Source organism: Lithobates pipiens, unplaced genomic scaffold (genome assembly GCF_037356315.1).
Source record: "Lithobates pipiens isolate NorthernLeopardFrog02 unplaced genomic scaffold, aLitPip1_a1.2 Scaffold_16, whole genome shotgun sequence".
Classification (NCBI taxonomy): Eukaryota; Metazoa; Chordata; class Amphibia; order Anura; family Ranidae; genus Lithobates; species Lithobates pipiens.
The window spans coordinates 209,028,105-209,172,283 of record NW_027507748.1 but is presented as its reverse complement, the minus strand read 5'-3'; the positions used below and the strand labels follow the sequence as shown (position 1 = coordinate 209,172,283).

Here is a 144,179-nt window from a genome sequence, read left to right as displayed (position 1 = left end):
GGGGAACATAATTCCCCCCTGCCATCGTCTCCTCCACGAATCTCTTCTTTATAGTTTTCCTACCCACACTGTTGGTTTTAGAGTCGAGTTCTCTCCTTCTCTATTCCCGCTTTCCTTTATCATTAATCAATAGGTAACTTGACCTATACAACCTGGGATTTGGAGGTGTATAGTGGAGGGTTGGGTTTAGGTGGGTTGAGCAAATAGAAAAGGGAGTACAAAAATAATAATAGCTCTTTTTTAATTATTCTCTGCACTATCGGTTGTATTATAATTTGATAATGTATGTTTTTAAATTTGTCAATATGAAACTCAATAAAAAGTAAAGAATGAAAACAAAAAAAATCATTAACCACTACTCTCTGAATTCTGTCTTTTAGCCAGTTTTCTATCCATTTACAAACTGATATTTCAAAGCCTGTAGACTTTACCTTACACATGAGCCGTGTGTGGGGAACTGTATCGAACGCTTTTGCAAAATCCAAGTATGCCACGTCCACAGCCACCCCTCTGTCCAAGGTTTTACTTACCTCTTCATAAAAAGAAGTTAGGTCTGTCTGACAACTTCTGTCTTGCATGAATCCATGCTGTCTGTTGCTTAAAATATTTTTTTACAGCAAGAACTCGTCTATGTGGTCTTTTATTAAATGCTCCAGTATCTTCCCGACTATAGAAGTTAAACTATCAGGTCTATAGTTACTTGGTAAAGACTTTGATCCCTTTTTAAATATAGGCACCACGTCCCCCCTGGGCCAATCCGGTACTATTCCCATCATTAATGAGTCCCTAAAAATTAGATACAATGGCTTTGAAATTACAGAGCTCAATTCTTTTAGGATCCGTGGGTGGATGCCATCAGGTCCAGGTGCTTTATCCACCTTTATTTTGTCTAAATATTTCTGGACCATATCACTTTTGAGCCATTGTGGATCATTCGGGGCTGTGTCAATACCACCCTCATTACAGACATGAGCTTCCCCATGCTCTTTTTTGTACACAGAGCTGAAGAAAGTATTTAATAAATTAGCCTTCTCTTTGTCCCCAGTCACCCACTCTAGATTATTTTGTAAATACCATGTCCCTTATGGCAGATCCACACTATGCTGGCCCCCCTAGATCTGAAGCCATGCCCCTTCTCTCCTCCTTCAAAGCCATATTTGAGTCCTGGGCAGCTAAAATGGAGGCCTCACTACACGTGTAACTGCATGCTATAAACAAGTTTCAGCCACTAAAGGAACTGTTTTAGCACTGACCACTATGCAGGGTGACCATGCAGCATGTATATCAGCACTGGAATCTGCGTCTACAGCTCATTTGAATCGCATACGACAGCACCAGCTCCGTATAGAAGATGGCGAGAACAGAAGTTGCAAAAAACAACTTTCGACTTCAAGGAATACCAGAAGTAATGTCAGGCATAGATCAGAGACCTACTGTTGTCTCTATCCCCATTCAGGTCCTGGGAAGGGAGCCAACATCTCCCATTGAACTTGACTGGGTACACAGAGTCTGGGTCCCTGGGGGGGGACTCAGGTGGCCGCCCTCGAGATGTACCCTGTAAAGTTCACTATTATACCCTAAAAGAAGAAATCACGAGTAAAGCATGGCGGATGGGCTCTGTGGATTTTGACAGATCCTCTATTCACCTGTACCCTGATTTTTCCCGCAACACATTATACATGCAGAGAGTAGTCCGCTCCCTACTGAATCTAATATGCCAGGCCAAATCTTCTTATACCTGGGGTCATCCCTTTAGCATCCAGGTGACTCAAGGGGCCCACAAATTCATCTTGTCGGACCCGGATCAACTGCCTGATTTCTTTCATTTTCTCGAACAAGATCCAGACGATGTCCCAAACTAGTTAGACCCTCCTGACAACCGCCAGTGGCTCCCAGGGCCTGGCCCTCTCTCTCAACGTCTCAACTTCTACTGACTACAGAGACCGACGGCCTACCTCTCCTGAGAATTGATTTGATCTTCCCCTATTTGAACTCTGTGCGGATCCTGCTTTGCCCACTGAACATTCCATAGGAGGGCCGGGCATTCTTCCCCTGGCATCTGACAGGGTTGCACTACACACTGCTTCATCCACTGTCTCTGCCTCCTTTGGTCGCCACTAACCGCACTACTCAATGTACTATAGCTTGATCCACAGCCCTTTTGGCCATAATGTACCTTGTCCTGCCCTTTGATGGTAGGACTTGTTCAGCTGGGGTTTGGGAAGGTAAGAGGAATTTAATAATTCACTTTTCTTGTCAGGTTATTATGCCCGGATGACGATTGCCTTCCCTTACCGCTATCCAGTACTTCCTTTCATTGTTTACTATGTACATCATTACTGTTAATATGTCTGAGCGTGGGGGCATCTTCCACTCTCCATGGATACTCCTAGGTCTGCTTGGCTCCCCTAGAGGAGAGGAATTTGGCCCTAGGCGGTGATAAGGGGTGAGGTCCTTTTGTGATACTACTTGCCTCACCCTGATATGGGATGCTTATTTGACTGTTTAACTTTCTCTCCTACAGGGTATGCATCTGATATATGTATATGTCCCATGGATCTGTCCTAGAGTTCTAACTGCTCTTACTGAAAACTGGAGTTATGCTGCATTATATGAGGCAGCCACCTGGTGAGAAATAGTTAGACTCCAAGCTGTTTACTCTAATGCGCTGATATGATCATTGTAAATACTATTGTCATTAATGAACTGTGGTATTGAGCCGAGCAACAGTAACCTGGAATCTGTCTTGGACGGTGGCTTACCTGTTTGGCTCGCTCCGGACATTTTACTTTCATGTTTTTGCCTCCCCAGTTAAGATACTCCCTTTCTCATATAAGGCTGCTCTCTTTCTACTTCTTTTACTTCAACACTCCATCATGGCCCTTACGGTGAGCTCCTGCCCTTGGTTGAAATTCTGCTCATACAAAATGGACTTCATGTAAATGGGCTTAATGTTGCTTCTGCATACTGCTACAAGAGATGCATTTCCAATCTGGACTTAATGTAAATGGACTTAATGTTGCTTCTGGATACTGCTACAAGAGAAGCACTTTCAATCCGCCTTCACTCCTTCCTGCTCCAACAGATACCTCAGTAGGTGGATTCACAGTACTCATCCCTCCCAGAAGGCCAAGGAGTCTCTGTTGCCTTCCACAAATCGCTCCCTATAGAAATACTTGACCAGGTTTCTGATCCACGGGGAAGGCATGTCTTTGTGAAATTTTTATTGTGGGGGACTAAATTCACAATAGTTAACATTTACCTGTCGAACATTACTAAATGCCATCAACTTTGCAATACCTTCAGATCTTATCTAGTTTTATTAGCCCCTGTACACACGGTCGGAGATTTCGACAACCAAATCCGTCGGATTTTGTCCGTCGGATCTTGTCCGAAACTGTTGCATACACACGGTCGGACTAAGTTGTCGAAAAATCCGATCTTTCAGAACGTGATGACGTAATTTCGTTACGATGGGACTACATTCAGGCTAGTAGCCAATAGCTTTGATGTAGGAATTTGATCTGAGCATGCGTGGCACTTGGTCCGATCAAAATTCGCTACACATGATTGGAGTAAAATTTCCGACCGGCCCAGTTGGTCAGGAAATATTTCCAACATGTTGGAAAATTGGGTCCGACGGATATTCAGACGGAATCAGTCCGATGCATACCACACACAGTCGGATTATCCGACGACACAGTCCGATAGGACACATTCCGACGGATTCTCTGACCGTGTGTACAAGGGCTTAGACTCCTCAACATCACGATCTGCAATATCTTTCCCTAAACTAAGAGCCCTGAAGCGTGCTATCTATAATCTCATTGATGTGTGGAGGGTGTTGTACCCTACATCCCAAGACTTTACCCACTTCTCTCACACAGATCAGTCCTACAGTTGCATAGACTACTTTCTGATAGACCATAGTTGTCTAGACTGGTCTCCTGAATGTGACCCCATGGTTTGGTCCGATCATTCTCCCATCTACTTGACTCTTCAGATTCCCTCCACTCCGGTACGGGAATGGACGTGGCACTTTAACAGCTCGTTGCTTACAAACTCAGATTGCATTGCACAGGTCACGAACACCATATCTCATTTTTTCTCAGATCACGTGCAGATGCCACTCCCCTGTCCACCCAATGGGAGGCATTAAAGGTAGTCTTGTGAGGCAGTTTTATTCAAATTGGGGCTCATCTGAAGACAGAGTGCCCAGCTGCCATAGTGGCGGCAGTTCAAAAACGAAGGAACCTGGAAACCACTCACAAGCACTCTCCTACCATGGAAACTCTTGCAGAAGTTTCTTTGGCTTGGTCCCAACTCAGGAACATATATGAGGTGTCCACCCGCCCTGCATATATGCAGGTAAACTTGCTCTACACAAATATAAACTACAAAACAAGTGTGGTAGACCACTGGCCCATTCTTTACATCGTAAAACGCCATCTACATTTATATCTCATATGCGGGACAAGTCTGGTAACTCTGTTTCCCCACCCTCCCAGATAGCTCATACATTTACAGATTTTTACCAGTCTCTATATAATATCCCTACGGCTGCCTCCCCCGGACCCCTCCTGAATCAGCAGAGAGTAAGGTATCCTATGTTGCAAAGACAGCATTACCTACTCTAGATATGGACACTGTCAAAGAGCTTGAGGAGTATATCACGAGGACGAAGTCACTAGAGCCATAGTGGCCTCCCCACCTGGCAACAGTCCGTTCACCAAAGGCTCAACCCCTACATTTTATAAATTCTTTGGCTCTCTTCTTACTCCCTTCTTAACCAAAGTGTTTCATTCCTTGCCAGAAGGCTCTGTATTCCCCCCACAAACATTAGAAGCTCATATCTCTCTCATCCCAAAGCCAGACAAAGACCTAACATTGTGTGCGAGTTATAGGCCTATTTCTCTGAAAGGAGTTGACCTGAAAGTGTGTGCCAAGGTGTTGGCTAATAGATTGCTTACCCTATTACCCAGTTTAATACACTTAGACCAAGTTGGGTTTGTGAGTGGGCGAGAGGCCAGGGATAATACTCTAAAAACTCTTCTTCTAACTGTCTATGCTCAGTTACATAACATCCCCCTTTGTCTCTTGAGGGTCGATGCTGAGAAAGCATTCGACCGAGTGGACTGGCAATTTCTTAGACTGTCCTTGCAGCAAATAGGACTAGGTCCCCAAATGTTATCTAGGATAATGTCCCTATATTCCTATCCGTCTGCCAGAATTCGAATAAATAGTTCACTGTTGCCCTTTGTCTCCCCTCCTCTATGTCCTCACTATGGAACACTTAGCTGTTGCCTGCAAAATAACCCAAATATTATGGGTATTACAACAGGTCCTGTACATATTAAACTTGCTCTCTTTGCAGATAACCTGCTTATGTTTGTGACCCAGCCCCATTTGTCTCTGCCCTCCATCATGCAGGAGTTTACGGACTTTGGGGCCATGCGCAACTTTAAGGTAAACCACATTAATTCAAAAATCCTCAACATGTCTTTGTCAGGGGAGGCTTCACAACAACTTATATCCTCATTCCCTTTTAAGACTGGCTCCACCTTTATCCAATATTTAGGAATACAAATCCCAACAGACGCATCCCTACTCTTTCCGCTGAACTGTACCCCCCCCTCCTCAAAACTCAGGTGGATTTGCCATCCTACGCAACCAAACAAATGGATGCCCTCCCCCGGGTTTCTGTATTTATTTCAAATGGTCCCCATCTTCATACCGACCTTGTACTTTAGGAAGCTTCGCCGGTTGTTCTCCAATTTTATTTGGGGAGCGACTCGTCCAAGGATAAAATATATCACCCTGTCTCTCCCAAAAGCTGGGGGGGGGGGGGGGTGCTGGCATCCCAGACGCTTCTCTACTATATCACAAAGCAGTGGTACTCACCCGTATGGTGGTCTGGCTCTACCATACTGCATCTAAACTATGGGTCCAAATAGAGGTTTACTTAAATCCGATCAAGCTCTGCGCTCTACTGTGGACTCCTTTGTCATAAAGGTCCGTCTTCTTCGGCTGATCCCACTCATCAGACACTTCAAATATGGGACCGCTTGACCTTAAATGGCATTGTGTCTAAACAATTAGGACCCCTGCTTTCCTACCAGCTGTGAATACGTTGAAGTTTGGACCTTGGCGTATGGAGGACTGTAGGAGACTTGCCCAAGTTCTTCGCGTGGACCCGTCTTTAATGACAAATACCTATCTCTCACTACCCGACGCATTGGCTTCAGAGGAGACAAGCCCTTTCATATGTCCATAGCTTTTCCTCCCTATCAGATATCCTATCTGAAACAACGGGATTTGAAGATATGCTACTACAGACCGACCCGCCGTCCCATGTAGTCTAACAAATTTATGTTTATGTTTTCTATATATGATAGTGTACCACCATGGTACACATTGCCTTATTAAACAACAATATGTTTTGATTCCATATGCGATATCACTGCCTTTCAGTTGTTGTTCTCCCTTTGTTTATTCTATTGCATATAATATGCCTTGTAAATGAGATGATTCTCGAAAAATGGCCAACTTGTTATTGTTATCTGTGGCTTTATTGCTTTTGTAATTTTATACCAAAGAATTGTGTAATATTTTGTTACATATAACATGTCTGTTATTCTTGGTCATCTAATAAAATAAGATTAAACTAAAATAAAATAAAAAAATTAAAATTACAACAATAGATGCAAGAAAATAGCTCCTTATAAACGTTTCTTCCCATCCAGCTTATGAACAGTTTGCCCTCACCCCTTCATGTTGGGGGTTAGAGAGCACCAGAGTTAGAATCACCAGGCTGAGGAACAGCTTTTTTCTTGATGCTGTGAAACTGACAACTTCTTCATTATAATAAACTGCTTTTTTTTTGCTTTTTTTTTTATGCAGGAATGTGGCTAACAATCGGGGGTGACTGCAACATTTGGCCAGTGAGACAATCAGGCCATCAGGAACAAGCTTGAGAAGGAGAAAACTGTTGAAGCGATTATTTGCAAATGTAGGAAATACAAAATAACCATTAATTGTCCTCAGTCTGGAGCTGCAAGATTTGAGCTCATGAGAAAAATGAGGGAACAGGCCATTACTACACGGGAAGAGCTTGTAAATGATCTCAAGGCATTTGAGACCACAGTCACCAAACAAACCATTGGCAACACAATATGCCACCATGGATTGAATTCCTACAGCGCCCACAAGGTCCCCCTTCTCAAGAAGGCACATGTATCGGCCTGTCTGAAGTTTGCCATTGAACATCTAAATGATTGATTGAGAAGGATTGGGAGAAAGTGTTGTGGTCAGATGAGACCAAAATTTAGCTCTTTAGCATTAACTCGACCTACCGTGTTTGGAGGAAGAAAAATGCTGACTATGACCCTACGAACACCATTCCTGCAGGCAAGCTCGGAGGTGAAAACATTATGCTTTGGGGTGGTTTTTCTGCTAAAGGTATAGGCTGACTTTGCCACATTAAGGGGCCAATGGACAGGGCCATGTATTGTAAAATCTTAAATGTGAACCTTCTTTCCTCAGCCAGAACAATGAAGATGTGCCATGGATTGGTCTTCCAGCATAACAATGACCCAAAACATACCACCAAGGCAACAAAGGAGTGGCTCAAGAAGAAGCATATTAAGATAATGGAGTGGCACAGCCAGTCTCCAGACCTTAACCGATTGCCAACTGCCTGCCGTCAGTTGATGGCAGCAGAATGGCACTCCTGCGCAAATCACCGTAGCTGTACGGCGGGCACTTTAAGGTGTGTAGAGGGCGTGCACGCAACCGCGTCCCTAAGGAGTCGATGAACTTGCCCAGCTGCCGCGATGTCCACCAGGCACCCACAATCGCTCCTGACAGAGCAAGAAAGGGGATTTGTGTGTGTAAACACAAATCCATGTTCTGTCAGGGGAGAGGAGACAGATCGCGTGTTCCTAGTATATAGGAACTAGACATGTGCAGGGTAAAATATTTAGTTTCGTAATTTCATTTTAGTCCGAAAAATTTATTAATTTAGTTACTCCCAAAATTTGTTTTTATTTATTTAGTTTTTCGTTCAAAAATTGCATTCGTCCGAAAATCCACATGAATTACGGTCGAATCTGTCTTTGAAGGCTTATGGTGTCTGTCGAATGTATAAAGAAGATTCGACGGAGCTAGTATATAGCATAGTTCGTGTGAACTTTAGAACCCTATTAAAGTCTATGGGACTCCAACGTTCAAAATCGAAAGTGCTAATTTTAAAGGCTAATATGCAAGTTACTGTCTTAAAAAGAGTTTGGGGACCTGGGTCCTGCCCCAGGGGACATGTATCAATGCAAAAAAAGTTTTAAAAACTGATGTTTTTTCGGGAGCAGTGATTTTAACCACTTAAGGACCAGGCCTCTTTTTCAGACTTGGTATTTACATGTTTAAAACAGTTTTTTTTGCTAGTAAATTACTTAGAACCCCCCAAACATTTTATATTGTTTTTTTTCTAACACCCTAGAGAATAAAATGGCGGTCATTGAAATACTTTTTTTCACACCGTATTTGCGCAGCGGTCTTACAAGCGCACTTTTTTTGGAAAAAATTCACTTTTTTGAATAAAAAAATAAGACAACAGTAAAATTAGCCCAATTTTTTTTATATTGTGAAAGATAATGGTACGCCGAGTAAATTGATACCCAACATGTCACGCTTCAAAATTGCGCCCGCTCGTGGAATGGCGTCAAACTTTTAGCCTCAAAAATCTCCAAAAGCGACATTTAAAAAATTCTACAGGTTGCATTTTTTGTGTTACAGAGGAGGTCTAGGGCTAGAATTATTGCTCTCGCTCTACCGATCGCGGCGATACCTCACATGTGTGGTTTGACCACCGTTTTCATATGCGGGCGCTACTCACGTATGCGCTCGCTTCTGTGCGCAAGCTCGTCATGACGGGGTGTTTTTTTTTTTTTTCTTATTTATTTTAATTGATTTTATTTATTTTTACACTGTTTTAAAAAAAAAAAAAATGGATCACTTTTATTCCTATTACAAGGAATGTAAACATCCCTTGTAATAGAAAAAAGCATGACAGGTCCTCTTAAATATGAGATCTGGGGTCCAGAAGTCCTCAGATCTCATATTTGGGCTAAAATGCAAAAAAAAAAAAAAAATAAAGAAAATCTGACATTTAAAAAAAATATACCTTTAAGAGGTATGGGCGGAAGTGACGTTTTGACGTCACTTCCGCCCTCCTATGGTATAGAGACGAGTGGGGGCCATCTTAGCCTCACTTGTCTCTATGCCCAGCAGATGAAAGGAACCGATCGCCTCCGCTGCTACCGACGGCTCCGGTAAGCGGCGGAAGGTGCGGGAGGGTGGCGGGAGGGGGGGTGGCACCTCTCCCGCCGCCGATAGCGGTGATCTCACGGCGAATCAGCCGTGGAGACCACCATTATCGTACAGCCGACCGCCGCCTGAAGAGATGGATATCTCGGTTGTGGCAGCAGCTGCTGCCGTTACCGAGATATCCCTCTTCAAAAATAGGACGTACATCGTCGTGCGGCGGTCGGCAAGTGGTTAATAATGATTAAAGTGAAACAATAAAAGTGTAATATTCCTTTAAATTTTGTACCTGGGGGGTGTCTATAGTATGCCTGTGAATGGGGCGCATGTTTCCCGTGCTTAGAACTGTCCCTGCACAAAGTGTCATTTATGCAGGAAAAAAAGTCCTTTAAAATCACTTGCAGCTATTATGAATTGTCGGCTCCGTAATACAGAGAACACTCATTGAAAATCATTGATAAAAATAAATAAATAAAAAAGCGTGGGGGTCCCCCAAATTCAATTACCAGGACCTTCAGGTCTGGTATGGATATTAAGGGGAACCATGCATCAAATTAAAAAAAGAAAATTGACGTGGATTCTCCCTAAATATCCATACCAGACCCTTCAGGTCTGGTATGGATATTAAGGGGAACCCCGCGTCAAATTTAAAAAGAAATTGACTTGGGGGTCCCCCTAAAAATCCATACCAGACCCTTTATCCGAGCACGCAACCTGGCAGACCACAGGAAAAGAGGGAGGGACGAGAGAGCTCCCCCCCCCTCCTGAACCGTACCAGGCCACATGCCCTCAACATTGGGAGGATGCTTTGGGGGTCTGTGACCCCTCAAAGCACCTTGTCCCCATGTTGATGAGGACAAGGGCCTCATCCCCACAACCCTGGCTGGTGGTTTTTGGGGTCTGCGGGTGGGGGGCTTTTTTAGAATCTGGAAGCCCCCTTTAACAAGGGGACCCCCAGATCCCAGCCCCCCCCCCTGTTTGAAATGGTAAGGGGGTACAAAAGTACCCCTACCATTTCACAAAGAAAGTGTAAAAAATAGTTAAATAAGACAAACACACTTTTGAAAAATTCCTTTATTAAAAATAAAAAAAAGATTCCAGCGGTGGTAATCCACTCTTGCTATCCAGCGACGGATGATCATCTCTCTGGGCTTCCCCGTGACGTATGGGTGACCCTGCCCCTCTGATGTAACGGAAACCTGCCTGTGTTACATCAGAGGGGGGCGAGGTCACCCGTACGTCACGGGGAAGCCTGGGTTTCCCCTTGGGTCAGAGGGGGCGGGGTCAGGTGATGGGTGGCCCCGCCTTCCGCATATAACAAACGTCAGGCCGCCGGGATCCATGCAGTGTCTCCTCCATGGAGACAGAAGATGGATGGATTCGCTGCCGCTGGATCAGATCATCCATCGCTGGACATCCTTCGCTGGATAGCAAGAGTGGATTACCACCGCTGGAATCTTTTTTTGATTTTTTTTAATAATGGAATTTTTCAAAAGTGTGTTTGTCTTATTTAACTATTTTTTACACTTTTTGTGAAATGGTAGGGGTACCCCCTTACCATTTCAAATGGGGGGCGGGATCTGGGGGTCCCCTTGTTAAAGGGGGCTTCCAGATTCTGATAAGCCCCCCACACGCAGACCCCCACAACCACCGGCCAGGGTTGTGGGGATGAGGCCCTTGTCCTCATCAACATGGGGACAAGGTGCTTTGAGGGGTCACAGACCCCCAAAGCATCCTCCCAATGTTGAGGGCATGTGACCTGGTACGGTTCAGGAAGGAGGGGGGGCGCTCTCTCATCACCCCCTCTTTTCCTGCGGCCTGCCAGGTTGCGTGTTTGGATAAAGGGTCTGGTATGGATTTTTAGGGGGGCCCCCACGTCAATTTTTTTTTATTTGATGCGGGTTTCCCCTTAATAGCCATACCAGACCTGAAGGGTCTGGTATGGATATTTAGGGGGAACCCCATGTCAATTTAAAAAAAAAAATGTGATGCAGGGTTCCCCTTAATATCCATACCAGACCTGAAGGGCCTGGTAATTGAATTTGGGGGACCCCCACGCTTTTTTTCTATTTATTTATTTATTTATTTTTATCAATGACTTTCAATGAGTGTTCTCTGTATTACGGAGCCGACAATTCATAATAGCTGCGAGTGATTTTAAAGGACTTTTTTTCCTGCTTAACCACTTGGGATCCGCGCTATTGCCAAATGACGGCATTAGCGCGGACCTACTTTTCCGGGACTACGTCTATTGACGTCGTCCCGTGCACGAGCGCCTGCGCGGACCCTGAGGGGCGCGCGCGGTGCGCTCTGTGATCGGCGAGTCCATGAGACTCGCCTGATCACCGATCCGTGCAAGGGGTCGATCCCGACCCCTTATCACGTGATCAGCTGTCAACCAATGACAGCTGATCAGGTGATAGAACGGAGCCGGTAATCGGCTAGTATTCCTCCTCGCGCTGACAGCGCGAGGAGAAAAAAAAAAGCCGATCGCCGGCGGCCGTGATCGGGACATCAGTCCCGATCACGGCCAGCAATTCAAGCGACCATCTGCCCCCTGCCAGTGCCCACCTACCCCCCGCAGTGCCATCCTGAATAAAAGTAAGTGCCCCCCGTCAGTGCCACCCAGCAGTGCCCATAGTGCCACCCAGCAGTGCCCACAGTGCCACCCAGCAGTACCCACAGTGCCACCCAGCAGTGCCACCCACAGTGCCCACAATCTGCCTCAAAGGTGCTTCACCCCAGTGCCGCCCATCAGTGCCCAGCAGTGCCGCCCATCAGTGCCCAGCAGTGCCACCTATCAGAGCCACCTATCAGTGCCACCTATCAGTGCCACCTATCAGTGCCCATCAGTCCCATCTATCAGTGGTACCTATCAGTGCCCATCCGTGCCACCCATCCGTGCCGCCCATCCGTGCCATCTTATCTGGGCCCATCTTTGCCCATCAGTGCCGCCTTATCTGTGCCCATCGGTGCCGCCTTATCTGTGCCTATTAGTGCCGCCTTAACTATGCCTATCAGTGCCCACCAGTGCAGCCTATCAGTGCCCACCAATGCAGCCCATCAGTGCCCACCAATGCAGCCTATCAGTGCCGCCTAATCAGCGCACTTCAATGAAGGAGAAAAATTACCCGTTTGCAAAATTTTAGAACAAACTATTAAAACATGATTTTTTTTTTTTGCATCTTTTTTTGTTTGTTTACCAAAAAATAAAACTCCCAGCTGTAACTAAATACCACCAAAAGAAAGCTCTATTTGTGGGAAAAAAAATGATAAAAATTTCATTTGGGTACAGTGTTGTATGCCCGCGCAATTGTCATTCAAAGTGCATCAGCGCTGAAAGCTGAAAATTGGTCTGGGACTGAGGGGGGTTTAAGTGCCCAGTAAGCAAGTGGTTAAATGACACTCTGTGCAGGGACAGTTCTAAGCACGGGAAACATGCGCCCCATTCACAGGCATACTATAGACACCCCCCAGGTACGAAATTTAAAGGAATATTACACTTTTATTGTTTCACTTTAATCATTATTAAAATCACTGCTCCCGAAAAAACGGCCGTTTTTAAAACTTTTTTTTGCATTGATACATGTCCCCTGGGGCAGGACCCAGGTCCCCAAACACTTTTTAGGACAGTAACTTGCAGAATCTTTTCTCTCTGTCAAATCTTTTTTCTCTGTCGAATATTTTCTCTATATAATCTTGGACTAATAGAGGTAAGGTTAGGCACATTCGACCACAGGTTCTATAGACACAGATTGTTTTTGTCGAGTCGAACTGTTGTAACAGCGAAAACGAAAATAAAGCATTTATTTATGTCGGATCTTTCGTTTTTTGGATTCTGTGCTTTCGTTATCGTTTGTCAAAACGAAAATGAAAATACCTGAAATTCGGACGAAAATGCATTCGGATGAAAATGAATGCACATGTCTAATAGGAACAATGATCGGTCTCCTCCCCAAATCAGTCCAATCCCTCCCACAGTTAGAACACACTCTGAGGGAACACGTTTAACCCCTTGAACGCCCCCTATTGTTAACCCCTTCCCTGCCAGTGAATTTACACAGTAATCGTGCATTTTATAGTGCTGTATAAATGTCAGTGGTCCCAAAAATGTGTCAAAAGTGTCCGATCTTTCTGCCGCAATGTCGCAGTCCCGATAAAAATTGCAGATCGCCACCATTACTAGTAAAAAAATAATAATAATAAAAATGCCATAAATCTATCCCCTATTTTGTAGACGCTATAACTTTTGCGCAAACCAATCAATATACGCTTATTACGATTTTTTTTACCAAAAATGTGTAGAAGAATATATATTTGCCTAAACTGATGTAGACTTTTTTTTTTAATGTTTGGATATTTATTATAGCAAAAAGTAAACAATATTGTGTTTTTTTTCAAAATTGTCGCACTTCCTTTGTTTATAGCGCAAAAAGTAAAAAACGCAAAGGTGATCAAATACCACCAAAAGAAAGCTCTATTTGTGGGGAAAAAAAGTCTGTACATTTTGTTTGGGTACAACGTCGCACCACCACGCAATTGTCAGTTAAAACGACACAGTGCCGCATTGCAAAAAATTTCATTAAAGTGGATGTAAACCTGAATTTTTTTATTTTTTTCTTCTAGCACAATATAGAGTATGGGATTTCAGATCATCTGTGCCCAGTCTTGTCACAAAGAGTTAATCCAGCTCTGAGCAATCCTCATATCTTTTTTCAGTGAAATAAAACAGACAAACTGAGAAAACTGTCTATTCTTCCCCCTTGCTGTGATTGACAGGTGATTTACATATCTCGTGCACTATCCTAAGACATGCATTATTTTTTAATTCCCACCCCCACTCCTTTCTTCGGCAGCTCTGCAAGGATTGGCTGTTCCACACCTCAGCATGATTTGGCATGCTGAAGTCATGTGGTTACTTTCCTGTATTTTCACTGGATGTTAGAGAACATAGCAGAAGTTCAATGTAAGTTATACACAGGAAAAAACTACACAATGCAGCTTCCAAGATGCCAGCAGAAATATCAAACACAGACAACTGATCCAGGGGAGGTTTATCCACTGAGAGCTGGGCATAAGAGAAGGTACAGTGATTTGATTTTCATTTATTTTTTTGTGCAGTGTGTTTCTCTGGTCACCTAATCACAGTTGCAGCATTCATTTTGATCAACAGTCTATATGCTTCTCTGCCTCTCTGCATCTCGATAATCCTTCTCTTGCTTCCTGTTCTGCACATGCGCAGGAGTGACATGAGCATGCTCTGCTTCTTCCCAGAACGCACTCTGTCACTCCTGCACATGCAATCCAGTCTCATCAGGCGCCAGGCTCGTCCTTGCAATGCTGGCTGGCCGCGGGAGTGTAGTGGTGGGCGGAGGAGTCCTCTGACGCCCCGACTCCAGATAAAAAAAACACCCACAGATTCAGGAATATTGCGAGGGCTCCTGGCAGGTGAGGGAGTGACTTTTAGAATATAAGGATACATGCACTGCGCCATCGCAGTGCATTGCTGGCTCATGATTGGCCAAGCATGCACTGTGACATCACAGCACCGGCAGCAAGAGCCATAATTGGCCACAGGCAGGATGCCTATGGGCAATTATAGCTCAGGCTGTTTAGTACACGCCCCACACTATATAAGGCCGCCAGTGCGGCGGCCTTATGTAGTGTTCCGACCTCTGCAGGAGTTAGTGGGTGTTGTGTGCCTTCAGCGCAGTATACACCTGTATCTACCCTTTATTGCTGTTCTCTAATAGAGCCATCTGCAGGAGTTAGTGGGTGTTGTGTGTTTCCAGCGCAGTATACACCTGTATCTACCTTTATTACTGTTCTCTAATAGAGCCATCTGCAGGAGTTAGTGGGTGTTGTGTGCTTCCAGCACAGTATACACCTGTATCTACCTTTATTGCTGTTCTCTAATTGAGCCACCTGCAGGAGTTAGTGGTTGTTGTGTGCTTCCAGCGCAATATACATCCCTATCTACCTTTATTGCTGTTCTCTAATAGAGCCATCTGCAGGAGTTAGTGGGTCTTGTGTGCTTCCAGTGCAGTATACACCCGTATCTACCTTTATCGCTGTTCTCTAATAGAGCCATCTGCAGGAGTTAGTGGGTGTTGTGTGCTTCCAGCGCAGTATACACCTGTATCTACCTTTATTGCTGTTCTCTAATAGAGCCATCTGCAGGAGTTAGTGGGTGTTGTGTGCCTTCAGCGCAGTATACACCTGTATCTACCTTTATTGCTGTTCTCGAATAGAGCCATCTGCAGGAGTTAGTGGGTGTTGTGTGCTTCCAGCGCAGTATACACCTGTATCTACCTTTATTGCTGTTCTCTAATAGAGCCACCTGCAGGAGTTAGTGGGTGTTGTGTGCTTCCAGCGCAGTATACACCTGTATCTACCTTTATTGCTGTTCTCTAATAGAGCCATCTGCAGGGGTTAGTAGGTGTTGTGTGCTTCCAGCGCAGTATACACTTGTATCTACCTTTATTGCTGTTCTCGAATAGAGCCATCTGCAGGAGTTAGTGGGTGTTGTGTGCTTCCAGCGCAGTATACACCTGTATCTACCTTTATTGCTGTTCTCTAATAGAGCCATCTGCAGGAGTTAGTGGGTGTTGTGTGCTTCCAGCGCAGTATACACCTGTATCTACCTTTATTGCTGTTCTCTAATAGAGCCATCTGCAGGGGTTAGTAGGTGTTGTGTGCTTCCAGCGCAGTATACACTTGTATCTACCTTTATTGCTGTTCTCTAATAGAGCCATCTGCATGAATTAGTGGGTGTTGTGTTCCTCCAGCACAGTACAATATACACCTGTATCTACCCTTTATTGCTGGTGTTCTCTAATACAGCCATCTGCAGGAGTTAGTGGGTGTTGTGTGCCTCCAGCACAGCACAGTATACACCTGTATCTACGCTTTATTGCTGGTGTTCTCTCATACAGGCATCTTCAGTAGTTAGTGGGTCTTGTGTGCCTCCAGCACACTATACACCTGTATCTACCCTTTATTGCTGGTGCTCTCTCATACAGGCATCTGCAGTAGTTAGTGGGTCTTGTGTGCCTCCAGCACAGTATACACCTGTATCTACTCTTTATTGCTGGTGTTCTATCATACAGGCATCTGCAGGAGTTATTGGGTGTTGTGTGCCTCCAGCACAATATACACTACCCAATTGCTGGTTTTCCCATCTCCCTGTAGGCCATTACCATGTCTGGAAGGCCAACAAGGAGAGGCAGACAGGCACGAGCCAATAAAAGAGGGCAAGCAGGCTCTGGGGCTAGAGACAACAGTGCTGGTCGTGGACGCGGTGCATCATCATCAGCACGTGGCCATGGGACACACTTGTCCTTATTTTTGCTAGCTGGACGTGTTGAGCCGCATCATGCCGAAGACTTGGTAGTGTGGATGACCAAGCCCTCTTCATCCTCCTCATTCTCATCCTCATCCTCCTCACCCAGGCTCCAGCAACCATTGCCAGCGTCTGATTTACATGGTGGAGGAATACCTAGGGGCAAGGTCATACTTAGACACCTTTCCCACCGAAAATCCTCTGGCTTACTGGGTCTTGAGGATGGATCACTGGCCAGAGCTTGCACAGTATGCAATTGAGCTCCTGGCCTGTCCTGCATCCAGTGTTCTTTCGGAACGCACCTTCAGTGCTGCTGGTGGCTTTGTAACCAATCACAGGGTGCGCCTGTCCACTGACTTGGTTGATCGTCTGACCTTCATAAAGATGAATCCGTCTTGGATCACCAACAGCTGCCAAGCACCTGAAGCTGATGTAACTGAATAATTTGTTTGGAAATATCACATCCCTTCAAGACTGCCTATGCTGATGCTGAGTGACTGCCCTGTTATGTTGACTGTCTATCCTCTTCCTCCTCCGCTGATATCTTGGAAGAACATTTTTGGTTCTGGGTGATGCCACCAGCCCAATTTTTCAGGCCCTGTTTAACAGGGGCGTGTAATTACAATTTTTGATGCAATGCTTTGCAGCAGGGCTCATTCCTGCACTCCAAATAGAGTATATGGGAGAGGTTGCAGTGTCGTGGCACCGGCACCAGTGCCTAAGGCCCAATTTTTCAGCCCCTGTTTAACAGGGGCGTGTAATTACAATTTTCGATGCAATGCTTTGCAGCAGGGCTCATTCTTGCAGTCCAACTAGAATATATGGTAGAGGTTGCCGTGTATATGCCCAATTTTTAAGCCCCTGTTTAACAGGGGCATGTAATACAATTTTTGATGCAATGTTTTGCAGCAGGGCTCATTCCTGCACTCCAACTAGAGTATCTGGGTTGCAGTGTTGTGGCACCAGCAAGCAGTGCCTAAGGCCCAATTTTTCAGCCCCTGTTTAACAGGGGCATGTAATTACAATTCTTGATATAATATTTCACAGCAGGGCCCATTCCTGTGCCCACCGAGAGTAACTGTGAGGACTTATAGTGTTGTGGCACCAGCACCACCACCACAACCACCAAAGGCCCAATTTTTCTACCACTGTTCAACAATGGCATGTAATTACAATTCTCGATATAATCGTTCACAGCAGGGAGCTCCAGCACCCACCAAGAGTCACTTTGAGGGCTTACAGTGTTGTGGCAACACCAACACCTTAGGCCCCCATTTCTGCAGAGCATATAGGGCAGGCCCCTACTTTCAAACATTCAACTTACAAATGTCTCCTACTTGCAAACGGAAGGAGACAACATGAAATCAGATGAAAAAAGACGGACGGCAAAACAAATTATACAGGGGTGATAACCCTTCCCTATGTTTTCCTAAAAGCTTAAAAATAGATTTTTTTTGACTGGAGCTACACTTTAAAAATGTACCAGTTCAAAATTACAAACAGATTCTACTGAACACAAGAAACCTAGACAGTCCCTGTCTTGTTTGCACCGCCTGCATACTGCTGTTCTGAGTATATAGGGTCTGGGGGCCCCACGCCTTTTCTTTTTTTAAATATGGGTACGGGGTTCCCCTTAATATCCGTACAAGACCCAAAGGGGCTGGTAATGGGCGGGGGGGGCTACCTATGCCATTTTTCTCAATGATTTTCATCCGTATTGCCGGAACCAGATATTACATTAAAACCGCAAGCAGTTTTAAATTACTTTTTTCAGTTAAATGTCATTTTGTGCAGGGACTGTTCTAAACATGGGAAACACGTGGCACTTCACAGGCATACTATAAACACCCCCCAGGCACGATATTTAAAGGAATATTTCACTTTCTTTTTTTTCACTTTAATCGTCATTAAAATCAGTGCTCCTGAAAAAATGGCCGTTTTTAAAAACATTTGACCCATGTCCCCTGTGGCAGGAGCCAGGTCCCCAAACCCTTTTTAGGACAATATCTTGCATATTAGCCATTAAAATGAGCACTTTTTATTTTGAACGTTCGAGGCCCATAGACTTCAATGGGGTTCTAAAGTTCGCACACATTTTCGGTCCGTTCAAAAGTTCTGGTGCGAACCGAACTGGGGGGTATTCAGCTCATCCCTACACATGATCTGTATTTCCGCTGGGAATTGTGTGATGACAGACTGTTGGCGGAAAATCCGACCGTTTGTATGCCCCATTGGACAATTGTTGTCAGATTTTCCATGGACAAATATTGGATGGCAGGCTTATAATTTTCCGCAGACAAATGTCTGTTGTCAGATTTTCAGATCGTGTGTACACAAGTCCGTCAGAACCATGCTCGGAAGCAAGGACCTGGCAGAGGTCGGTCTTGTAAAATAGCGCTCGTAATGGAGAATTAACATTCGTGACATGGCAAATTATGAAATCTCGAAATGCAGCGCACGTTTTCTTCTTTAATGGGATAATAATGAAGCTGCTTTGCTGGTGATACTGTTGGAGTTCTGCCAAACGTATTTTAAAAGGCTTTTATTTTCTAGTGATATCAAGAATATTATTATGCTTGTTTATTGTTTTTTTTTGTTTTTTTTGGGCAAGTTCCCACAACACCATTATCCTGTAGTTTTTAAGATCAAAGATACAACTTTGGTGTCCCTTGTTAATTTTACATTGCATTTTTTTAAATGGAACTGCCTACTCCCAAACTGTCATTTGAAGTAAAAGACATAGCCAAGTATTATTCTCCACAATTTTTTTATTGTGCATTAAAATAGAAAACAAATAAAATTAGACATGCTATATGCCAATAGAACTTAACCAATAAGTGCATTCTGTGCACCCAAAAATATTCCAAATAAAATCATTATTCAACCAAAAAATAAAATAACATTCTCATGCATGTGTCCTGCTTCTTAATATAGGGGGTCAACAATGCCAAGAGTTGCTGAAAGCAGGGGTCCGTCATCCGAAGACAATTCTGAAAATCATCCCGATTATTCTCTTGGAGCTCCCCCAGCAAAGGCATATAACTCCAAGGCTAATAATAAATAGCACGTTATCTCCTCCAATTCCACATCATGGCTGGTTGACGAATGCCCATTCAGAAACAAACTGAAAAGAGCAAAATTAACTTCCTCTTTATTGGCTCATAGTACGTCTAGTACGTCACTACATTTGTGTTTGTTAGCTGACAATTGTGTACCATTTGTATGCAAGACAAAATCCAGGTGCGCGCCCTTCAGACAAAAGTCTGACGCTTTGTCTGCGGAAAATCCAATCGTGTGTACAAGGCTTTAGTAAGGGCTATTGTCATGATCTGCCAGTCCTCTGGATCCAATTGTTTTCCCAAATCTCTCTCCCATTAGAGATGATATGATCTCACTTGGGGTTTCCTGGAAGAAATGATCGAGGAGTTAAGTAAAGATATTAATCCCGTAGATTGAGGTTTTACCCTGCAGAGTCTTTCAAAGGGGGTCAAGGTGTATGGGGTTGGTTGGGCATTTATAAGTTGTTGAAGGAAGTGGTTAATTTGAAGGTAACTGTAGTGTTTCTGTAAGGGGATATCGTGGGAAGATCTAAGAGTATCAAATGTTAATATTCTCATGGGGGTGAACAGAGAATGAATGTCAGTGAACCCTATATCTGTCCACCACAAGAATTGTTTAGGGTTTTCACAACTGGGAGGAAATAATGGGCAATGAGTAAGACACAGTAATGGTAGTTGGGGGGGATATTAGACCCCCCAAAAACTTAATGGAGCAAAGAGAATGTGTCAAGCATAGACTGAATCCATTCGGGCGATTTTTGGGGGGGAGCCATAGTACAGAGGAGATAGGAGTAGGATGAGATTTAACCAAGTCAACAGTGGCCCAGAGTGGCATTTAATACCTGTCAAATAGAAGGGATAATGGGGCTATGTTCGCTGCCGTATAATATGCTTGGAGGTTGGGGACCGAAAAACCCCTGTTAATCCTCCAAGCGTACAAGACCCGTTTATTGATTTGAGGTTGAGAGGAGCCCCAGATGAATTTCAGGAGTTTGTGTTGGTGAATTCACAATATGTACGAGACAATCGGGACTGGTAATACTCAGAAGAAATATAATAATTTCGGGAGATAAGTAATTTGAACTTATGAGCGATTCTACCAAACCAAGATAGCGGAAGGTGAGACCAGGAAGATAGCATTTCAGTACCTTTTTTAAAAAGAGGGGGGAAATTGGCCTGGTATAGTCCTTCATACTTAGGGGTAGGTCGTATACCGAAATAAGGGTAGCCACTGAAACTGAAAATTTTCTTTTAGAGAAGTCAGTTCTGAGGGTAAATTAGGCAGCGAGATTCTAGGCGATGTCAGAATCAGTAGGATGTCATCCGCAAAGAAAGTGATCTTATGAGCCGAACCCACAACCTCAATACCTTTTATATCTGGATTTGAAGGATCGCCTCTGCCAAAGGTTCCAAAGCTAAAACGAACAAAAGAGGCGAAAGTGGACAGCTCTACAGAGTGCCCCTCTGGATGGGGAAAATAGAGGATTCTAAACCATAATATTTAATTTTAGCCTGAGGGGCATCGTACAGTGCCGTCAGCCAGCTTAAAAAGGACAGAGTGTCGAAGGCCTTGTTTACATACAGAGATAAAAGCATTGCTTCCAGAGAGCGGCTGTGGGCAAGGTGCTGCAATTGAATTATTCTCTTGATGGCATCCCCTGCTTGTCTCTGCGGTACAAATATAAAACAACAAATAGTGTAGCACTAAATTGAATAACAAATCTATGTAAAAAGATAATACAATCATAAAAAAACAAAAATATTAATATATAAACAATCGTGTCTTACGACAGTTGAGTCAAAAACGCTTGGGATCCAAACATGGAACAAAATGATGGATTGAAGATAGTCAGACCGGATGCTGGGGAGACTCCAAACGATGAAAACCCATGGAGGACGTCTCTCGGAATGTTCCTCAGGTTGTCCGGATCAGGTGTGGCCCAGTTGGGGTTCCAGCCCCAAATATAGGAGGGGGTTCACAAAAATATAATAAAGAAAAAAGAAAGCTCCAAATGGTGCAGGTCAAAAAATAACCATTAGGTTTTATTTAAAAGGTCATAAAAATGAACAAAAATTATGACAATTATGACAAGTGATCACTTGTATCTATACCAGCTGAGAATATACACTTTTAACTGTTAGAAAAGTTTTAAATGTTTATTGTGTGACTATTAGAAAAACAATAGTCCTGAGACTGATTTGTTAAAAAGCTTACTTCTGAGCACATTATTGTATTAACTCATTGTATTGTTTTGTCCTAATTAACTCCATAGTAAGTAGGATGATTAGATTTAACTAAATATGATAGCCTAAGAATGTACGGAACATGGATAGCTAATAAAGTGCCAGCCTGTGCCATGACACGTTATTTATGTTCCCTCAGCCAATAGAAGCATAGAGATGTTATTCTTGTGGGATATGTGAGGGCGGAACACTTTCTTTTGTTGAGACTTTTTCTTCAGCTTTCGTCCTGTAAGCATGTCTCCCTGTTGTGGGCCACATCAGAAATAAATTGTTTGCTTCTCAAGAACACCTGAAGTTTTTACTGATCACAAGGGAAATTCCTAACATTTTTTGTCTTTCGAGCCGGGAGCAACACGCTGGTTTTCAGATCAGACGGCCCGACAAAACTTCGGTGAGTATTGGACTTTGAAGCTCACCGAACGCTTACAAGTCCCCCCAATCAATGTTATTTGGTGAAAAAGGGGCGGGGCCACAGATCTGAATTCCACTGTCTGTTTCCGAACCTTGTGTGATCCAGTCCAGGTGTTTGAGAGGTAAGATAATTTAAATTATTCTTAATTCTTTCTAAGAGTCTTTTCTTCTCTCTCTTTGCTTCTGGTTTAATGTGTTGTAATTGCCGACATTGGTATTGATCGTATAATATCTAGATGATCCAGTGCTCGTAGACAGAGACACTTGGGGACGTTGTCTAAGGTAAAAAATTACGTCGCCCGCTGTCCGGACAGATAACAAAAAGATTTGAGGTATACCGAATGTCAGAGGTTGAATGCCTGACTAAGCGCTGTTTAGTTAAGTGATCTACAAAGATCGCAAGGCTAATTTTCTTCTGTGTGTGTTTACTTTATCTTTGTTCATGTTTAACCCTTTTTGATTCTCTCGATAGTGTGGGGAGTGCTGATGTTTTTTTCTCTTGTATTGCTGCTTTGTTCTTTACATGTTTTTTGTGCTGGTATTTCTCAGCAGATAAGAAGCCAAATTCACTGAACTCTCTCCCCCTCCCCCTCCCCTCATGGAAGGATTTCTCCTGATCCTGCAAGAAGTTGTAAATGTTAACCCTTGATTAGCTATGACAATACAGAAGGGTTATATTGTATATATTGAAACTTGGCATAAAAGAAAAAGAAGGTAGATTGCATTTTGGAGTAAATAGAATGATTGTGTAGAATTATCAGGTGGCTTGATGAATGTGAAAAGAAAAAGAAATGAAAAAAAAAAGGCTGAGGATGTTTTCATTGCTATGAAGGTCAAGAAGCTGTTTCTCAGAAACAAGAAAGTGCAGATTGCCTGACAGAGGTTAATTTGTGCATCTGTGAAAATATTAGGACTTTTGGTGGGAAAAGAGTCTGAAAAATAGTTTTAAAGTAAATATTTATATTGGATTGGAGTTATTTTTAGAATTCATAGACTTTCAACTGTGAAGTGTTAATGATGCAATGCTGTTTATATTTGGGTACATTTATAAGTCAAAAGGCTAAGTTCTGAATCAGAATACTAAAAAAAAATTAAAAAGAAAGAGTTCTATTTTGGGGCCCTGTGGATAAGTTTAAAATGTCAGGACCCAAAGTTCAAAAAAGGTATGGGTTAAAAATGGCGGCGTATTGGTTTCAGCATGCTAAAATTAGGGTAGAAGGAAAAAGAACAAAGGAAAAAATGCCAAGCCCAATTGCCCCTAGTGGACAAAGAGGATGATCTCATCTGCTACACCCAGAGACCACCTCCCTATAATGGTCCTCCCCCTCAGGTGCAAGTAACTGCCCAGAGTAACACCTTCCCTGTGACATCCACCCCTGTCAAAGGAACCGCCTCTGAACAAAACCCCAACTCCACTTCCTCAATCTCTCCAGACAGTAGTTCAGTCCTGGAGATGAACAGATCGATCCTTGAAACATTAACTGACGCCATAACTCATGTACTAGGTGCCCCAGCAGGAGCCAAGAGACTAAGTAAACCTCCTATTAGGTATGGTGTGGAGGACGGTGAGGAATACCCCTGCACCCCAGAAAATGCACAGGGACGGGGGGATCCATTGCCTCCAGAAAGCCCAGACTTAGGAAACAGGTTGACTGCCCTACTGAACAGATGCCAGCCTAGATGGGTACAACGGACTGATTGGCAAAAAAATAAATAAATATGACAGTACAAGACGACAAAGAAAGTGTCAGTGACTACCTAAATAAATTACGAGAGATTTTTAGAGTGTTCTCCGGGCTCCCCCGAAGCTGAGGATGTGTATAGTGCATATCAGCAACAGCTAAAGATTGCTTTTTTAAATGGATTGAAACAGGATCATAAGGATTACATTGTTAAAAACATGGTTACTTACCGAACTGCATCAGTTTTGGATGTTTTACAATATGCTAAGCATTCTGAGAAGTATTTGAAAGCAAAAGCAAAAAAGAATGTGAAAGTAAAGGTTCTTATGCAAGGAGATGAAGGAGAGGAGGATGCAGAAGAGTACACTGCTGAGGCAGAACCAGAGGGGTCTCATAGAGGAAGGATTACTCTACAGAAATAGACAGTGCAACGAGAGTACTTCCACCCTGTGTACAAGCACTGGTAGCATCAGCGGTGTAGTGGTTAGCACTCTCGCCTAGCAGTGAAGGGGGTCACTGGTTCGAATCCCAATCATGACGCTGCCTGCCTGGAGTTTGCATGTACTCCCTGTGCCTGCGTGGATTTCCTCCGGGTGCTCTGGTTTCCTCCCGCACTCCGGAGACATGCAGGTGGGTTGATTGGCTTCTGTCCCGGTTTGGCCCTGGTATATGAATGGGGATGTTGGATCCTTGGGGGTGGAGAACGATGTGGGTGTACAGGGGTAGAGGCTAGACACTCACTCAGGCTGAACCGGATGGACTGGTGTCTTTATTCAACTTTACTAACTGAAAAGGTACCACATGCAGTGTCTGTTATCCTGTTACAACAAAAGGTATCACATTTGAGCCCAGCACGACACCTTTCCTGTATGACAATACTTTTGACACAACCTCACTTAACAATACAGAGGTGTACTACATTAAAACCATCCACACTACCACTTCCTACTGACGGGTATAAACATGACTGCACTGCTGCCATCATTGAAAAGGTACTGCCACGAAGTGATCTGAAAGATGTACCACAATCTAACCCTGACATGATACTTTTTGTTGATGGTTCTAGTAAGAAAAATCCAGATGGCACAAATGCAACAGGATATGCAGTAGTGACACAGGATGAGATTTTGGAAGCGGGACCACTACCAAAACATTATTCAGCACAAGTTGCAGAACTTGTAGCACTGACAAGAGCATGTATACTGTCAGAAGGAAATCTGTAACCATATATACTGACAGTCAATATGCCTTTTCAACAGTGCATGTTTTTGCACAACAATGGAAAAACAGGGGGATGGTCACCTCCAGTGGTAAACCAATTTCACATACGGACTTCATTTTAGAACTCCTAGATGCAATACAGTTACCAAAAAAGCTTGCAATCTGTAAATGTCAAGCACACACAAAATATACGGACCCCATCTCAAAGGGAAATAAAAGGGCAGATGAAGCTGCACATAAAATAATGACGAGAAATCATAGTGATAGATCATACAGTCCTTACTGATATGCAGCAAAATGCCCCCCCTGGGGAAAACAATATTGGAAAACAAACGGTTGCACAATAAATGATGATATTTACACATCACCTGAAGGGAAACCGGTATTACCAAATCTTTATTTAGGTATGCAGCAGTATTGACACATGGAGTAACGCATGTGTCAAACAGGGGGATGACTGAGATGTTAAATAAAGTATGTACAGCCTATGGATTCACAAATTACTAAAAAAACTTTTTGCTCTCAATGTCTTATATGTGCAAGACACAATGCTCAGGGAGGTATAAGACCACAGAAAGGGAAGTTCCCTACACCACAATATCCATTCCAACACATTTGCATGGATTTTATTGAATTAGACAAATGTGAAAGGAAGAAATATTGTTTGGTACCCAGGCACCCTGACCAAATGGGTGGAGATATTCCCGACAGGAAGTGCAGATGCACAGACTGTAGCCAAAGCATTACTAAGAGATATTATTCCTAGATTTGGAATCCCTGAAAGGATTTACAGTGATAATGGACCCCATTTTGTAATTAAAAAATATACAACATTTGATAGAAGTGATGAGAATTAAAGGGAAATACCATTGTGCCTATCATTCCCAATCAGCTGGATTGGTAGAAAGACATAATGGCATTCTAAAAAGCAAACTGAGAAAAGTTATGGAAGAAATAGGTAAAAATAATTGGATGTATTGCCTACTAGTAGCTGTGACCAGTATGTATATCACACCCCCAAAAGAAGATGAAAAGGTGCATGTGGGAGATTGGGTCTCAATAAAAAGTAATAAGAAAAAAAATAGTGGTAACTCCCCAAGGTGGGATGGTCCTTTCAAAGTCCTTTTAACTACCCCTACTGTGATAAGGATTGCAGAGAGGTCTACCTGGATTCACCAGTCCCATTGTAAAAACGTTTTACAGGCAGAGTAGGGCCAGTTGGCTACAAGAGGTCCAGAAAGTCTGGCTACAAAGGGAGGTCTCACACAAGGTGGGACTTGTCTCAAACCGGTGAAGTCTCCCTCCCCTTCCAACTCCCCTATCCTATCCGCTGGAACTCTGTAGCTGGTTAGGATGAAAGGGACAGTAATTATCCTTGGGTTACTGGTGACACTAGGAGAGGCATCCATAAGAGGGGGTAGGTGCTATGGAAGAGTAGAGGAACCTTTGAATTGGGAAAGAACAGGAAAAACATTAAATCTAAAACTTTATAGAGGGAATAACTAGCACTATACTGGTAGATTTCTGTCAGATTGCAGATTGTGGGGATACAACTGGGGCTAGAGGACTTCTATGGGCAGATAAATATATCTGCTGGCTCTGGAATAAGGCAGGATGTCAAGCATGGGATCAGGCCCTGTGGACTACAGCGCATCAAGATTGGGGGTATAATCAACCAGGGGCTAAAAAGAGTGGTATAAAGGAGAGACTCATAATCACAAAAGCGGCCAACTCCCCCTGCACAAATAGTAAGAACTGTAACCAACTATTAATAACATTAAAGGAGCCGAGGAAGGAAGATCAGCGGTTGTATTCCATGGGAGCATGGGTGTCAGGAACTGACCCCTCAGGAACATTTTTCCTTGAGGTATTACTACCTAATAAAATTAAACAACAGGAAAAAGTAGACTCAGAAGGGAAAGAAGAAGGCCATACTAAAATAGAAGTTCTGAGTATAACTATAAGATTCACTAACCTAACAATAGAAGATGCCATAGCTTTGGAGACGGGCTACCAAGAAAAAATGAGCGGTTAGAATGGTTGAGGTACACGGTTAGAACTCTGAAAAAGGAAAACTGTTTAGTTTGTGCCAGAGCCAGACCACATTTAGCAACAGTTCCTTTTCCTCTAGATCACAATACAGATCCAGAAGGTTTAAAATGTATGTTGCAATTGTATAATAAGAGCTATAAACCTGAAATAAATTCTACTTGTCACACATTGAGTTTGTTGTTTCCCCCAGTACAGAGACCTCAGATACCTCCAGCGGTTACCGCTTATCCGGGCAACTTTACTTGTTTTGCACTCCCAGGGAACCGTAGCGCGGTGGATCTTGGGTCACTACCTGATGACTACTGTGTGGAGAGGATTAACACGGACAACGGTGACTGGGTTGGACATGACATTCAGAGAGCTGATGTCTGGTGGATGTGTGGGGATAAGAAACTGCGAGCTAGACTACCGGCCAATACCCAAGGGGATTGCGCTATGGTCCAGCTGGCTATGCCCCTGAGAATCCTGTCAGAATACCCGTGGACTAAGAGTCACCGACAGTATCGTAGGGACACCTCTCCCTTGGGGTCATTTGACTCTCAGATCTACATAGATGAGATTGGGGTTCCTCGCGGGGTGCCGGACGAGTTTAAAGCCAGGAATCAGGTGACAGCTGGGTTTGAGTCTCTTCTCTGGTGGGTGACTATAGATAAAAATGTTGACTGGATTAATTATATATATTATAACCAACAACGATTTGTAAACTATACTAGGGATGCTGTGAAGGGCCTAGCAGAACAGTTGACCCCCACATCTCTAATGGCCTGGCAGAACCGAATGGCTTTAGATATGGTTTTAGCTGAAAGAGGAGGGTATGCAAAATGTTTGGTAGCATGTGTTGTACCTTTAATCCCCAACAATACAGCTCCTGGAGGGACAGTGACCAGAGCCTTGGAAGGACTGACTGCGCTATCGAATGAATTGGCGGAAAACTCAGGTATTAATGATCCATTCACAACTTGGCTTGAAGGATGGTTCGGTAAATGGACTGGATTTATCATATCATGTTTGATCTCAATCGCTGTGGCTTTGGCCGTTTTGGTCACTTGCGGATGCTGCTGCATTCCCTGTATTCGAGGACTTTCACAAAAACTCATTGAAACTGCAGTCTCAAGAACAATGTATCAAACCCTCTCTACCTCTGAGGAGACCTATGTGGACATTGAAGCTCAACTTAATGACATACAGTCCGAAAGTGTATAACACAGGGACTTTCATTGAAATATGTGGAGATAAAATAGTCACACAAAGAGGAGGGAATGTTAGAAAAGTTTTAAATGTTTATTGTGTGACTATTAGAAAAACAATAGTCCTGAGACTGATTTGTTAAAAAGCTTACTTCTGAGCACATTATTGTATTAACTCATTGTATTGTTTTGTCCTAATTAACTCCATAGTAAGTAGGATGATTAGATTTAACTAAATATGATAGCCTAAGAATGTACGGAACATGGATAGCTAATAAAGTGCCAGCCTGTGCCATGACACGTTATTTATGTTCCCTCAGCCAATAGAAGCATAGAGATGTTATTCTTGTGGGATATGTGAGGGCGGAACACTTTCTTTTGTTGAGACTTTTTCTTCAGCTTTCGTCCTGTAAGCATGTCTCCCTGTTGTGGGCCACATCAGAAATAAATTGTTTGCTTCTCAAGAACACCTGAAGTTTTTACTGATCACAAGGGAAATTCCTAACATTACCATTGGAACGTATTGCTGTCTAACTGACAGCAGTGAGGTAAGGTACCCACTGCACTCAGTGTGCGAGCACCTGTCTTGAGGATTTGGAAGATCACCGGTGGAATTATCCCCTGCTTTTATTCACGGAACTAGTCTATTATACAGCACAGTGTGGACTCACTTATTTGCATGACTTGATATGGATTGCCATTTTTTCTATAAATAGAGACACTTTAAGAATTTTGTTCTTTGGATTGTTTTTTTATATCTACTTTTACTTTTTATTGTTCATTTATTTATTTTTACTCTTATATTATATTTTTTTATTTATATATTTTTTAACATTTGTTTCACTGGATGCACTTCATGGATTGAGACACATTTTGGATCGTACACTTTTTGTATTGTCATCATTACTATTTGTGATTCTGCTACCTATTTTTCACTTGCACTTTACTAGGAATATTTGTACTACTTGAATATTTATACTGGTCACTTTATAATGGTTTTATAATGTACAAAGGGTATTGATATAGTTTAAAAAAATAATTAATCTGTAATAATCGCATAAGTGTGCTTTAGATCTTGTATGCGATTATTTATTCACTATTTTAGGCGCTTATTGAATTTAATTTAGGTTTTTGTGTGGAGCGCAACACCATTTCTGAATCACTATGATCACCAGATACTTTATACAGTATGTGACTGGTGATTTTTCTTTGCTTGCAAAACAATGACTAACAAATCTGCATTTTAGAATCCTTGCAACATTTTCTAATTATTTATCCCTTTAGCATATTTATTGATCAAATTAGTGAAGTAATTGAAAATGCATTTTATGTTCATTTAATGTAATTAGTTTAGGCTCACTATTTTCTGTTTATAATAAAAGCATTTTAGTAATCTAAATTCTCTGTTTTGATTCAACTGTGTGTTGAACTTAAATGGCAAAGAGGACAGAATTTTATTTTTTTTAATCAACATTTGTCTGAGTTTGAGAGGGCTTTGAATTGTTGGCATTTGTCAATATGTTGTACTGTGAAACTGATTGAGAAAGAATAGCTGAGAGGAAATTATTGACTATTAATCAATCAAGCATTGGGCAAATGAGGGCACACATGGGGGAAAAAAAAGTCCTGCCACACAGGAGAACTGGGGATAACCTGGATTTAACCAAGGTTAAAAAGCTGTCACCACTGAGACAGAGATGAAGAAAAGGGGCTGACGTAGCAAAGGAGTGGACACTAATTGGTGCCTAGTATTTTCAGATGAATGATAAAACAAAGAATTTGAACTGCTATTGAACCCATACTAATACAGCAATCAGTAAGGGGCGATCCACAACAATTGCAGTGCAGGAACGCCAGCGGACCCGATCAGTCTGCTGGTGTGGAGGGCCTAATACTTCAAAAATGTACTTGGCATACTGTTAATAAACAAAACTTAAAGAGTTTATAAAGTCAACTTAAAAAAATAAATAATAATAAACATGTTATACTTACCTGCTCTGTGCAATATTGCACAGAGTGGCCCTAAACCTCCTCTTCTGGGGTCACCTATTTGCACTGTTCACTCATCTTCTTCATGGTGTTCCCTTAAGCAAATCGCGGGCTCAATCCCATGCCAGGCTGTGTGCCTACATAGACACGCACAACATGGCTCACCCCCGCTTCCTGCTCCCTCCTCACAGCATTAGATTGACAGCAGCAAGAACCATTGGCTCCAGCTGCTGCCTCGGTCTCTGTAAGTAGAGGCAGAGAGGTGAGAAGAGATACAGCAAAACAAAACTAAACACTGAGGGGCATATTTATAAAGCAGTAAATGTGACTTTCACCAAACATTTACTGTTGATGAAGCAATCACTGATTTAACTCCAGGAATTCAGCCACTTTCGAAAATGTGTCGGATTGCTATGGGTTAAGTCAAACTAGGTGCACACCACCTCGTGGACTTATCTCTTCATTTTACAATTTATAATTTTTAAAGCACTGGGATTATAGCTATTACTATACTTCTGGCACTCCAATGCTGGATCTTCGGGTCTCAGGTTCTACAGCTACAGAGTCGTGAGCAGCTACTCTGCCCATCGCTCCTCTTCTCCTGCCCAATCACAGGGTACTTTGTATTATGTGAACCCATTCACATAATACAAAGCCTCCTGTGAATTGACAGCATAGGGGAGGCCCAGGCAGAGCTGCTGCCATGTGAGAAAGTGTGTGCTGTTAGTGCCATAAGCGTAGCAATGACTGGACTCCTGGTGCTCAGTAAAACTGTCAGTCATAAAAAAAATATACGTTAAGGAGGGGGCATACACCTCATTGGACTTAACCTATAGTAAGCCAACACATTTTAGAAAGTAGCTGAATTCCTGGTAATTAGCTTTAAAACACGTGCACCAGGAAGATTCACCTTCAGTGAATTTTGGTAAATATCATAAATGTAAATATGACCATGAAGTTTGCTAAATGAAATCAAAAGTGTAATTACCATATATTGACAATAGTATTCAGATTCCTGCCCATAATAACACTGCAATACTCATTAGTAATTTAACTAAGAAGTTATAATTTGCCTGAAGCCACAACATAATGTGCCAAGAAATAGGCAAGATAATGTCTAAGGCATTTAAGTATATGTAAAGCCAATTACTAAAATCTCATATGTAATTTAACATGCTAATGTCATTTCAAAAGTCATTTTCAAAATCATTCAGACATGTATTGCAGTATACTCCATTTTGCCGCAAGTGTCGCTTAATATTCATGAAAGATTGTTGGCGTTTGGGAATTACTTATTTGGATGTAGATCGCAGGTGCCCACAGCCCTTGGGTTTAAATGGCTACATACATGCCTATACTCTACTTGGCACTGAGTGGTTTATTTGCTCCATTAATGTCCTACCTGGTGTCTTGTTTTTTTTTCTTTTGGATTACTTCCTCCCTTGGCATCTATTTATTAACTTTGAGGTATTTGCCATATTGCTGCCTGGTGACTAGGGTAGTCCTCTTACCCTATCAAGAACGACTTTGTTCATGCCTTCTGCAACTGGTCAACTGTCAATAGCCCCCTGCCATAGAAGCAGCCTAAGCCCACATACACACGGTCGGAGATTTTGCCAACCAAATCCGTCGGATTTTGCCCGTCGGATTTAGTCCGACGGATTGTGTCCAAAACTGTTGCATACACACGGTCGGGCCAAGTTGGCGAAAAATCCGATCTTTCAGAACGTGATGACGTAATTTCGTTACGATGGGACTACATTCAGGCTAGTAGCCAATAGCTTTGATGTAGAAATTTGATCTGAGCATGCGTGGCACTTGGTCCGATGAAAATGCTCTACAGATGATCGGATTAGGTCCGTCCGGCCCAGTTGGTCGGGAAATATTTCCAACATGTTGGAAAATTGGCTCGGTCGGAGATTCGGACAGAATCAGTCCGATGCATACCACACACAGTCGGATTATCTGACGACACGGTCCGATAAGACTCATTCCGACAGATTCTCTGACCGTGTGTACAAGGGCTTAGAAAGAACAAATAGAGAGAAAATCATTTCCTACACCCTAGTAGGTTTTATAGGCAATGGTGTTCATAAATAGTGATATAAGGGGGGCTTCAAAAACACCCCCCCCCCCCCGCCACTGTAATTCAGGCACCCTGTGCCCGAAAACGGTCTGGACGCCCATGCAAATATTATAACTTGAGTTGCAGTTCAGTGAGTAAAATTAAAGTATTTGATCCCAAGCAGAATATGACTTAGTACTTGGTGACGAAACCCTTGCTGGCAAGTACAGAGTTAAGACATTTCTTGTAGTTGGTGACCAGATTTGCACACATCTCCGAAGGGATTTTGATCCACTCTTTATTACAGATCGTCTCTAAATACTTAAGGTTTCTTGGCTGTTGCATGGCAACTCAAAGTTTCAGCTCCCTCCATACATGTTTTATAGAATTAAGGTCTGAAGACTGGCTAGGCCACTCCATGACCTTAATGTGCTTCTTTTTGAGCCACTTCTTTGTTTTTTTTGGCGATATGCTTTGGGCCATTGTCATGCTGAAAGCCCCATCCATGACCCATCTTCAGTGTTCTGGCTGAGGGAATAAGGTTCTCATCCAAGATTTTACAATACATGGCCCCATCCATTGGCCCCTCAATGAGGCAAAGTTGGTCTGTAGCTTTAGCTTTAGAAGAGAAACAGTCCCAAAGCATAATATTTCCACCTCCATGCTTGACTGTAGGGATGGTGTTTTTAGAGTTGTAGTCAGTATTTTTCTTCCTCCCTCTCCTCAAGAAGGCACATGTACAGTCATGCCAATGAACATCTAAATGATTCAGAGAAGGATTTGGAGAAAGTGCCATGGCCAGATGAGGCCAAAATTGAGCTCTTTGGCATTAACTCGACTGGCTGTGTTTGAAGGAAGAAAAATAACTATGACCCTAAGAACACCACCCTTACAGTCAAGCATGGAGGTGGTAAAATGATTCTTTGGGGCTGTTTCTCTGCTAAAGGTACAGGCCAACTTTGCGTATTGAGAGACCAATAGACGGGGGGGGGGGGGGGGCATGGGAACCTTTTTCCATCAGCCATACCACTGAAAATGGATCGTGGATGGTTCTTCCAGCAAGACAATGACCCAAAACATACCATTAAGGCAACAGAAGTGGCTCAAGAAGAAGCACATTAACGTCATGGAGTGGCCTAGTCAGTCTCCAAACCGTAATCCTATAAAAAATTTAGGAAGGGAGCTGAAACTTCGAGTTGCCAAGAGACAGCCAAGAAACCTTAAGGATTTAGAGAAGATCTGTAAAGAAGAGGGGACCAAAATCCCTCCTCAGATGTGTGCAAACCTGGTCACCAACTATAAGAAACATCTTACCTCTGTGCCAAAAAGGGTTTCTCCACCAAGTACTAAGTCATGTTTTGCTTGGGGATCAAATACTTATTTTACTCACTGAACTGCAACTTAATTTATAGCCTCTGTTTTTTCTGGAGTTTTGGTTGATATTCTGTCTCTATCATTTAAAATACACATATGATCCAAAATTATAGACCCTTAGTTTCTTTGTAAATGGGCAAATTTACAAAATCTGCAGGGGATCAAATAATTATTTTCCCCACTGTACATATGCAGTAGATGTCATAACTAAATGTGTTTAAGGGCACTATAACAGCCAGTGTGTCAATGAAGTGCTAAAGACTTGTCATGTCATTCGTAAACCCAAACTAAAATGTTGTTTATAAATAAGATAATGCCAGTGCTGATGGTGCAGCTACCCATAGAGATGTACTGGGAAAATCTAAGGTAGCACCCTCTAGTGTGTGCTAGAAGTAGTGTTAGTCCTTGTACACACGGTCGGACATTCAGACGGAAAATGTCCGATCGGACCGTGTTGTCGGATAATCCGACTGTGTGTCGGCTCCATCTGACTTTTTCCGTCGGAATGTCCGACCAACAAAGTTTGAGAGCTGGATATAAAATTTTCCGACAACATGATCCGAACTGACTTTGTCCGATCGTTTGTAGAGAATTCCGATCGGACAAAGTGCCACGCATGCTCAGATCAAATTACGAGACGAAAGCTATTGCCTACTAGCCTGAACGTAGTCCCATCGTAACGAACGAACGTCATCACGTTCTGAACGATTGGATTTTCGGACAACTTTGTCCGACCGTGTGTATGCAACACCAGTTTCAGACAAAATCCGTCTGAAAAAATCTGACGGATTTTGTGATCAGAATGTCCGACCTTGTGTACAAGGGCTTAGTGTAGTCGTTAGTATAGTAAAAATTTAGATTGGCTAAGGGCCAAGCTTGGGCTGTGAATCTGGGTCAGGGTTCAGTGACTCAGGGGCTGAATGACTCATCTGGCAGCTCTATCTCGCACTTCCCCCATGATCTGTAAGTTTGTAGAAACCTCCAAAGCTGGAGGGTGGATGTAAGGAGGGGCTGCCATGTATATTTATGAGACCTCAGCCAATACCCAGCTTTGGGCTGGCAGAGGGCAGAGCTTACCTCATAAATAGACATGAGCCATGCCAGCAGGGCCATTCTGAGATGGGGTGGGTGTGAATGACCTCGGGCCTGGGGCTCAGGTGCTGGAAGATTCCCCCTAAAACACACTGAGGAAACTCTTCCTGGAGGCACGGGAGCAAGGAGAGTGGACAGCGGGAGCAGGTCAGCACGTCTGGGAGATCTCCTGAGAGTCAGCTGGGTGGGACTGTTCTCTGACTCTGGAGTGCCTGTGAAAATTCGGTGTGCCTGGCTGTGCAGGGTGGGGGATCTCAGTATACTTGCGGCTCTCTAAGGGGTGCACTACACTAAGACAAAGGATTCATTTCCTGACAAAGGACAAATTGTCCTGGTTTCAGCATGCCTGGAATATAATTGGCGTTATTGGACATGGGTCAATGCCTAAAATGTTTTTAAAAATGGCCGGTCTTAATTTAATATCTGGTTCCGGCAATATGGATGAAAATCATTGAGAAAAATGGCATGGGTAGCCCCCCCCCCCCCTGCTCATTACCAGCCCCTTTGGGTCTTGTATGGATATTAAGGGGAACCCCATACCCATATTAAAAAAAGGAAAGACATGGGGCCCCCAGGCCCTATATACTAAGAACAGCAGTGTACAGGCGGTGCAAACAAGACAGGGACTGTCTAGGTTTGTTGTGTTAAGTAGAATCTGTTTGTAATTTTTAACTGGTACATTTTTAAAGTGTAGCTCCAGTCAAAAAATATATTTTTAAGCTGCCCTATATGCTCTGCAGAAATGGCGGAACAAGGTGTTGGTGTTGCCACAACATTGTAAGCCCTCAAAGTGACTCTTGGTGGGCGCTGGAGCGCCCTGCTGTGAACGGTTATATCAAGAATTGAAATTACATGCCATTGTTGAACAGTGGTAGAAAAATTGGGCCTTTGGTGGTTGTGGTGCTGGTGCCACAACACTATAAGTCCTCACAGTTACTCTCGGTGGGCACAGGAACGGGCCCTGCTGTGAAATATTATATCAAGAATTGTAATTACATGCCCCTGTTAAACAGGGGCTGAAAAATTGGGCCTTAGGCACTGGTGCCACAACACTGCAACATCTCCCATATACTCTAGTTGTAGTGCAGGAAAGAGCCCTGCTGCAAAGCATTGCATCAAAAATTGTAATTAAACGCCCCTGTTAAACAGGGGCTGAAAAATTGGGCCTTAGGCACTGGTGCTGGTGCCACGACACTGCAACCTCTCCCATATACTCTAGTTGTAGTGCAGGATTGAGCCCTGCTGCAAAGCATTGCACCAAAATTTTTTATTAAACGCCCCTTTTAACAGGGGATGAAAAATTGGGCCTTAGGCACTGGTGCTGGTGCCACGACACTGCAACCTCTCCCATATACTCTAGTTGTAGTGCAGGAAAGAGCCCTGCTACAAAGCATTGCATCAAAAATTGTAATTAAATGCCCCTGTTAAACAGGGGCTGAAAAATTGGGCCTTAGGCACTGGTGAGGTAAAAAGGAAAATAGACTTGGCGCTATACCTTTGGTTTATAAAAAGTGAAAACTATAATTTGTATAAATTTTCCAGCTTGCTGGTAAGTGGTAAAAAAAAAGAAAACTTATCTATTTATAACGACCAATAATCTCTAGTGGTTTTATATATAAAAAGAAAAGAAAAGAAAACATATGCACCTATATAAATGCCGTAAAGTGCTAATCAGACAAACCATAAATAAACATACAATTGCTATGATTTGGTAATAAAGTGCAAGTGACAACCATGCAAAAATCCCAAGGGTAGTTTGAGCTTTAAAATTTCAAAAACCTTTGGAAAAAATATATTCCTAAAATAAATTTTCAAACTAATATCATATATCAATTAGTGATAAATCTTACTATTTCATAATCAGTGTACTGAGTGACATGACTAGATAGCATGTGACTGATAACCAGTGAAAAATTAAAAAAGGAAATAAGATATAAATATATAAGTGAAAAAAATGACAATATGATGAACAGTGAAAACTCTTCCGTGAGTGTCTTCAAAACTGTGTCTGCAGCTGCTGCTCCCAGTGCACAGTGACTGCTAATGTGATTGCTCTCACCAGAGGTTTTTCCCCATCCGGGGTGGATCAGCCTCTACAGTATAAGCCACTGTGTTGCTCTTTGGCTTTAATCTGCTGTGGTCCTGGGAGTCCCCCGTTCCTCCGTTGGTGTAGCGCGCCACGTTATATCAGGGGCGGATCCAGGGGGGGGGCAACGGGTCAATTGCCCCCTCCGAGAATACCGGCAGCTGATGACAGCAAGGCCGGTTCCGCGGGTCCAATTGCGGCCGGTTCCGCGGGTACCAGCGGGCCGGTTCCGCGGGTCCAATCTTGGACGGTTCCGCGGGTACCCGCACGGCTGGTTCCGCGGGTCCAATCGCGGTCGGTTCCGCGGGTACCCGCGCGGCCGGTTCCGCGGGTACCCGCGCTGAGTTAACGGGTGAGGGGGGGCAGCTGGGCGGCTTAGGAGGGCTGCTGGCCAATCAGGAAGCCAGCAGCCAGGGGAGCAGGGAGATGACATCATCTCTCACTGCCCTGCATCCCTCCAGTTCCACCCTCAGTGTGTAGGAAGCTGTGTGCAGCAGAGAGATTGCATCATCTCTCTGCTGCCTATCTTCACTCTGGGACCCAACAAAAGACCACCTTAGCAGAAAAGTGACACAGTAGGTGACACTCCGCAATGTGTGGCAGACTACGTGGCAAGTGGCAATCCACAATGTGTGGCAGACTACGTGGCAAGTGGCAATCCACAATGTGTGGCAGGTGACGTGGCAAGTGACAATCCGCAATGTGTGGCAGGTGACGTGGCAAGTGACAATCCGCAATGTGCGGCAGGTGACGTGGCAAGTGACAATCCGCAATGTGTGGCAGGCTACGTGGCAAGTGGCAATCCGCAATGTGTGGCAGGCAACGTGGCAAGTGACAATCCGCAATGTGTGGCAGGCGATGTGGCAAGTGGCAATCCGCAATGTGTGGCAGGTGACGTGGCAAGTGGCAATCCGCAATGTGTGGCAGGTGACGTGGCAAGTGACAATCCGCAATGTGTGGCAGACTACGTGGCAAGTGACAATCCGCAATGTGTGGCAGGCTACGTGGCAAGTGGCAATCCGCAATGTGTGGCAGGCAACGTGGCAAGTGACAATCCGCAATGTGTGGCAGGTGACGTGGCAAGTGGCAATCCGCAATGTGTGGCAGGTGACCTGGCAAGTGGCAATCCGCAAGGTGTGGCAGGTGACGTGGCAAGTGATAATCCGCAATGTGTGGCAGACTACGTGGCAAGTGGCAATCCACAATGTGTGGCAGACTACGTGGCAAGTGGCAATCTTCAATGTGTGGCAGGTGACGTGGCAAGTGACAATCCGCAATGTGTGGCAGGTGACGTGGCAAGTGACAATCCGCAATGTGTGGCAGGCTACGTGGCAATCCGCAATGTGTGGCAGGCAACGTGGCAAGTGACAATCCGCAATGTGTGGCAGGTGACGTGGCAAGTGACAATCCGCAATGTGTGGCAGGTGACGTGGCAAGTAACAATCCGCAATGTGTGGCAGGTGACGTGGCAAGTGACAATCCGCAATGTGTGGCAGGCTACGTGGCAAGTGGCAATCCGCAATGTGTGGCAGGCAACGTGGCAAGTGACAATCCGCAATGTGTGGCAGGTGACGTGGCAAGTGGCAATCCGCAATGTGTGGCAGGCAACGGGGCAAGTGACAATCCGCAATGTGTGGCAGGTGACGTGGCAAGTGACAATCCCCAATGTGTGGCAGGTGACGTGGCAAGTGGCAATCCGCAATGTGTGGCAGGCTACGTGGCAATCCGCATCTGGTGGCCGGCGACGTGGCAAGTGACAATCCGCAATGTGTGGCAGGTGACGTGGCAAGTGACAATCCGTAATGTGTGGCAGGCTACGTTGCAAGTGGCAATCCGCAATGTGTGGCAGGCTACATGGCAAGTGACAATCCGCAATGTGTGGCAGGTGACGTGGCAAGTAACAATCCGCATTTGGTGACAAGTGACGTGGCAAGTGACAATCCACATTTGGTGGCAGGCGACATGGCAAGTGACATCCTCAGGGCTCCCACTGATTCTGCATTATGGTGAGTTGAACCATTTAATTTTATATTACAATGTATTAATAGAAATAATGCGCTTCAATCATCCTGACACCATAACAACCATGGTGCCGTAATGATTGAAGCGCAAATACCAGCCATTTCCCATATAAATTGCCCCCAAAAAAACATATTTTATAGCAGTGCCCCTCCCGAGACTAGACTCTGGATCCGCCCCTGCGTTATATGCAACAAGGAAGAGGCATATCCATAGTGTAGTACGTATAAAAAGGAGTTTTATTTGTAAAACAACTAAAATTACTCACAAACATTCGGTGATCAATCACTTTGTGGTAACAGAGTTTAAAAATCCCGCCCGGCCGTATTGCCGTCTGTGCAAGAGGTGAACGCTGTCTGGCCACGCCCATAAACATAAACAGGGGCTTAAAAATTGGGCTGGTGGCATCACCCAGAACCAAAAATGTTCTTCCAACATATCAGCGGAGGAGGAAGAGGATAGACAATCAACATAACAGGACAGTCACTCAGCATCAGCATAGGCAGTCTTGACAGGATGTGATATTTAAAAAAAAATTATTCCGTTACATCAGCTTCAGGTGCTTGGTAGCTGTGGGTGATCCAAGACTGATTCATCTTTATGAAGGTCAGTCGATCAACCGAGTCGGTGGACAGGCGTACCCTGTGATCGGTAACAAAGCCACCAGCAGCACTGAAGGTGCGTTCCGAAAGAACGCTGGATGCAGGACAGTCCAGTAGCTCAATTGCATACTGTGCAAGCTCTGGCCAGTGATCCATCCTCAAGACCCAGTAAGCCAGAGGATTTTTGGTGGGAAAGGTGTCCAAGTCTGACCTTGCCCCTAGGTATTCCTGCACCATGTAAATCAGACGCTGGCGATGGTTGCTGGAACCGATCATACCTTGGGGCTGCGGACTAAAAAATTGTCTGAACGCATCGGTCAGACGGCCACCTTCTCCACCGCTCCTTCTGACCGATGCATCAGCAACACGTTATCCAGGACCAGGAGTGTCATGGTTATGCAGTGATCTTCCTGTGTTTGCTTACCTCCCCTCATGTGTTCAGACTAAGAGGCCAGCCACTTCCACCTGGTGGTTTTTATAACCTCTCCTCTAAGCATGGCTCCACCCCAGGCCCTATCAGGGAGCCCTATATTAACCTGTGCACTGCAGGCCATCAGTGCTGATCAACCATTGTGTATTCCTTTGTGTGTTTGGCTTCCTGTTACCTGCGTGTGCTCTTCTGTTGTTCTGTTACCGACTTTGGCATGTCTTTGACTATCCCCGTTTGCCTGTGATCCTGACCTTTTGGCGTGTCCCTGACTATTTCTGTCTGCTTGTGGCCCCGACCTTGGCTTTGTCCCTCACCATCTCTATCCTCCTGTTGCCTACTGTGGGTGTGAGCTGGGGGTCGCGACCTGGAGCCAGTTGCAGCCAAGTCCATCCTCACCACTCGAGGCTCTGGTGAACACCTGCTGGCTCTTAGACTCTGCGCCCCAGGGAATCTTACGCTCTAACCCCGGTGGGACCTGTCTCCTATCCGCAGCAGTCAGCCGCAGGGTCCACAACCTTGCGGTGCACTCCTAATCCCTACGGGGTGCATCTGTCACCTGGTCTCAAGGTGACCTGGCAAGGAGTTTGTAACCTTCCAGTCTCTGGGAACGCGTTGCACAGACCTTTCTGCAAGGCCTCCCGGAGATGTCTCATCCTCTGCTCCCTCTGGGATGGCAAGATAAGGTCGGCAACTTTACCCTTGTACCGTGGATCAAGGAGAGTGGCCAGCCAGTAATGGTCCCTCTCCTTGATCTGAAGAATACGAGAATCCTTCCGCAGGCTTTGCAGGATCAGGGATGCCACGTAGCGTAGGTTAGCTGAGGCATTCGATCCGGAGTCCTCTAGGTCACTAAGGACAACATGATCCGCAGCTACCTCCTCCCAGCCACGTACAAGTCCACAGGTTTCTTGGGACTGTAAATCATCCCTACAAGACTGCTGCTGCTGCTGATGCTGAGTGCAAGCCTCCACCTCCATGCTGACACAATCATCCGCCTCCTCCTTCTCCTTCTTGTCCTCTTCTTGTGTGATGGGTGGGACAGCAGGAACACTGTCTGGATAAAGGGGGCCTTGAGAGGCAAGGAAGTCCTCCTTTTCCTGCCTCTGTTCTGCCTCAAGTGCCCTGTCCATTATTCCACACAGTGTATGCTCCAATAGGTGGACAAAAGGTACAGTGTCACTGAGCATGCACTGTCACTGCTCACCATCCTTGTGGCCTCCTCAAACGGTGACAGGACAGTGCATGCATCCCTGATCATGCCCCATTGGCGTGGTGAGAAAAAAAACAAGCTCCCCTGACCCTGTCCTGGTGCCGTAGTCACACAGGTACTCATTGATGGCCCTCTGCTGCATGTGCAGCCGCCGCAGCATGGCCAACGTTGAGTTCCACCTGGTGGGCATGTCACATATAATGCAGGTCTTGGGCAGGTTCAACTCCTTCTGGAGCTCACCCAGCCGAGCACAGGCATTAAATGATCGGCGGAAATGCACACAGACTTTCCTGGCCTGCTTCAGGACATCCTGTAAGCCCAGGTACCTGCCCAAGATCGCTGCACCACCAGGTTAAGGACGTGAGCCACACAGGGCACATGGGTCAGTTGTCCCTGTCGGAGAGCGGAGAGGAGGTTGGTGCCATTGTCGCAAGCCACCAATCCTGGCTTAAGCTGGCGTGGCATCAACCACCTCTCGGCCTGCCCCTGTAGAGCTGACAATATATCTGCCCCAGTGTGGCTCCTGTCCCCCAAACAAACCAGCGCAAGCACGGCATGGCATTGTTTTGAGGACAGAGCACTGGAAGAGGCCATGGAGGAAGAAGAAGAGGAGGGGGTGGAGGAGAGAGGTGTGTCACAACCAGTAGTAGCATTTTGGAAGCGTGGTGGCGGAACAACCTCCAACACTACTGCACCTTGTCCTGCATCCTTCCCAGCTGCCAGAAGAGTGACCCAATGGGCTGTGAAAGACAGGTAACGTCCCTGTCCATGCCTGCTGGACCATGAGTCAGCGGTAATATGCACCTTACTGCTGACCGCCCTGTCCAGCGAGGCAAGGACATTGCCTTTCATATGCTGGTAAAGAGCCGGGATCGCCTAACGTGAGAAAAAGTGGCGTTTGGGGACCTGCCACTGAGGAACCGCACATTGCACAAACTCACGGAAGGGGACCGAGTCTACCAACTGAAATGGTAGCAGTTGAAGTGCTAGCAATTTAGCCAAGCTAGCATTCAACCGCTGGGCATGTGGATGGCTGGGAGTGAACTTCTTTTGACGGTCCAGCAGCTGGGGCAGGGAAATTTGCCTGCTATAATCGGACGTGGGTGTACTGCTAGCAGAGTGCCCGCAAGTACTTGGCTGCGACACACCTAATTCTACACCTTCATTCCTCTCAGAGCAGGTTTCAGAGAGGACTGAAGGTCTAGTGGGGTTGGAGACGCCAGCTGATGAGGAGCAAGGAGAGGTCTGCTTTGTTCTTTGGTATGGGTCTTTGAGGTACGCTTGCCAACGAGCTGCATGGCAGGTCAACATATGTCTGGTCAAGCATGTGGTGCCCAAGCGGCTGATGTTTTGGCTACGCGAGATACGCTTGAGACATATGTTGCAAATAGCAGCGGTGCGATCTGATCCACTCGTCTCAAAAAAGGCCCACACCAAAGAACTTTTAGAATAACGCGCAGAGGCAGTGCCCTGCATAGGCGGAGCTCTGCGGTGTGATTCAGTTGGTGTGCTGCCCCTAAGCTGGCTCCCGGAGGGCATCCTGCCTCGTTGGACATGTGCCTCCTCCTCCTTCTCTCTCCTACCAGGCACCCACGTGGAGTCAGTGCCCTCATCATCCCCTCCCTCTTCATCGCTGGAGCAAACCTGGTAGTATGCTGCAGCTTGTGGAAAATGACTGCCAGATTGCTGTCCTTCTTGAGCATCCCCTCTCTCTGCGCTAACGCTACTGCCTTCCTCTAGCTGAGTATCATCATCAGAGCCTACAAAACACTGGGCATCCTCCTGGAGCATGTACCCAACACTGTGCTCAAAGAGTTCAGGGGACTTCTCAGGAGGACGTGGTGGGTCTAGGGAAGGAGTCACTGATGATGACATTGAGACGAGGGAAGACGATGCGTTGGCAGCTGCTTTTCTAGTACCCTGAGCCTGCATGAGAGAGGATGAGGAGGATGAAGAGGGCTTGGTCATCCACTCTACCAAGTCTTCGGCATGATGCCGCTCAACACGTCTAGCTGCCGAAAATAAGGACAAGCGTGTCCCATGGCCACGTGCTGATGATGACGATGCACCGTGTCCATGACCAGCACTGTTGTCTCTAGACACAGAGCCTGCTTGCCCTCTTTTATCGGCTCGTGCCTGTCTGTCTCTCCTTGTTGGCCTTCCAGACATGGTAGTGGCCTGAAGGGAGATGGGAAAACCAGCAATTGGGTAGTGTATATTGTGCTGGAGGCACACAACACACACTAACTCCTGCAGATGCCTTTATTATAGAACAGGAATTAAAGGGTAGATACCGGTGTATACTGTGCTGTGCTGGAGGCACACAACACCAACTAACTCCTGCAGATGGCAGATGGCTCAATTAGAGAAGAGCTATATAGGTGGATAATGGTGTATACTGCGGTCAGGGCACACATACAAGACCCACAATCTCCTACAGCTGACTGAAAGCTCTATTACAGAAGAGCAATATTGCTAGCTATATAGGTGGATATAATGGTGTATACTGCAGTCAGGGCACGCAGACAACACCCACAATCTCCTACAGCTGACTGAAAGCTCTATTACAGAAGAGCAATATAGCTAGCTATATAGGTGGATATAATGGTGTATACTGCGGTCAGGGCACGCAGACAACACCCACAATCTCCTACAGCTGACTGAAAGCTCTATTACAGAAGAGCAATATAGCTAGCTATATAGGTGGATATAATGGTGTATACTGCGGTCAGGTCACGCAGACAACATCCACAATCTCCTACAGCTGACTGAAAGCTCTATTACAGAAGAGCAATATAGCTAGCTATATAGGTGGATATAATGGTGTATACTGCAGTCAGGGCACTCAGACAACACCCACTATCTCCTACAGTGGACTGAAAGCTCTATTACAGAAGAGCAATATAGCTAGCTATATAGGTGGATATAATGGTGTATACTGCGGTCAGGACACGCAGACAACACCCACAATCTCCTACAGCTGACTGAAAGCTCTATTACAGAAGAGCAATATAGCTAGCTATATAGGTGGATATAATGGTGTATACTGCGGTCAGGTCACGCAGAAAACATCCACAATCTCCTACAGCTGACTGAAAGCTCTATTACAGAAGAGCAATATAGCTAGCTAAATAGGTGGATATAATGGTGTATACTGCGGTCAGGGCACGCAGACAACACCCACAAACTCCTGCAGATTGCTAAAAGCTCAATTACAGAAGAGCAAGAACGCTAAATCGGCCGATAACGAACGGTGTATACTGTGTTGAAGGTACACAGAGAACACCCACTAACTCCTACAGACGCCAACACACTACACAAGGCCGCAGGGCTGGCGGCCTTATATAGTGTGGGGCGTGTACTACACAGCCTGAGCTATGATTGCCCACAGGCATCCTGCCTGTGGCCAATCATGGCTCTCCTCGCTGCCGGCGCTGTGATTGGCCAAGCATGTGGGTCACAGTGCATGCTTGGCCAATCATGAGCCAGCAATGCACTGCGTTGGTGCAGTGCATTGTGGGCCGTGAGCGCCACATGAATTTGGCGCGAACAGCCCATAACGTTCGGTATTTAGCTCATCCCTAGTGGTGGCTGTATTCATTTTTCAGCTCACATTTTATAAGCAGTTACAGCAAACTGTTTTGTACCTTTTGGGATAAAGGTTTTACATAAATAAACAAAAGCTGATCATTGTAAGCATCCCTGCCAGTGGTAAATGTAAGAAAGCTTTTGAAAAACAACAGACTCACTGGCTGGGTCAAGATGAAAATGGATGAAAGAAAGCCATGACATTTAAGAATTGGTAAGCTGCAATATAATATAAATGTTTGCTTTTGGGTTTATTACTACTTTTTAAGAAGACTGTCACTTAAGTTTTGAAAATTTTTAAGTCAGCAGCTTTGTGTACTGTACCCAGTGTATGTCATCCTCACCAAGGGGAGGATTAGGGAAGTGTACCCCCAAAAAAGGTATGTGCTCCTTGAAATAAAAAAATATTAAATTTCTTAAAGCGGTAGTAAACCCGCAAATTTTTTTTTTTTTAAACCTGCAAAGCAAAAGGCATAATGAGCTAGTATGCACCGCATACTAGCTCATTATGAAATCCTTACCTTAGAACGAGGCCCCGACATCTGGCCCGATCCACGCCGAGGGAGCTGACATGCTCCCTCGGCGTTTCTTACGGGTATCGCGGCTCCGGCGCTGTGAGTGGCTGGAGCCGCGATATCGTCACTCCCGCGCATGCGCGTGGGAGATTTCATTCCGGCCGGTCGGCCACTGCCGGATTTTCAGGCCGAGAATCCCCTTGTGCGCATGCGCCGCTGCAGTCAGCGGCGCATACCGAGGGGAATATCTCCTAAACCGTACAGGTTTAGGAGATATTTTCTTTACCTACAGGTAAGTCTTATTATAGGCTTTCCTGTAGGTAAAAGTTAAAAATTTGAGTATACAACCACTTTAATAGGCTGGTTGGGAGTAAGAGAATAATGGTATAATGGAATAATTTTTTAATTTTCAGGTAATGTCTGCGTAAACCCTTTGACATATGGGAGTGGTACCTGATTATTTGTGTTTCCACCAAAGTTACAGATTCTCTTTAGAGCTCACTAGGGGTGCAATGGATCAATGATCTGTGATCCGAACGGGTCACCCTGTTCGGATCGGCACACGCTGTGATCCGCGGAGCGCTCCGCGCCCTCGGCCTTAGGAAAGGCCGTGGCTTCGGCCTAGCTTTAGAGTGGCAGCCATCTTGGTGCACCCGTCGGCCATTTACAATATGATCGTTCCGTCAAATGATCACTTGTAAACAAACTGGCGTCATGATGATGCCGGTTCCTCTCTCCCCTCTGTACAGATCTGTGCAGGGGAGGGCAGAGATCGGATGGCAGCACCGCTGTGGGTTGGATCTGTAGTGCCCACAGTGCTGCTCTTTGTCAATTGCAGTCACAGCCATCCCTCCATAATCTGCCAATACCCTGCCATACCCTGCCAATACTCTGCAATACCCTGCCAGTACTCTGCAATACCCTGCCAGTACTCTGCAATACCCTGCCAGTACTCTGCAATACCCTGCCAGTACTCTGCAATACCCTGCCAGTACTCTGCAATACCCTGCCAGTACTCTGCAATACCCTGCCAGTACTCTGCAATACCCTGCCAATACTCTGCAATACCCTGCCAATACTCTGCAATACCCTGCCAATACTCTGCAATACCCTGCCAATACTCTGCAATACCCTGCCAATACTCTACAATACCCAGCCAATACTCTACAATACCCAGCCAATACTCTGCAATACCCAGCCATACTCTGCAATACCCAGCCATACTCTGCAATACCCTGCCAATACTCTGCAATACCCTGCCAATACTCTGCAATACCCAGCCATACTCTGCCATACCCTGCCAATTCTCTGCAATACCCAGCCAATTCTCTGCAATACCCAGCCAATACTCTGCCAATACTCTGCCAATACTCAGCCATACCCTGCCATACTCAGTAATACCCAGCCATGCTCGGCGATACCCAGCCGTACCCAGCCATGCTCAGCCGTAACCAGCCATACTCAGCCAATATTCCAGGGGGTGGAGATGACGTAGATATTACAGTGGGGAGATTGTGGATATTACAGTGGGGACTATACGGTGGTGGAATTTTCACAAGTTTTTGCGAATTCAATTATTATTTGCTGATCCAAAAAATGATCCGATCTGTGACTCTGATCCGAGGAACGATCCGATCCGTGAGTTTTTTGATCCGTTGCAACCCTAGAGCTCACCATGAAGACCCACTTTAATTCTGGCCATACATTATACAATTTTCTTATACAATTTCCATTAGATTTGCCTTTAACTATGTAGTTCAAGGGCCTGCCTGATTGCATACAAATTGAAAGAGTTCAGGTTTGACCTCATATTATATGGTTTGGTAAAATTGTATGGCCAGCCTAACTCATCTTCTACGGCTCTTTCCTGCGTTGGAGCCACTGCAAAATACCCTATTAAATCTCAGTGTTAGCTTACAATGGAGCTTACATAGGCTTGATGAAGTCCCATCTTCCTGCAGGTCTGACGATTGGCCATTGAGGCCCAAGTACTGTATAATATGAAAAGATCATATGCTCACAGAAACCCAATGTGTTTTGTGATGACTGCAAAGGAGGAAATAGCAGCAGGGCCAAACTTCAGATGTGAGTATAATGGGGTCAAGAAGAAGGCTTTAAATAGACTTGAATGAGCAAAGCAACAAAGTACCCTTTAAGTTACCGACACCAAGGCTCTCATACTGATCCTGGTTTCACCACCAAGTGAGTCACTGACCTAAAAAAAAAATCATGTAGTATGAGAGTTTGTACTTTTTTAGACTTCTGTTGGCTACATGCTTCATCCAGGTCATTCAGTCTAGGTTGACATCTATGCGGGCTGTGCTTGATGCATTTTTCAGTCTCGTTTTGTGTTTTTGAACATGCTTTTTTGATGCGCTTTGCATATTTTTTTCACTTTAATACACTATGTATAGCTGGTTGCTAAGGAGCGGGCCAGGAAGCTGACCGCTGTGACCTTCATCGGCTGTCATCGGGATTCCCCGCTGACAGCCAAATGTGAAAAAAAGCATTGCCGGCAAAGAAAAAAAATAACGGGATAAAAACAGCATGGGGGTGCCCCCCTCCCCCAATCCATACCAGGCCCTTCTGGTCTGGTCTGAATTTTGAGGGGAACCTTACGTCAAAATATAATTAAACAAATTGCGTGCCCCCCCCCCCCCAATCCATACCAGAGCCTCATCCGAGCATGCAGCACGGCAAACCAGGAAAGGGAGGGTACGAGTGAGCGTCCCCCCTCACCCCCTGACCATACCAGGCTACATGCGCTCAACATGGGGGGGTGTTTTAGGGTATGGGGACAAGGGCCTCTTCCCCACAACCCTAGACTACGGTTGTGGGGGTCTATGGGCAGGGGGCTTATTGGAATCTAGAAGCCCACTTTAACAATTGGGCCCCCAGATCCCGCCTCCCCCCTCTTTGTGAATGAGCATAGGGTATCCCCTACCCATTCACCAAAAAGTGAAGTAAGTAAATAAAGACAGTACACAAGTTTTGACAATTCCTTTATTAAAAAATAAAAAACAATGTCCCCGATGTAGATCCAACGTCCACCACCACCACCTGGCCCGCCGTGTGACATTTCTTAAATAGACATCATCTGGTGGCACCGCCCCTGTAAAGTCGGTGGTCCAGCATGCACCAGTTGAGTCACGATTTGCAGGCAATGCTTTTTTTCACATTCAGCTCACGGTGGGGAACCCACTCACAGCTGATGACTCATCAGTTATTAGGGACGTGGTGGCTGAGCCATCACATGAGCGGCGCCGACCAATCAAACCCGCATAGCTTGTCCTGTCAGCGGGGAAGCAGCCCTGGTTCAGTGAGGCGACTATAGCATGGCTCAGAATGGGAGATTGCCACGCTCCAAGTTCACCTTACGATTACGATCAAGCGCCTTCAAGGGTCAGGAAGGATTTGTTTTCCTTTTAGAGCAAACTAGACCACAGATTATAGGGCTTTTTCCTTTCACTGGTTTAGCTGAGGGCTTAGAGCTTGTGTCAAAAGACTTGTGTTCGCACCAGAACTGTTTCTCTCCCCATACAAGTCAATGGGAATACAAAATCAGTTTGAAGCATGTTGATGAAGCTTACAAGGAGGTCAACTGTAGGTCATCTGCAGTTCATATGCACCTGTCAGGGATCTCAGAAGTATCACAACTGTTGTAAAAAGCAAGTGGAATGTAGCATAAATTAAGCTCCAAGCTCTTAAACAGTGCTAAAGCGCCACGAAAACGAGCGTCGCTTTAGCGCTAACGGCCAGTGCTTTCACGTATGAAAGCAGTCTTAATGTATTTACTAATAGAACTACATCCTATTGATTTTTATTAAGCAAAACCATTTCAGATTTTTTGCTCTATCAGTGCCTATTCTACCTCCACCCAGCACGTTCAATAAGCAGCGCCAGATGGAGATGTACGGCTGAGTACACAGTACACCCCCCTTTCCCCACCAAAACAATAATACTAGGGTATCTGTCCACTCCTTGCACTGGCCTTGTATGCCTTGGAGTGTGTGAGAGCACAAGGGGCCCCATTCCCCTTGGGGCCTGTGTGCCAACACACATTGCACATATGAAGGATACGCCACAGCTGTAAACAAACCACTGGTTAGCGACCGCTGCTTTAGGCTATGTAAACACACAATAGGGGTTGGAGAGTATGTGAGTTTTTGTAGTACTTTACAAAGTATTCATACCCCTTGAAATTTTGTCATGTTACAACCAAAAACGTAAATGTATTTTATTGGGATTTTATGTGATAGACCAACACGAAGTGGCACATAATTGTGAAGTGGAAGGAAAATGATAAATGGTTTTCAATTTTTTTTTACAATTAGATATGTGAAAAGTGTGGAGTGCGTTTGTATTCAGCCCCCCGAGTCAATACTTTGTAGAACCACCTTTCACTGCAATTACAGCTGCAAGTCTTTTTGGGGGATGTCTCTACCAGCTTTGTACATCTAGGAGATTGACATTTTTGCCCATTCTTCTTTGCAAAATAGCTCAAGATCTGTCAGATTCTATGGAAAGCATCTGTAAACAGCAATTTTTAAGTCTTGCCACAGATTCTCAATTGGATTTAGGTCTGGACTTTTACTGGGCCATTCTAACACATCAACTCTGACCAGCTTCTCTGTCCCGTTGAAGAAAGGCATCCCCACAATATGATACTGCCAACACCATGTTTCTCAATGGGGATGGTGTGTTCAGGGTGATGTGCAGTGTTAGTTTTCTGCCACACATAGCGTTTTGCTTTTAGGCCAAAAAGTTACATTTTGGTCTCGTTTGACCAGAGCACCTTCTTCCACATGTTTGCTGTGTCCCTTTCATGGCTTCTTGCAAACTGCAAACAGGACTTCTTATGACTTTCTTTCAACAATGGCTTTCTTCTTGCCACTCTTCCATAAAGGCTAGATTAGTGGAGTGGACGACTAATAGTTGTCCTGTGGACAGATTCTCCCACCTCAGCTGTGGATCTCTGCAGCTCCTCCAGAGTTACCATGGGCCTCTTGGCTGCTTCTCTTATTAATGCTCTCCTTGCCCGGCCTGTCAGTTTAGGTGGATGGCAAGGTCTTGGTAAGTTTGCAGTTGTGCCATACTCTTTCCATTTTCTGATGATGGATTGAACAGAGCTCCGTGAGATGTTATCAGTTTGGGATATTTTTTTTTAACTTAACCCGGCTTTAAACTTCTCCACAACTTTATCCCTGACCTGTCTGGTGTGTTCCTTGGCCTTCATGATGCTGTTTGTTCACTAAAAAAAAGGTTCTCTAACAGACTTCAGGCTTCCCAGAACAGCTGTATTTATACTGAGATTAAATTACACACAGGTGGACTCTATTTACGAATTAGGTGACTTCTGAAGGCAATTGGCTCCACTAGATTTTAGTTAGGGGTATCATATTAAAGGGGGCTGAATACAAATGCCTGATGATGCAATTCCTGATTCCTTGCTGATGACGCAATTTTATTTTGCGATACGCGTAGAGGCTGCTGGGAATTTTGTGACGTGGATGCCCTCCGCATGATAGTGAGGCTTGGAGCACACCAAGCACGAGAAACTATAGAGGATTACACGCTGGTACAGTGGACATGGCTGGATAAGCTTGGTGTCGGCAAACTGACACCATAATATGTGAGGGCAACAAATTTTTAATCTTTTAATAAACTAATTGGAAATGATAAATTATTACACTATGATGGCTTTATATATCTTTTATAAGAATTAGCGAAGTACTATACCCAGTAGCATATCGCTTGAAGAGTGAACGGACGACTTGTTGTAAGGTGTGGTTATCCGTTTAATGAACCAAAGGCGAGCATTCACCTACATCTGGTGAGTGGCCAATCTATAAGGTGGTGGTGGCACATACGGGTGAAGTCTTTGGTGCAGTACTAACATAAGAACGAACAGGAGTTGGCGATCGTTCACTGAGAATATTTATTTATTTGGGACTGTATTCACGGGAATTTTTTTCACTTTTTCTTTTTTGTGATGATGGATTGTCACTTTTATTAGGTCACATTTTAAATTGATTTATTCATGAATTGTCCTCTCACAGAGAGTGATTAGTTAATTATTTAATATTCATCATTAATTTTATAATCTATCGTTAATAATTTATTGTTAAAAATTAATTAATTAATATATTTAGTGTTTGTAAACTCACTGGTGGTATTTAGTGAATTTGCCAATTTTTTATGATCACGTAAATATTTGATACAATAATCATATTGCCAAAGGTGTAGTTTATATACTTATCTGAACTGCCTCACAGACTCTGGGGTTGGTTTACTAAAACTGGAGCATTGGCGCACTCTGGTGAACTGACCTAACTTTGATTTGCTGTAGCCAAGCAATACAGTTTGGTCACCAACCTGCCTCAAGCTTGTGATGGGGCAATAAAGGAGAAGCAGCACACTATGAGGTCATCACTTTACTTTCTCTCCCTACCTTATTACTGCCAGAGAAGCAGCCCACCAGAACGGCTTTTCAGCTACTGTATGCAATTCATTTATGCTGTGTGTGATGAAATAGAGCAAGGGGTGCTGCTGATTTGTGAGATTTTTTAGGGTTCAAACAGAGGACTGATCACTCTGTGCAAAACAATTGACTGGCTCAGAATGCTGCTGTACAGAGATTTAGAGCATGCTGATAGAAGGATAGATTTGTGTACTTGCTAGTTACATGTAAAATTTGCTTAATGATATTTAAAGAATACCTAACTAGGTTTAATGGCGTGTATATACACTAGATTGTCAAAAGAATTGGGACGCCTGCCTTTACACGCACATGAACTTTCATGACATCCCAAACTTAGTCCATAGGGTTCAATATTGAGTTGGCAATTTTTTATTTTGAGAATCTTGCAAACAAGAAACACATTCCAACTTTTTTATACAAAAATACAAAAATAAATAAATATTATATATACATTTTTTTTTTATTTTTTATATATATATACATATACACATACACATATGCATAACATCTTGTATACACGACCAAACATAATAATAAAGGCTTACTTCAACCTATAATACGGGAAACAAAAAGGTTTTTCCCAACCAAGAGAAATATCTCTGTATTATACCATATATACACATACACACACATATACACACACACATACCCATTACTCAATTTGATTACCATTCAGACCAAGAAACATAGATTATCATGTGTATGTAGCCTTTCTTCAAAAAAAAAAAAAATATGTTTAACTTTGAAAATCTAAGGGAGTGTCCAGAGAGAAAACAGGGAAAGAACCCAACACCCAGAGATCAACAAACAGCAGCTACTGGCCTGATATTCCTCCACGCCTTTATCCAGACCCTTTGCCGCCATCTGTCTTTCTCAAGACCCCGAATTTTCCCTACCTCACCAAGAATCTCACACACCACCACCGGAACAGGAAGGACTTTCTGCCGAAGGGATACCTGACACCGTGCATTCCAGGTGTAATATCGGACTACTAAGCTGACTAAAAAAAGAGTGTCCAAATCAAATCCCTTGCGATTCTGCAATGCTCCATACACCCACTCAGCATAAGACATGCTAGGCAGGAAAGGAATATTCAGAGCTCTCCCCACCTTTTTATAGACTTCTATATTGAAAGGGCACTGAAGCAAGAAGTGGTCCATGGTTTCCACCTCACCCTGACACTCCGCTCTTGGGCAACCACGATTGTCCAAAGAGCGGCACTTCACGTTCCCCCTCACATAGAGCCTACCGTGAAAAGCGAGCCAGGCCTGGTCCCTAAATTTCAAGGGAATCCGCTCAGAATTTATTAAACGTAAACCCTCCCTCATAATATGACCTGGGCAATCCCTTAAGGCCAGTGGCGCATGAAAGACAGTACCCACGATCTTCTCACCCAGGAGTCTCCTAGGAAGGGACCTGATATCCTCCGCTGTCACATGCCACCGTCTAAGAATTTTCAGGCACAGGGCAACATAAGCCGGGAGCTTACCATGCTTGATCCTCAGGCTTTTCACTGGGCCGCCACTCTCCCAACAGTCCAGAAAAGGTCTAAACCAGATCTGGAAAATACCTACCAATCCAGGCGGTCTCTCTGCTAGCATGTTACCAAAATTGTGCTTCAAAAACATCAGAGAGAAGAATACAACCGGGTTGACCATCCCTAGGCCACCCTTCCGCCTAGATAGGTAAGTCACATTCCGTTTCACAAGATTCAGCCTGTTCCCCCATAATAACTGGAAGAAACAACTATAAATCCTGGTATAGCAAGATTCTGGCAAGATGCAAACAAAGCTGACATACAGAAAGGTAGGAATCAGGTAGGTCTTAATCAAGTCCACCCTTTCCCTCAAGGAGAGCCGCCACCCCTTCCAGCATTTCACCTTGACATCAGCATCATTCAGCCTGGCTTCCCAATTTGACTTACTGTAATCATCAGGGCCAAACTCGATGCCTAATACTTTGACTTTCTGCTGAGGCCTGGGGAAGGTGTCCGGAAGTGCAAAGCTCTCACCTCCCTCGCTCATCCAAAAAACTTCACTCTTATCATGGTTGACCTTGGAGCCTGATGCCTCAGAATACTGCTCTATAACTGAGACAACCTCTTGCGCCTCCTCTGTCCCAGAAACAAAGACAGAAACGTCATCAGCATAGGCTACAACCCTCAAGGGCGGCTCACCAGTAATGCCCACCGCACAACGGTCCGCTCTCTAGTCTTCTGATGAAGGGGTCGATTGTGAACACGTATAGCAAAGGGCTCAGTGGACACCCCTGGCGCACCCCCGATCCAACCCTGAAGGGCCGTCCAACCCAACCGTTAACAAGCATGAAGCTCTCTGCCTCTCTGTATAAAGTCTTAAGCCATCCAATAAACCCACCCTCCAGGCCATACTTGTCAAGGAGAAGCCAGAGGTAATCATGATTGACACGATCAAAAGCCTTTGCCTGATCTAATGCCAGCAAATACTTTCCCCAGCCTTCAGCCCTGCAATGTTCCAGAGCCTCCCGGACAGCTAACACCGCTGAAAAAGTGCTTCTGCCCTGGACCGAACAGTGCTGCTGACGAGAAAGAAGTTTGTCTGCTACTGACGACAAGCGCCAGAAAATTATCTTTGCCAGAATCTTTCTATCGACATTGAGAAGGCTAATGGGGCGCCAATTCTCAATCATCGAGGGATCCTTGCCTTTTGACAACAGAATCACAGCAGATTGTCTCATGGAGGGAGGGAGTGAACCCTCCTGCAGACAGCCATTAAATACCTCCACAAGATAAGGTACCAAGCTGGATTTGAAAGTCTTATAAAATTCATCCGTCAATCCGTCTGGCCCCGGGGTTTTCTTAATAGCCAGACCATCTATAGCTTTGACTACCTCTTCTGCTGTGATTTCCCCTGTCAAACTTGCCAACGGAATGTTATTTCCCAGACCTGGTGTAGAATCCAGAAAACTCGACATCCTTGCCCGATCGAGGTACTTCTCTCCCAGAAGATCTACATAAAAAGACCTTGAGACCTCCAGGATCCCTGACCTGGATTTTGTCAAAGAGCCCGTACTGTCCCTTAGCCCAACAACCGTCTTAACTGCTGCGCTTTGTTTGCAGTTCTGATAAGGGTCGGGCGAGTGATATTTCCCATAGTCCCTTTCCAGAACCAAAGAAGCGTGCCGGTCATACTGATACTTCCTAAGGAGAAGTTTCACCTCAGAGATTGCCCCTGAATCTCCACCACTCGAGACAAGGCGATCAAGTTTTCTCCGCAGCTGCTGGTAGGCAATGTACTTACCAAGCTGTTTCCTTTTTCCTATGGCCTTGAAAAACCCACTAATCCGGCTTTTGGCAAGCTCCCACCACTCCGACTTACTGCTGCAGAAATCCAGGGCGGTTACCTGAGCCTGAAAAAAAGCCTCAAAGGATTGTCTTACCTCCTCATCATCCAGCAGAGCCGAATTCATCCTCCAAATACCCTTTCCTTTAGGTGGCATATCTGAAGCATTGAGAATAACAGACAGCAAAAGGTGATCAGAGAACTCCACCATACGACACTCAGGAGCCGAAAAGGCGGAGTCCCCCTTAAAAAAAAACCTATCTATCCTGCTCTCACAACTGCCTCGCTTAAACGTGTACCCCGTACTGTCTGGGCAATGCTTAATATGCGCATCTTCCAGACCTGCTTCCCTGGCTATCGTATTGAAAAAGACCCTATCATATCTCAGACTGTCAGTGGAGCCTTTCCTGTCTTTGGGCCTAGTAACGGTGTTAAAATCACCTCCAAAGACAACTTGCCGAGATGTAAAAAGGAAAGGCTTAATCTTTGTAAAGAGGCATTTCCTCTCCCATCTAGTTTGTGGTCCATAAATATTTATTAAACGCAGATCATGCCCCTTCACAGAGACGTCCAGGACCATACACCTTCCAATCTCTACCTCGATAACCCGCCGACACGTTACCATGCCAGTAAAAAGTACTGCAACTCCGCTGTAAGGCTCAGCCGCAAGAGACCAGAAGGAGGGCCCACGCCTCCACTCCCTCTTTGCCAGTTGGACATCGGCAAGGCTGTTTAGCCAGGTCTCTTGCAAAAATAAAATATCAGCATCCATCTCGCTGAGCAAAAATAAGGCCATATCACGAGCCCTTACAGATTTTATGCTGGCAACATTAATCGTTGCCACCTTTATCGGAGTGGGAACTGCCATCAGGATGATTGAGGTAGGCGTTTCTTAGCCTGAGCTCCCTCCCCCCTTACTGGAGACCTTAATCTCTTTAAGGAACACTCTACCTCATCCTCCTCCATCTGAGACACGGAAGACACCTCCTCCCCCTCAGATAAGGACCCAAACTTGTTTCCCAGAGGTAGGTCATCTACCTCTAAAGAGGAAATCGAGGAGGCAGAGGTCAGGACTACCTTATTCCTCCTTCTCCCCACCTTGGTCCACTCTCCCTCCTCCCCTGAAACATTACCCTGAAAGACCTCATCTAAGTCATTAGCAGTGACAACTTCACCCTTCTTCACCTTAGAACCCCCACTAGAGGTCTTACGCTGCCTTAGGGAAGGCCCAGATGAAGCTGGCACCTCAGATCTGCATGAATCTGCCCCTTTGGCAGCCTTAGCCAATCTGGATGACTTGTTTACATTCGGAACACTGGGCACCTGAAACACTGGGGAAGAACATACAACAGAAGTAGACACGGACACAGTAGGGAGCACAGACTGGGGAACAGACACAAGAGGGGTCACACCTTCAGGTTGGGAAACTGACTCCTGGGGGGGTCCCTCAGGACTAGCTGAAACAGTTCCACCAACCCCTTGCTGCTCCCCACGTTCCTCCTCCTCCATCCTCAGCAGTTCTTCCACAACCTCCGGCTGATTATGGAGGGCTTCAGGGCAAAGGCTATAGGGGTGACCTAACTTGTTACAAAGATTACAACGTATTCTATTGCAGTCCTTTGCAACATGCCCCAAGCCCTGACAGAGGGAACATTTCTGCACAGAACATGAACTGGAAAAATGCCCCTTTTCCCCACAGCGATAGCACAGCTTTGGTTGGCCTGCATAAAAGGTAATAATCCTGTCACGACCTATAAAGGCAGACGAAGGGATGTGCTTAACAACATTACCCGTGACATGCAGTTTTACCAACACTGTCCATCCTCCTGTCCATATCCCCCTATCATCCACAACTTTCCTCAAGGGGGCTTGGACATCCGCATATCTCCCCAACCACACCACCAGATCCGCAGCAGGAATAGACTCATTACGTACTAGAATGGTGACGTTCTTATATAATGGCTGGCGAGAAATTACTTTGGGTGACAAACCTGCCCATCTTGGGGACTCCTTCCACCTCTGCTCATATCTCTCCCAAAAGATATCTAACCCTTCCGCCTTGACAAAGGAGAGATCATACTCATATGACCCAACTGGGCTGATAAGTGCAAAAATCTCCTCCACTTTGAACCCCATCCCCAGAATACGGTCCACCACATCTCTCCTATTTGGGGGGGGGGGCCTTCTCCAGTCCACCTCAATTGGACCACATTGCGGCGTTTAAAGGAGCTACCAGATGGTGTTAGATTAGCTGGACCTTCACTTACATCACCCCTAGCAACTGCAGAATAACTGGCCCTACTCACCCTTGGGACAGGTGCAGCCAGCGCTGCAGCATAGGAAATAATCGCACTCCTTGCAACATCCCCTACATCACTTTTAGTTACAGACCCCATTTTAGATAAAGCAGTAACAACATTATTGTCAGGAACAGATGGAGTAGAGACTTCTGACAAAGAAATATTTACATTACCCTTGGTAATTCTTACTTCATTACCAATAACTAAAGGGTTACCAACAGTGGAGATGTCCTTATCAGAACTCTTCACAGCAGAGTCTGCGCACCCTTCACTGACTGGCTGTACACAGGTGGAAGTCTCAGCCAGGAGATGCATTTGCTCTCCGCTGCCCTCTACTGCACCATCCATAGGAACTACACCTCCATTATGTTGTACAGGCAAGTCATGAACAAAACCAGATTTTTCTGTCATCTGATGTTTCAAAGGTTTTGGGGGGACATCATTATCCTCTTCTTCATCCTCGGATGATCCAGACATGGCACACTTGCAACCATGCAAAGGTGATTCCATTTCTGAAATTAGCTTTAACATACCTGTTCCCTTCACAGGCTCAGATGGATCATCTTGCTCCATAGCCTCCTGCTGCGGTGAGAAGGGCACAGAACTTCCTTGGCCTGATGACAGATTACCAGTCAAAACATTTGACTGCTGATCACCTGCAGCTTGTGCACCAGAGCTTTCCCCATTTTCTGCCGGCATATTCATACTTGGCACAGGAAGCAAAGATTTTCCAGCATGCTGGCCAGAAACACAATCCAAGCCCACAGAAATGTTTTTGGTTTGCACTGACCTTGGATCTTCCCACTCTGGTGATGCCTGCCCTCCACTGGCCTCTATGGCCCCTCTGCGCATTGTACGGAAGCGATCATCATTGCCATACTTCTCCTTGAAAGCACCGCTGGTTTCTTTTAGTGTGGCCACCAGCCGACTCTGTTTTTCTATTTTGGCCTCCAAAGCCATCAACTCAGGCCGCATCTGTCTTCTCTTAGAGCTGTGAAGCCGGTCATTTGCAATTTTTTTATGTTTGAAGTCCAACTTTAACTTCGCCAAAACCTCTTCCTCCTTGGCGATTCTCGCAATCCTAGCACAGACTTTCTTTCTGTAGGCCGACAGGCTTTCACCTTTTAGCTGGGCCATTTCCCAGGTCCTCAAACACTGGTATGGGAGGACCGGTACTCTGGCCATCTGGGGGATCCTCCCCTGGGTCCACCCCAGGTTCCTGCATCCACTCTGGGTATAGGGAGTAATCAAGCTCCCTGGATCAGTAGGCCTCACTGGAGCTCAGGAGATCAGCAGTAGTGCAGCCACACCCTTTGCAGCTATAAGAGCTTCAACTCTTCTGGGAAGGCTGTCCACAAGGTTTAGGAGTGTGTCTATGGGAATGTTTGACCATTCTTCCAGAAGTGCATTTGTAAGCTCAGGCACTGATGTTGGATGAGAAGGCCTGGCTGACAGTCTCTGTTCTAATTCATCCCAACGGTGTTCTATTGTGTTGAGGCCAGTTAAGTTCCTCCACCCCAAACTCACTCATCCATGGCTTTATGGACCTTGCTTTGTGTACTGGTCCAAATCATTTGGTGAAGAGGGGGATTATGATGTGGGTTGTTTTTCAGGGGCTGGGCTTTGCCTCTTAATTCCAGTGAAGGGAACTCTTAGCCCTTGTACACACGGTCGGATATTCCGACAACAAAATCCAATCGGATCATGTTGTCGGAAAATTTTGTAGCCCAGCTCTAAAACTTTGTCGGTCGGATATTCCGACGGAAACAGTCCGATGGAGCCCACACAAGGTCGGATTATCCGACAACACGGTCCGATCGGACATTTTCCGTCGGAATGTCCGACCGTGTGTACAAGGGCTTAAAGTGGCTGTAAAGCCTTACAGACCACTTTAACCTACAGGTAAGCCTAAATTAAGGCTTACCTGTAGGTGCAGGAAATATCTCCTTAACCTACATGGTTAAGGAGATATTTTCCTAAAAAAAAAAATGGGCACCGATGTCTACGGCGCATGCGCCAGAGTGACGTCATCGCTTCTCCGGCCAGTCACAGCGCCGGAGCAGCAATACCCGGAAGTAACTCCGGTTATCATGGCGGCGACGGAGGAGGTGAACGAGGGTCACTTCAGGGGCTTCGATCTCAGGTAAGTAATTCATAATGAGCTAGTATGCTATGCTCATTATGCCTTTGTTCTGCAGGGTGTTTTTTTTTTATTTGTTTTTTGTAGAGATGGTTTACTTCCTCTTTATGGTGTCAGCAGACCAAGACATTTTGGTCAATTTCATGCTCCCAACTTTGTGGGAACAGTTTGGGGATGGCCCCTTCCTGTTCCAACATGACTGACATGAGTCCTGACTTTAACCTAACAGAAAACCTTTGGAGACCAGGCCTTCTCGTCCAACATCAGTGCCTGACCTCACAAATGCACTTCTGGAAAAATGGTTAAACATTCCCATTAGACACACTCTTAAACCTTGTGAACAGCCTTCCCAGAAGAGTTGAAGCTGTTATAGCTACAAAGGGTGGGCCAACTCAATAATGAACCCTACGGGCTAAGACTGGGATGCCATTAAAGAGGAAGTAAACTCTACTACTGAATTTTACCTATAGGTAAGCCTTTAATAAGGCTTACCTATAGGTAGTGTAAATATCTCCTAAACATGCACCGTTTAGGAGATATTTACTTTACATGCAACCTGTCAAATCATTGGCGCATTCGCCACCTGTGCGGTTTTTCAAAGCCCTGTGCTTTGACAGGTGGCTCCCGCGCACATGCGTGAGAGTAAAATCATCACGGCTCCGGCAACTCACAGCGCTGGAGCCCGTGAACCCGGAAGAAATTCCAGAGATGTCAGCCATCTAAGCGTTGAGCGGGTGCAGCTGGAGGGCTTCATTCTAAGGAAAGTATTTCATAATTATGCCTTTGTCTTACAGGTTTTACTTTTCAAGGGTTTACAACCTCTTTAAAGTTCACGTAAAGGCGGGTTTCCCAATACTTTTGACAATATAGTGTATATGCCTGGAGTTCAGCTGTGAAATGTATACTTTAACATCTGCGTAGAATTCCTGGATTAAGTGCCTGTGGGAGTTGCATGACTTAAATAATGAAAACATAATTGGGTTAAATTGTGTCCACTTAAAAGAGGAACTTCATCCTAACCCCCTACCCCCCACCCCACACCGCACATGTACTTTTTTGCCTCTTTTGTTTGGTTATCCACAAAAAAAAAAAAGAAAAAATACTCATATGCCCCATCAATCCGGAGGTGTTCTGTAGTGTGCACCCCATTCCTGATGCACCATCTTATTCTCTGACATCATCGGTAGCTAGCAAAGACAATGGCTGCGGCACTTTATTGGTTTTCTCACATTAAACATCCTTCAATACTCTTTTATTATCAACCAAATTACATCATGAATTCAAATAAATTCTTGCTGCTCAGTTTTTGGAACTCGAGCAGCAGTACCACATATTTTACATATACAGTCCCCCCCAGAATGCCAGGGTGACCCAACCACATGAAAGTGCTTGTGACTGGGGTGGGAGGGAGGGAGCTTTCTTCTTCCTGCCTTGACCGCCGGGAAAGAGGGAGAACCCAAACCCCCCCCTCCCCCCCCAGTCCTTAAATAACCTTTCCCAATCCTTTCAGAAAATTCCCTTCTTCCCATTGGCTGCTATCCTGGCTCTGAAAAAACTTTAAGGGGATAGCACCCAAAATACCTGAATGCTGTCCTCCCTAACTTAAACTTAATGAAATTATGGGAAGGGTTGTCCACAATCTCAAGCAAGTGGGCCCATATTGCGCCCCCTTTATACATTCTTCCAGGTTTTTGCAGCCGACTCCCTGGAGATGTGCATGCACCACATCATGTAATCTGGGGGCCACACGGTTGGACTTTCCGACGACAAAATCCGTCTGATTTTTTCCGACCGATTTTGGCCCAAACTTGTCTTGCATACACACGGTCACACAACATCCGATCGTTTTGAACGCGGTGACGTAGAACGCGTATGACAGGACAATAAATGGGCCAGTAGCCAATAGCTTCTGTCTCGTAACTTATTCTCAGCATGCGTGGCACTTCGTCCGTCGGAATTGTCTACACATGATCGGAATTTAAACAATCGGATTTTGTTGTCGGAAAATTTTAGATCCTGCTCTCAAACTTTGTGTGTCGGAAATTCCGACTGAAAAAGTCAGATGGAGCCCACACACGGTGGGATTTTCCCACAACAAGATTCAATTGCACATTTTTCTACGGAAAGTCCGACCGTGTGTACAGGGCATTAGAGTATCTTGAGTAGGGATGAGCTCAGGCGTGTTTGCATGGTCCATTTGCAGAGCTCGCCAGGAAGTCAGCGCACCGCTGCGCTAATCACAGGGAGTGAGACATAGCCGATCTCTGCAACCGTGCATCGGGGCAATGTCTCACTGCCTGTGATTAGAGCAGCGCCAACTTCCTGGCGGGCTCTGCCCGTGGACCATGCGAACACGCCAGAGCTCATCCTTAATCTTGAGGCCTCCTGAGTGAGTATCCCAGGAGGCTGCAAGAAACTGAAGATGCCATTTTGACTTAGGTGAAAATTCTGGCAAGCCCATGGGGGAGGTGGGGGTAAAAAAAATGGTATTGAAAAAAAGTAAGTGTGCAATTGTATGAGAACAGGAAGGGGGAAGTGTTGATGTGTAACCATAAATTAATGATGGAAAGTGGGCGAAGAGGGTGAAGGTCTGCTTCAAGTGTCCCACACAGTTACTGTTGTAAAAATGCTTAGTAATTACATATTCATTATTGATTGAGTTTTTTGGTTTCATTGGATTGCGGGCGGATCTTTCAAAATGAATAATATGTATTTAATATTATTAATAATAATATAAATATATATATATATATATATATATATATATATATATATATATATAGTTATATATATATATATATATATATATATATATATATATATATATATATATATATATATATATATATATATATATTGTAGATAAGCGCCCATGCATAAAGTCTGTGGGTGGACAATTCTTTTTCCTGTGATTGATCATCACTTTGTATTATCAGTCTTTTGTAGACGGTTGGTTGGTTGGTTGGTGTAGTGGACAAGCACCTAATGAAAATGTCAAGACAGAAGGCTAACTTGGTTAAGTTGTGGAAGGACCACAGAGCTGGTCAGGGGTGAAAGGGGGCAGTAAACAGCTTTTCTCTCTGATGGTGTCACAGAAGGGAATAATGAATTTCACAAACCACAGTGAATTACAGAATAGCTTTGTGAAAGGCGGCCGGTGGTGGGGGGGGGGGGGGGGGGGGGGGATAACGGATCGCTTCATACACTACAAAACCAAAACAAAGCATTTCTTCGATTCATCACATGCATACCCAGAGACTTCATACGAAATGGATTTCTGATATAGGTTTTGGATGCTGAGTATAGATGGACCAGTATGCAGGGCTTGTACAATACTGCATCCAGCAGACACCGAATATATCCGCTTTTCTCCTGCAATGTAACAAAAGAGATTTTGCATCTGTCGTTCATTCTCTGGTGTATATAAAAAAAAAAAGGGGGTGGCAAGTGGTGAGTGTGAGCCCCCTCTCTCATTTACCTCCTCCTCTCTCCACACCCAGGGTCTGGCCAGGAAGGAGTGAATAGCATGTTCCTAATACTTACTAAAGAAGAGGAGGGCTGGGTGAATCCTTCTAGGGTGGGTGGGTGTGTGTGGCTTGTCCTCTCTCCCTGCCACTCCTATCCTCCCCCCTCTCATACACAAAACACACAATAGACCAACACAAAGAGGACATAAGGTTGAATGCTCCTCCTCTCCCATATAGCATGTAGATTTGTAGGGTGGCATTTCTAAACATGGTCCTGTAACCAAGAAGGCCTTTTTCTTTGCCAAGGAAAATGCAGAAGATGCTAGGCTGAGGAGCTGACATTTGTAAGGATTTCCCTAGCATATCAGGATTGTCTACTCCAAAGCCTGCTATTTGTGGGATCCAAATCCATCCACTATGGGCAAATGCACTGGGAGATGTACCTTGGTTGGGATCTGCTGCCTGCAGCTGGTGAGTTAAAACAATAACCGGTCTGGTGGGATTCTGGGAAACAGTAACAGGATTAACACATCATTACTATATATACATGATATGTGCAAATAATGCATTACGTCCTATTATGTCTGTGCATTCAATGAACAGCTCTTCAAGCAGTTGATATTGTATATGAAAAACCTCCTATCTTTTGCTTTACATATGAAATCTACACATATACTTCCAATAGGTGCTACTATTATTGTATTTAATTGCAATGTATGTTTATTTAAAATGTATGTAGAAATATTTGGACATACTGTATATAAATAGGTGTTCAATTACATTGCACCAATATCCTATCTATCTATCTATCTATCTATCTATCTATCTATCTATCTATCTATCTATCTATCTATCTGAACACTTTCTTTAGAATAATTGTTAGATACTAGTATTAAAGGTTCACTTATTGTACACAATGGAATGTCAGAAAAGAGCTCAGTATTAGGAGGTATATACTATAACTGTCAAATACATATATATTTTTTTGTCTGATACAATTCTATAACCTTATTAATTGCTGCAAGGGCTCATTTATTCTGGATAGAACATTTTAGCTTGTACTATTCCTTTAAAGCTTGGTTGGTGGCTAGTTTTTCTAAAGAGTGTCAAAAAGTAGAACATTTTCTTTATCAGGTAATCTAAGTACGTGTGACTTACTGCATAATGCATTGACATACACATACAAACTGATGCAAAAATAAGAAAATTAAAAAAAATGACTGTATTTTGATGGCAGACATGTCAAGGCCATAAGTACATGTTATTTGGACAGCTGGGAGCTCCTCACACCTACTTGGAGAATAGAGGTATGGCTGGTGTCACATGACAGTCCTCCATGATGGAATACATAGCGGTCAGTAAACATATTCTGGATATAAGAATCAAAAGAAGAAACTTTGTTTCAAGTCAAATAGTGAATAAAGGATATTATACATGCCTGTGTTTTGAAATAATCATAGAGACTTATTTTTTTTTATCGCACATTCTATGTGCGAAATGTATAGTAGACCGATGAGAACACTTTTCAGTTGTCAGGACAAATTTCCCAGGTTTATATACTTTACAGTGAACCGTTATTAGAGAATGTCAGTAATCATTATCATTATTAATACATATGTTGCAATAGTACCCTATTACTGGATAGGAATTTGATGCCAGTATCTTTGGGCACTGGAAGGTCAGCCTTTGGTGCAGGAGGAATGACTAGGTATGCATGAAAGGGGGGCTTATGCCTTGTACACACGGCCGATCGCATTATATTGTCGGAAAATCCGATTGTGTGTGGGCTTGTGTGTGGGCTCTATCGGACTTTTTCCATTGGAAATTCTGACGGAAAAAATTTGAGAGCAGGATCTCAAATTTTCCAACAAAAAAATCCGATCGTTAGTAGAAAATTCCGATTGGACAAAGTGCCACGCATGCTCAGATCAAATTAAGAGCAAATTACAAAGCTATTGGCTACTAGCGTCGTAACGAACGAATGTAATAGCGTTCCAAACGATCAGATTTTCTGTCATCGTGTGTATGCAACACCAGTTTAGGACAAAATCCGTCTGAAAAAATCCGACGGATTTTGTTGTCGGAATTTCCGACCGTGTGTATGGGGCATTAGGCTGGCCATACACTAGTAGAATTTTAAATAAATATTCTTATGAACATTCATACAAAAATTCTTATTAGTACATTTGATGACTTGAGGAATGTTGTTTTTAAAGTACTTCTAAATTTCATTTGTTTTTCATTTTGGAATGAATGTAATCTCTTGAATGAAAACTGCATTCACTGCTAAAAATTTATTGGATAAATATTTCCATCCTGCTGCTTCAAATTTTCTCATCACTGTGGTCGAAAACAAACCCTGCTCTCTAGTTCCCTTGTCACCTCCTCCCGTGTCCAGAACTTTTCCCGGGCCTCTCCCATCCTCTGGTACTTCCTACCTCAATCTGTCCAACTATCTCATATTCTGCTTGTTTTTAGGCTGGGTTCACACTGAAATTGGCTGACAACAGGGGTCCGGTGTGTCCCTGTTCTCCGTTTCAGGGACAAATCAGGCCCAAATTTTTGCCTGAATTCGGACCAGAAGCAGAACCAAAGACGCACAGGGCCCTTGTGCAATCTGCTATGCAGCCGCCCCAGTGATATGTGAACCGGTCACAGTCTCCTGTCATGCATTCACTGCTAAAAATTTGTTGGAGAAATATTTCCATCCTGCTGCTTCAAATTTTCTCATCACTGTGGTCGAAAACAAACCCTGCTCTCTAGTTCCCTTGTCACCTCCTCCCATGTTCGCCTCCAGGACTTTTCCCGGGCCTCTCCCATCCTCTGGCACTTCCTACCTCAATCTGTCCAACTATCTCATACTCTGCTTGTTTTTAGGCTGGGTTCACACTGAAATTGGCTGACAACAGTGGTCCGGTGCATCCCTGTTCTCCGTTTCAGGGACGAATCAGGCCCGAATTTTTGCCTGAATTCGGACCAGAAACAGAGCCAAAGATGCACAGGGCCCTTGTTCAATCTGCTATGCAGCCGCCCTGGTGATATGTAAACCAGTCACAGTCTCCTGTCATGCAATTTGGATGTGGGGAAATCTGCATTCAAGTCGCATGAGTGTGAACCCAGTCTTAGACGATCCCTGAAAACCCATCTCTTCAGAGAAGCCTATTCTGCCCCCGCCTAACAACTGTACATTTATTTTCTCCATCAGGTCGTCCCCCACAGCTATTACCTTTTGAATATCTTGACCATCCCTTATAGATTGTAAGCTCTAACGAGCAGGGCCCTCGGATCACTCCTGTAATGAATTGTATTGTAACTGTACTGTCTGCCCTTGTGTTGTAAAGCGCTACGCAAACTGTTGACGCTATATATATATATATATATATATATATATATATATATAATAAAAATAATAATTGATTTGGCCCCAATAATGATTAAAAAAAATGAATAAATGGTCCTGAAACAAAAATTTTCTTTCTACATTCTTCTAGTGTATGGCCAGCTTTAGTGTAGGGCTTTTGAGCTAAGCTGGCCATACATACACTGAGTGAATTTCCTAATAAACTGGCTGAAACTCAATTAGTGTGTGGTCCTGTCAGCACCACTTCCTCCAACATCCTTCGATTAAAAAAAAAAAAAAATCGAAGGAGTTGGTGGAATTTTTTTGCCCTCCTATCTGTGTTGTTTAGTGTGGACAAAGGAATCTGTTAGATTTCTTTACATTCAGCCTGCAGTGTGAAATCTGTCAGTGTATGGCAAGATTTAGTTTAAGGGTCCTTTCACACGGGATGGATCCATGATGATCCGCCCCGTGAACATCCGCTTGCTCAGTGGGGATCGCTCCGTTGATCCCCGCTGAGCCAGGGGATGACAGGGCGGTCCCTGCACACTGTGCTGGGACCGCCCTATGAGATCTTCGCTCTCCCCTATGGGGGGGATCAGATGAACACGGGCCGTCTGTCTGTGTTCATCTGATCTGCTCTGCAGACGAATAGAAAAATAGAATTTTCCTCCGTCTGCAGAATCGGACCATAGCGGGGACGGATAATATCGTTTGTCAGCGGATATTCATCCGCTGACACCCGCTATCCCATAGGGATGCATGTATATCTGTATTTCATCCCGAAAACAGATGGATGAAATGCGGACATACTGTCCGCGTGTGTGAAAGGGGCCTTAGGGGCCTCGAGCTGGTCATACATGGTTGAATTCGCCGAATTTTGATCCATGTGTGGCCACTGGGGTTGAACAGAAGTCGATCAACCTCCTTGTCGGATTTTAGCCACTCAATCAGCATATGCAGCCAATGGCTGCAGCACTGATCTGTGTATTCTGACAGCAGGGGAGCCTCCCTACCTCCATAATGTCAGAAAACAATGGCACAGCGGGGAGGAATCCCCCATCCACCTTCAATGTGCAGATGGGGAAATCAGTTCATTTTGTTTTTTATTTAGCCCACTGGCTGAACGAAACAAACTGGGCCATGTTTGGCCAGCCTTAGGGTATGGCACAGTTTGTATGGCCAGTCTTAGGGTATGGCCTTTTTCCCCGTTTTAGGAGCGCAACAACAAAAATACTATGGGCAACCTCCTGGCACTGAAATCGAATGCATACATTGTAGTTAACCGTAATAGAAATAAAGGGGTATTTCCAAAAAGTACACATTTTAAATCATTGTAACTTTTACCTGAATGAAGTTTTTGAGGCGACTTTCAGATTTTTATTACTGTAATCCACTTCTAAAAATCCTAGCTTCTCCTATTGTGGCTGTCAATATATCAAGCAGTACAGCGAGTAGTCCTTCTAAATAGGGATGAGCTCAGGTGTGTTCGCATGCTCAACGCGCAGAGCCCGCCAGGAAGTCGGTGTTGCGCTAATCACAGGCAGTGAGACATCGCCCGATCTCTGCAGCCGTGCATCGGGGCAATGTCTCACTGCCTGTGATTAGCGCAGCGCTGAGCCAACTTCCTGGCGGGCTCTGCACGTGGGCAATGGGAACACGCCTGAGCTCATCCTTACTTCTAAATAACTGCTGAGACAAAATCAGTCACAGAGAAGGGTCTAAATGCATTCACATAGAGTTTGCACAACTCTCACCCAAGATTCACACATTTTTCTGACATTATGAATACAATAGACCCCAGAGTGTCTGTTTTCTCTCAGTCTGAGCGGACTATAAGGGTATATTAGGGTGACCACAGACAGGCTTAAGTTGCCTTATGAGTGACAGGTGGGTAGACGTTAGCTTGCACCAGGAGATACTGTGTGATATCCTGCAACACAGGTGACAGCACATGTGCTGTGAAATTAAAAGTGAAGGATCAGCCCCTTTGCACAGAAATGTTCCAATATTAGTTGTGATAACAACTGCTTCTGACCTCAGAAGCATTTACGATTGTCCCTCATGGGTTCCCCTAAAGCCAGGTCATTACATCAGAGGCAGCATTGTACTATTTTTGCCTACCAGGCTTACTGTAATGCCGCGTAAACACGAGCGGAATGTCCGACAGAAAAAGTCAAGACGGAAGCTTTTCATCATATATTCCGATCATGTGTATGCCTCATCTGACTTTTTTGTTTTTCACAAAAATTTTGACGGACCTAGAAATAGAACATGTTTTAAATATTTCCGACGGAACCAATTTCTATCGGGAAAACCGATCGTCTGTATGCTGTTCCGACGGACGAAAAACAACGCATGTTGTGAAGCAAGTATGAGACGCTATTGGCTACTGGCTATTGAACGTCCTTTTTCTAGTCCCGTCACACGCGCTGTACATCACCGCGTTCTTGACGGCCGGACTTTGGTGTGATCGTGTGTATACACGACAGTTTCAGCGGAATTCCGACGGAAAAACCTTTTATTATTTGTGTACAGGGCATAAGAGTAATAGGAATAAAAATATTAAGCAGGTCACATTGTTGTGTAAAAAAAAAAAAAATACTGTAATTCACATTAGGCAGCATCTAAAACCTGAGATTTTGTTGGATATTAATAAATGTGAATGTTATTCATTTTTACCTTTCTTAATGATAATGTGATCCAATAAAACATAAATGATACTGCTGTCTGTATTAGAAGCTAAGCATTTGTACTAAGAAAAATATAATCACTCCTAGCAACCAGACTGTTATAAGACTTCATCACCTAACATTAAACTGAAATCTAATATATATTACTCATTGCTATAGGTTACTGCACTTTTCGAAATTACCAATTTAAATTTGCCCAGGCTAAGGCGGACCATACAGTATACAATCTGATTGTACAATCTCCTATTAGATCTATCATCGACTATGTATTGTAAGGCATTCCTGATTTGGTATCTATTTAATGCATTGTTTAGGTTTGTTCACATATTACATAGTTTTGGTAAATCTAAATATTGTACAGGGATTATACTATTTAGATTGTATAGTGCAGTGATGGCAAACCTTGGCACTCCAGATGTTTTGAAACTACATTTCCCATGATGCTCCACTACACTGCAGAGTACAAGAGCATCATGGTGCCAAGGTTCGCCATCACTGGTATAGTGTATGGTCAGCTTAAAGAAGTTGTAAACCCTCGAGGTTTGTTACCTTAATGCATTCTATGCATTAAAGCGGAGTTTCACCCAAAAGTGGAACTTGCGCTCAATTGTCTCCTCCCCCCACTCCGGTGCCACATTTTGGGGGGGGGATCCCTTACAGGTATCCTGTCCCCACTTCCAGGAGCCACAGATGTTGACGTCACCATTCAGCTCTCTCCTCCTCCTTCCCCCTGCCGCCGGGCCAGTAGGAGAGAGGAGCAGAGCCATGCGCAGTAGGGTTCTCGGCGTGAAGCCGTAATGCTACACTGCCGGGTTCACTTATCCGCAATGGTGACAGCAGCTCCCGACAGCTTATGAAACATCAGCTGCAGTGCTGACATCATTGGACTCCAGGACAGGCAATTGTCCTATTATTAAAAGTCAGCAGCTGCATGTGTAGCTGCTGGATTTTATTTTTTGCAGTGGTGGGCGGACCTCCACTTTAAGGTGAAAAAACTTCTGTAGTACAGCTGTCCCCCAGAGCCTCCCTTTTACTCACCTGAAACTGATCTTTCCAGTGACGGGGCTGAGCACAGCAGCTTCAGCCACTGTCTCAGGTCCTCATTGGATAGATTTATAGCAGTGGGAGTCATTGGTCATTGGCTCACGCTGCTGTCAATCAAATTCAGTGATATGGGAGCCAGGGGGCGGGGCCAAGTCTTGCTGTCTGTGTCAGTGGAGCATGCCCGCATGAGTGCCCCCTTGCAAAGCGGCTCTCCGAGGGGACACTCGAGAAGAGGAAGAGCCAGGAGCGCCAGGGGGTAAGTATGACTTCTTTTTTTTTTTAAATAACAAACCTTTACAACCCCTTTAACATGCTGCTAAAAAAAATCTGATTGTCATGGGTTAAATATTTTGTTCGATAACCATACCAATAGCTTGAAATGTAATGTCTGATTTTTTTACAAGTGATGTTATGCATGTGACCCTACCGCATATCATATATAAAAATGAATGAATGATCATGACTGAGAATAAAAGTTCTACTTGCAGATCAAACTTTACCTAACAGGCGTGCATTTCCTTTGCCTTTTCATCATCGTTGCAGCCAAAAATGATTGTTGAAATGTCTCCATTAACCATTAGAAAATCAAACAACAATTTTAAAACGATCCTTATCCAATGAAATTCTAACCATGTATGGCTAGCCTAATGCCACTTACACACAAATTCCCGTTGGAAAAAGCTCTGATGGTTTTCCGGAATTTCGCTCAAACTGTGGTGCCTGCCTACACATGGTCAACCCAAATTCCGACAGTCAATAACACCGCGACATACAACACGTTCGACGGCACTATAAAAGGGAGGTTTAATGCTTCCAAGCATGTGTCAAATATTTCCGAACATGCTTCGGAATTGCATACACATGATCGAAAAATCCAATAGAAAGGTTTTCCATCGTAAAAATTAAGAACATGCTCTCAATCTAAAGACCATCAGAAATGTTGACAGAAAAAGACCGATGGGCATACACACGGTCAGAAAATCCGATGAAAGTCTCCCATCCGACTGTTTCCATCGAAAATTCCGGCCCTGTGTATGTGGCATTAGGTTGCAAGTATACGTCCCATCCCACATTTTGTTTTAATGTCTGTTATGATATATTATTATTATTTTTTTTAAAGCCACATCAGCGAATCACCAGAGGAGACTTAAATCAACTTTTACGTTCATCACTGTCTCTTATCATTAATCTTCACATCATTGTAGCTATATCTTTTATTTATTTCTCTTTTTTTTTATAATAAAAAGTTTTTATCTAAATTTATTTTATTAGAAGTACTTTATTCCCACCCCTTATAGTTATTTTTCCCCTCCCCCATCCCTCCCTCCCTCCTTCATGTCAGTAGTTTTCCTCTTCCGTATTTCTTCTATGAAAAGGTCTTTATGGTCTTAATTGTGCGATATAACTCCATTCTCTTTTGAAATATTAATCCTTGTTGTATGTTTGTGATTTTATGTTTGTTTTGGGATTTCCTCAAAATAGCATTATTTTAAGTTCTCTAGGATATTATTTTGATTATTATTACTATTATTCAGTATTTATATAGCAACATTTGTGTAGCACTTTACAATATAAAGTGAGACAGAACAATTACAATATGATACAATACAAGAGGGATAGGGGACCCTGCGCTTACAACCTAATAAGGTGGGGCAAGTAATAAAAAAAGATAATAACTGTATTGGATGAGCTGATAGAAAAATTAAAAGTCTAGTTGTTATCTGGATAGGCTTCACTGAAGGGATGAGTTTTCAGGGATCACCTAAAGGTGCAAAGAGTTGGAGATAGACAGACAGACTGAGGTAGAATTCCACAGGATGGGGGAGGCTCTGGAGAAGTCCTAGAGAGGAGCATAGGAGGAGGAGACTAGGGGGCTAGAGAGCAGGATGTCTTGAGAAGAGCAGAAAGGACAGCTTGGGGGATCTTTTGAGACAAGATTGGTGATGTAGCTCAGGGCAGAGTTGTGAATGGTTTTGTCTGTTGTTGTTAGTATGTGTAGAGGTAGGACTATTAGAAGGGAGTTGCAATAGTTAAGGAAGTGAATGAGGAGATTGGTGGTTTTGTTCCTGTTAAAAAGGGATGCATTTTAGAGATGTTACGGAGGTGAAGTCTACCAGATTTTGGCAGCAATCGGATTTGGGGTTGAAAGGAGAGATCAGAGTCTAGGATTACACCCAGTACCCTGGCATGGGGGGGACTGATAGTCAGATTATTGATCTTGATGGAAAAGTCAGGGAGGAGGGCACTAACCTGGGGGAGGAGTAATATTATAAGGTCCGTTTTAGAAATATTTAGTTTGAGGAAGTGGTGCAACATCCATGCTGATATGTCAGTTGGTAATTGGTAAGTTAGTAATGCAAGAAGAGAAGATTAAAGGGGTGAGTTGAGCAGAGAAATAGATTTGAGTGTCATCAGCATAGAGGTGGTATTGGAGGTCGTGGGAGGTTATGTGACCAAAAGATAGAGATAAGAAGGGGTCTGTGAACAGAGCCTTGGGGGACCCTACAGAAAGAGGAAGTGAAGAGAAGGATACAGAGTAGTAGGTGACACTGAAGGAACACTCGGATAGAAGGAAAACCAGGTAAGAGCCGGATCTTGGACAAGGGAGTGGAGTTCATTGAGGAGGGGTGGGTAGTCAACAGTATCAAAAGCCACAGAAAGGTCTAGTAGTAAGAGTATGGAGTAGTGGTCTAGTTTTAGTAGTTAGTAAATATAACATACAGACTCTATTATTTACCTAATACTTATTCGTCTATATTGTTTTTGTGTATCACTCTCTCTCACATTAGGATGTTCTCTTTATACTGGAAAACTGTAACTCAGCTTTAAAACTGTCCCAAGGAATAGGTACCACTATATGAACATTTGACATTGTTGACATTGTCATTCTTTGAAGAGTTAGGTTTACACATACAGAAGCACTTTCCACCCCTCTAAAAAGCCATCTGTGCTGGACTGCTTTTCAGAGGGGTTTGACAACTCCTGGTTTGACCTGGTAAATATTGCCCCACTGAGCCACAACACATTCATTGCATGCGGGGGTAGGGTGGTTGTGTCGCTGCTCCACAATTAATCGATTATCGAGGGCAGTTGACAGGTGTCTGGTAGGCAAATCACTTTTCAGAGGGTTATTGACTGGTTTCTGGTAGGCTAATCATGTTTCAGAGAGTGGTTGACAGGTATCTGGTAGGGGAACCACTTTTCAGAGGGTGGTTGAAAGGTGTCAGGTGGGCAACACAAATAAAATCGTAACTCCTAATATATAATCATTACAGAAATAAACTTATGTCCTGCCTGTAATCAAGGCCCCGTGGAGCCTTGGTACCTAAACTAGTATGTAACCTTAGTACATAAGATCCACAAGGCTTCTCTCTTTAGCAGTTTTCTGTGGACATTCTTCTCTAAGGCCGCGTACACACGCGCGGACTGTTCGCCCAACTTTGTCCGTCAAACAGTTTCGGCAAACAGTCCGCTCAAAATTAGCATGGACGGACATGGCCACACACGACGAACGAACAGTTTGCTGAAACCGTGCGCGATGACGTGAACGGCACGTACGACGGGACGAAAAATACGACGTCCTATACACTGCATTATAACTTTCGGCGTGAAAATCCTTTCTGAGCATGCGCGCAACTTTGTTTGACGAACAAGCCTACACACGAGCGGACTGTTCGCTGAAACAAGGTTTCAGCGGACAGTTTTACGGAATTTCCGAAAAACCTTGTCCGTCAAACTGTCCGCTGAAACTGTCCGCTGAAAGCCCACACACGAGCGGACTGTCCGCCCAAACACTGTTCAGCGGACAAAGTTGGGCGAACAGTCCGCGCGTGTGTACGCGGCCTAGGACTCGGCAGCACCCTTTTCATTCTGTGGAATGAAAAGTCAGAAATGTCCCCACCACGTACCTCCATAAAATATTGGAACACATTTGAAATATTACAGGTGGATGTACTCTGACTTCCACACTAGTGCTCTCAGATCCTAGTATGGTAATAATATATCCTGCTGTACATACTGTATATTGCAGGAACAAGAGATGATAGACAACATTTTTTAATTCCATAATTCATAACGTGATTGATAAAAAACCCTGAGACAAACGAGAGAATGTCTTTGTTTTGTACTACAGTACACAGTATTTATACAGTATGTGTGTATACTGTGTACTGTAGTACAAAACAAAGACATTCTCTCGTTTGTCTATATATATATATATATATATATATATATATACACATACAAATACACACACACACACATATATATATATATATATATATATATATATATATATATATATATATATATATATATATACACACATACACACACACACAGTATACATATATTAGAGGGTTTGTTAGGTACACACACAAGAACTCAAGAACTACATACTAATATTCTTATTGATTTATTGTAGGGGTAAATTATTTCTTATAATCAATAGTGAATCTTGGTCTATCACTGTTCGTAGTGAATAATTTAACCTCTCTTCATCATATCATTAGGGCCTATTTACACCGGGTGCTGTAACACTGAAAAATGCCTTGACCCCTTCTTAGCCAGTTCACACCGCCACGTTGCAGTGGTGTGCACTGAAAAAAAGTGTCGCATGTCGCATTACACAGCACTGCAACCATTAGAACTTAAAGAGGGATTTCACTGGAAAAAAAATATTAAAAGGCAGCAGCTATAAATACTGCAGCTGCTGACTTAATAAATGGATACTCACCTGTCCCAGGGTCCAGCGATGTCGGCAGCCGAGGCCGATCGATCGATCGGCTCTCGGCTGCTTCCACCGCCATTCTAGGTGAGGGAATCAGGAAGTGAAGCGTTGCAGTGCAATAGGAATGGTCCGTGCTGTCTCTGGGACCCGTGTGTGTCCCAGCAGACAGAGTGGCGGGACAGGAAGTGGCATAGACTCCCGTGGGAGTCTATGCCCAGAAGTCGGTGCAAATACCTGTCTTAGACAGGTATCTACACCCCTCTCCCCCCCTGAGGCTGGGTTCACACCATAGCGATGCGGGAATGCCGCAAATCCGCGGCGTTTTCCCGCATCGCAAGCCTCCTGCCCTATGCGGACTGCTGGGAGTGTCAATGAAATGTTAATGACACCCCCAGATCCGTCCGCATATCCCAGTGCGATCTGCACACTCGCACAGGAATCGGATCGCATGGTGTAAACACCCATGCGATCCGATTCTGCTGCGGACCAAAAAAAGGGTCCTGTGCGAGTTTGCGGCAGGAGCGATGCGAATTCAGCCATACTATCTGTATGGCTGAACTCGCATGGCTACGGAGATCGGATGTGATTTGCACTGCAGTGCGGTGCGAATCACATCCGGATCTCCCACCCGCAGCAGTGTGAACCCAGCCTGAAAGGTGCCAACTGTGACACCGGAGGGGGGGAGGGTTCGGGTGAGCGGAAGTTCCACTTTAGGGTGGAACCCTGCTTTAATGAGAAGTCACTGTGTGACATTTTTGTTTAAACACACTGGCACTTCTGTCATCCTACTGCACTCCTATCAGCGGCTGTGTTCTAATGCAGCTATTGATGTGAATAAGCCCTAAAACTGAAACTTCAGGTATGGCAATTTTTACATGGTTACATTGGACCAGCTTGGATCAATGTAGGTAGTGTATGTATACTTTGGGATCCCTTTTGGAAGCTGGAAATCACTGCAGTCGACACCGCTACTACAGCGATCTCCACAAACTTCTAGGTCTTGTGCCAAAGCAACTACTCTGCCACATTGTAAACACAGTAGGGCACCTGCTGGGCACAAGCACCATTTAGGGAACACCTTTGCATTTTCTGATTGGATGAGGTGGGTAGTGACAGTACAAATTCCTCCTCATCCATTGCGATCCTGGGCAGGTGGCAACCCTACTTATACTACAAAACACCCCCCTCCTGTTTCTATAGATGATACTTGTAGTATACAGGATAAACACTTTTGCATAAGGTACTGTTTTTTAAAATTGCATATTTGTGGAAGCTTTTATGGTTTGTTTCCTTCTTAAGGTCATAGGGTCTTAAACACAATTTGCTCTGTCTTGTATACTGATACAAATGGTGACCACAGAGGCAAATGAATCTGTCCCTGCAGTTTATCATGTGGTCTCCACATAACCATATCCAACCACACTGCTTATAGAAACACAAGGTACACATATAGCTGACAACAGCTCAGTTACTGTGTGATCTATCTGCCATGTGGCGGCCATATGGTAAATATACCTCACACCAACTGCACAAGTTATTGCGGCCCCCTGTCTTTTGAATGGAGATGAAATATATTCAGCCTCAGTTTTCTCGTGCATCACAATCATACTGCACTTTAATCACATAAGTGGGCTTAAGACATGACTCAGATATGATTCACAGACTGCTAGTAGTACTTTGGTTTCCAGCAATTCTAATCAAACTAATGTATAGTATTTTTTCTAATTATTATGTTTAATGCTACTTATAAATATAGTTTTATGCTTTTGTTCAGGTAAATATCAAACATTACTTTTACAGCCCAGTCAGTGGAGTTTCATTTCACGCGTTCACCTGTCTTCCCTTAGCTGCTCTGTTGAAAAAGTCTGTTGTTTTCAGCGTTTCAAGCTCCAGTATTCACACGCTAAAATTCAGAGGAATAATCCATCCCCCTCCAAGCCTGCTCGTGCCAATATAAGAGTCATTTCATACTGGGGCGCGAGACGTGTTTTAGTAGCGCTCTATCTGTGCTGTGCGGACGGGAGCGGGGGAGGGGGGTTTAACCCCAAAGAAGGGGTTAGCAAGGGGTTAAAAGCGTCTGAAATGCTGCCTATTGATTTCAATGGTGGGGGCGGTTTAGTAACGGTGTATACAGTGCTCCCGCAACTCCCCAAAGAAACTGCTTGCCAGACTTTTTTTTCCGTTCTACAAGCGCACCGCCCCAGTGTGAAAGCACTCAGGCAAAGGGGGCAGTTTACAGGGGCTTTACAGGCACTATTTTTAGCGCTAAAACACCTGTAAAGCACCTTCAGTGTGAAAGGTGTCTTATGACACCTTTCACACTGAAGGTGTGGTTAGAAAACTAGTAATGCTGTATGGATAGTGTATAATGGGTTCACCCTGTATTAAAAATGTCATACATAAGAACCTGATAGGCCTGGCATCAAATATATTTTTCCTGCTTCATGCTTGCTGATTAGTGTATGAGTATAGGGCTGGTCATACATGGCTCTGTTTTTTCACTCAGCCTGCAGACTGGTCGAAAAAAAATTAATACATTTCCCCATCCACACAAGCAAAGTGGATAGAGGAATCTTCCCCGCTGTGTTATTGTATTCAGACAACAAACACTAATTGAACCAAAAAATTCCAACAAGCCCCTTAGTGAGAAGTTGATCCATAGATCAACTTCTCTCAAACATAAATGGCCATAGATGGATTGAAAATCAATTGAGTTTCGATCGAACTGTGGCCAGAGTAACAGGTATTTATTACCTCTCCTTGAGATCACAGTGCTCTCCCTGACAATGTCTCCAATCTATTTTTCTCATCAGAAGAATAGAACCATTCAGGCATTATCCAAGGTAAACATTCACTTCCTGGACTAAAATGCTGGCTCAGAGATGTCAAAAGCAAGTCATTCCTTGTATATGTTAAGCTTTTTGGCTAGATTTACAAATGTCTGACACAATTCAGCCCCTTGGTGCGAGACCTCTCACCCTGTTTGTTGTTAGAGAGGTACGATGTGGCTGGCTGATCACTGGGTGGAAGGAGAAATACTTATTCCCGGCCTTCAACGACTGATAGCATTTCAGCCTAGACAAAAATCACTTGATGAAATTCATAAAATAATAAATAAAATAATAAAAGGTGGCGCTTTTCTGTTATGAATTTACTTATACAGGCTTATAAAGTTACTAAAAGTTTCAATTTTTAAAAGATTTAAAGAAAACATATTTTATATATATATATATATATATATATATATATATATATATATATATATATATATATATGTATGTATATATATATATATATATATATATATATATATATATATATATATATAGTGTGACAGTACAGTTCCCTGTCCTAGTAATTGTCGCCCAGGGTTCTCAAATAGGCAGGTTGAGGGGCTCCAGGGGTATTTAATGTGGAGGAATCCGTTTTATCAGCTTCCTCCAAAGTTTGTAAAACCCAGTTGGGGTCCTGGAGCCCGGAGATTCCATAGTGTTATGGGTGGGACAGAATCTCCAATCCTGGGACTGGGTTTTGGGAACAGCCAGGAGTCTAGCTGGTTGATTGAGCAGGTAGGCTTATAGGAGAGTCAGGACTAGGGTTCTGGGCTCCACCCTCCCGAGCAGTCCCAATGTGCACTAGTGGAAGCCAGAGACCCACGTCTGAGGATCAGAGCAGTGAGGTACACTTTCTACATAGACGCTGTGTGCATCCAAGGAGATTGATGAGAGCCTGGAGTGGAAGGCCTGAGCAGCAAGGTACTGCGCCCTAGGCTATATATATATATAATATATTTTTTTATGCATCAGTATGCAGCTCGCCATTTCCTCTCGTCGACATATTTGTGGCATGGCTTACGCCCATGTCAACTTGAGTCCCATTTGCTTAACGCCACCATTTACCCATTGGCGGTGCTGCTTTCTCATCACATGCATTCCTTTTACCATTTTCTTCTTCATTATTCTTTATTAATTAAATGTATCTATTGTATCACAAGTGGTCACACTTTAAAATATCATATTTTACCATATACCCATTCTTAATATAAATATATATATATATATATATATATATATATATATATATATATATTTTTTTTTTACCACATCAGCTAGTACTATTTTAAATATTAAAATCTTATTCATTGGCAGTTCTTTATTTCTATCTTCCAAAAAATGTCCTTCTTCCACTTATAAAGTTACTAAAAGATTCACTTTTTAAAAGATTTAAAGCATATATTAACGTAAAAAAAATAAAAATAAAAAAAAGATCCAAAACCGTGATAGTTATGTCTACCAGTATAGTTATTATTTTTTTTTAGAATCTGTTGTTTTGATGTGGCTACTGTTTGACAATTTTGAAAGCAAAGACACAAGTAATTAGAAAATAGTATGCTGATTTGACAGGAGGATGTTAAGGAACTCTAGCTGGATAAATCGAAATAAGATGATCTTCTTCATCCTAATGGTGACCATTTCAATGACACTTTGTGGAATTAAAATCACGGAAGTGGTGCTCACTTAAATCCAACTCACTATTTTGTATGATGATCGCAAAATAGACATAATGAATAGACTTCACTGAATAATGATAATGAGTGGCTTCCATTAATTCCAAGTGCTGTCTGGTGCCCCCTTCAATGCAGGAGGTTTATGAAAAATTCATTTTGTGGGGCCGCATGTTTAAAGAGCATCTTGTAAATGAAGGGCAGGGATGCTTAACTTGCATTTGAAAGGAATTCTCATGCTATATAATACGGACATTCCCAGTCTACCGGTGACTTTTAACCTTTGTCCTTTCTCAAATTCCTTGTCCTTCTTATGTCGGTGCCCAGGGAACCTAAAGGATCCCTGTAAGTAATGACAATCCCTACACTTAGAGAGACGTTAAACATTTTTACATGAACGTCTGTCTATAAAACCCTGCGATTGTTTGTGAATACGGATAATATGACACAGAGCCACATATGCTTAATGAGTTTTTTCCTGGATACTCTGGTTTGCTGGGAATTTCCTGTGTGGAGCAGCTGTATGAGCTCATATGAAAGCTATGGAAATAGGCTCCTCACAATAAGCTTTGTGACATTTCTAGCTCATTGTCAAAGGACATGTAGTGGTGTGTTGCCACTAGTAACTAACATTCACCATATCACCCTGCTGCCAGACCTCCATATATCGCTTCTGAGACAATGAACAGTCATTTGCTTAGTTTTGTTTATTGATGGGATATAAATTGGTTGGGGGAAAGGATATATGGGATGCCCATAGATCAAATTATTTTGCCATCATATTTATAAATTAGAACTTCGTTTGAGCCTTGAAGAGATGACGCACATGTATAACATCTACAGTCTTTTCCCTGCATCACCATGCAGACTATTGCTCCTCCTCTGCATAAATCCAGCAGACTATTGCTCCCAGGAATCTTTCCCTCCTGTACAAACTTATTCTGTAGCGCATTATGTTTCTTGACCTATCCTCTTCTATATGCAAAAGAACTAAGGATGCGCCCCGGCGTGTTGGCACACCTCACGTGCAGAGCCCGCCAGGAAGTCAGCACTGCGCTAATCACAGACAGTGAGACATTGTCCCTACTCGCGGCTGCAGAGATCGGGAAATGTCTCACTGCCTGTGATTAGCGCAGCGCCGACTTCCTGGCAGGCTCTGCGCGTGGGGTATGCAAACACGCTGGATCTCATCCTTAAAAAGAACCCACTCTGAATAGTCTCTAATTCTGACTCCGATTAGTTGCTGCTGCTAGGCCAGAGGTCTGCAGTAACTCTCCCCGAAGGCCTAGTAGTTTAGTAGCATGTGCTGAATGGTAGTCTACTGTTCCCAGCTAGTCCAGCCTGCAAATCCTGCTCCGCATCGTCTTGACACTATTCTGCACAGTCTTTCCTTTGTTCCAGGGCTCCTCATCAATGAAAGATGAGGACTTCATCCATGACCGTGTAAGGATGAAGTTCCCTCCCAGACTTCGAGCCATGTCTCCACATCCAGCTCTCCACTGTGGTACACTCACCCACCTTACCCGTGTAAGGGTGAAGTTCCCTCACAGTTCTCCTGGGCCTCCTCTCGAGATTGGCGTGGCATGGGGGTGCCCTCCTGCTGCTGTCTAGTACTCCATTCTCCACTTCTCCTGGCCGATAACTCCTCCCAGTGGCCTGTTACCTTAGCTTATATGGGAGGCCTGCCCCCTGCCAATTCTAGTTGGGGATTGGTCAGGGCTCATCACATGAGCTGCCTGCCACTCCAGTTCTAGGCCCTGCCTTCCAGAACATTCTTTCCTGGAAGCAGGGGAGGTGCCCAAGCACTGAAGCACAGGTGGTCACACCCACTGCTACAGTAACCACTCCCTGCCCCAAGGTCAAAACAAACAGTCCTAGCCTGAAGCAAAAGGCTACCTCAATTTACCTGTATTGACAGTTCCTTACCAAAAAAATCCTCACTCTAGCACCTACCTATGGTAGAGGGTGCTACAGACATATGAGGTCTTTTTCCTAAAAAGAGAAATACAATTGCAGAAACATTTGGGGCAAACTAAAAGCAAACTTAAGAAATCTCAAAGATAATATTTACATTTACTTATATTACTTAATAAAAGTGAAAAAATGATGTACAACCACAAGAGAATGTGTCAGATTTTGCTAGTTGAGAAAGTAAACCTTTAAAATGGCAAATGTAATATTTTTGGGAAGTATTTATTATAACTTTTGTGTAGCTGTCGCATTCCTGCCAAACATGTTGCATGGCCCAGGTTTTCTCCACTGGCTGAGTGGATGGAAATTAGCAAAAATCTATAGAAATAGTAGAGAAATTAAGGGCAGAATTTGAAGCCTAACTCCAGGTTTATTGTACCCTCAAATAGTTTGTTTGGACCAAGCTGATCCAAGGAACTATTTGCGTCACTAACAGACAGTGACGGCTGGTGCTCAAATTTCTTGAAGGGGGGGTGGCCAACCAATCATCACTGCCACACCCCCTGCGAGTCGCGTCGCCCGCCAGGCCTCCACCAGCCCCGGCACTTACCCCATCCAGCTCATAGTCCCCCCCCCCCATGTCTCTTCCCGAGTCCCAGGCCATTGCTTTTCCTTCTGGTCAATCAGGACTTAGTACCCACGGCTAATTGGGTCTTAGTACTCCTGCTTGTCTGGAAGGAGAAACAGGAAGACATTAGCGAATATTATTCGCTAATGTCACACAACCGGGTGGGCTACGGGCGAAGTGCTCTGCACCCCAAGCCCACCCTTTTTGAAGCCAATTAGAGCCTCTGGCTATAATCATGTGCTTCTGAAAAAAAAAACCCTTATTGGAATCCATGCGTCCGGCGCCCTGCATGTAGCTTAAGGGCCGGACGCATCGTCTGCCACTGCTAACACATGTGTCCACTGTAAGGCCTGTATATAAGTACCTGAAATAATAATATAAACTGTATGTTGCATCATCTACATGCAGTACTGTGTACAGCCAGTATTCCAGCAATGGTATGAGTGCTTCCTGTCCCTTTCCTGAACCAATATCGAGTTGGACTGAATGCTGCTCAGCCATTCAGAGTAAGCCTTTTATTTTATCAATGCATAAAGGGCGTCCACTGATTGGCTGAAGTGGAGATCTTGACATCATCCACCCGCATCTCAATCTCAGCCAATCAGATATCATTAATGATATACAATGCTTTTTCTTGTTAAAAAAATAAAAAATAAATGATATACTGTACAATGCTTCCTGTTAGGCCCCTTTCACACTGGGGCGGTTTTCAGGCGTTACAACGCTAAAAATAGCGCCTGTGTAGCGCCTGAAAAAAACGGCCCCTTTCACTCCAGTGTGAAAGCCGCAGACCGCCGCTAAAATGACGGTAAAGGGCCGCTAAAAATAGCGGCGCTTTACCGCCGACGCCCGCACCGCCCCAGTGTGAAAGGGGCCTTAATGACTGGGCTGTGCTTAGCCCGACATGATTTTGGTCCAGGAACAGGATTAGAAGTCCCCAACCCGCTGCTGGAACACAGAACTGTATACAGAGCACACAGCAGACAAATCTGTTAGCGAAGTAAATCATTCCTTTGGACAAGCTTGGCTCTAACAAACTATTTAAAGTCACAAGAAAACTGGAGTTAGGCATAAAGTGAAGTAGAGCAGACTAAAGCCTAGTACACACTGCTAGTTTTTTTTTTTTTTTTTTGTTCAACCCTGCGGGCTGAACAAAAAAAACACACAAATCAGAGTCACTGTACTAACAATCGGATATTAGTACAGCGATCTCCCCTACTGTTTTATTGGGATTTGACAGGGGAACAGCCATTGGCTGAGAGTGCTGATCAGGAGAAGGTCGGCAGACCTTTTTTGTCATGCCCCTTAGACAGAAGCCGGCTACTGTCCGCCTGGCTACAGTACACATGGGCCAAATGTCGGCAGGTTTCTATTCAAGCAGCCGATGCCGCCCGTGTGTATGGGGCTTTAGGCGGCTCATAAGTTAGTCTTTTTTTTTTTTCCTTCAACCAGAGAAACAAAATGACTTGACTGTGTGTGAATGGGGGAATCCTCCCCACTGAGCTATTGTATTCTGACAGTGGGGTAGACTTCTCCACCATCAGAATATGCTGCTATAGCCAGCAGCGCTGATTGAGTGGAACAAATCTGACAGGGCGGTTGTACAAAAGTCAATCTACCGATCAACTTCTGAACAACCTTCCTACCCTTGCATGGATTGAAATATGGCTGATCTCTGCTGAATTGGCCGAATTTTAGTCCATGCATGGCCGTCTTTAAAGGGTCAGTCCATTCAAAGTTGATATGGTCCTTTTTAATAAATGCTGGAATGTTAAGCATGCCATACCCAGCTCTAATTTCATCAGATTTGAGCTGTGGGTGGCCCTGGTGGCATCACCCAGCTTCGCAAAAGAAAACTGAAGGAACCAGGTGAAAAACTGAACAGTGACTACATCCAACCATCCTCCAGCCTGTGGGGCTGAAACAAGAGAAATCCAAACATGTTTGGCCAACCTTAAACCATCTAATACTTTCCTCTCTGTCTTCAGGAGCATATAAATAAATTACACAAAATGTTCCTCTATCTCTTGGGGGAATACAGTGGTACCTTGGATTACAAGCATAATTCGTTCCAGAAGAATGCTTGTAATCCAAAGCACTTGTATATCAAAGCGAATTTCCCCATAGGAAATAATGGAAACTCAGATAATCCGTTCCAGTGGTACTCCTAGTGTATGCAGTACCACATGTAACCAGGGGGGGCGCCAGAGACATTCAGAAAAACACTCGGAGACACTTGAATGCACTTGGAAAGGCTCAGAGACACTTGGGAATGGAGTGTTTCCAAGTGTTTCTGAGCATCACCAGCGCCCCCGCACCTCTGGCCAAATGCAGTACTGCACACTCCAGAGGCTTGAAACCCTTCTGGATTTGCAAGGCAACGCTTGCAAACCGAGTCAGTATTTAAAAAAAGTAATAGCTCGAAATGCAAAACGCTTGTAAACCGTGTTACTCGCAATCTGACGTATTACTGTATTTAAGTAGAATATCTCTGCTTGATTTCCTAGATCTGTACACCTATTGTGCCCATTATAAGGGGTTATGCTCTTCCTATTGGATTAAAAAAAAAAAAGATATTTTATATTATAGGGAAAGTATCAGGTGAATAGGAGTTGGGAATTATGGCGAGGAGTTCTCACTGTTATCCAGGACCCAATATAAGAAGCCAAAACTAAAAGGAAAAGAAAATGTCCTCAGTAGTTGCAACTGCCCATAGGCACAGACTTATCAAATTGCCAATACATGGCCAGGTCTTATGTCTAGCAGTACCTTTACGAAACCTTGGGATTTCATGTAGGCCCTGTTGGATCAGGTTATGGATGTATTAAAAATAAAAAAACAAAAAAAGGGAAATTATTCTACCGTCATATCTCTTATATGCACAGAAACATGTATACAGTTTTAAGACTTTATTAAAAGGAACTTGTTATTTTACAGACGTAAGCATATGCACATTTTATTCCCATGCTTGCTGTAGTTCAGTGACTTAGTAAATACTGAAACAAGGATAACAATGACAGTGTTAGAGTATGTGTGATGGGGAGGCTCAGTAATGATGGGGAGACTCATGTATAAGGGGCTTCTGACTTGAATTGGTGAGAAAAAGGGGAGGGGGGGGGACTCTGGTGTAATAGAGGGACTTCTAATATGAAGGAGGGGCTTCTGATGTGACGCTAATGCCCTGTACACACGATGAGATTGTCGGACGAATCATCGTCCGCTTTCTTTTGCATTCTAAAATTACGTTGAATCTGATGAATTTACTAAAGTCGCGAAAAATTCTCGTACGACAGAATAAAAATTTGGAAGCGTTGTAATGTGTTGTAATGCACTCGTATTGCGTTTTTCGAACGACAGCTGTACTGATTAAACGAAAATCATACGATCTGCCAAAATTTCCGTGCATGTCTGAGCCCTTGTACACACGGTCGGAGAATCTGTCGGAATGAGTCTTATCGGACCGTGTCATCAGATAATCCGACTGTGTGTGGTATACATCGGACTGATTCTGTCCGAATCTCCGTCCGACCCAATTTTCCAACATGTTAGAAATATTTCCCGACCAACTGGGCCTGACAGACCTAATCCGATCATGTGTAGAGCATTTTCATCGGACCAAGTGCCACGCATGCTCAGATCAAATTCCTACATAAAAGCTATTGGCTACTAGCCTGAATGTAGTCCCATCGTAACGAAATTACGTCATCACGTTCTGAAAGATCGGATTTTTCGCCAACTTGGCCCGACCGTGTGTATGCAACAGTTTCGGAAACAATCCGTCGGACTAAATCCGACGGGCAAAAACCAACGGATTTGGTTGCCAAAATCTCCGACCGTGTGTACGTGGGCTGATAGAATAATATCGGATGAACTGTCCTGATTGGCTCTCGAAAGCTCTGTACTAACGATCCGATTATTGTACGACTGATTCGAATGCAGAAATTTTTCGTATGATTTTCGGATTGTGTGTACGGGGCATAAGGCGCTTGTGTTCATTGTTCCAGACTCAGGTTTCCCATTGATAAGTAACATTTACATTTTAGACTGGGGTGCCTTCAGATTTTGAAAACCTTTAAAAGGGTGCCACAACTAAAAAAAAAAATTATTAAGACACATTGGTCTAGACCAGTGATTCTCAACCAGGGTTCCGGGGAACCCTAGAGTTCCTCCAGAGGTTGCTAGGGGTTCCTTCAGCATTGGGCAATTTCTGCCTCTCAGATAAGTTCCCACTGACACCATTGATCTTTTTAGCTATCTGTAAGGAGGTAATTCTTCCCAATGATCACAAGTGATAGCCCTTGTACACACGATCGGAGATTCCGATGGAATGTGTCCGATCGGAGCGTTTTGTCGGATATTCCGACTGTGTGTGGTATGCATCGAACTCTTTCCGTCGGAATATCCGTCGGACCAAATTTTCCAACTTGCCGGAAATATTTTCCGACAAAATTCTCCGATCGGGTATACTCCGATCATGTGTAGAGAATTCCGATCGGACAAAGTGCCACGCATGCTCAGATCAAATTCCTACATCAAAGCTATTGGCTACTAGCCTGAACACAGTCCCGTTGTAGCGAAATAACGTCACCATGTTCTGAACGATCGGATTTTCCAACAACTTCGTCCGACCGTGTGTATGCAACAGTTTCGGACAAGATCCGTCGGACAAAATCCGACGGATTTGGTTGTCGGAATCTCCGATCGTGTGTACAAGGGCTAAGGACCATTCTTCCCACTGACCATCACACTAATGTATCATGAGTTGTATATTTCTAATTTTTAGCAGGGGTTCCCCCGAGACCAGAGAACTATTTCAAGGGTTCCTCCGTGTTGAAAAGGTTGAGAAAGGCTGGTCTAGACTGTATAATTAGATAAAGGAAGAACCTAAGCTGTTCAGAGTATGAAATTATTTTTTAATGAATAAGTAACTATTTTTTTAAAAAAAATTTTGTGTATTTTTTTTTAATTTATTTTTTTCTTTATTTTTTTTTTATATCTCCCCGGAGTTCAGCTTTAAATGTCTCTGTGTAATCCATATCTTGTCAAGATGCTTGTAGTATCCGTTTCTATATTTTCCTAACAGAATTCTATATTTTAGATTATGTCTGGAAATCTCCCTGTCCACACCCTGTCTGTATTTGCTCTCCCCATTTTGAATCTCTGTATGGTTCCCTATGTCTGAGGCTCTTGTCTGTGCAGCTTTCACTTCTCTCATTTCTCAGTCCACTGAGTCTGTTCATTTGCACTTTTCATTCTCAGCCTTTATTTGCAGCAAGTAGAAAAAAAAAAAAAAGGGAGATTAATTGGAGGGAGGGAAGGGGTCTACATTAAAAGAATTGACCGTCTAGGATAAATAGTTTCTATGTCTTTGGCGCAATACTCCACTTTAAAGAGACATCGTTCTCAGAAATACATAATCAGGCCATCATGATTTATAACAGTCGTGGCGCAGTATCCCATCTAATACTGTCAGTGCTTGCAAGGGCACAAATTGGCACAGTCTGCATAGAACACCCTTCCTGTGTTCTGATAAAAGGTACACTTAAGATAAAAATAAAAATGAAACCTTGAAATGCATACAGAGAGCCCAGTCTATCTACTCAGACTCAGAACTTCCGTTTTTTTTTTAGTATTCCAATCCACCCCAGTCCTGCCTGTTGGTAATCTTTTCATCTAAGAAAACCTTGCTTGTGGTGCAGGCGAGTTATGCCCCATACAAACGGTCGGGAAAAGTCCGATCGGATTATGTTGTCGAAGAATCCGATGGTGTGTGGGCTCTTTCGGACTTTTTCTGACGGAAATTTCAGACGGAAAAAGTTTGAGAGCTGGATCTAAAATTTTCCGACAACAAAATCCGATTGCTACTGGCCTCTACGTAGTCCCGTCATACATTTTTTTACATCACCTCGTTCTGAACGATCGGATTTTCCGACAACTTTGTGCGACCGTTTGTATGCAAGACATGTTTCAGCCAAAATCCGTCTGAAAAAATCTGACGGATTTTGTGGTCAGAATGTCTGACCGTGTGTATGGGGCTTAAGACAGGCCATGGATGATGCATATTTTCTTTCCTGCAACTATGGGTTGCAGGGAACTAAATCGATTGATTCCTCCATCAACACAATCAATGTTGATGGGGGTATCCCTCACGCCAAGCTATTGTGATTATTGTTAGTGGCTAAAGCCAATGGCAATAATCGCATGTAAAAATGTATCATGCTGGTTGTACCCAAGTCAAATCGATGGATCGACTTGGGTACAATCAGCCTGTCCATAGATGGTTCAGTTCTCAGGCCTGCTGAATCAGCCAAAAGTCTGACTATCTATGGCCTGCTTAAAGCTGGATACACACTATACAATTTACTTTAGATTTTTTTTTCCTTTAGATTTACCAAAACCATATAAATATGAGGTCAAATCTAAACACTTTCAATTATATGCAATCAGGCAGGCCATTGCACTACATAGTTGAAGGTAAATCCAAAGGAAATTGAAGAACAAAGGTTGTATATTGTGCATCCAGCTTGAGGCTGGTCATAGATGGACCACTTACGGGCCGCCTGCCGTCATTATATGGCGGCACTTTGAAGTTGAATGTCGTTGTTATGGCAGCAGCTAGCTGCCATAACCCCGGTATCCACTTCTTCAGCGGGCAGTCCGCTTTCAGATAAAAGTGGTCTCAGCGCCGGATTCGCTGCGAGATCACTTTTATCTCCCCTCCCACCGCACTCTGGTGCCCATTTTTTTTTATTATTATTATTATTGCATTTTAGTGTAAATATGAGATCTGAGGTCTTTTTGACCACAGATCACCTAGTTAAGAGACCCTGTCATGCTTTCTTTTTCTATTATAAGGGATGTTTACATTCCTTGTAATAGTAATAAAAGTACACATTTTTTTTTTTAAAAGAACAGTGTAAAAATGTAAAATAAAAAGTAAAATAAATAAGAAAAAAAAATAAAATCAAAATTTTAACGTGCTCCGTCCCAACGAGCTTGTGTGCAGAAGCGAACGCATATGTGAGTAGCGCCTGCATATGAAAACGGTGTTCAAACCACACATGTGAGGTATAACTGTGATCGTTAGAGTGGGAGCAATAATTGTAGCCCTAGACATACAACCTGTAGAATTTTTTGGAACGTCACCTACGTATGCAGATTTTTAAGGGTAAAATTTGTCGCCATTCCACGAGCGCAATTTTGAAGCGTGACATATTGGGTATCAGTTTACTCAGTGTAACATCATCTTTAAGAGCGTGTTCGCAATACAAGCTATTATTTTTTTTTAATCCTGACTCAGTTTGCGAGCGTTGTCGGGGCGCCAGTGACACTTGGAGCTGCTCGGATGCACTCGGAGCCACTCGGAAACACTCAGAAACACGCCATTCCCGAGTGTTTCCTAGCCTCTCCAAGTGTTTCCGAGTGCATCCCAGCTGCTCCGAGCAATTTCTGAGTGTCTCCGGTGCCCCACCTCTGGCCACATGCAGTACTGCATACAGTAGAAGTCACTGTGGAACAAATTATCTGATTTTACATTGACTTCTATGGGGAAACTCGCTTTGATATATGAGTGCTTTGGATTACAAGCATTCTTCTTGAACGAGTTATGCTCGTAATCCAAGGTACCACTGTGCACTAAACAGCATGGATGGTGGAATCTCCCTGGCTGTCTGTTGTATTCTGATGCAGCTCCGATCTACAGTGCCTTGAAAAAGTATTCATATTCAAAAAGTATTCATACCCCTTGAAATTTTCCACATTTTGTCATTTTACAACCAAAAATATAAATCGATTTTATGTGTCAGAACAACACAAAGTGGCACATAATTGTGTATGGAAATGGAAAGAAAATGATAAATGGTTTTCCAAACTTTTTCCAATTACATTTCTGAAAAGTGTAGCATGCATTTGTATTCAGCCCCCCCCCCCCCCCCCCCGAGTCAATACTTTGTAGAACTACCTTTCACTTTTTGGGTACCGTATATACTCGAGTATAGGCCGACCCGAATATAAGCCGAGGCCCCCAATTTACCCCCAAAAAAACTGGCAAACTTATTGACTCGTGTATAAGCCGAGGGTAAGACATGCCTGTCCATCCCTGTGTGTGTGTTCGTCCATCCCTGTGTGTCCGTCCATCCCTGTGTGTCCGTCCATCCCTGTGTGTCCGTCCATCCATCCCTGTGTGTGTGTGTGTCCATCCATCCATCCATCCCTGTGTGTGTGTGTCTCCATCCATCCATCCATCCATCCCTGTGTGTGTGTGTCTCCATCCATCCATCCATCCCTGTGTGTGTGTGTATCCATCCGTGTGTGTGTGTGTGTGTGTGTGTGTGTGTGTGTGTGTGTGTGTGTGTGTGTGTGTGTGTGTCCAGCCTACCTGTGTCCTGAGCCTTTGTCCCGAGCCTCCGTCCCGTGCCTTGCCTCCTTGCCTCCGTGCCTCGCCGCCGTGCCTTGCCTCCGTCCCGTCCCGTCCCGTCCCGTGCCGTGCCTTGCCTTGCCTCCGTCCCGTGCCCTCTTCGTCGGCGCCTCGGCGGCCATTGTAAAATTCAAAAGCTGCGCCGCCGCCTTCGCCTGTGATAGGCGGAACACTGAATTTCCCAGCAGCCTGTGTTCCACCTATCACGTACATCGTATCATCCTCGTCCGTAGTACGAGGATGATACGATGTCCGTGATAGGCGGAACACAGGCTGCTGGGAAATTCAGTGTTCCGCCTATCACAGGCGAAGGCGGAGCCGGAGGCGCGGCTTTTGAATCCTAGAATGGCCGCTGTCTGTCTGCTCGACACGCTGATCGAGCGGGCAGACAGCGATGACTCGAGTATAAGCCGAGGGGGGCACTTTCAGCCTCAAAAAAGAGGCTGAAAATCTCGGCTTATACTCGAGTATATACGGTATGTCTCTACCAGCTTTGCACATCTAGAGAGTGAAATTTGTGTCCATTCTTCTTTTCAAAATCGCTTAAGCTCTGTCAGATTGGATGGAGAGCATCTGTGAACAGCAATATTCAAATCTTGCCACAGCTCCTCAATTGGATTTAGGTCTGGACTTTGACTTGGCCATTCTAACACATGAATATGCTTTGATCTAAACCATTCCATAGCAGCTCTGGCTGTAAGTTTAGGATTGTTGTCCTGCTGGAAGGTGAACCTCGGCCCAGTCTCAAGTCTTTTGCAGATCTAACAGGTTTTCTTCTAAGATTGTCCTGTATTTGGCTCCATCCATCTTCCCATCAAATCTGACCAGCTTCCCTGTTCCTGTTGAGGAAAAGCATCCCCACAACATGATACTGCCACCGCCATGTTTCATGGTGGGGATAGGTGTGTTCAGGGTGTTGTGCAGTGTTAGTTTTATAAAAAGAGGAAAAAACTGTGCTAATAACTGCGCTAGTGTGAATAAATACCAAAATGAATAATTCCTCCAAGTCGCAACTCTACTGCAAGATATGTACAGTAACAGATATTATATTCAAACTAGAGTCGTGCTAACACAATCCTAATAATCAATGAAATTTTCATATGATAAAAATGTCGTATAATAAAAAAATTCCATATAATGAGAGTCCACATGTGTAGCAAAAAAATGATTTTTGATTCAATATCAACGACATCCACCTCCATAACTGGAAGAAATCCTCCTGTGATATCACCACCACTAACAGCCAAGATGCTTACTTACCAGCTGTTGTTTACCCCGTGTTATAGGAGGTCAAACACCCTTACGGCTTAATACCCTGCCTGAGCCTTTAACATGCCTATGAATCCTCTTGGGTGCCTACATCAGTCCTCCTGTGTCAATAAGCATCCAAAAACAAAAAGACCTCCACATAGCATAAAACCATAATGTAGTTTACTAGACGCTACTATAGATCACTTTTACATCAAGTAGAATAAAAACGGCTTTAAAATACCAGCTTTGCACATCGCAGAGAGTGAAATGTTTGCCCATTCTTCAATGCAAAATAGCTCAAGTTCTGTCAGATTGGATGTAGAGCGTCTGTGAACAGCAATTTTCAAGTATTGCCTTAGATTCTCAGTTGGAATTAGGTCTGGACTTTGACTGGGCCATTCTAACACATCAACTCTGACCAGCTTCTCTGTCCCTGTTGAAGAAAAGCATCCTCACAACATGATAATGCCACCACCATGTTTCACGGTGGGGATGGTGTGTTCAGGGTGATGTGCAGTGTACGTTTTCTGCCACACATAGCGTTTTGCTTTTAGGCCAAAAAGTTCAATTTTGGTCTTGTTTGACCAGAGCACCTTCTTCCACATGTTTGCTGTGTCCCTTTCATGGCTTCTTGCAAACTGCAAACAGGAATTTGTATGGCTTTCATTCAGCAATGGCTTTCTTCTTGCCACTCTTCACAAAAAACCCAGATTTGTGGCTTACACGACTAATAGTTGTCCTGTGAACAGATTCTCCCATCTGAGCTGTAGATCTCTGCAGTTCCTCCAGAGTAACCATGGGCCCTCTGGCTGCTTCTCTGATTAACGCTCTCCTTACCCGGCTTGTCAGTTTAGGTGGACGGCCATGTCTTTGTAGGTTTGCATTTGTGCCATACTCTTTCCATTATCGGATGATGGATTTAACAGTCCTCCATGAGATGTTCAAAGCTTGGGATACTTTTTTTATAACCTAACCCTGCTTTAAAACGTCTCCACAACTTCATCCCTGACCTGTCTGGTATGTTCCTTGGCCTTCATGATGCTGTTTATTCACTAAGGTTCTCTAACAAATCTGATGGCTTCACAGAACAGCTGTATTTATGCTGAGATTAAATTACACACAGGTGGACTCTATTTACTAATTGGACTCTATGGACTAATTAGGTGACTTCTGAAGGCAATTGTTTCCACTGGATTTTAGTTAGGGGTAGCAAGTTAAAGAGGGCTGAATACAAATGCATGCCACAGTTTTCAGATATTTATTTGTAAAAAATGTTGAAAACCATTTATCATTTTCCTTCCACTTCACAATTCTGTACCACTGTGTTGGTCTATCATATGAAAATCGCAATAAAATACATTTACATTTTTGGTTGTAACATGAAAAAATGTAGAAAATTTCAAGGGGTGTGAATACTTTTTCAAGGCACTGTAGCTGGTACTGCACATTCATCCATCCACACTGCTTAGCGTGTATGGAGATCAAGTGATTTCTCTTGTTCAGTTGTTGAGGCTGAATGAGAAAAATCTTAACACATATGACCAGCTTTTTTCTCAAACACACCCCACTTCAGTCTGCAGGCTCCTTGTTGTCTCTTAGGTGCAGAAAGAAAACAAAGCTAGTACTAAGACGTATTTCCCTTCCATCAGTCATATTCAAAGTTGCCTTAAAAATTGAAATGTGATTAGTACTACAAGAAGCAGAGAGAGTGAGAGGAAGTTACACAGAACCAGTGTCCGCCCCGTACTGCGCAGGTGCAGTGCTTGCGCAGTACGGAGCAGAAGGATATTCGGAAAATCTCCGAAGATGAACGCCTGCGCCGTGAGTCGAGGTGCTAGCCCTACCATCCAAGTGGACATAGGGCTCTTTTATTCTAACTCTATGTCCACTTGGATGGTGGGGCTAGAATCTGGACTTACGGTGCAGGCGCCGTTAATCTTCAGCTATTTTCGGAATCTGTGTGTCCTGTGAATTGCGCATGCGCAGTACACAGTGGACACTATCCAATGGGGGACACTATGTGATAGGACACCGGCTTCAGCATGTAAACACTAGTGACCCTCTGAGATGCTCTCTGTACTACAGAGATCTCAGATTAGCCACTTACAGACCGGACCATTTTGCTGGTCAAAGACCAGACCACTTTTTGCGATTCGGCACTGCGTCGCTTTAACTGACAATTGCGCGGTCATGCGACGTGGCTCCCAAACAAAATTAACGTCCTTTTTTTCCCACAAATAGAGCTTTCTTTTGGTGGTATTTTATCACCTATGCGATTTTTATTTTTTGCGCTATAAACAAAAATAGAGCGACAATTTTGAAAAAAACACATTATTTTTTACTTTTTGTTATAATAAATATCCTCCAAAAATATATATAAAAAAAAATTTTCCCTCAGTTTAGGCCGATACGTATTCTTCTACATATTTTTGGTAAAAAAAAAATCACAATAAGTGATTATTGATTGGTTTGCGCAAAAGTTATAGCGTTTACAAAATAGGGATCGTTTTATGGCATTTTTATTAATAATTTTTTATTATTCTTTTTTTTTACTAGTAATGGCGGCGATCAGTGATTTTTTTATTGTGACTGCAACATTATGGCCGACACATCGGACATTTTTGACACATTTTTGGGACCACTGTCATTTATACAGTAATCACTGCTATATAAATGCAGAGATTCCTGTGTAAATGACACTGGCAGTGAAGGGGTTAACCAGTGGGTGGCAGTGTAGGGGTTAAGTGTTCCTAGGGGTGTGTTACTAACTGTGGGGGGTTGGGCTTTCATTTAGTGAACACTGATCTCTGCTCCAATCACATGGAGCAGAGATCAGTATCACTAGTTGCTAGGCAGAATGGGAAAATGCTGTTTACACGGCATTTCCTCCATTCAGCTGTCCCGTGACACGATCGCGGGTATGCCCGCGGCGATCGAGTCTGCGGGACCCGCGACTGGACTCACGGGGGTCCCGACTGGCACGCGAGCGTGCCGCCGCCGGCGCGCTCGTGATGGCAGGGCGGCTTTGAAGATTGGACTTACCTGTACGCCAAAATGCCTTCCCATGCCATTCTGCTGACGTACATCGGCGTGTGCTGGTCGGGAACCGGTTAAAGAAAGTGCAAGAAAGTTAGGATTATAGCACAGTTGCAATGTTTTCTTGAAAGTATTAGTTGCTACAAGGCCCCTGACCATAGCTCATTGGAAGGCGAGGATTGAGGAGATTCAAGAAATGGAAAACCTTACGATGATTTTGAAGGAAAGAGGACAAATATTGGAATATTTGGATTCCCTATTTCTTTTTTAGAGATCAAATCTCTCTTGCCTCTTATGCCGCATACACACATGATCGGAATTCTCATCAGAAAAAGCTCTGATGGTTTTCCTGTCAGAATAATTCAGACGGAATTCCGCTCGAACTGTCTTGCCTATACATGGTCACACCACATTCCGACTGCCAAGAACGCGGTGACGTACAACACGTACGATGGGACTAGAAAAAGGAAGTTCAATAACTAGTAGCCAATAGCTTCCATCTCGTAGTTGAATCTGAGCATGCGTGAGTTTTTGCGCGTCGGACTTGCATACACACGATCGGAATTTCCGTCTGGAAAATTGAGAACATGCTATCAAATTTTTGCTGGTGGTAATTCGGCCAGCTAAATTCCAATGGAGCATACACACGGTCGCATTTTCCGATGAAAAGCCCTCATTGGTCTTTTGCTGGCCGAAATTCCAAACATGTGTACGTGGCATTAGCCCTAATTTAGCCTATTGGCAAATATTCAGCATCTTTTCCCATCCAAGAGGGAGAAACCCATCCACCCCGCTCTTGTTCTACCCTCCCCTCTTATTTTCCCACTGATCCAACTTCATCTTTTTTTCACTGTTGCCTCCTCTCTGTTATTCTCTCCCTGCAGTTTATCCATGTACAAAATAGTTTTCTCTACATGTAAAAGAAAAAAAAAAAGCCTCAGAATTCCACATTTATTATTGATTGTCAACAGCTCCTAGATACCATGAGCAATGTCTCCACAGGCGTAACCAGTCACCCTTTTACATGTATATGTTTAGTATTGTTGCCACGTTCTTTGGTACCCATCTATACATTTTTCATATGGTGCTGTTTAATTTCCATTCCTTTATGTTGTTTAAGTTCTGTACCACATTGCTGAATTCCTTAAATATTAAGTAAAGGATTAAGAAAAAAAAAGTATTGGTTGCTAAGTGATTGGTTTAGCTTGCTTCTTGCATATGTAAGTGACAATATATTTTTCTTTTTGACCAAAAAGTACTAAGAAAAGGATATGGAAGGCCTTTTAGTATAGTGAAAATAATCGCTTTCCATAAGGGCACTCTTCTGTGTCACAGATCAGGGTCATCATACATATATTAGTAGTATTTATGCTTTATTTTGCTGAGAATGATAGAGGCTAATTTCAGAATTGCCATGACAACCAAATGCCCTTTTCCTCTTAGCTTTTAATAAGATATGACAATTGAGGGAATCTTCAAGGGGAAAACAAAACCTTAGTTTCTCCATTTAAGGGATTCTACTTGAATAACGTAAAGCAAGAGTGGGTCAAAGAACCTGCTGATTTTGTTTACATTTACCTATTGGAAGACATCCAAGCACAAAGAAATGTATAATCATGCTCATGCAGTGCCATTATAATCTGCTTCACGCTGCAGGTAGAATTCCGCGTCAAAGTTTCAGGCCCTAACAATTTTGCAATTCGTCATTTGCCAAAAGAGCAAGTCCATGAAATAAATCCTATTCAGGGAACACTGATGTTATGCTAAAGTCAGAATGTGCACTGAGTTTTCTTTTATTTAAAGCAAAATTCAAGGTATATTTATTTTTGGATAGTTACGTTGGTACAACTTGGACCAATGTAAATATGCATATGTCAAATCTGGCCTCTAGAAGTGGAAAATTGCTGTGATAGGCTTTGCTACTACAATGATCTTCACTACCTTGTGGTTCCTGTGCCAAGCGGCTGCATTGTTTAATTGAAAGCTGCAAATATAAAACACAACATTTTATTATTTTTTTTAATAAAATTAGAGTGTTAATGATTACATGAGATTTTAGTGATTGGGTTTACATATAATTGAAGTACCTAGGCAGACAGGCTGTACGGAATCATGGAAAAGTTATATAAAATGTAAAGTTGAAGCTTAGACATGGCTATTTTTGCATAGTTACATTGGATCAGCTTGGGCCAATGTAAGTATGCATATGCCATACCTGGCTGATGCCCCTGGAAGTTGGAAATCACTGTACCAGGCACCATGACTGCAGTAATCACCGCTAGCTTCTGTTTCCTGTGCCAAGTGGCTGCCCTGCTGTTTAGGGAAACTAATGCCCCATACACATGGTCGGACATTCCAACCACAAAATCCGTCTGATTTTTTCCAACAGATTTTGGCCGCAACTTGTCTTGCATACACACGGTCGCACAAAGTTGTCGGAAAATCCGATCGTTCGGAATGAGGTGGCGTACAAAACGTATGACGGGACTAAGTAGAGGCCAGTAGCCAATAGCTTTCGTCTCCAAAAAAGTTTCTGAGCATGCGTGGCACTTTGTGCATCGGAATTCTCTACACACGATCGGAAAAAGTCTGATCGGATTTTGTTGTCAGAAAATTTTAGATCCAGCTCTCAAACTTTTTCTGCCGGAAATTCCGACAGAAAAAGTCCGATAGAGCCCACACACGATCGGATTTTCCGTCAACATAATCCGATCTGACTTTTTCCGTCTGAATTTCCGACAATGTGTATGGGGCATAAGAGGTTTCTTGTTTGGCTGGGTGAATTCAGAGAACACTTTGCATTTTCTTAAATAATGCAAAGCATTTTCTGATTGGATAGGGTGAAGAGGTGAGAAGGTAATGTCATAATCTCCAACTAGGGCCGCGTACACACGCGCGGACTGTTCGCCCAACTTTGTCCATCCAACAGTTTCAGCAAACAGTCCGCTCAAAATTAGCATGGACGGACATGCCCACACACGACGAACGAACAGTTTGCTGATACCGTGCGCGATGACGTGAACAGCACGTACGACGGGACGAAAAATACGACGTCCTATACACTGCATTATAGCTTTCGGCGTGAAAATCCTTTCTGAGCATGCGCGCAACTTTGTTTGATGAACAAGCCTACACACGAGCGGGCTGTTCGCTGAAACAAGGTTTCAGCGGACAGTTTTTCGGAAATTCCGAAAAACCTTGTCCGTCCAACTGTCCGCTGAAACTGTCCGCTGAAAGCCCACACACGAGCGGACTGTCCGCCCAAACACTGTTCAGCGGACAAAGTTGGGCGAACAGTCTGCCCGTGTGTACGCGGCCTTACTCAATCAGAAAATGATTTTCAGTCGTTGAGAAAATGAAAAAATGTTCACTCAGTGCTACCAGTTATGGTATGGGATGGTAGGCATGGTACAGTGCCTTGCGAAAGTATTCGGCCCCCTTGAACTTTTCAACCTTTTGCCACATTTCAGGCTTCAAACATAAAGATATAAAAATTTTATTTTTTGTGAAGAATCACCAACAAGTGGGACACAATTGTGAAGTGGAACGAAATCTATTGGATTTTTGAAACTTTTTTAACTAATAAAAAAATGAAAAGTGGGGCGTGCAAAATTATTTGGCCCCCTTGCGTTAATACTTTGTAGAGCCACTTTTGCTGCGATTACAGCTGCAAGTCGCTTGGAGTTTGTCTTTATCAGTTTTGCACATCAAGAGACTGAAATTCTTGCCCATTCTTCCTTGCAAAACAGCTCGAGCTCAGTGAGGATGGATGGAGAGCATTTGTGAACAGCAGTTTTCAGCTTTTTCCACAGATTCTCGATTGGATTCAGGTCTGGACTTTGACTTGGCCATTCTAACACCTGGATACGTTTATCTGTGAACCATTCCTTTGTAGATTTTGCTGTATGTTTGGGATCATTGTCTTGTTAGAAGATAAATCTCCGTCCCAGTTTCAGGTCTTTTGCAGACTCCAACATGTTTTCATCCTGAATGGTCCTGTATTTGGCTGCATCCATCTTCCCCTCAATTTTAACCATCTTCCCTGTCCCTGCTGAAGAAAAGCAGGCCCAAACCATGATGCTGCCACCACCATGTTTGACAGTGGGGATGGTGTGTTGAGGGTGATGAGCTGTGTTGCTTTTACGCCAAACATATCGTGGGCAAAAAGTTCGATTTTGGTTTCAACTGACCAGAGCACCTTCTTCCACATGTTTGGTGTGTCTGCCAGGTGGCTTGTGGCAAACTTTAGACGAGACTTTTTATGGATATCTTTGAGAAATGGCTTTCTTCTTGCCACTCTTCCATAAAGACCAGATTTGTGCAGTGTACGACTGATTGTTGTCCTATGGACAGACTCTTCCACCTCAGCTGTAGTTCTCTGCAGTTCATCCAGAGTGATCATGGGCCTCTTGGCTGCATCTCTGATCAGTCTTCTCCTTGTCTGAGCTGAAAGTTTAGAGGGACGGCCAGGTCTTGGTAGATTTGCAGTGGTCTGATACTCCTTCCATTTCAAAATGATCGCTTGCAAGGTGCTCCTTGGGATGTTTAACGCTTGGGAAATCTTTTTGTATCCAAATCCGGCTTTAAACTTCTCCACAACAGTATTACGGACCTGCCCGGTGTGTTCCTTGGTCTTCATGATGCTCTCTGCGCTTTCAACAGAACCCTGAGACTATCACAGAGCAGGTGCATTTATACAGAGACTTGATTACACACAGGTGGATTCTATTTATCACCATCAGTCATTTAGGACAACATTGGATCATTCAGAGATCCTTGCTGAACTTCTGGAGTGAGTTTGCTGCACTGAAAGTAAAGGTGCCGAATAATTTTGCACGCACCACTTTTCAGTTTTTTATTTGCTAAAAAAGTTTAAATTATCCAATAGATTTCGTTCAACTTCACAATTGTGTCCCACTTGTTGGTGATTCTTCACAAAAAATTAAAATTTTATATCTTTATGTTTGAAGCCTGAAATGTGGCAAAAGGTTGAAAAGTTCAAGGGGCCGAATACTTTCGCAAGGCACTGTATATACATATTGACATTGCTCCAAGCTGGACCAATGCAACTATGCAAAAACAGCCAAAGCTAAACTTCAGCGTTAAGGTTTGTATAACATTCCTATAATCCTGTACAGTCTGCCTAGGAAATCAAAATCAATAAAATCTCATGTAAGCAGCAACATGTTCATTTAATTTAGATTTTTGATATCTATAAAGCTGAACTTACATTAAAATAATACCTGGCGATCCCACGTAGATCCTTGTTGTAGCACTTCCTGTTGTAGGGTGACAAACCTCTGTTCCTGTCCCCCCTTGTGGCCCTGTATCTCACATTGCCACACAGGGCCTTCTATGAGGGCTACAAGTGACCTTGTCAACACACATTACAGAAGCATGGTCCACTGTTGTCACCTCCAGACAAAACCCACCCTAAAAAAGCCATACTTCCATAGTTGGAGTGCATGTAGGCAGAAAATCACTGCAGGAAATCAGCAGTCAAGATTCAACAATGTATGAGAAAAAGAGAAAAACAGTATTTTATTTAAAAAATGTCCATTTAAAAAAATTGCAATTTTTATGATACACTAGTTCATATTTTATGTTTTACATACCTCTAGATGGGCTCTAGCCTCTTATACAGTCATCCAGTGACACACCATAAGAAATATATCTTTCAGAGGTGTAATTAATTTATTAAAATTAATTTTTTTAATAATCAGGGACTTTATGTGAAATCAAACTCACCTTTAAACCTTTAGCACTTTGCATAATTTTAAGCAGTGTCTTGTGCCCTATAATATAATTTTGTAAGTAATATCTACATTATGTAAGAGAGTTTAAAATGTAAGAGACATAACTCAAGCCCAGATATTATGCTAATACACAGGCTCGCTATTGAACAAAATTAGATCTAATCTGCAAGTAATCTCCCACAGTATAGAGTGCAGGTGATTTCCAAGCTTAATTGATGTCCAAATATGAAATAGCTAGTAAAGTAGTTATACATTTTAAGCCAAATATTTTCATGGGAATGTGTAATGATTTTATATATTTTTTATATTTATAATTCCAAGCAATTCCTGCATTTATATGGCAGCAGGGCAGGTGGTCCACTTGAGTCCTGGAGCCATTTTTTCATTTTTTGTTTACATGTCTTAAAAATAATTTTAGGCCTGAAAATTACGTAAAATCACAAAACATTATATATTTTTTGAAAGCAGACAACCTAGAAAATAAAGTAGTGGTAGTTCAAATTTTTAAAATGTCTTTATTTTAATTTTCAAAGACACAAACAATAGGATGAGTACGACGGTCACCACAAAATACAGGCTACAGTATATAAAGTCAACTACAAGAGAAATCAGCCAACACCTGAGTAGTCAAGGACAATATACATATGATTCCCATTATGTGCATTTAAAGGGAATTTCCAAGATAAAAAAGAAAATGGTATGGCGTAAGCCCGTGATAAAATGTAATAGGTGGAAACCAAAATCATGTGGTTTGTTGTCTCTCATGGTATTCTAGCTTTCATACTTATTCCCAAATGTGTAGTCCCTATCAGTGGTGAGAGAAACAAGGTAAAGAGGAGGTAAAAGGCAGTTCCAATGTTTTATGATATTAGATTTATGAAATGTAACATTTCAGTATATAATACATTAAAGTTGATTTTATGGCACATAAAACAAAATAAATGACCCACTCTTTTGTTCTCTTTAAATGTTTAAAATGTCAAAAATTTACAAAATGTTCAAAAATGATCCTTGTTTCCTCAAATCTGTATCATTTAGCTAGTTTAGTAGTACCGTATATACTCGAGTATAGGCCGACCCGAGTATAAGCCGAGGCCCCCAATTTACCCCCAAAAAACTGGGAAACCTATTGACTCGTGTATAAGCCGAGGGTGAGATATGCCTGTCCATCCCTGTGTGTGTGTCCATCCATCCATCCATCCCTGTGTGTGTGTCCATCCATCCATCCATCCCTGTGTGTGTGTGTGTCCATCCATCCATCCATCCCTGTGTGTGTGTGTCTCCATCCATCCATCCATCCCTGTGTGTGTGTGTGTCCATCCATCCATCCATCCCTGTGTGTGTGTGTCTCCATCCATCCATCCATCCCTGTGTGTGTGTGTGTGTGTCCATCCATCCATCCATCCCTGTGTGTGTGTCCGTCCATCCATCCATCCATCCCTGTGTGTCCGTCCATCCATCCATCCATCCATCCATCCCTGTGTGTGTGTCCGTCCATCCATCCATCCATCCATCCCTGTGTGTGTGTCCATCCCTGTGTGTGTGTCCATCCGTGTGTGTGTGTGTGTGTGTGTGTGTGTGTGTGTGTGTGTGTGTGTGTGTGTGAGGCCTTGTGTGTCCAGCCTACCTGTGTCCCCAGCCTCCGTCCGGTCCCGAGCCTCCGTCCGGTCCCGTCCTGTCCCGAGCCGAGCCTCCGTCCGGTCCGGTCCCGTCCCGTCCCGAGACTCCGTCCGGTCCCGTCCCGTCCCGAGCCGAGCCGAGCCGAGCCTCCGTCCGGTCCCGTCCCAGGATCACCGCTCTTCGTCGGCGCCCATTTTCCTGTTCAAATGCCGCGCCTCCCTGTCTGTGATAGGCGGAACACAATTTCCCAGCAGTCTGTGTTCCGCCTATCACGGCCATCCTTTCATCCTCGTCCGTAGTACGAGGATGAGCGGATGTCCGTGATAGGCGGAACACAGGCTGCTGGGAAATTCAGTGTTCCGCCTATCACAGGCGAAGGCGGAGCCGGAGGCGCGGCTTTTGAATTAGAATAGAATGGCCGCTGTCTGTCTGCTCGACACGCTGATCGAGCGGGCAGACAGCGATGACTCGAGTATAAGCCGAGGGGGGCACTTTCAGCCTCAAAAAAGAGGCTGAAAATCTCGGCTTATACTCGAGTATATACGGTAGTATGTTTCAGGGCTTTGCCTCTACAAAATGCAGTATCTTGGGTGAAGATTCTATACCTGTACACATTCATGTGTCAAGTCCCAGAGTACTTTTAAGCACTAGCTGGTGACTGGCTGCTCTACAGTTCAATAATCCAATTTAACTTGAATATCTCTGTGGTTAAAAGCTTTTTAATTACCCCATGCCTTCTGCTGTAGTATTCTTGTTTAACTCTTTAGGTGCTAAATTGAACATGATCTTATGATGCACAGCCTTTTTTAAATGGACAGATATTAATATAAATAATGTATACATTAATAGATATAGTAATATAACGTGCTTTGTCTGCCCCCAGATTCAATAATATTTCAGGCCCAGTGGATGAACCTAATAAATATTTTATTATATGGGGAGACTTTATGGACCACTCAGCCTTATGTCTTTAGCTTTTGTAACATTGTTAGGTCACATAGCACTTTTATAGGATAATCCTTCAGTAAAGCAGACATGTTTGTTTTGTCCACTATATTGCCCTGAGACACTGATCATTCACCCCGGGGATTTGGTTTTCTTTTATAACAGGCAGCTGCACTACAGAGACAAATCTTTGACTTCCTCGGCTACCAGTGGGCACCAATATTAGCCAATTTCCTGCATATTATGGCAGTCATCTTGGGAATATTTGGCACTCTGCATTACAGATCCAAGTACCTGATATTGGTAAGTTCAGACATTCATCAAATGATCCAAGGCCACTCTTTTATAATGTTAAGTGACGATCAATACTAAGGATCCATTTGCTTAGCTCCTAAAAGGGAGTTTCTACTTTCAACATGAAAGGTGTAAGAGAATTGCTATCTTGGTTTAATGTAAGCAATTCTTCATACCTATCTCACTATATGCTTTTTATACAATTTACTTGTCTACATACAGTAGTTTGAATAAAGTGGAACTAAACCAAAAGGCTAGGTTTACCTCTATGTAGTCAAGAAGCCCCAGTAGATATTAAACATCTCTGCTGCTTTGTAAAATGATCATAAATGATCAAAAGCCTGGCTAAAAAACTCGCAGGTAGCAGCCCCCAGGTCATGCTTAGTTACTGGGATGCAAAAAACATTGCTTTTCAATTCTGCAATGCTGAGAGTGAGCATCCAACAGTTTTCACATTCTAGCAACAAGTCAGGATGTGGAGACTGCTAACTAGAAGTTTTTGCATCAGGCTTCTGAAGGGACACAAATGGCCTACAGGTAAAGCAATAAAATAAATGATCATGTGACAAAGGTGCACAGATTTTTAATAACTACTGAGGCCCTTTGACTATATGAGCTATTTTCTGGAAAAGGTGAACTTAGCCTTTAAATAGCAAAAAAACAGAGAGCAGGCAGTACTTTATTGCAGAAGAGACCTGCTGTGTTTCTTCTGCAACAACAAACGCTTGCTTTCGCAGCTCAGCATGCATTTCCAGCACACTCCAGCTGTGCCAGAATGCCCGATTCCTGTGCAAATGCATGGGATGACATTATTCCCCCAATGCCCAATCAAGAGGCTGAAAACCCACTACGACAAAGCATTGGTGCCAGTGGGGTGGCATCACTGCTCTAGAGTGCCGCTCAGGACGCAGAGCTGTGCACTAATGTAATCACTAGGAGAAACTATTTTAAAAAGGTATTTACATTGCTTATTATTAAAAGAGTATGCAGCATTACTCAGGGTAGTGGGCAGGCATCATTTAAAACTTGGTTAGTAGATAGCCTTTCCTTCTTCTTAAAAGTGTGTTTGTTGCTGTTTGAGATTTCCCCTCACTTCCTGTCTGGTCAAATGGTTGTCCCTGGGACAATGTATGGAAAAAATCTCTCTAAGTTTGCATTCACACTTGCTTTGGTGTCTGAAGAGCAACACACGTTCACTTGAATGGATTGTGCTCAGTGGGCGTTACGACCGCCAAAAGTGACGGGAGGTATAATTCCTGTATCACCTCCTTATTGTCTGCTTTCACCACTTGAACCCCGCACTAGCGCACCAAAACTGTGTGCTTTAATATACCGGTTGAAATCATTATTTTTTTACGGAAGTAACAACCAATTTAATAGCAAATGTTTTCTTATGCAAAGTGTTTGGAGAACAGAAAATAGGCTCTTCACTTTGCAAGGGGATTTTTCCCTAGTTTTTCATTACCTCAGTGAATAAGGTGAAGCTCTGTTGACTTCCATCATCCAATTATGTACAAGCAAAAAAATGGTTATGTTTTATTTTCCTTGGACGTGATTGGGTACTCTTTTCAAAGTGAGTTTTCACTACAATCACCAAGCTAAGGGGCAAAAACCCTTGCAAAGTAAACAGCCTATTTTCAGTTTTCCAACCTCTTGGCATATGAAAACATTTGCTGTTATTCTGTTTAGTTTGTTCTTACTTCTGTATAAAAAAAAACAGATTTTCACTTTTATGTTACTTAAGGCTGATCTCCAGGTAAACAGCAAAATACAAAGTTGAAATACACCTATGGGAGATATTTTACATGCGTGGGGATTTACACAGCTGTGCCCAGGCTGGTGACCTGTGATCCCTCTACTGCAGTTAGGTTGCCCCTATCCCCAATTTGTAAGTGTGCCTTGTGGTAACCCATCACAAGCACACTCACAAATCAGGGAAAGGGGTGACCTAGCTACCCAACTGCAGTAGAGGAACCACAGGTCATCAGCCTGGGCAGAGCTGTGTAAATCCCCTTGCATGTAAAATATCTCTCATAGATGTGAAACTACTCTAAATAGGCATTATTACATTACATATAGTTACATAGTTAACCTGGTTAAAAAAAACACAAGCCCATCCAGTTCAACCGACATAAAAAAAAAAACTCAAATAGAAAACCTCCATATATACAATCCTATACCCACAGTTTTTATCCAGAGGAAGGTAAAAATAAAGCATGATCCTATTTGAAATATAGAAAAAAAATCCTCAAGCTCTACCGCATATTTATAGGATGATAAGCTGAATAACGGTGCTCAGGCCATTGTGTCCCATACATCCAAATTGCACTTAAATCTTTATTGAGCACAAACAGCAGCGCAACATCAAAACGCTAACATGTTTCGGCAAAAGCCTTCCTCCCCCACTGGAGCAAATGATCCTATTTGCTCCAGTGGGGGAAACAAAATTCCCTCTTGATCCCCCAACAGGCAACTGCATATTCCCTGGATCAACTTTACCGATAAATATTACAAAAACTGAAATCTTTGGGGAGTTTAAGACTTCCAAATGAATGATTGTTTAGATGTCCATTTATTTTCATCTGTAAGCCTTTTTTCCAAACCTTATGTTATTTCCAGCATATAAACAATCCAAATGCATTATCTGACCTTCAATGCAATCCACTCCTTTGGACTTTTATATCGGTCTGTAAAACCCTTTGCCAACAGAACAAATTAAATTCACATATTTCAATTTATCTGTCACTCTTCAACAATTGTCCGTTCCAAACGCTGCTTCTCATTTTTATACCCTAGCTATTGAAAGCTGTTGTCGTTTGACGGATCTAATCTCCTTGTAAATATATGCTGTATGAAGCAGCCAGGAACAATACACTGTTTTGATAAAACGTAGCACATGACTATCTTGATAAAATATTCCTCTCAACTCCCTGTCATTTCAAGGATACAAAATTAGATAATTTTACTAGGCATTCTAATGGCCAGACTTGTTATTTTAGCCTCGGGCTATTCATAAATGAGCAGATATCTTTTTGAGAGGGGGAGGGATCCTTTCTTCCCAGGGGCCATTGGAACTCCAGATCCCAACAGTGGTACATGTGTTGCCCTTTGATCCTTTTCTCAGTGATGGGAGAGGGAAGAAGTGGGCAATTTTGCATCATTTATCACAAGTCAACAAAATGGATTTAATGATTGTATAATTACATGTATTAACTTGTATGTGAATTATTTTATAAGATCCTGTTTTAGAATAGTTATCAGGACTTGGCATGTAAAATATCTATGACCTTAAATCATTCCCGAACAAGACCCAAAAATGGATAGATCTACATTTATATAATGGCCTGCAAGCGATTATGAGGGTACTAACTTGTGAAGTCAATGTGAAAAATATAAAAATATATACAAAATCAGAAGTAAGGGATACCATATATATTTAAAGAAACCAAACAGCTCTGACAGTATACTATAATTTCTTTCTCTTTTATCTGTGCTTTGAGAGCTGCCTTCACATAATAATGTAGCTATTGCATTGTTTATTCTCAGCTTGCCTGCAGTCTGTACAGTAATACATACCTCCCAACATTTTGAGATGGGAACGAGCGACACCTATTAGCAAACGTATGTAGGCATAAGATACGCCCCCCTGCCACACCCCCTTAATTAACCCAAAAAAGTTAAATAAATCCACAAGAGCTTTTTTTTTTTACCACTACTATTCCTTTATATTGGCTTTAAAAATTTACAAGTGCAGCGATTTAGAAATTGGATGAAAGATTTAACACTGGATAACACTTCTTAAAAGATAAAAAGTGCAGTTTATATACAACTATATGGACCAGATCAAAATGAGGGACAAATGAGGGGAAAAGAGGGACAGGTGGACATTGCTCCAAATCAGAGACAGTCCCTCGAAACCAGGGACCGTTGGGAGCTATGGCAACTGCACAGATACATGGGAAAAACACTATCTGCTCCATGTACCATACCTATTTCATTCGTCTTTGACATAATCTATTCAGTGCAAGGACCTATAAATGGTGAATTGCTGTACCTATATAATCAATGGATATCAGAAACTGCTTGAAGAAGGCATCACCTGCCACAATGATTATGCTTTAACACATCTCCAAGAGAGATGAGAGAATTGGTTCTTATGAATCCGAACTTGCAGCAAATCGGACACTTTCGCATAGCTCCCAACTGTCCCTGATTTCGAGGGACTGTCCCTAATTTAGAATAATGTTCCTCTGTCCCTCTTTCCCCCTCATTTGTCCCTCATTTTGGTCTGATCCAAATAGTTGTATATAAAATGCACTTTTTATCTTTCAAAAAAGTGTTTCCCAGTGCTAAACCTTTCATCCAAATTCTAAATTGCTGCATTTGTACATTTTAAAAGCCAATATAAAGGAATAGTAGTGGTAAAAAAAAGTCCTTGTGGATTTAATTAACCTTTTTTCTTGGTTAATTCTCCTTTAAGAGTGTGCGACAGGGGGCGTGTCCTATGTTTCATATGTTTGTTAGTAGGTGTCCCTCATTCCTATCTCAAAATGTTGGGAGTTATGCATTTTGTTCTAATTCAAATTTTAATGGGAAATATTAGTTTGGTTTACAATTGAACTTGATTCACTCCTGTGAACTGATAAACAACACTCCAGTTCACTCTAACCACTGTAGACTTCACAGTGTTTTATTGGTGCACCTGGTTATGGGGCAAGAATGTCTCTGCTTTGAAATATGCAAATGCAGAAAGGCTGCATGCAAACAATCCAATGTTTACAATCATCCCAGGCTTTAATGCCAGTAAACCTTTCCCAACCATAGGGAATGGTTTACGTTTAAAGGCTACATTTTTCAAAGTTGCTTGTTATACCTGAGTGCATTAAAAACAATGTATTTTAAAAATAAAATTATCCTTCAAATTTATTTTACCCCTGGCTTGAGCCCTTATTAGCACACTGTACTTCAGAAAAAAGATTGATCAATAAATGAAAGGAAACCTGTATTGAGAAAAAAGTTGTGACCTGGTTACTGTACTTTCTGAGTCACCAACCATAAGCAAGCTCACAAAGAGTGAAGTCAGAGTTAAGGCAAAAGTCCTAAACTGTATACTTGTTCTAAGACAGTGGTTCTCAACCTCTCTAGTGCCATGACCCCTTGATAAAATTTCCCAAGTTATGGGGACCCCTATCAGTAAAATTATTTTCGTAGCGTGGGTTGTCAACACCCAAGGCAAGACAAGTAATTTGTGCCCCTAACCCACAGACATTTAGCGCTACGTGAGTCCCTTACACTCATACAGTATTAAAACCCCTTATATTATATTTTAGGATGTACCACTCCTTCTCTTTGTTATCCTTTCTTTCCCTTTTATCTCGCTATCCTAATTTAGTTGGGTTTTTTCCCCCCCATCCCTCTCTCTTGCCGTCTTCCTTGTTCTTCCTCTCCCTTTTTCTATGTTCCTCCCCCTCTTTTCCTATACTTTCCATGTATTCTCTATTTTAATCCCTTCTCTTACTGCTTAGTGGGAGGGTGGGGGGGGGGAATGGGATTGCTGGTGGGAAATTGGGATGAGTAGCAGTGCTGGCGGGGAGTTGGGATAAGTGGCAGTGCTGGCGGGGAGTTGGGGTGAGTGGCAGTGCTGGCGGGGAGTTGGGATGAGTGGCAGTGCTGGCGGGGTGTCGGGATGAGTGGCAGTGCTGGCAGGGAGTTGGGATGAGTGGCAGTGCTGGTGGGAAGTTAGGATGAGTGGCAGTGCTGGCGGGGTGTCGGGATGAGTGGCAGTGCTGGCGGGGAGTTGGGATGAGTGGCAGTGCTTGGGTTAGTTCTGATCAGCCAACTTGGGTCATCTGCTGATCTGAGAACTGTAGTGGCGACTTATAATTACAACTATAATCACAGGCAGTGTTACTCACTGTGTCTCCGGCTTCACTGCGTCTCTGACTTTGTGGTGTCTCACAGCAGTGACATCTATGCCGAAATCAGGAGATAGGGTCTCCACCAGGCCCTCTCACTTCACATTCCTCACCAGTCAGCTGACCTCTAGTCTCTGCCCCCAGCCATGCCGTGAACTGAATAGGCGGCTGCGAAGAGGCTGAGTGGGCGGCTTCAGGCTCCAGGGACAGCCCTGCTGGGCGGCTGCGAAAAGGCTGGGAGAGCGGTGCGGGCTTCAGGAACAGCTCGGGATTTGGTGACCCCTGGCAAATTGTCATTCAACCACCAGGTTGAGAACCACTGTTCTAAGGCAATGACTCAGCAAGTACTGAAGACTTTGGGCAAGTATGGAAAGCAAGCAACTATCATTTTAGAAGGGAGAGGTTTGTAATAGCAGTCTACATATTTTCTCAGTGCATGCATCTTTCATGTAAAAAACCTGCATGTTGGCAGCCGCAATCGAATTTGTATTGTATTTGAAACATAATCCTCCCCCAATGTTAACAACCAAACAAGAAAATGTATAATTTCTAATTAAAAATAGAGTGGTTATAAACTACTTTATCCACTTCAGATCTATTACCTTTATAGCTCTTAAGGACTTGAACAATCTCTCCATGAGCCTGTTAAATTGGTGATATTAAATTGAAATTGATAAAAGCCTTTTTTTTTTTACTGTGCTCTTTTTTATTATTATTATTATTATTATAACACTGTAAAAATAACAAACAAAATGATGAAAAAATATTTTAAAAAGATTATCATTTATTGGTAAAAATAGAAAAAAAAAAAAAACAATGGGTGGAAAACAAGCTAAGGAGAGAGCGGAAAGAAAATGTTAACTGAGGATAATTAAGGTTAATAAGCAGTTAAATAGGAATACTTATTATTTAAAAACTACATTTTTTTACAGGTCAAAGGTAGTAAATACAAAGTAACAATACATAGGTACATTGTATCACTCAATGACTTTCTGCAAGTATCATAGGAGTGGCTGCAGTTTTAAAGCTGAATCTGCTAGTCCTGGCTATCATTTTTAATAAACGTATAATTCAGAATAGCCATGCTGGGGGAACGACAGCAGAAGGAGAGGAAACAAAGAAAGAATTTTTGTTCAATTTTTTTTAGAACAACTCTTACACTTAAAGGTCCTCAAGTGGTTAAAAAAAGAGAAATTTATGGAAACCATTTAAAAACTGGCAATCATTTATTATCACTAGATCCATACACACCATGCTAGTACTTAGTCCTCATGCACACAGGACGTTTGAAAAAAACGAACTGCAAAGCCGGTTCTGACGCCAGGAAAAATTAGCTGTTAAAGAGTGCTTTTAGAAGTGTTTTTTTATTGGCGTTAATATACCTTTAGCAGCCTTTTTCTGCACTCCTCTATTTTCTACTGTCAAATCCAGTTACTACAGCTTAAAAACGCTTGACGTGGCTTAATGCTGATTACAGCGTTAACGCGCGTTTAGCCGCGTCAGGCGTTTTTACAGCTTAACACTGCTGCTTCAGAACGCACTGGCCCTGGATTATTATTATTTTTTTTACAGCTTGAAAATGCCTATGCCACTTACAGCTCCTAAAAGCCGTGTGTGCATGAGGCCATAGAATAACATGGAGAGGCATTTTTCAGCTGTAAAAAACAAAACAAAACGTCTAACAGCAGCTGTAAAAACGCCCTGTGTGCATGAGGCCTTATAAAGCAGACTTGCAGTGTGTCTAGATGTCTATGACTCTGATAATTCCTTTTAACAAAGATCAGCAGCAAATAGAGCCCTTTTCTTACTTGATATTTATAATCGTCAGCAACTGGTAACATTTAAATAGTATGGATTCACTTTGTTTAAAATATACAGCTTGGTTCTCTACAAAATTATGACATAGGCATAATTCAATAGACCTTCAAGCTTAATTCCATCCAAACCACTTTTTTAAGGTTTTGGATAAAGTAGAGAAGTTCTACAAACAATATTGGATCCTCGCTGTTGTCTGTGCCTGGGGAGATTTACCCGCATTTCCAACCCAGATGACCACACAGGAAGCAAGTAGGATCTGCAGGAAGGAAAGCCTGACAAAGGGTCTAACCCTTCCCTGTATCACTAAACAAAAGTGTTTCTGTTGTTTTCTATGCTCCTGTTGTATTTTAGTTCTGCATTTGATTATTTAATTTTGGGTGTAAATGCTATGTCTCTGATTCTCTATTTTATCTTTTATTTTTCCCATACAGTATTCAGTTTGGTTAGCATTATGGGTGGCTTGGAATGCATTTATAATCTGCTTCTACCTGGAAGTGGGACATTTATCACAGGTATAATATAATCTTTAGTGTACTGAATGCAATTATTCCTTTAATTGGGTGGCATAACAATGCTCCCCCACACCTCATTACCTATGTATATGTAACAGTATGAAAATGTAGCGTGAGATGTTGAAGGATGGTAAGCTGTTTCAGAAGCTTGTAGCTGTAATCTCATTTTGGCTAGCTAGATGTCTTTCTGTTTTTAAGCCCCTTTCACACTGGGGTGGGAGGTGCGTCAGCGGTAAAGCGCCGCTAATTTTAGCGGCGCTTTACCGTTGGATTTGCAGCCAAAAAAAGATTAAAAACCTCTGCAAAGCACCTCTGCAGAGGCGCTTTGCCGGCCATATAGCCGTGCTGCCCCATTGATTTCAATTGGCAAGAGGGGTGGTGTATATACACCGCTCCTTCACCGCTCCAAAGATACTGCTAGCAGGACTTTCTTTACCATCCTGCTAGTGCAGTGGTCCAGTGTGAAAGCCCTCGGGGCTTTCACATTGGAGACAAAGCAGTGGCTGTTTCAGGGCACTTTTCAGACACTATAGCACTGTAGCACCTGCAAAGCGACCCAGTGTGAAAGGGGTCTTTGTGAAGCTCTCCAGTGCTCTGATGCGTCATAGTGTAACATGATATTCCTTTGATGATTCCTCTCCTCTGTGACATATAACAAGTAGCACAAATACAAATAAGCCTTAACTACACCATTCTTCACCAAAGAAAAACTTAGCGCCTACAATATATCACACCTTCACCTTTATACACCATACACTTGCCAAGTGGCCTTTTAAAAAGACTTATAATCACAAAAAAGTGTATTACTACTCTGTCAGCTGCAGTTCTTGGTCTTTGCTTTATAGAGGAATAGTAGAGAATCACTGCTTTTGTTAGACCCCAAGGGTGAGTGCTCTGGATGACAGGTAGAAGTAGTAGGGAATTGCTGCACCTGTCAGACCCCAAGGGAGAGTACTCTGGAGACAGGTAAAAGTAGTAGGGAATTACTGCCCCTGTTAGACTCTCAAGGGTGAGTGCTCTGGATTACAGGTAAAAGTAGTAGGAAATCACTGCTCCTGTCAGAGCCCAAGGGTATGTGCTCTGGATGACAGGGAGATGCAGTAGGGAATCACTGCCCCTGTCACACCCCTAGCGCGAGTGCTCTGAATGACAGGAAGAAGTAGTAGGAAATCATTGCCCAATCACACCCCTAGGGCGAGTGCTCTGGATGACATGAAGATGTAGTAGTAGGAAATCACTGCTCCTGTCACACTTCTAGGGTGAGTGCTCTGGATGACAAGAAGTAGTAGGAAATTACTGCCCCTGTTACCCCCCTAGGGTGAGTGCTCTGGATGACAGGAAGAAGTAGTAGGAAATCACTGCCCCTGTCAGACCCCAAGTGTATGTGCTCTGTATGACAGGGAGAGAAGCAGTAGAGAAGAGAATCACCGCCCCTGCCGCGCCCCTAGCGTGAGTGCTCTGAATGACAGCAAGAAGTAGTAGGAAATCACTGCCCCGTCACACCCCTACGGCGAGTGCTCTGGATGACATGAAGATGTAGTAGTAGGAAATCAATGCCCCATCACACTTCTAGGATGAGTGCTCTGGATGACAAGAAGAAGTAGTAGGAAATCACTGCCCCTGTTCGACCCCAAGGTTATGTGCTCTGTATGACAGGGAGATGTAGTAGTGAAACACTGTCCCCGTTAGACCAAGGTTGAGTGCCGTGGTTAATAGGTAGAAGTATTAGGGAATCAGTGACCCTGTTCAACCCAAGAGAGAGTGCTTTGGATGACAGGTAGAGGAAGTAGGGAATCAATGTCCCTGTTAGACCCTGAGAAGGAATGCTCTGCATGACAGGTAAGTACTTAGAGGCTACTTTGTGACTAGGCAACATGAGAGGCAAACATATCTTAGGTTTCTGCCTTTTTTTTATACCCTTTAAATATAACATTTGCACCTCTCCTCTTTCTGATGCATAAAATAATGAAAGCAGAACCTAACCTACCTATGGTGTAAAGTGTTCTTGCCATAGTGTGGAAATATGCACAGCATACTTGCACATCGTGACAGACTTGCCTCTAGGTTTGCTCTCCTCCAATACTGAAAGGTCCATTCTTGGTTTCACCCCTCTACTGCCATCTTCTGCAGACCAGCTGTGCAGTAATGCTAAAGTTGAATTGTCCCAACTCTTAGGCTGGGTTCACACTGTTGTGGTTTCCCCACATCCAATTTGCATAGCAGGAGATTTTGACCGGCTCTCTATGGAGCCGGTTCACACATCTCCAGAGGAGTCCTGTGTGTCTATTGGTCCCTTTCAGGTCCGAATTCATAAAAAAAAAAAAAAAATCCGACCTGAAAAGGTGAATGGAGACACACCGGATTCCTGCTGTCAGCCGGAGCATGCTGCAGTGTGAACCCAGCCTTACAGATGCCAGTAGTTTACATAGCTCTATGCAGACAGTTTATACACACACACACACACACACACACACACACACACACAAATCTGCCTACCATCTAGCAATCTATTTTTTCTACTTTGGTTCTACTTTAAAGTCTTATGCCCCCAATTCAGTTTCTTATAATTGCTGGGAGCTTAAAAAAAAAGACCTTTGGTTTCTCATATCCAGCCTCCACTGGCAAGAGCACTACATTTGAATTTCTAGGTCTGCACACCTACATCCACTATTAGGGGACCCACTACAGTATACTAGCCGGACAGATAATTCATACAATGGAGGATGCAACAGAAAGAGTTGGAACCTATGAAAGTGAAATTGGGTGTGAACAGTAATGCTGCATACACACGACCGGACTTTCCAGCAGAAAAGGTCCAACGGAATCATTTCATCGGATATTCCGATCGGGTGTGGGCTTCATCTGAGTTTTTTTTTTTATTCTGACGGATCTAGAAATAGAACATAGTTTTAAATTTTTACAATGGAATCAATTCTTAATCGGAAAAAAACTTTGTCTGTATGCTATTCCGATGGACCAAATACGGCGCAAGGGCAGCTATTGGCTACTGGCTATTGAACTTCCTTTTTCTAGTCCGTCGTATGTCATTGCATTCTAAATGAACGGACTTTGGTGTGATCATGTGTAGGCAAGTCCGTTTCAGCGGAACGCTGTCGGAACTCCGTCGGAAAGACCATCAGAGTTTATTCTGACGCAAAAACCAATCGTGTGTACGTGGCATAACTGGAAAAAAGCCATAAACTATGGCAGGTGTAACTTGCTGTTGAAACACAAAGGGCCTATTTAAACTATGTCTTCCATTAACACACATGAGGTAATTCAATGCATTATTGTGCGTTAAGCCATGCTGTGTTAGGCAGCCCATTCAATTTGAAGTGGCAGTGCACCTTAACACACTAAAATGACAAAGTTACTCACGTATTTTCATTAAAATATCACTTTGCAAAAAGATCACATGGTATTTGGCTAATAGGTGTATTGCAGGTCTTTAATGTAATTAGAGATTGCAGAGAGTTTATTGTCCAAAAACAAACTTGTGTGAAATACCGGTAATAAAATGTAGCAAGGCACAGACAGGAAGCAAAGAATACATAAGAAAAGAGCACACATAGCTTTCCCCACATACATGTGGTATGTTAACACATTAAACAGAAAAAATCAACTTTAAGCATAAACATATACTGTATATAAAATACTATTCACATTAAGGGTAACCTTTCAAAACAGTAATGTTAAAGATTGCCATTGCTGGCTTTCTTTTAAAGACTGCAGACTCCAGGGCCGTCCCCTCATCCTGATGTTACTCCTTGGGAGGTCACTTGCCTGGATTGTATATCATTTTCATATCACGTTTTGGGACACCTGATATAAAAATGCTTGTTATGGGTCCATGACCCACTATGTAATTAACTAGGGATAAGCATGATAGACCAGAAGCATGCATCATTTAAAAAAAGTCTGAAATGGCAGCTTCTGTATTTTGTCCTGAAAGATTTTTGTTTACAGGCATAGATGCATAGCTAAAAAAATATAACTGGCCTTCAGTTCAGATCCTTTAGACCCCTTTCACACTGAGGTGGTTTTCAGGCATTTTAGCGCTAGAAATAGCCTCTAAATAGCGCCTGAAAACCGCTTCCCATTCATTTCAGTGTGTCTTTTCACACCCGGGCGGTGCGCTTGCAGGACGTTAAGAAAAGTCCTGCAAGCAGCATCTTTGGGACAATTTGGGTTGTATACAGCACTCCCAAAACACCCTGCCCATTGAAATGAATGGGCAGCACTTCCAAAGCGCCTGAAAAGTGTTTCGGAAGCGCAGCAGCGTTTTTTAACCCCTTCTTTGGGGTTAAAAGCGCCTGCTAGAGGCTGAAAAGTGCTGATTGAACAGTGCTAAAACGAGCAGTGCTCTAGGGCTAGTGCGGCTGCATTGTGAAAGTAGTCTTAGTGGCTATTGTCTACAATGTTGCATGAAAAATAAATTTGCCTCTCGTTACACTTGTTTACAAAATGCACAAATACAGCTTATGCCTGCTGCAGAAAAACAAGCAAGTGTCATGGACACAGGATTAGAGCTGCTTCATAAATGCTTCACTATTGTAGATTTAACCGTGAGTTTAGGTCCACTTAAAGCTGAAGTTTAAAAAAACATTTACATGACTTACCTGTAACGAGCTATGTCCTGTGATGTGCAGGTTGCTGGACATCCTGATCAGACCCTCCCTCATTAGCAGATCATGTTCCATGCAGTTTAATTATTGAGCTTTTCTCAATGGAGGAAGGAGCAATGCGTACTCGTCGGATCATCTTTAGTGCAGCTGAACCTGGAGACCCTAAGCCAGGGATATGCAATTAGTGGACCTCCAGCTGTTGCAAAACTACAAGTCCCATGAGACATAGCAAGACTCTGACAGCCACAAGCATGACACCCAGAGGCAGAGGCATGATGGGGCTTGGAGTTTTGCAAAAGCTGGAGAGCTAATTGCATATCCCTGTCCTAAGCTATTAACCCCCATAGCGCTGGAAGTTTTGCAGCAGGAAGAGGACAGGGCAGCCCTGTGTTGAAGATTTCTACAGAATCCAGCAGCCTGCACATCATAGGGCCTACCTCATTACAGGTAAGTAATGTGACTAAAGCTGTAGAGAAAACATGTTTTTTTTTTTTAAACTTCAGCTCTAAATTCTTATTTGCTAAGTAAATCTTGTTTATACAAATTTAAAAGAAAGGACACGCTACCGTTTTTTCTGTCAGAATAAACTCTGGCGGTTTTTCTGACAGAGTTCCGCTGAAACGATCTTGCCTACACACGATCACACCAAAGTCTGATTGTCTAGAATGCGGTGACATACAACACCTACAACCGGAAAAAGGAAGTTCGATAGCCAGTAGCCAATAGCTGCTCATGCGTCGTTTTTGGTCTGTCGGAACAGCATACAGATGAACAGTTTTCCCGATAGGAATCGATTCCGTCGGAAAGATTTAAAACATGTTCTATTTCTAGGTCCGTCAGAATTTTCGAAAAAAAAAAAAGTCAGATGAAGCCCACACACGATCCAAATATCCGATGAAATTATTCCGTCTGACCTTTTCTGCCAGAAAGTTCGGTCGTGTGTATGCGGCATTACTGTTCACACCCAATTCTACTTTCATAGGTTCCAACTCTTTCTGTTGCATCCTCCATTGTATGAATTATCTGTCCAGCTAGTATACTGTAGTGGGTCCCCTAATAGTGGCTGTAGGTGTGCAGACCTAGAAATTCAAATGTAATGAAATTATTCTGCCTGACTTTTTCTGCCTGAAAGTCCGACCGTGTGTACACGGCATAACATTTTCTAGATATTTTCTAACTAGCAGTTAAAACGTTGGGAAAAAAACTCAGTTTTCCTTTCTTACAATATTAATGTGCGGTTCCTAGTCTGTGACTACATTGTATTTTCTTGCTGTCTGTGGAAACTTGGAGTAATTCTTGTAAATGCTATTCCCACAGCACAGGGACCTAATAATGAACTTTAACACCTCCTTGCATCGATCATGGTGGATGGAAAATGGACCAGGCTGTCTGGTGACGCCAGTTCGTACAGCTCCTCTGTCACTGGCTGATCACCATATGGTAACAGTAACTGGATGTCTTCTTGATTATCCTTATATTGAGGCCCTGAGCAGCGCTTTACAGATTTTTCTAGCGGTGAGTATTTACGATGATAAACAACAGAAGTATCTCTCAAGTATTGTTACATTGTACATTTCAATCCAGGTTTACATAGTATTAAAACATCCTGTTACATAATAATGTGAGAAGACACTGAAAGAAACATTTTGCCCTGGAAAGTAGAATAAATGAAATGACCCAGAAATTACACTGACAAACTAAATGTCAAAAATATCTGTAGGCCCCAACATTTTCCTAGCAGGGTGACAATCCTAAAGTTGAGCTTCATACAAAGCTAAATAAAAAATTATTATTTGGGAACTGTTTAATCTGCCAAAGGATTCACATTATTGTCCACCCAGTCCTGAGATTTACACAGCCTGTATGTTGGTTTCCAATATATGGAAATATGAATAGTGGTGTTCTTGCTGTGGATAATTGTGTCCAAAGAGTGTATACTATATGATGCATAGTGGGCCCTTCTAATGGTAAGGTGGAGTTTATTTCAGTTTCTGTGGAATTGAATCTATCATTTATTGCTACCATTCCTAATTAACAGGATAACCTATATATACTGGTAGTAGAATAGACACTTATGGGTGTAAGATTGGAAGGGAGGGAAATATCTCTTAACTGAGACAGCGTGCCACTACAAATCACTTTTTATTTTTATTTAGTAGGGTTGGGGAGAATAAAACTTCATTAGCTCTGTACTGCTGTATGTACTGTATCCCCATTGGAAATCTTCCTTTACTACAGTGGTGTGGTCACAATAACAGCAACTAAAGGAACATTTCTCCAACAGGAAATTGAAAAAAAAAATGCTGAGATTCTAACCAATCCCTACTGTTTCCATAACTAAGAGAAATACATTTTGTCTGTAAATACTTAAAACCTGAGTTGCTACCTAAACACAGGTATTTAGATGAGATGGGGTAAAGCAGTGGTCATCAACCCTGTCCACAGAATCCACTAACAGGCCAGATTTGCAAGATAACTGAAATACATCACAGGTGATATAATTTGCTCATTTGGTGATTGCAGTATTCTAGTCTGAAAATCCTCAAGGTAATACATAAAACCTGGCCTGTTAGTGGGCCCTGAGGACAGGGTTGATGACCACTGGGCTAAAGAATAGGATAAACCTGCCACTGATGACCTGCTAGTTTACAGTTGGCTATTATGCAGATCTACTGAGTTTAATAATTTCTGAATCACTGATCTGAAACAAGTATTTAACAGGGAAAGTTAGAAGCCATTACCTGCATACTTTTTCTGGGTCAGTTACTTAAAATACTGATAAGACCAGTGGTCATGGCAGCCAGACAGTGTCACATGTCACAGTAATGGCAGCCTCCATGTTTCTCACATGGTGGGTTTATTTCAAGGGACCAAATAAACATTTTCTTTACTCTAGACTCCAGATGTTTTATTTTTCTGTAGGCAGGTTACTAAAAACATGTTCTTATTCATCTTTGTTGCTAATGCCTCATGCACAGTAGACACTTTTGCAGCTGCTTCTAGGGGCTTTAGGTGTCTTTTTTCCTGCCTCTAAACTCCCCTTGCAGGTTAGCCTATGCGTTCATGCACACATACATTTTTGGCAGAGTTTAGTGACAGCTGTTTTGGCAGAAAAAATGCTTGGCGCTGCTAAACGTGTCTAAAAGCACATAAACGTGCATTAGTGCTAGGCGCATTTAGTGCTTGCCCATTAATTGAGTTCAACGGCCAGAATTAATTATTTTTTTGGCCAATTAAATTAACGCTCAATGCTCTTGATGCCTGTAAACATGCCTAAAAGCTTGTAAAATCTTTAGACACTTTTACAAGTGTCAGGCTTTTTTCTGCCAAAACGCTGCTGCCGTGAGGAAAGACTTGTAGGAGAGTTTGCAAAATGTCCAGTGTGCATGAGGCCTTATGGGTAAATTTAGCTTACAGCCCACAGGAAAGTTTGTGTAGGTAGGTGTGTGTACTGCCAGGTAAGCATCCCCAATTAAAATACAGATTTTACATTTGAAAGGGAGCTTGTCTGGAATGTACAGGTGTTTGATTTGTGCACTGGTATTCACTTGTATGCTCTCCTTGTTGGAGCAGAAGTTTCTGCTCATTGTCAGGCTGTAAAGCCTTTTTTCATATGAATGGATTAAACTGACAGGCAGACCCAATCGGACTATCCATTGCTCTCTATGGAGTGGCAAATCTCAATGTTAACAAGTCCGTTAATGACTGCTGACATCCGATCCACTAAAAAAATTACGGATAGGGATTTGTTCCCCATCCATCTGGTGGATGAGATCAGATGACAGTCCGATGGAAAGGAACAGATGGTCCGTTTCCATCTGACAGCCCACAGAGGACAGAAGGGACATCAGTGGAGAGGACACGGACCTGTCATCCACCTTCTCAGCAGAGATCAGCAAGGAGATCTCCTGCTGAGCAGGGGGATCCGCTGGTTAACTCCACCATTGTGAAATGAGCCGGAAGCCTGGTACACACTACAGCTTTTTTTTGTGCAACCCAGCAGGTTGCACAAAAAATAACCCTGACAGCTCCAGTCTGAGCCGCTATACTAACCATGCAAAGTTAGTTCAGTGATCTCCCCCCGAGCTATTGTGTTCCCCCGCCAGAACAATTCAATCAGCGCTCTCTGCCATTGGCTGAGAGTGCTGATCGCTAGTCTGGCTAGCGGCTGCTGATTTTCCAGCATGCATGTCAAACAGAAGCCGGCCGGCTTTTTTCGGACAGACCGTCATACATACAAGCCAAATGTCTGCCGTTTATTTATTTTTTTAAGCAGCCATTGTCACCCAACATATAGCCCCTTGTTTACGTGGGTTAAGACTAAACTGTTTCCCAGTTTATAGAGTGTCTGTTGTCACCATTGAACTCAGATATGAGCTAAAACAGCCTTACACTTATGCTGTGATAGTGAGGGAATAAGAGTAAATGATTTCCTTATTAGAAGATTTATTTATTACAAATTCTTATTGGCAATTACCGTATATACTCGAGTATAAGCCGAGATTTTCAGCCTCTTTTTTGAGGCTGAAAGTGCCCCCCTCGGCTTATACTCGAGTCATCGCCGTCTGACTGCTCGATCAGCGTATCGAGCAGACAGACGGCGGACATACTACAATTCGAAAGCCGCGCCTCCGCCTCCGCCTCCGCCTGTGATAGGCGGAACACTGAATTTCCCAGCAGCCTGTGTTCCGCCTATCACTGACATCGTCTCATCCTCGTCCGTAGTACGAGGATGAGACGATGTCCGTGATAGGCGGAACACAGGCTGCTGGGAAATTCAGTGTTCCGCCTATCACAGGCGAAGGCGGAGACGGAGGCGCGGCTTTCGAATTGTAGTATGTTCGCCGAGGCGCCGACGAAGAGCGGCGATCCTGGCAAGGCACGGGACGGAGGCAAGGCACGGCACGGGACGGGACGGAGGCAAGGCACGACACGGGACGGAGGCAAGGAGGCAAGGCACGGCACGGGACGGAGGCAAGGAGGCAAGGCACGGCACGGGACGGAGGCAAGGAGGCAAGGCACGGCACGGGACGGAGGCAAGGAGGCAAGGCACGGCACGGGACGGAGGCAAGGAGGCAAGGCACGGCACGGGACGGAGGCAAGGAGGCAAGGCACGGGACGGAGGCTCGGGACACACACACACACACACACACACACACACACACACATGGACACACACACACAGGGATGGATGGATGGAGACACACACACACACAGGGATGGATGGATGGATGGAGACACACACACACAGGGATGGATGGATGGATGGAGACACACACACACAGGGATGGATGGATGGATGGAGACACACACACACAGGGATGGATGGATGGATGGACACACACACACACAGGGATGGATGGATGGATGGACACACACACACACAGGGATGGATGGATGGATGGACACACACACACACACAGGGATGGACGGACACACAGGGATGGACGGACACACAGGGACGGACACACACACAGGGATGGACAGGCATGTCTCACCCTCGGCTTATACACGAGTCAATAAGTTTGCCAGTTTTTTTGGGGGTAAATTGGGGGCCTCGGCTTATATTCGGGTCGGCCTATACTCGAGTATATACGGTAACAGTCTTTTCAGTTTTAAGAACTTCTGGTGAATGATATTTTCTTGCAGTGTACAAACATTTGAAAATGCATGTACAGGTGCCTCTCAAAAAATGTGATTATCATCCAAAAGTTAATTTATTTCAGTAATTCAATTCAAAAAGTGAAACTCGTATATTATTTAGATTCATTACACACAGTGATATATTTCAAGCCTTTCTCTTTAATTTTTATGATTATGGCTAGTGAAAACCCAAAATTCTGTATCTCAGAAAATGTGAATATTGCATAAGACCAATAAAAAAAAAGGATTTTTAATACAGAAATGTTGGCTTACTAAAAAGAATGTCCAGGTACAGAATGGTATGCACTCAATACTTGGTCGGGGCTCCTTTTGCATGAATTACTGCATCAATGCGGCGTGGCACTGCTAAGGTGTTATGGAAGCCCAGGTTGCTTTGGTAGCAGCCTTCAGCTCTTCTGCATTGTTGGGTCTGGTGTCTCTCATCTTCTTGACAATACCCCACAGATTGTCTACAGCAGTGGTCATCAATCCTGTCCTCAGGGCCCATTAACAGGCCAGGTTTGCAAGATAACTGAAATACATCACAGGTGATATAATTTGCTGCTCAGTGATTACAGTATTCTAGTCTGCATCTCCCCAAGGTAATACATAAAACCTGGCCTGTTAGTGGGCCCTGAGGACAGGGTTGATGACCGCTGCTGTAGACAATCTGTGGGGTATTGTCAAGAAGATGAGAGACACCAGACCCAACAATGCAGAAGAGCTGAAGGCTGCTACCAAAGCAACCTGGGCCAAGTTTTCTGGCCAATCAAGCACAGTGATACCATGATCATTAAACCAGTTATTGGTACTTTTGGCAGTGTGCGCTGGTGCCAAGTCCTACTGGAAAATTAAATCAGCATCTCCATAAAGCTGGTAAGCAGAATGAAGTGCTGTAGAATTTCCTGGTAGAGGGCTGTGCTCACTTTGTACTTGATAAAACACAGTGTACCAACACCAGCAGATGACATGGCTCCCCAAATCATCAGTGACTGTGGAAACTTCACACTGAACCTCATGCAGCTTGGATTCTGTGTCTCTCCACTCTTCTTCCAGACTTTGGGACCTTGATTTCCAAATAAAATGCAAAATTTACTTTTATCTGAAAGAGAACTTTGGACCACTGAGCAACAGTCCAGTCCTTTTTCTCCTTAGCCCAGGTAAGATGCTTCTGACGTTGTGGTTCTTAGGTTCAGGAGTAGCTTACACAAGGAATGCAAAAGTTGTAGCCCATGTCCTGGATACGTCTGTATGTGGTGGCTCTTGAAACACTGACACGAGCCGTAGTGCACTACTTGTGCATCGCCCCCAAATTCTTGAATGGCCTTTGCTTCACTATCCTCTCAAGGCTGTGGTTAACCCTGTTGCTTGTGCACCTTTTTCTACCACACTTTTTCCTTCCATTCAACTTCCCATTAATATGCTTGGAATCAGCACTCTGTGAACAGGCAGCTTCTTTAGCAATAACCTTTTGTGACTTGCCTTCCTTATGGATGGTGCCAATAACTTACTCGCCGGGACAACTGTCAAGTCAGCAGTCTCACCCATGATTGTGTAACCTACTGAGCCAGACTGAGAAACCATTTAAAGGCTCGGGAAACCTTTACAGGTGTTTTGAGTTAATTAGCTGAGTAGAGTGTGACACTGTGAGTCTACCATATTGAACAGTTTCACACTTTTATAATTTTCTTAGATACTGAATTTTAGGTTTTCACTTGCTGTAAGCCATAATTATCAAAATGAAAAGAAAGAAATAATTGCAATAGTGTGTGCTATGAATCTATATAGTATATGAGTGTCACTTTTTGAATTGAATTACTGAAATAAATTAACATTTTGATGACTTTCTAATTTTTTTTAAGATGCACTTATATATCCCAAAAAAACATTAACAGACTGGATGTATAGACAATGTATTTTCATATATATATATATATATATATATGTAGAATGATTTGTGACATGAAAAGTTAAAATCTGATCAGAATTATGTGCTTGGTTCTTTCTTCAGTGATTAGAGGCCACCTAATGAGAGTAATTGAATCCAAAATTATGTATAGCGATATGGTGGAATACAGTCTTGGGACACATGAGCTGCAGAACACCAAAACATTGACTTGTCCTCTATATAAATGAAATATATGAAATATGAAATCAGCTGCTTATGTTATGTATTAGGAGCATCTATAGTTACCATTTGCATAGGCAATTCAATAGGTAGGGTCAATGCCTCATATATAGATAGCCACTAGAGGAAGAATCTGTAAATCTACGTATCTAATACAATAATAAAAACATGGAATGATAACAAGCAGGTAACGTTTTAAAATGCATATTAAAATGTACTTTAAGATAACTGTTGAATTAACAACTCAAAATATGTACTCTTAATTTACATTATAGATTTTGTCTTCTAATATATGTATATTATATTGTTTCCCCCTTCCATGTATTCCTACACACAGCTGTTCGGTTTTGTCTATGCCTGCTACGTCAGCAAAGTTTTCATGGATGAAGAAGACAGCTGTAAGTAATGCTGTACAGGACTCAGTATACAAAGTAGAGAACTGACTAAGCTAGCATACCCAACACTTATTTTTTATACTTAGTAGTATACTAAGTAAGATGGCTATGAATGTGGCCCAACAATTTTACAGCGCCTCTTTACTGGACTTTTATAAGTTTTCTTTTTCACAAAGAAAAATATCCTATTCTTCACAGTCATGCCTTATTTATGTCATCTGTTTTTGGCAGCACCTATATTAACTAACAACTAATTTCAAAGATGGAACACATGAAGGGCAAAATTAGAACCAAAATATCTGATGAGGACCTTGAGAATTAATTGAGAATTGCTACTACATGCATCCAACCAGATATGGATGTAATACTTTATCAAAAAATGTGTCAAATATTGCCCTGTTTTATGTTGCCTTCTTTTACTATTATGATAAAAAAAAATACGTTTTATTACTCAGATCGATACATTATCTATGTCAGTGATCGTTAACTTGTGATCTGCCCGACTTTTTGTGCTCATCATTTATCCTTATTATTAGTGTAGTTTATGTGTGGCCCAAGGCAATTCCTTTTCTTTCAATGTGGCCCACGAAGGTCAAAAGGTTGGACACTTGTAATAGGTGAAAATAATCTGCATTTTAAATCACTAGGATTCTAGGGACAGCTGTACAATGGCTGCCTATATCTAATGCTGCGTACACATGGTCAGACTTTCCGACGGCAAACGTGCGATCGGAGCTTGTTGTCGAAAATACTGACCATGTGTAGGCTCCATCGGACAGTTTCCATTGGAATTTCGTTCGCACAAAATTTGAGATCTGGTTCTCAAATTTTCTGACAACAAAATCCGTTGGTGTAAATTTCCGATCGCGTGTACACAATTCTGAAGACCAAGTTCCACACATGCTCGGAATCAAGCAGAAGAGATGCACTGGCTATTGAACATAATTTTTTTGGGCTTGTCGTACGCGTTGTACGTCACCGTGTCCGTTTGGAAATATCGACAACTTTGTGCGACCATGTGCATGCAAGACAAGTTTGAGCCAACATCTGTCGGAAAAAAAAACATGGATTTTGTTGTCGGAATGTCCGATTGTGTTTACGCAGCATTAGTATGTGCTCTTTGTATGAGAGGTGCTATAGTTGCTTGTAAATAATTCTGGAGGTTCAGATTATTGTTGGTTTATTAAAATGTCAAGATGTACTGGTGTGTGATTAGCTCAAATCCCAATTCAAGGCAAAAAAAATGTTTTTGTTTTGTAACGCAGTGCCGTATCGCAAAAGAGAGCTTGGTCAGGAAGGGAGTAAATCCTTCCGGGGCTGAAGTGGTTAACAGTTACATTGATGATCAGGACAATTAGAAATAGACATTTCCCTAACAGAGACACAGACAGCAATAAAAACATGTAGTGGTTATAACCCCTCTCCATTCTAACTAAATCTAAAAAAAAGTTTACCTTTAGTTATACTTAAAAAATAAATGCCAAACAGCAATACGTCCCTTCTCTTCAGTGCTGACCCCTAGAGCAATTTTCTGCCACAAGATGTTCTTATTCTTCTCAACTGAATGATTGCCAGATTGTAGCTGAAGCAGATTAAAATGGAAATCCAGTTTATAATAGCAAAACATTATAAAATGATTTGTGTAGCAGTTAAATATTATATCATATTTATTTTTTCAATTCAGTACTGGAGTTTTCTGTTAAGTATAGCACTAAGCAATTAACATACAGTGGGGCAAAAAAGTATTTAGTCAGCCACCAATTGTGCAAGTTCTCCCACTTAAAAAGATGAGAGAGGCCTGTAATTGTCATCATAGGTATACCTCAACTATGAGAGACAAAATGTGGAAACAAATCCAGGCAATCACATTGTCTGATTTTTGAAAGAATTTATTTGCAAATTATGGTTGAAAATAAGTATTTAGTCAATATCAAAAGTTAATCTCACTACTTTGTTATATATCCTTTGTTGGCAATGACAGAGTCTTCACAAGGTTGTCACACACTGTGGCTGGTATGTTGGCCCATCCCTCCATGCAGATCTCCAAAACAGTGATGTTTTGGGGCTGTCACTGGGCAACATGGACTTTCAACTCCCTCAAAATGTTTTCTATGGGGTTGAGATCTGGAGACTGGCTAGGCCACTCCAGGACCTTGAAATGCTTCTTACGAAGCCACTCCTTTGTTGCCCAGGCGGTGTGTTTGGGATCATTGTCATGCTGAAAGACCCAGCCACATTTCATCTTCAATGCCCTTGCTGATGGGAGGAGGCTTGCACTCAAAATCTCACGATACATGGCCCCATTCATTCTTTCATGTACACGGATCAGTCGTCCTGTTCCCTTTGCAGAGAAACAGCCCCAAAGCATGATGTTGCCACCCCCATGCTTCATAGTAGGTATGGTGTTCTTTAGTTGCAACTCAGCATTCTTTCTCCTCCAAACACGACAAGTTATGTTTCTACCAAACAGTTCTACTTTGGTTTTGTCTGACCATATGACATTCTCCAATCCTCTTCTGGATCATCCAAATTCTCTCTAGCAAACCTCAGACAGGCCCAGACATGTACTGGCTTAAGCAGGGGGACACATCTGGCACTGCAGGATCTGAGTCCCTGGCAGCGTAGTGTGTTACTGATGGTAGCCATTGTTGCGTTGGTCCCAGCTCTCTGCAGGTCATTCACTAGGTCCCCCGTGCGGTTCTGGGATTTTTGCTCACTGTTCTTGTGATCATTTTGACCCCACGGGCTGAGATCTTGCATGGAGCCCTAGATCGAGGGAGATTTTCAGTGGTCTTGTATGTCTTCCAATTTCTAATTATTGCTTCCACGGTCGATTTCTTCACACCAAGCTACTTGCCTATTGCAGATTTAGTCTTCCCAGCCTGGTGCAGGTCTACAATTTTGTTTCTAGTGTCTTTTGACAGCTCTTTGGTCTTCACCATAGTGGAGTTTGGAGTGTGACAGTTTGAGGTTGTGGACAGGTATCTTTTATACTGATAACAAGTTCAAAAAGGTGCCATTAATACAGGTAATGAGTGGAGGACAGAGGAGTCTCTTAAAGAAGAAGATACAGGTCTGTGAAAGACAAACATCTTGCTGGTTTTTAGGTGACCAAATACTTATTTTCCACCATAATTTGCAAATAAATTCTTTCAAAAATCAGACAATGTGATTGTCTGGATTTGTTTCCACATTTTGTCTCTCATAGTTGAGGTATACCTATGATGACAGTTACAGGCTTCTCTCATCTTTTTAAGTGCGAAAACTTGCACAATTGGTGGCTGACTAAATACTTTTTTGCCCCACTGTACAACTGGTATGGAACAATACATATTAAGCAAGATACAAGTAAATTATCTCTTGGTGGGACTGGAATTAACGGACTTGAGGAGGGTTGAAGCAAAAATTCCTCTTCTGATGCTGGCTAGGTCAGTATGGAAGGAGGCAAAAAAAATCTGACGGGATTTATTGATACCCCGTCAGAAACTGCTTTGTGGAATAACCCAACATTTGAATATTTAGAAGCATTTGAGGATAGTAAATTCTGGAAACAGAAAAAGGTAACAACAGTTGGACAGATATATGATAAAAACATAATAAGATCATACGAGAACTTGTATAAACAATATAACCTCTCGAGTAGACAGTTCTATAAATATTTTCAGCTTCAACAGGTATTACAGGCAAGTTTGGAAGGGAGGAGCTTAAAATATCTAAATATCCCCTCATTGGGATCCTGAAATCACATGGACCAAAGGGGCTAATATCTAAACTATATTCACACCTATTACAGAGTAAAATATGCGGTGAACCCGTGGGGGCAAGGGATAAATAGCAGGTAGCCATTCAAGATATGACCGATCAAGAGTGCTATGAAATCGGCTCCTCTCACTTGAAAGTATCTCCAGCAATGAAAAATAGGATAATTCAGTTAAATATAGTACATCAGACCTACATTGGTCCAAATAGGTTGTATAAAATGAGGAGAATGTCTGCTCCAAATTGTACACGATGTGGGCAGGAGGGTGCAGATTTTCTCCATTTAATGTGGTACTGTGGTAGGGGATACTGGCAACAAGTAATTTATTATAGTAAATTGGAAAAAGTAATAAATAGACCCATTCATATATAATTGAAGTATGCTTACTGGGATTATTAGCAGAGGAGAGATGATCCAGATACACCAAGATATTTCTGCAATATATTTCTGCGTTATTTTTGGCACGAAAACAAATAGTGGAAAAATTGATCCAGCCAATACCACTGAAACTTAGCCAATGTGTTATAGCAGTAAATCAGGTTTTACCATATGAGAGAATAATGTACCAACAAAGGGGAAATGTGCAAAAATATGAAAATATATAGGCAAAGTGGAGTAGATCTTATTTAACTACGGATATAGGAATATATGAAAATACTGTATAGTGTGAATAATAGGTGGAAGAAAATGGTGACTATAGTATGGATGTGAGGGAATGGAATGAGAGAAAGGGTGAAGATGAAATAGGAAGTATATGTAAATTTTAAGATATTAAAACAAAACAAAATGAAAAATTATGTAAATTAATATGCAATAAAAATTTGTAATAAAGTATTGAAAAAAAAAACAAAAAAACATACAACTGGTAATTGGTAGTATAGGCGCTGTCATGCACTAGGCCTCGCAATTTCTTATCATATTATAATAATATTAAATAATTAAGCAGCATTTTTGTAAGCTCTTAACTAACATAATTTCTATTTTTCAGTTGATTTCATTGGCTCCTATGATTCCTATGGATATCAGGCTCCCATGAAGACCTCACACCTTCAGCTGCAGCCACTGTACAAGTGGGTCACAGTACTAATGTCTGCCACATACTAAGTCACTTCATCGTACGATGTCATTGTATGTCTTTCGTACTGGTAAAGGAAAAGTAAATGGAAAGATCACAGGGTAGGGCCTTTTTTAAAGTGACACACAGCTACAGTACAGTAGTGTAGGAAAGAATGAGTAGACTGATCTAATATGACAGGGGATGAATAAAAAAACTCACATTTTCGATGACCTAGCCAACTATGCAAATTATATAATGTGGGAGTAGAGCATTTCAAGGATCCACCTCTGGGGACCTAATAGCAGAAGATGTCTGGCTTCCATCCTTTACACCTTGTAATGCATTACTTAAGTGTAGATCAGTTGTTTCCTTTGGTGTCCAGGGCCTTGTTACCTTATTATTTTTTTTTATCTCAAGAAGTTTCTTGAGAAACATAAGGCATACAAAAGTTTACAGTTTCCAGACAGCATACTGCAAACATAAACATGTCACAGTTCCAGACCCCAACACAGAGAGGTGCAGAACCCAAAATAAGCATCCCGCCAAGCATTGCAGTATATTGTTACCCAGTTTATCATGTTGACACACTTCCACAATAGCTTTACAACAGTAATCTATCCATAACCAAGTCTACTAGGGAAAACCCTGGGGGTATTCAAACATGGGCCCCATAATTTGTTGAATTTGCTCGGGCGCCCCCTGTGTTTGAAGATATACAGTATCTCACAAAAGTGAGTACATCCTTCACATTTTTGTAAATATTTTATTATATATTTTCATGTGACAACACTGAAGAAATTACAATTTGCTACAATGAAAAGTAGTGAGTGTACAGCTTGCATGACAGTGTAAATTTGCTGTCCCCTCAAAATAACTCAACACACAGCCATTAATGTCTAAACCACTGGCAACAAAAGTGAGTGCACCCCATAGTGAAAACGTCCAAATTGGGCCCAATTAGCCATTTTTCCTCCCTGTCATGTGACTCGTTAGTGTTACAAGGTCTCAGGTGTGAATGGGGAGAACTTGTGTTAAATTTGGTGTTATCGCTCTCACTCTCTCATACTGGTCACTGGAAGTTCAACATGGCACCTCATGGCAAAGAACTCTCTGAGGATCTGAAAAAAAGAATTGTTGCTCTACATAAAGATGGCCTAGGCTATAAGAAGATTGCCAATACCCTGAAACTGAGCTGCAGCACGGTGGCCATAAAGAAGTTGAGTGCACGCGCTGAGTGTCATATCCAGTGCTGTTTCTTGGCCTAGGCCGACAAGGCAAAAGCCGCCCCCCTCCCACAGCAGAAAAGCCCCCCAGACCCGTCTTTCCGAGTCCCGGCAGCCGTGACCCGCACAAATACAGCGGCCAGCTTGCTATAGCGGGGCACGTGTAAATTATATAATAAGCCCGAATGAGGCTGCACCATTGGGCTGGGCACTGACACCCACTAATAAGGCGGCATTCTTAAGTTGCACTGATGGCTACTGATGAGGCCACAATGATAGTCTGCACTGATGAGGCGGCACTCTTAAGCTGCACTGATATAAGGCACTGAAGGGGTATGGTTTACAGATGACAGGGTGGGTCTTAAACAGTAAGGGTTGTGGCCTTGACAGGAAGGTGTGTGTCTGATTTAAATTAGGGGGTGCCCGCATTTAGTCAGGCTTAGGGAAGCACAAAACCTAAATACACCACTGGTCATATCCAGAGGTTGTCTTTGGCAAATAGAGATATGAGTGATGCCTGCATTGCTGCAGAGGTTGAACGGGTGGGGGTCAGCCTGTCAGTGCTCAGACCATAAACTGCATCAAATTGGTTTGCATTGCAGTCATCCAAAAAGGAAGCCTCTTCTAAAGATGATGCATAAGAAAGCCCCCAAACAGTTTGCTGAAGACAAGCAGACTAAGGGCATGGATTACTGGAACTATGTTTTGTGGTCTGATGAGACCAAGATAAACTTATTTGGTTCAGATGGTGTCAAGTGTGTGTGGTGGCAACCAGGTGAGGAATACAAAGACAAGTGCGTCTTGCCTACTGTCAAGTATGTTGATGGGAGTGCCATGGTCTGGGGATGCATGAGTGCTGCCGGCGCGGGGGAGCTACAGTTTATAGAGGGAACCATGAATGCCAACATGTACTGTGACATACTGAAACAGAGCATGATCCCCTCCCTTCGGAGACTGCGTCACAGGGCAGTATTCAAACATGATATCGACCCCAAACACACATTCAAGGCTGACCACTGCCTTGCTAAAGAAGCGGAGGGTGAAGGCGATGGACTGGCCAAGCATGTCTCCAGACCTAAACCCTATTGAGCATTTGTGGGGCATCCTCAAATGGAAGGTGGAGGAGTGTGCAATCTGTGAAGCTCTGGTGAACTCCATGCCCAAGAGGGTTAAGGCAGTGCTGGAAAATAATGGTGGCCACACAAAATATTGACACTTTGGGACCAACTTGGACATTTTCACTTAGGGGTGTACTCACTTTTTGTTGCCAGCGGTTTAGACATTAATGGCTGTGTATTATTTTGAGGACACAGAAAATCTACACTGTTATACAAGCTGTGCACTCACGACTTTATATTGTAGCAAAGTGTAATTTCTTCAGTGTTGTCACATGAAAAGATAAAATATTTTTAAAAATGTGAGGGGTGTACTCACTTTTGTGAGATACTGTACCTTTCCATAAACAAAGTATCTCCCATCTGATTGATCCACTCTTTAAGTGTAGGAGGGTCAGCTACCTTCCAGTGTTTAAGAACCTATTGGATATTTGACCCCATACATTTTTACACAGGGTCTTTAAGTTATAAAAAAAAAAGATTTTCTATCATTCTTTATCTGTAATGTAACCTCATGTCATAATTCAATCCTTTAGTATAAAACACATGTAGAATTTTACAGTGTGTAGTGGGCTTGTTATTTACTTTTTGGTCTTAAACTAGATCTTATAGCTATAGTATCTATAGATATAGTATAGGTATTTTAACAGAAAAGTTTTAATTATAGGGGCCTACTCAGTTACCCATATGCATTTTAATATTAACGTTGCACTGTGTCCATAGAAACCACTCACTTTCTTCCTAACTTGCAACAATCAAATAAAATGATATTATTATTTGGTTGTTGTGGACAATTGCAAAGCTTTAAAGCATGATGGGACTCATAGAGCACCCCACATTATCTCCACAGTTTATTTACATGTCTAGTTGTGTATATCGGGCTGTTGCAATGAACAGTAGCAAATTATATGTATATCTAATAGGTGTTTGTTTATGTGTTTATGGTCTTATCATGGCACAAATCATGACACAATCACTTTACTCCCACCCTTGTGCAATATAATCAATGATAGATCAGGGCACCCTTATGGAAATGTAAGCTACTAGATGGACCTGTAATATTGAAATATGGTGCTGTACATGTATAGGCTTCCTCTAATTATGTCCATTAATTAATGAACCATAAAAGAGAAAGTAAATATGAATTCTAATTAGTTCCCTCTTGTAATTTGAGATAAGGACATGAGTAAGTGTACATTTGTGTTATCTGTCTTCGTGATGGAATGTGTTGCCTGCTGCAGTATTTGCAGTAGTGAATCAAAGTGTAATGTATACCAAGTAAAAACATCAGCTCTGTTTGTCTGTTAGCATGTTGAATTAAAGGGCAAGTCCAATGACTTGTCAATTTGGCTATTGTTAGATGTTAGTGTTACATCACCAGTTTCATATACCACTGGGGGATTTCATAGGTGAGACATCTAAACTTGACTTACTGGATCTGCATAAATGCTGCGGCCTTAATGAGCGTGCCTCGCTCTCCATTTTGTTTTGTTTTTCTTTATCTTACATTATGGAGTTTGCAACAGGAGGACCACGAACAAGCAAAGGTTTTTGGGAACACCCAGATAGACACAGAGGGAGAGATTTACTAAAACTGATGCACACAGAACCAATCCGCTTCTAACATTAGCTTGTTCAATTAAGTTTTGACAATAAAACCTAAAAGCAGATTGGTTACTATGCACAGCTGTACCAGATTCTATGTGCATCATCTTTAGTAAGCCTCCCCCATAGTAAATCAGCAATTATGGCCGGCAGATCTCACTGTTGGAGTATCCAGGAAGCGAAGCTGATTTAATCTACCAGCTTATACCTGAAACTGATATATTTCTTTTGGGTGGACTGATAAAATGTTTAAAGGGTAAGTCTACCGTTACCCACCAAAAAGGTCCTCATGCACCACAGTGCCCCCAATATATTAAAATGCGTCACAATATATTAAAATTTCCCCACTAATCAGTCCTGCAGATGACAGGGTGTACACAGGAAATTCCCCGGAAATCCATGAACGAGCAATCCCAGCTTCCTTTCCCATTCATGCCTGCACAGTCCACTCTCCTGTATTTGCAACAATTCTGAGCTGTGGAAGAGAGTGAACTATGTATCTGTGAATGGGGTGGGAGGCTGGTAGTGCTCTTATATGGATTTATGGGGATGGGTGCATCTTGCCATCTGCAGGACAGATTGAGGAGGACAATGGTGTCAGTCGCTGAAGAGGTAGACATTTGATTTGGAAACAGAGCACAGAATTTTAATATATTGGGGACATTGTAGTGCATGGATAACTACCCTGTTTCCCTGAAAATGCGACCTAGCAAGATTGTTGTTATGGCTGCAATATAAGCCCTACCCTGTTTCCCCAAAAATAAGCCATACGCTGAAAATAAGACCTACAAGGACTTTAACTAGGGCTTATTTGAGGGGTAGGGCTTATATTGCAGCCATCACCGACAATCACGCTAGGTCTCATTTTCAGGGAAACAGGGAATTTGGGAAACATAAGTAAATGCGAACTTACCCTTTATTTAGAATGTTTAATGAGATGTCTCTCACTAACTTTCTTCTGTGTTTTTGTTTTATAGGCCTGGCTAAACCTCTCCATGATTCTTCCTTCATTATACATCCTCCATAGTTAAATCCCTCCATATATGTCTTCTCTGTCTCAGTTTAGTTCCCTACTATTAACCCAGATCAGTGGTCAGAATGCCTTAATGCACCAAAACACAGTGGGGCTGTTCAAAGATATCTGAACTGGTTGCACACAACTAAATATTACCATGACATCTGTTTTCATGGACCGGCCAATTATCTCAATAACACCTCTGTGCCAAGAGTACCATAACTGCCTGGATTCGAAGCACTGATCACTGGAGCATAGTAATAGTTAAAACTGTTGTCTCTGAACATGAACACAAACCTCTAAATTCCAGTATTGCAGGTTATTAGAAGAACCACTTGGTAATGACCACTCTGATTAGCTTATTATGGAGGGGGAATTTTGAATTTTTTTGTTTGTCGTTCTCAGGATAAATTTTATTGTTAAAAGGATTACTCTAGCTATGAGGTTTATTAGGGGATAACTGCATGTTTAAAAAGTCCAGCTATCATTTTGCAGCTAGCTTCAAATATATGTGGTCTCCCTTATTAAGGCATTTGAGCAATATGCCAATGGAAGTAACTCCTCTCAACCTTTTATATTGAATAATTTACTATAGTAAAGAGAATGCTCTGCTTTAATAAATAAATCCAGGTATAAGAAAATTTTGGCTAAAATGAGAATTAAGTAATAAAAAAGGTAAAAGGTATTACCTATAGCTAATAGCCAGGTGTTAGCTTTTAACCTGCACTAGGAAAAAAAGACATCTTAATTATTATAAGCCACAATTCCAATGTCAATAGAATTCTCTTTTAGTAATGCCCGTAATAGTTTCTACATCATAGAAAATACGCACTGCAGTCTTGAAAGTGATTCTGGGTGTTCACATATCATGGAATACTGCAACACTAAAGTCACATCTGGACGGCACATAACTGGAGCACTGAAGATGGCTATGCCTTCGGGGAGGCATTTTGTTCAGCACTGGGCAGCTTTTATTGGAATTCTTTTATGTACTTCTTCCTCTTTTATTTTTAAATCACAATGTGCAAACCTACTAATGTATAATTTGGATCACAGGTTGAATATGTAGCCTTAATGGTTCTTATATATTTGCAGGTGACAACATGGAGTCACTCTTGAAACAATGTCAAAGGATATTTCAGGAAACAATTTCAGTATTAAATACAAGCAGACAGCAATAGCACATGTTTACACATTCAGAATGTTCATTTCTATCCATGTATTGTTATTTTGATAGACATTAAATTGTATGAAGGGGGAGATTAGCATGGAGTGCTCTGTAGCCATTATGTAATAGTATGTTACAAGGGATAGAAAACAAGAACATCTAGGAACCAGTCAGTACATAATACTAATTTATGAGGATACCAGGCACCATACGTCCTGTGCTGTAAGAGGGCACTTTAGTCCAATGTAGTGGAAAGCCTGAGCTTTTAGCAAGGGAGGTGGAAGAAGCAGAGATAATAGAGCACAGTATAGGGTGTCGAACTGTTCTGGTGGCACATGAGCAGGTCTGTTTGCACTGGAAGAGATGTGTCTAAAGCTGTTATTGCCAGCAAAGGCACATCTGTTGCATATGGGATGATGAGTGGTGTTTAATTTATGGGAGCGAAGCGGTGTGGACTGCTGGACTCCACCATACCAAGAAACAGCTGCATGCAGACATGGTGCAGCTGTGATGAGCACATAATGGGGCCCATTTTGTTTCTTTCTGCTCATGTGCCCTGCATAGTCTGTGTTGGCCACTGAAGGGTACAAAACGCTGAGCATACCCAATATCTGTAATAGAGAAAAGTAACAACACTCTTGCATGCAACTGGGAATGTACAGTAACTGTGATGCATGTGCATAACAGGCTGGCAGTGTCAGTGTAGAACAATTGGGCCTCTAGTTGGAGAAGTGCTCTAAAGGAGAAGGGTTCTTGTTGTTTACAGCAGCCAAACAGATTCCAATTGTTTCTTCGTTTGTAGAATCTGATGCAATAGGCAACATGTACTAATGTTTTATTCCTCAAAGTGAAACTGTGCTTTACCTATGGAGGTTGACATCAAAGGAGAAATTTGGGGTAACTAAAAAAACAAACATATGTACTCACTTCAATACTGCAGCATAGGTGTGATGCTGCAGCTGTCCCCTGCTGGCTCTAAAACCAAGAACTGAGCAATCACATGATTGCTCAGTTCTTGGTCAGCTCTGAGTGGAGAGCAGTGACTATTAGTCACTGCTTTCTGCTCTGCCCCTCCAGTGCTCACTAGAGCGCTGGGTTGTAGAGGGGGTGGGTGCAGCTGGCTTTAGCTCTCAGCCGCACTCTGAGAGTCAGAGTCAGCTGTCAATCAGGCAGCTAGATTTATCCCAACAATATGGTTGGGATCCTTCCAGAGCCTGGAGTGGCTCTGTCACAGTCTAAAGCCTGCTGTCAGCTGATTCTGAGTCACAGGAAAGCACAAGCAAGAGCACTCCTGTAACCTATAAGAGAAGTATGGCCAAAAAAGGTTTGGCCATACCTCTCTTTTAAGGCCAGTCCCAACAGCAGCTTATACACCTCTTCATATAGCTCCCCTGACTGCTGGGGGAGCAAAAAGAAACACTGAGTACTTCTGAGTATGGGGAGCATATGACGCACTCCCCTTCCTCCCATGTGACAGTGCTGCTGCTTGGTGACTGGCCACTAACTGTCACATTTGGGTGTGGATATAGTCATTAGCCATGTGTAAGCTCTAAGCCCTTGTACACACGGTCGGAGAATCCATCGGAATGTGTCCTATCGGACCGTTTTATCGGATAATCCGACTGTGCGTGGTATGCATCGGACTGTTTCCGTCGGAATATCCGACGGACCAAATTTTCCAACTTGCTGGAAATATTGTCTGACAAACTGGTCCGATCGGACATACTCATGTACGATCATGTATACGATATATACGATATACGATCATGTGTAGAGAATTCCGATCGGACCAAGTGCCACGCATGCTCAGATCAAATTCCTACATAAAAGCTATTGGCTACTAGCCTGAACGTAGTCCCATCGTAACGAAATTACGTCATGACATTCTGAACGATCGGATTTTCCAACAACTTTGTCCGACCGTGTGTATGCAACAGTTTCGGACAAGATCCGTCGGACAAAATCCGACGGATTTGGTTGTCGGAATCTCCGACCGTGTGCACAAGGGCTTAGGGCCGGTTCACACTATTGCGAAGCGCAGAACGCTGCAAATCAACTGCGGGTTCCCGCATCGCACCCGGAACGCGTGGCAGTTCACACTGCCAAATGCGAACTGCTGGGGAGTGTCATTATATGTTAACGACACCCCCATTTTAGCTCGCATATCGCATGAATCGGATCGCATATGTGTGAACACACATGCGATCCGATTCTGGTCCGAACAGAAAAAAGGATCCTGTGCGTGTTTCACCGAATGCAGCCATACTATCTGTATGGCTGACATCGTACCTGCACAGACATCACATGTAATGTGAACAGCAGTGCGCTGCGCATTACATGCAATGTCTGCCATCGCAATAGTGTAATAATAACCGGCCCTTAGGCTGGATTCACACCTATGCAGTTTTAGTGCTTTTTGCATTTTGCAGATTTGCACTACAGTCCATTTAACATGGTTTCCTATGGAACGCGATCTGCAGTGCAAATATGCAAATTGCAAACAGCACAAAAAATGCATAGGTGTGAATCCAGCCTTAATGATGATGTGGAGCTTACACAAGGGGGAGAGAAGTGTAAACTGCTGTGGCCCTTTTGTGCTTCTGTGGTATGGCAATTTGCTCATTATCACGCGTAGTAACACACGTAACTTGCGTTACTGTGTTGTTCATTTTGAATGCACTTCAATGCACTTCAATGCACCTGTGCTGTAGCATGCTGCAATGTACAACACTGCATTGTGTTACAAAAAAAGGGTCTTGTGCGATTTTTACCACATTAGGGGTGCATTGGCAGCCCATTAATTTTTAATGGGCAGCCTTACTGTAACATACATTATTGCAGGTCATAACTCCATAGTTGGCCTACACAGGCAAAACACAGGTTCAGATTTAAGGTGGAGTAGGACTAGTTTAAAAAAAAAAAAAAAAAATTGAAGAAAGAAAAGTGATAGCTTTTCCACAGCAAGCAAAGAGTTTGCAAACTATTCTTTCTAGTACCAGTTGTAACTACACATCTAATGCCACGTATACACGATCGGAATTCTCGTTGGAAAAAGCTCTGATGGTTTTCCCATCGGAATTCCACTCAAATTGTCTTGCCTACACACGGTCACACCAAATTCCGACCGCCAAGAACACGGTGACGTACAACACGTACGACGGTACTACAAAAAGGAAGTTCAATACCTAGTAGCCAATAGCTTCCATCTCGTAATTGAATCTAAGCATTCATGAGTTTTTGCGCGTCGGAATTGCATACACGCGATCGGAATTTCCGATAGAAAGTTTTTCCATCGGGAAAATTGAGAAAATGCTATCAAATTTTTGCTGGCGGGAATTCGGCCAGCTAAATTTCCGATGGAGCATACACACGGTCGCATTTTTCGATGAAAGGCTCTCATCGGTCTTTCGCTGCACGAAATTCCAATTGTGTGTACGCGGCATAACTGGTTGCCAGCTGCAACACACAAGCTTTTCTTTCTTCAGTTTTTTTTTATGAATCTGCACCACAAAAAAAACATCCATACACAAGCACAATAAGGTTATCGTGTTATGCCAATGTCTGCACTGTGCCTCTGTATGTATGCTGTAATGTAAATGTGTGAAAGGGATGTTTGCGTTATTTTAGCATTTGTATTTGTAATTGTGACGTTTAGCCATACCTGCACTTGTTTTTTCTCTCATGGGCCCAGACGGAGACAGTATGCAGCAATATCATTGCCCTTACATTTACATACATCTCATCCTGCAAAGTCACAGTAATGCTACCTTATAAACTGATTGCAGGTCCTTCTGATTCCCATGAAGGGAGAAAAACACACCCTGATCTAGTTTAAGTATGTAAGGAATTTCTTTTATAATGTACCTCAAATAATGTCCATTTTTGTATATTTGAATTAAAGTGTTTTGATTCTTTTTGTGTGTTTTTTTTTTCTTATGAGGACACTAAGAAGATTACAAATGTGTCATGCTTTAATCAAAAATAATTACAAATGCTAGTCACACACTGAGTAGCACCCACAGTTTTCGGTCTAGCCACCCATGGATATGTGAGTGTGGATTTGATTGGTAGATCAGCTCTTCTTATCTTATCCTTGCCAGTAGCTGAGTCACAGCATTACTTTCATTTAATCTGCTGCAGATCCGCCATTCCCAAGCATGTAAGCCTTGCGTCCTCTTCTCTATCAACAGCTACTGAGTCACGCAAACACATTTTACTCATAACAGACCTGTACAGAAAGAAGCAGCATGTAACTGCATCTCCCATTAAAATGCTTCACCTGGCACTGACTTTACCCCATGCTCTACCAGATCTAATGTTATAATACAGTTTAAGGCTATGTTTCCACTATTGCGTCCCCAAAGTCGTGCGATTTTGCCGTGATTTTTTGACGCAACTTGAAGAAATGCCTGTGTATTCTTGAGGTCTGTGGACCTCAAGTCACATCAAAGTGGGACCAAAGTAGTGCAGTCACTACTTTAAAGTTGATGCGTCTTGAAGTTGCACAGATATGAACGGTACTCTTGGGAAATCATGGGATACGACTTGTCATTCGACTTTTCAGTCCCAAATCGCATGAAAAGTCACACTAGTGGAAACCTAGCTTAAACCTCACAGACATTCACCAAAGAGAGTTTTGGGGCCCTTTTTATTCACCATAAATAAAGGATAACATGGGGTTCTGTTTTCACAGGGGTTATGCAGCACATAGCTCCCAACTGTCTCTGATTTCGAGGGACTGTCCCTCATTCAGAAAACAAAGTCCCTCTGTCCCTTTTTCCTCTTCATTTGTCCCTCATTTTGGTCTGATGTATAAAAAATGCACTACTTATCTATCATAAATTGTATTATAGTGCTATACTTTTCATGCAATTTCTTATCCAATATAAGGCACGTGTCCCTCATTCCCATCTCAGAAGGTTGGGAGGTATGTAATAGGTGTCCCTCATTTCCATCCATATGTGCAGCATGAAACGACAAGTGTCAGCATTCTGGCTATTTGTTACAGTTCTCGCTCTCTCTCCTAGCCCAACTTCTGGACAGGTTCAGGCTCCATAATAGACCTTCAGTAGGGTTGCCACCTCATCCCTTTAAACCCAAACACATTTTAATTACATAGGTTCTGAGGCTAATTTAATGCAGATAAGGCAGTGAGTTTAATTACCACCTTAATCAGCCACGGATCTTGTGTAATGATTGTGTTTGGGTTTAAAGGGATGAGGTGGCAACCCTAACCTTCAGTCTGCTCACAAATAGACTAACAACTGTTCAGTTCAAACTCACCGGTCTGTCCACACACAGAGACTACCTCTGCCTTTTGACTGACTCAGGTTGGTCAACATAATCTTGGCTGAAAAGCAACATTTTGGTGTGTTGCAGCCATGTAGGTGGATGGAGGTAGATTTTACCATCAGGGTCTTTGAAAGCTAAAAAGTCTCAGCAGAGAACTGACCACTGTCCTGGTTCTCCAGCGATATAAAAAGCAGTTTTTTCATATTTATCTTCTGTAGCCAGGCTGTGGCCATTCAAGTATTTACATATTTTAAACTCACACTTAAAGTGGAGGGCCACCCTGAAAAAAAAAAAAACATGAACAATTTGAAAAAAATCAGAAAAAAAAAATGAAAAGAATTTTTTTTTTAACACTTACCATAAATGCCTGTTGCTAGGCACATCGTCCTAATCTGCCTCTTCCTCCTCCGCGGAGATCTTCTGTCTTCTCTCCTCCGTGCGGCATCTTCTGGGTAATGGGTCGCGCTGTGTTTTGGGAACTGTGTGTCCCAGAACACAGCCCGCCCCATTCACAAAGCGATGCGCGACTCGCGCATGCGCAGTAGGTAACGGGCAGTGTAGTTGCAAGGCTCCACTGCCTGTTTCCCTTAGCCAAAATGGTGGCGCCGGGACCCGAGGGCCGAGGGACGGGTCAGCCTCGGGCGTCCGACATCGCGGGCGCCCTGGACAGGTAAGTGTGCTTATTAAAAGTCAGCAGCTACAGTGTTTGCAGCTGCTGACTTTTATTTTTTATTTTTTTTAAACCGGCCCTCCTCTTTAATGAGATTTAAAACAAACCCCCACTTACCCATCTAGCAGCAAGTATTGTGGAGTAATTTATCCTCAAATTATAAAGCAGAGGCAGTGAAGTTGTTCAATGTTTCTTTCACTCTTTCTCTCTCTCACTCTCTCTTTGTTTTTCCTCCTTCCAAAGCCCCTGATATGTGCTTACATTAGAGATTAGAAGTCTGTCAGTAGATCCAACAAATGCAATATTGGTGGTACATTTCCAGATACACATAATCAGAGTAAATAGCAAATATAAAAAAATAAATATGTATATCCATTTCACATCCAGAAGATTTTACCCCCTTCATGACCAGGCAATTTTTTGCTATATTTTAACTGGCGATTCCACGGTCATGCAATACTGTACGCAAACAAAATTGATATAATTTTTTTCACACAAATATAACTTTCTTTTGGTGGTATTTAATCACCACTTGGTTTTTTACTTTTTTTGCTATAAACAAAAATAAAAACATACATTTTGAAAAATAAACTATATTTTTTACTTTCTGATATAAAAAAAATGAAAAAAACAAATTTCTTCATAAATGTGTATATTGATTATTGTGCAATTGGTTTGCTTGAAAGTTATAGTGCCTACAAACTATGGTATATATTGGAATTTTTTTTTAATACTACTAATGGCGGCGATCAGCGACTTATAACAGGACGGCTAGTAATATGACACTAACTGACACTTTATGGGAACTAGAGCAACAAAGGAAATGCTACAACCCCAAAATCCCATAAGGATAGACAGGATGAGATCAAAACATCTGTGCCCGGACTCGTAGTTTTGAATGTCCAAAATCGAATGATGAGAATAAAAATCGGGCACCAGGACATCTTGACATTAAAAAAATGATATCTTTATTTAATTCATCAAACCATAAAAAGGAATCAATTCCTAAAAATTAACGTGTTTTAGCCTTCTACGTAGCCCTTAGTCATAAGTTATGACTAAGGGCTATGCAGGAGGCTGAACGTACGTGTACATTTTTAGGAATTGATTGCTTTTTATGGTTTGATAAATTAAATAAAGATATCAGTTTTTCCAAAACACCTGGTGCCTGATTTTTGCTTTGTGGGAACTGGTTAACTGCTGCTGACATCTCCAGTGGCACTAAGACCCCTTTCTAGACATGGGTGCCATCAATAAATTAGTTTCGTTCTGTTCCATTACGGTTCGTATTAGAATTAATTTGTGCTTCATATTTCGTGTCCGAAATTCAATTTCAATTCATATGAAATACGAATTGTCGTTAGGTTCGTTAACTTGTACGAATGTTCTATGCGATGAATTTAAAGGCAAAAATATACCTCAATATGACAGTCGATGCTGATGGAAGTTTGGTTTTTATCCGAAATACGAAATTCCGTTGAAGAATTTCCTATCTGAAATACTAATTTTCGTGAGATGAGGGGCTCCCACCATCCCTGTGCTGTGCTGACTTCCTCCTGGGGCTGTACCCCTGCTGTGCTCAGTATGTCAGCACAGCACAGGAATTTGGGTACAGCCCCAGGAGGATGTCAGCATAGCACAGGGATGGTGAGAGCCCCTCATAATAAGCATAATGAGTCATCGACGCGACGACGACTGATCCGAAAATTCATAAACAAAAGTTTGTATTTCGTACAAAATTCGGACACATGGCAATTCGTATTTCGGATCCTCCCGGGATCGTACGGGATTAGGGAAATTCGTACGAATTTGAGATTCGTACGAAACTAATCGCACATGTCTACCCCTTTCACACTGCTTGTTTTAGCGATGATTTAACGCTGTTTAAGCAGTCCTTTTCGGGCACTAGCGGGGTGCTTTTAACCCCTGCTAGCATTCGAAGAAGGGGTTAAAAGCGGCCATGTTGTGCTTTTTTAGGTGCTTTGGAAGTGCTGCCCATTCATTTCAATGGGTAGGGCGTTTTGGGATCGCTATATGCAGCACTCCCAAACCACCTCAAAGATGCTGCTTGCCAGACTTTACCTAACATCCCACAAGCGTACCACCCCAGTGTGAAAAGTCACACTGAAATGAATGGGAGGAGGTTTTCAGGCATTATTTAGAGGCTATTTCTAACACTAAAATGCCTGAAAACCACCTCGGTTTGAAAGGGGTCTAATATAGTAAGCAGTGCTATAATATACGACACTGTACTAATGACACTGGCTGGGAAGGGTTAACATCTAGTGTAATTAAAGGGGTAAATGTGTTCATAACTATGTTTTAAGGATGAGCTCAGGCGTGTTCACATGCTCCAGGAAGTCGGCGCAGCGCTGCACTAATCACAGGCAGTGAGACATTGCCCCGAAGCTGCAGAGATCGGGCAATGTCTCACTACCTGTGATTAGCACAGTGCTGCGCTGACTTCCTGGCAGGCTCTGCACGTGGAGCATGTGAACATGCCTGAGCTCATCCCTACTATATTTACTATATGTTTACTAAAGGATGTGTTGGTTTTTGCTTCCCTGTTTTGCAGGGAAGCAAAAATAACCACATCGCCGCTGTCAGAATAGAGCTTTGTGTTGTTTACATGATTTCTCAATGGCTGGAAACCGTTGATCGGCATGTACTGGAGCCAATGATAACACAGGCGAGCGGTCAGGCATTCACGAGCGTGCTTCCTACCCAGAAATTCAGAATTACATAATACATATATTATACATGTACATATTATATATATATATATATATATATATATATATGTATATATATATATATATATATACACACACACATCATTCTGTGCAATTGACCTACAATGTACCAGTAAAATTACAG

The 144,179-nt window shown here is 43.0% G+C and overlaps 1 protein-coding gene across 2 annotated transcripts; it reads left to right on the top strand.

Annotated features, from left to right (window-relative positions):
- The first annotated feature begins 63,285 nt into the window (after window positions 1-63,285).
- On the top strand, window positions 63,286-139,254 carry NKAIN1 (sodium/potassium transporting ATPase interacting 1). 2 transcript variants are annotated; one of them, XR_013274442.1, is made up of 7 exons: window positions 63,286-63,665; window positions 103,233-103,370; window positions 111,526-111,606; window positions 117,549-117,746; window positions 124,340-124,400; window positions 129,146-129,333; window positions 134,135-139,254. XR_013274442.1 is itself a non-coding variant. In XM_077480960.1 (7 exons), exons 1-7 carry the CDS (start codon window positions 63,612-63,614, stop codon window positions 134,142-134,144), a joined length of 624 nt encoding a protein of 207 aa, XP_077337086.1. In that variant the 5' UTR covers window positions 63,294-63,611; the 3' UTR covers window positions 134,145-139,254. The 2 variants fall into 2 exon arrangements, 1 of the variants encoding a protein (XP_077337086.1); XM_077480960.1 differs by having other exon boundaries at window positions 63,294-63,665; window positions 129,146-129,227.
- The last annotated feature ends 4,925 nt before the right edge of the window (window positions 139,255-144,179 follow it).

Bases quoted from the DNA above. Each gene is read 5' to 3' on its own strand.
- NKAIN1 (XM_077480960.1), top strand. From the start codon at position 63,612: ATGGGCAAATGCACTGGGAGATGTACCTTGGTTGGGATCTGCTGCCTG. The intron at 103,371-111,525 runs GTAAGTTCAGAC...TTTCCCATACAG, and splicing joins GATCCAAGTACCTGATATTG to TATTCAGTTTGGTTAGCATT. The intron at 124,401-129,145 runs GTAAGTAATGCT...TCTATTTTTCAG, and splicing joins CATGGATGAAGAAGACAGCT to TTGATTTCATTGGCTCCTAT.